Source organism: Lytechinus variegatus, chromosome 16 (genome assembly GCF_018143015.1).
Source record: "Lytechinus variegatus isolate NC3 chromosome 16, Lvar_3.0, whole genome shotgun sequence".
Lineage (NCBI taxonomy): Eukaryota > Metazoa > Echinodermata > Echinoidea > Temnopleuroida > Toxopneustidae > Lytechinus > Lytechinus variegatus.
In genome coordinates this window covers 10,543,162-10,644,482 of record NC_054755.1, presented here as the reverse complement: position 1 = coordinate 10,644,482, position 101,321 = coordinate 10,543,162, and the positions used below count along the sequence as shown (strand labels likewise).

The window sequence follows — 101,321 nt, the reverse complement described above, 5'->3', positions numbered from 1 at the left end:
TTCATTGTGCTACTTATCTGTGTGTACTTTATGATTGTAAAGAAAGATCCATGATTTGCAAATAAACTTCATTAAGAAATTTTTTTTGTCTATGCTTTAATCATTCAGGAATTCCTTCCTTTTTATATTTGAAAAAAAATCAGGTGTAATGAACATTTTTAACTTTCCCTTTAAACATGTTGATATTCCATTACCGACTGATGATTCGAGTGCCAGATCCTCATCCTGGTTAAGTAAAATCCATTGCTAGAAAAATACCACAACAAAACTCTCAAGTCAAATGCATGTGCACATTTGTCATACGGTAGATCGACTTTGGTTTTAAATCTTTCTGCGTAAGTTCCCTGATGAAGAAAACACTCCTTTCACACATTCAATGAATAAATCGTACAACAAATAAGCTTGGAACCACGCATTTAATCTTTGGCATGATTTTCTATTTAATTAGAAATATCTTTAACCAAAATATTACAAATACCCTGAATTAGATATCATATAACTCTCTCTAATCATATACATAACATGATCTTTGATCAATTCCATTAAAAAAGCAATGTACCATAATACCAGATTACACTCACAGGTCATACAAATCTTTCTTATAAAAGACAATTTAACTTTATCAAGCAGTCATAAAGACATTGTGAAATGAAAATACTAAATTATTTCCCATTAAAAAAGCAGCATATTTTCATTGAAAGACAATGTAATTGTAACAAGCATTAATCAAAAGATTGTAAAATTAAAATGATCTTTTCTCTAATACAATGAAGTAGCAATTTCAAAACAAAAATAATTCTCTTAATTTGTCGTGATTTCAGACAGGATTAAAGTACTATTTCTTTCACATAAGCATTTTGTAACCTCTTTCATCAAAAATGATTTTGCATAATTGAAAATAATATAATAATGAAGTTTTGGCTGTAGCTGACCTATACGCATTGAAGCATCGAAGGAATAAACCAGGACTGCAGATCAACTGAATAAATCAGAACTGCATACTGCGGATGATTATTTTTTTCTTTTGCTTTTGCTGAGGGAAATTGTCATCTTTAACCAATGACCTGATTGAAAGATGAAAGTTCAATACCAATAACTATATAATAGCTTAATCTTTTACATGAGTTGATGAATTCTAATTAAAAATATTTAGTACTTTATAATAATGAAGAATTAAATAATCAAGATGACAAATATTGAATTATCCCTCATCTCTTTAGGCATCAATCAAGTTGAGATTGAATTCGAGACGTTACAATTTTTCGTCATGTTTTCCTTCATTTTGGCAGACCTTGGGGCCCATCAAAGAAAGCTTTGTGACCTGTCTTGGATATGGGGCTCGACACTCAACATTTTTCCCCCAGGAATCAGGCCAGGCGCCCAGATTTTATAATTTTGAGCCCCAAAGTTCAGTGTTGGGCGCCCAGAATAAAATTTCATTTTGAGTGACCAAACCATCATGCACACACAATCAACTTTGATGTTGACAACTTCTATTCCATTTTCTTTCCCTTTCCGACATTGTCAGGAAGATACTTGAATTATATATCTTCCAGGATAGAGTTCATTCCAGATAGGTATGTGAAGTTGATTAAATATCCGATATTGCCAGCACCTCAAAACATGTTCTGAACAATTATGCATTAATGTGTGATGTTGACAACTTCTACTTTGTTGTATTTTCTTTGTTTATGACTTTCCCGTGAATTGTATTTCTTCCTTGAGAATAGTTAATTCTGGGAGTTTCATAAAAAAATCTCTCAGAACACAAAATATCATAAAGCTCTGACATATTTTAAAACTTATTTGATGGGAGGAATTAGAAATCAATTCTGGAAATTTCGGGCGCCTGATCCGGGTGCCTGCTAATGTCGAGCCCTGCCAAATGAAAAAAAAAAATCCTATATCTATTTCAGTTGTACACAAATTATTGAAAGGCTGACCAAATGAAAGAATATACAAACATGCATTTCCGTGTAAAAGGCAATGTAACAATTCTGAAAATGTTATAAATCAATTTTTAAAACAATGAAGGCTGCTGAATACCACTGTGACCTTTACTCATATACAGGTCAAAGATTGAATATACAGATAATAAAACCATTGACCCTTTGCATGCTGATGTTGCAATTTTTGCACATTTGCAAAATTAAATTCATCAATCCTAATAATTAGTTTTCTCCCCTACCATCAAATTAGATAAGCCAATAAAGGCAATAGTTCTTGGATAATATCTATATAATGATAATAAGTATTGATATCTTAAATTAAAGAAAGCATGGAAACAATTGTCAATATCCCTCCAGAATAAATTAAGTGTGCAAAGAGTTAATAGCCTATAACAGATTTCACGCATATTCGACCAATATTATACAATAGTAACTATATAAAATTTCTGAGATAGTAATATTTTTAAAGCATGCATAATAATTATGTCAAAATGAAAGAATATAAACATTTGGTCAATCATAATATCACTTCATTTGGTAAAACATGAAGACACAATCTGCAAATTATTTTAAATTGCAAATAAATGCAATTAAACGAGTAACTGTCAGTATTCATATACAAAGTTAAGTGAATTTTCTAGTATTCACCTTCTAATTTTTTTCTTGTCTGCATAGCAGAAGCAAAACATAAAAGATGCTGCATGCATTCAAAGGCTACAGTAAAAAGGGAAAATAGTTGATAGATATAAAGTCAGCACTGCTGCTATATTGACTCCTGCAATGCAGGAGTGCCTGGCAGGGAGGTTCCGCTTTTTATCAACTCTTACTGTGCAGATAAGTACCCTCGACGACAAATACTGTGTTAACTAAATGTTTATTCATATACATGTACTCATATACATAATACTGCAAATGTTGCCGATTTTCTGTACATACACACACACACACTTTACTTGTATATTCACATTCCCTTTTACTGTAATGCTTTCATTTCAAATTGTGATGTAGATGAACAATGCTCTGATTGGCTGTTTAGATCACAGCCTTCTGACATATATATATATATATGCCTCGGTAAAAATATGGCAGTATTGAGGTATTCTAAAACATTATTAACAGCTGTTCCAGGGGTTTTGGAAAGCGCTATTTCTGCAATTGACATTCAGAACTACTCATCTCTTATTTGAATGAGCACCCAGTCTCAAAACTTTCCTCTGATTAGATACTTGACCTGTACAATAATCAGATTGATATTTTTCGATGCATCATAAAAAAACAATATATATATTCATTTTGATAAACTATATCAACAAATTTAGAGCAATATTTGATCATTAAATACTCCTTAATTGAGTTGTTCATGATTGCAACTTACTGGTATGAGATTTAAATCATTTCCATTTTCAATACTGTGACACACTCTCGATACAAACCACAGGACAATGTGAAAGGGCTTGTTAAACGTTTTATCCGACAAGTCCCATTTTATCTGACAGTTACCATAGCAACAGTGCTTCTCAGCCAATCACAATCAAGAAAAGTTGTCAGATCTGACAACTTGTCGGACAAAATGTTGACGAAATGCTCCCCAGAATAGCATTCGGGGAGCTTTTCATGAGTAGCTTTGTCAGCGATTTTCACAAACTAACTTGCTCTCAGCCAAGCCAATCAGAAGGATTTCCTGTAGCTTATAACATTTTTTTGGTGAAAATCAGTGATAGATATCTTCTTGAAAAGCTCCCACGATGTTGCATTCGAGGTAGGTTAATTTTCATCGGACAGATTTGAGGTAACCACTGATCTGCACCAAGTCATAATATCTTTACCACGGGATGAATGAATATCTCCTTGGCGAGGACTTTTTTAACCACATGGCCCTTAGAATATGCCACATTTATAAGTGTACTTCTCAAACAATCCATAATTTTACAATGTACACTCCAAACATAGACGTAAGTCAATAAATGCTAGAAATTTCATAAATATCTTTCATAAATTTCATAAATATCTTTTTTAAGAAGAGTTGGGATTAAAATTTTGCCGAAATTTGCAATTGTACTGTTATTTTGACAAAGAGCTTCTGAGATGTACAACACGTGTTTACACCGTCTATTCGGTATAAATTGTTGCAAAGATCACTCTTTACTTCTGAGGTAGGGCCATTGAGCACCGGGGGAGGGGGGGGAGGGAAGGTAGGGGGTGGGGGTGTTTCACAAGGAGTTAAGTGTGACTTACAGTCATACTTAAGTGCCGATGCGCATATTATATGTAATGCGCAATCTTATTAGTTAATACGGAGTAGCCTGCATCCTCTTTAGCATGATTTGACCAATGTGGTGATTCATTTCATACCACACTCAACTAAAATTTAAGTACGGCTCCAAGTCATACTTAAATCTCTGTGAAACACCCCACTGGTCAGGTAAATGAGGAATGTGTGTAGATCATAAAGCTGCTTGTAAGAGACTTTACTTGTGACTAGTGACCCTTTATAATGCTAAAGCAGATTCTTCATGGTTAGTATTCTCATCGGCTAAACTTGAAATCCACTCCTTTTGTTTTAGGTTAAAATTCTGTTCTTTGATAATAAGCATTGGAATGCAAAAAATGACTGTCAAGGGGCCCGTTGCAGAAACCGTTGCAATCAAACACAACTCAGAAAATCAAATGTAGCTTGATTTCAACCAATGAAACGCAAATATTATGGAATTGCATTTGATTTGGTTTATTTTTAGATTCCTTCAAAGGCAACTCTATCTGCCATGGGGCCAGGATTTCAATAGAATTATGGAATGATACATCAACCATAATATGGGGAAAGAGTTTGGTATATCATGTAGCAACTCTTTCTGCCAAGGGGCCAGGATTTCAATAGAATTATGGAATGATACATCAACCATAATATGGGGAAAGAGTTTGGTATATCATGTAGCAACTCTTTCTGCCAAGGGGCCAGGATTTCAATAGAATTATGGAATGATACACCAACCATAATATGGGGAAAGAGTTTGGTATATCATGTAGCAACTCTTTCTGCCAAGGGGCCAGGATTTCAATAGAATTATGGAATGATACATCCACCATAATATGGGAAAGAGTTTGGTATATCATGTAGCAACTCTTTCTGCCAAGGGGCCAGGATTTCAATAGAATTATGGAATGATACACCAACCATAATATGGGGAAAGAGTTTGGTATATCATGTAGCAACTCTTTCTGCCAAGGGGCCAGGATTTCAATAGAATTATGGAATGATACACCAACCATAATATGGGGAAAGAGTTTGGTATATCATGTAGCAACTCTTTCTGCCAAGGGGCCAGGATTTCAATAAAATTATGGAATGATACACCAACCATAATATGGGGAAAGAGTTTGGTATATCATGTAGCAACTCTTTCTGCCAAGGGGCCAGGATTTCAATAGAATTATGGAATGATACACCAACCATAATATGGGGAAAGAGTTTGGTATATCATGTAGCAACTCTTTCTGCCAAGGGGCCAGGATTTCAATAGAATTATGGAATGATACATCCACCATAATATGGGGAAAGAGTTTGGTATATCATGTAGCAACTCTTTCTGCCACAGGACCAGGATTTCAATAGAATTATGGAATGATACATCAACCATAATATGGGGAAAGAGTTTGGTATATCATGTAGCAACTCTTTCTGCCAAGGGGCCAGGATTTCAATAGAATTATGGAATGATACACCAACCATAATATGGGGAAAGAGTTTGGTATATCATGTAGCAACTCTTTCTGCCAAGGGGCCAGGATTTCAATAGAATTATGGAATGATACACCAACCATAATATGGGGAAAGAGTTTGGTATATCATGTAGCAACTCTTTCTGCCACAGGACCAGGATTTCAATAGAATTATGGAATGATACATCAACCATAATATGGGGAAAGAGTTTGGTATATCATGTAGCAACTCTTTCTGCCACAGGACCAGGATTTCAATAGAATTATGGAATGATACATCAACCATAATATGGGGAAAGAGTTTGGTATATCATGCAGCAACTCTTTCTGCCATGGGGCCAGGATTTCAATAGAATGATGGAATGATACATCAACCATAATATGGGGAAAGAGTTTGGTATATCATGTAGTAACTCTTTCTGCCATGGGCCAGGATTTCAATAGAATTATGGAATGATACATCAACCATAATATGGGGAAAGAGTTTGGTATATCATGTAGCAACTCTTTCTGCCAAGGGGCCAGGATTTCAATAGAATTATGGAATGATACACCAACCATAATATGGGGAAAGAGTTTGGTATATCATGTAGCAACTCTTTCTGCCAAGGGGCCAGGATTTCAATAGAATTATGGAATGATACACCAACCATAATAAGGGGAAAGAGTTTGGTATATCATGTAGCACAAGATGGTCACTAGTCTTGCATAACTCACAAACAGCTTTATGAAGCCCCCTGCTGACTTAGCTGGTATACCAAGCCAGCCCTCTCTTGACAGCCCGTTGCCAGGTCTGGAACTCCTCCTCTTCTGTTGTGATGGACTGGGGCTCGAAGACAGCATCCTTCTTTCTTAGAGTCTGAAGTTCTTCTTTACTCTTCCAGATTCCTTCATAACAATGAGAAAAGAAAGAGAAAATATATATCTTTACAAGAAACCAAAACAATGGATGATAATATGACTTGATGAAAGAGGGGATGGAAGGAAAGAACTCCAATCACACTTGGTGAGGAATGGAAAAAGTTATGACAATTTAAAAGGTGTTGATTTTTTTTTACACAGTGATTCTCAAATTGACAAAATTACACTAAGATGACAGACCCATGTGGCCATTTCTCCTAATTTTTTTGAGCTTAAACAAGACTACCTCAAGTTTGAGAGATTACAAAGAGGACCAAAAATTCAACATCATCAGATAGTCATAGAACTCGCCCCCTTTTGTGGCACTGCCCCCACCTCCTTAATATACAATCTTGGATACGTAGTAGTGAAAAGTGCATGCTATTATCAGTAGCTTTATACCTTGGTCACATTTGCTCTATGGCGGCCGTACGGCAAGTCAAAAACAGCCATATTAACACTGTTTGTACCAACTCCATATACATGTAGGTGGTTTAAACCAAAATGGATAAAACGGCTGTTTTCGACTCGCCGTACGGCCGCCGTAGAGCAAATGTGACCAAGGTATTATTCTTCATAGATTTACCTGAAGCTAGACCAGCCAGGAAGGCAGCACCAAGGCAAGACATGTCCAGGTTTGTAGGACGCTCTATGGGTTGTCCTAGAAGATTGGCGATCATCTGTAAGATGAATTCATTCCGACTGACCCCACCGTCAACTCTGTTCAGATAATAACGAGTGAATCATCAATGTAATGTTTAGACCAAAAAAAACGTATTTGCAAAAGGTTGTGACATAACCAGGTTGGTATATGTAGGTAAGACTGGTATTACAGAAGTTGGTGTACAACTATCTTATGCCGACAAGGCCCACAGTCAACAATATTACATTCATACGATTAATGATAAAACAATAAAATGAAAATATAGGCTTCCCCAAGTAGCTGTCTGATAAATTCATGCTAACTGACCGCACCATCAACTCTGTTCAGATATCAAGTAAACCATTAATGCAATGCATTACGGCAAAAGAAAGGCTAGCCGGAAGGCATGACACGGCATGTTGGTAGGCCACTTATAAAGTTGTCTAAAGAATAGCCATGAGCTAGTTTACCAAGATCTACTTGCGCCTGATCTCCTTGTAAACTTAGTTGAGACAATAGTATCAACCTTGTTAACTTTCCAATGATTTCCACTGAATAATCTGTTCTGAACCAATCACATACAAGGATTTCAGTCGCTTTAATCAGTAGTATTTTCATGGACTATTTGTTTTATAAGATGCACCATGTTCTAGATCACCTGATAACTTGATTTAGCTTGACCCTACTCTCTTTCTTCTGAACTTCATAGAGCTGTTTTACCCTGAAAAATAAAAGAGCAGAAAACGGAAATATTCATGTACAGGCTCATTCAGCCAAGGTCCAAACATCCCCCTCAACAAAACAAAAACAAAAATAGAATAATAATAATAATATAGGATTTGATGATCTTTGTTGGTTTGCATGGTGGAGTTTGTAACGTGGAGAAGGTTTACCATGTGTAATATGAAGAAGGGAAGGAAATACAGGCAGAAAGATTTTCACTTCAACCTGCTACTACTCAAACCATTGCTACTCAAGCCACATTCAGCTCATCTTATCTGGTTTACAGTCCTTTTTAGAACTTCATTCACTTTCAAGAACAGAATAATTCTAATTTTTTCGGTTCATTCTATCTTGTCTTTCCATTTCAATCTTTCTGCCTGTATTTCCTTCCCTTCTTCATATTACACATGGTGAACCATAAACCTTCTACACGTTAATATAGGATTTGTATAGCGCACATATTCACCTTGCTACATGTAGGTGCTCAAGACGCTCCTATATTACCCCAGCTGAGCTACTCTACCAATTCTGGAGCGCACAGCTTTTTGAGGAATTACTTCCTGCCAGTACCCATTTACCTCACCTGGGTCGAGTGCAGCACAGTGTGAATAAATTTCTTGCTGAAGGAAAACATGCCATGGCTAGGATTCGAACCCACGACCCTCTGTTTGAAAGGTGAGAGTCAGAACCACTATACCACGACGAGCCCACTAATAATAGTATTAAAAAATTTGCAAATATGAATGAATAAATGAACAAATACAGAAAAGAAAAATAATAAAATAAAAAGTAAAAATATACCAATATCTCATCAACAAAGTCGATGGGAAATGAGGCATGACAGATCAAATCTCCTAAAATGCTAGGGCAAGATAAATTTTGTTCAAAATTGTGTACAACTTTGTGCAACCTAAAGACATCATGTAACAAAACTAATAACTCTTCACTCATTTTCTCTACTTTGTATGCAAAATAGCATATTTTTTAAAAACTAAATACTTGAACAGTTCTTTATCATTTTCTATATTTACTACAGAAATAGAATGTTAGTACTAGATAGAAGAAACCATGCATATGCAACCAGATCTATTTATTTTATATCTCAATCCATTTATTTTATATCTCAATAAACAGAGGCATATCCATTTGCATACATTCTTTTGAGAAATATTGAAATGAGACTTGGTTTGAAAACAAAGGATGAGAGCATAAGAGCAAATTCTTTGCGATGAAGAGCAATACATGAGTTTATAAAAGTTTGGCTCTCCCTTTGAAATTATTAATATGGCAGAACCCTATTAACCAACCTGTATACAACTGATTCTAGCAGTGACCTGGTGACATGAGCTGGTCTTGTCCTCGGGGTCAACCCGATGAGACAGGCACATGCACAGTTATCATTGATGGGGGCCTGCAACATGAACAGATTCAACGTTTTTAAGAATTATATAAATGACAGTAAAAAATAAAAAAGTGTATAGAAAAGCAAATGCAGTAGACTCTGCTTAATTCGACCTTCCATACATGTAAGTTGAAGCATTTTTTTTTCAGACTGGAGTATGCAAAATAAGTTTTATTTTCAATCTCAGTGGCGGATCCAGAGGAGGGGGGGGAGGGCACATCCGGCCCGTGTCTGGCTTTAAGGCGACCGCACACCTTACGACTGGTCTGCGACCCGATTTTAGAATAAAATGTAGTAGAATTTGATGCTAATATTGAGACTTGGAATATCTTACTGTGTAATGTTCTAAATCATCGTACGAATACCTACATGATCAAATTTGTGACTATGCTATCATCCTTCTTAGAATAAAAGCAAATTTGATATCTAGTCGTAATGATGTCATAGCAGTCGTACGATTGGCTACGATTTGAAACTAATTTGGACTTCACTCCAAAATAAGGGCTTGCAATCTTTCAAAATGGTTATAATAATATCATTTCAAATAATTTTAACCTCAAATAAAATGATATGTTCCATTCACATCTTCAGAAAATGAGCAAAATGCAATTTGTTCCAAAATCGGGTCGCAGACCAGTCGTAAGGTGTGCGGCCGCCTTTAGAGTCACAGCAAATATTTTTATAGGAATATGTCGTTCATACAGAAGTGAGGACATTTTTATTTTTGCGAGACAAATTGTACATGGCACAAATTGATTGACCTTCATTTTTGAGTGAAAACCTTTTCTTTTTATGCTTGTCAAATTTTCCTGGGGAAAATAAGCCCCCCCCCCTTGCAAAATCCTGGATCCACCCCTGTCAAATCTTATAAGAATTTTGCCTAAATGAAGAACATATTTTTGTGGTCTTAAAAGAAAAGATTAAGGCAGAGCCATATATATTCATATAAATATATATTTCATATATTCCCCTAACTTGGTGACTATGTATGAGATGCTTATTATACCAAGATTTTGTTTTCAAAGTTTGGTTTGGTTGGTTGGGCGATGATTGCTGAAGGCAGAACGTCATCATCAATATCTTTGATATCGCTCTCATCATCAAAATCATTTTAGTCAGCCAAAATCAAATTATATCCTACATAGATTGAATCCTGTATAGTGATTGGTTCAAATAGCATTGTGTGACCGAATATAGTTCAACTATGATGTTGCGTGACGTCAGACCTCGATATATTTTTCGTTATACCAATATTCTGACGTCATTGTTTCAGAAAACTGGATATTTAGCTAAACTCTGTGGCGCACCGGCCAGCGAGCTCTCTCCCCCGGGCAAGTCCAGCGATGCATCGGCGCAGGCACTAATCTCCGTTCCACTGAGCCCGGTGGCTCGGAGAAAAGTAGGTAATACATCGCAAGTAACCAGACTTTCCAAGCTCAGCGCATATATTTTGGTTATAAATTATTAAAAGTAGGATATAAAACAAATATATCACGCCTTTCATTCAAAAGCATAGTGGGAATTATTAATCCTCGGTTGGACTGGCAGACCAACCTCGGATAAATAATTCCACTATACTTTCTCAAAGCCTGATATATTTGTTTATTACATACCTCATATCAAACACAAGTGGCTACAAAATGCATAAGAATATACATATATGTAAATTACATTATCATTAAAAGCACATACAGTAAAATCAAATACAAGTTGCTGACAAAATACAGAAGAATATAAGCAAATCATATTAGCATCCTAATCACAAATTAAACATGTGTGCCTCCATATTACATAAGCATACATTAGTGGCTACAAATATCTTAAAAAAACAATGCAACTTTGTATCGCATTCAAATCACTTAGTCAGGAAGGACCACAGACAATACATGCAATACTGTAGAATTCACAGAGGAATTATTTTAAACATCAATTTAACTTACTTGTAAACCCTTGAATGCTGGGACAAAATAAACACCACCGTTGTCATCCACTGATTTTGCTTTAACTTCCGTTTCTGCAGGGCTACTGTAGTAACCTAGAAAAAATAGAGAGAGAAAAGTGAGATATTTCCATTCCATAAATCTCAAATCATTTGAAGTAAAGGAATCAGCCTTTTGACAGACTGAGTAGCTAATATAAGGCATCTATAGTGGAACGATTTTGAAAAGCTTTACAACCACAAGGAAAAGTTGCGATGCCGAATAATTAATTGAACTGGATATTCAAATTGTATGGGATGATGATGATTAATGTGAGTTTTTTCACATTCTTTTTTTGTATTTACCCTGAATAACACACGGAATTAAAATATCTGTAAAAGCATTCAGATTCTGTAGGTGCTTAGACTGGAAAAGAATGAAAATATTCTGCTTTTTTAAATCAGACGTCTCCAATTGCTTGTCATATATACTTTATCATTAGCCTTCGGATTTAGGCATGACCGCCCACAATATATGCACTTACTCTCCACACCCTGGGGAGCATTCCAACAAGAGTTCCAAGGCTCATTTGTCACATCCTACTTGGTACCCATTTAACACCTGGGTGGAGAGTGGCAAAGTATGGACACAGGCCTTGTCAAAGGATGCTAGGCTTAAGTGGGATTTGAACACAGAACCCTCGGCTTACAAAGCGAAAGTCAGGACCACTACACCACAATGCTCTCAATGCAAACACAAGGAAAAACACATACATAATTTTTTTAAACGGTTGCCGGCCGACAATGAAAACATACATGCATCTTTCAGAAAACTATGTGATGTAATGGTGAGATTTACAGAAGACCATCACCTACCCATAGATTGACCCCAGTCCACTAAAGTTCCGCAATCCGAATGGTTGCATTCTGTGATGTAACAGACCTCGTCCTTGATTTTCCAGCCAATCGCAGGATATGCACCTATCAACAAAAATGACAAGAAGAAATCATGGTGCAAAGCTATGATCCATTCTTGAGGAAGAAAACATACTTGGCAGAGCTGAGCAATAGTCTCAAAGTAATCCTGCATGGGGGGGGGTCACAATGATAACAACAGATTATGAGCCATGCTTAATTTCTAAAATGCGCATTGTTCAGAAGTTTTCGTTGAAGAACATTCAGAAGGACTGTAATTAACTTCATGTTTCTAAAATAATCTGTTTACAATCTCCTTGGAATCCAATTTGCATACAGCACGTGTCGCCATGTCGGCAATCAAGTGTTCTTATTTTTTTTTTTTGTATTTATATGAAGTGTTCTTATTTTTATCAATGATATCTAATGTGTTTTGTGAGAAATGAGGATTACAATGAGAGAAATTTGATATGAATTTTTTTTATTTTGAGCAATGATGCAAAATTTTCAAACAATCACTGCCGTAAATCTAAGCAGTGATCCTATTTTTCAGGGAAGGGGGGGAGGGAAATGATCTATTCATCCCCCATTTGAATGGCATGACATCACAGATTTATGCCAGTGTCAAGAAGTATTGAAAACATTTTTCAAAACACCCATTGTTTTGTGAGAAAGTACGTAATTCTAGCGGGATCACTGTAGCTGTAAAGTGGGAAGCGCAAATTAGAATGAACATACCTTGGGCAGGCACTGATGGCATCTTCCCCGTGTTGACGACGGCAAACGCTCCCGTTCCCAAGGTTATTTTCATATCCCCTGACCCGAAGCAGCACTGACCAAAGAGGGCGGCCTGCTGATCTCCGACCTGAACAGATAGTATGGGAAGGTGAATCATATGTCAGTTCAGGGCCCCGTCTTACAAAGAGTTACGATTAATCCGATCAACCACAACTATGGACGGCAAGCAACGTTAACATCTGAAATTCATATCTGTTCATGATATTTTCTAGATTTAATGTATATGTACATTTACTGTTTTCTTGAAAATTCAGTGTGCTTCTCTGTGCTTACAAAGAAAATTCTGCATATTTCTTGTAGAAAACGCTCGTGGAGCATTGTGGCCAGTGGCGTAGCTAGGATTTTTTTCCCGGGGGGGCACTGGAGGGTCCTTGTTTTTCCAGGGGGGGCACCGGCCATTTTTCCGGTGTGTATGTGTCCACAAGGGCGGATCTGACTTTCGCCAATAGGGGACGGGGCCCGGAATTATCTTCACCTATATCAGTCACCTGTTAGTTTTATTCTTATAAAACAACATAAACATAAAATAATCTCATAAGCCTTATAAAAAGTGCGAGCGCGAAGCGCGAGCGATTTTTTTTAATTTTAATGTATTTTTTCCTGAAGTTTAATTTTCTGGGCAATGTTATGTGTGATCCTGAACGAGATTCGTATGTACCCCCAAGCGCGAACAGAAATTTTTATCAACTGTTCTAGCATTATCGAAAAGGGACCTGTTAAGGACTGCTTACAGTCACCCACGAAGACGGTATATATTTCAATATTGCGATTTTTTTTACATTCCGACCTAAAAAAATGGTCATTCTAAGCACTTTTTGTATTAATTAATGGGATAGGTATGTAACTAAACAATTGATGCGAGCGCGAAGCGCGAGAGGAAGAAAATTGAGATTTTAGACCTAAAAGCGGGAAACTCTATTCATATTTTGTAAGTCATAAATAGGATATAGTCAATTGGGTATCATTAATAATGCGATCGTGAAGCGTGAGCAGGCAATTATTGATATTCTGATGTAAAACTGGATAATTTAAGTACATTTTAAATAAAGAACATGCACGCTATCGCGCACGTTTTATATTTAGACCTAAAATCTGGGCATTCTGAATACATTTGTTAAATGGAACATTATGGAATACACGTAGACAATATGAACTTGGCAAATCAAACAATGTGACCACGCAGCGTGAGCTTAAAATGCTGATATGTAGACCATAAAACGGACATTTTACAGAGCACTTAAATTTGTAAAGGAAAAAAAATAATGAAAGCTCGATGTCCGATCTAAAATGTGTTTTGCATATTGACTTCAAAACTTGCTCCACATCAGCATATTGAGCAAGATATGAATCCCATCGAACAGGCAATTATGGCGCGAAGCGCCAGCAAAAAAAATTTATATAGTAACATGAAAAGATTTTTTTTTAACTGCAAGTCTTCCCCTCACATTATTTCATTCATTCGTCTTCCTCTTATTTTCCTCTTCTTTTTTCTTCTGTCTTTCTTCTTCTTTTCCCTTTTTCTTTCTTCTTTCTCCCTTTTTTCTTTTCTTTTTTTTTGCTCTGCCAATTTTTTCTGGGGGGCACCTGGGGGGCACACCAAATCTCAGGGGGGGCACGTGCCCCCCCCAGGCCCCCCCGTAGCTACGCCACTGGTTGTGGCCCAGTGGATTAGTCTTCGGACTTTGAAACAGAGGGTCGTGGGTTCGAATCCCAGCCATGGCGTAATTTCCTTCAGCAAGAAACTGATCTACAATGTGCTGCACTCAACCCAGGTGAGGTAAATGGGTACCGGTAGGAAGTAATTCCTTAAGAAGCTGTGTGCGCTCTGAATGCCTAGCTTAGCCGGGTAATATAGGAGCGCCTTGAGCACCTAACAAGGTGGATATGTGCGCAATATAAATATCCTATATTATCATTATAAAAAATTATGAAATTGATGGATTTCCACAAAGTTGAGGTTGACTGGATCAATCGTAACTCTTTTAAAGACGGGGCCCTGGTTAACATCCTTAATGGATCAATCGTAACTCTTTGTAAGACGGGGGCCTGTTTAACATCCTTACAATGAGTTTGAAAAGAATCCAATAAAATGACCACACAAGTGTTTGTATTTGTACAATAAAGAATAAGTGCCAAAAAATTCAGATAGAATATGTCTAATTGATGAGAAATGGAAAAAATACTATTGTAACCCAGGCTGGTTTTTTTATTTAAAGTAATGATATTGATACAGTGCCCATATATGCATATCTGTGTTTGGTGATCTTCAGCTTCAATTTAAGGACATGATAGTTAGGTTACGGTAAATTAACCAAATCTGATGTACCATTCTATGGCTACAATAAACCTTGATTTAAAAGAATTTTTCATGAAGCTATTGTTTGTTGCAGCTGAGCATATTAAGCTTAAAATGGAATTATAAAGTCTCAACATAGCAATAAAAAAATATCAACCATAAGGTGCTGCCGAATTAGTGAAATTCAGAACGTTCAAAATTTAATCAATTCTGCTCAGAGTCATATCCATTACACATAGAAATGCATGAATGGGAATACACACATAAATAATCTGCCTGATTATTTTAGATTTAACCCCTTCCCCCTCAAAAAAAAAGAAAAGACAAGAATGACAAACTCATAAATTGTACACTTACCACAGCTTTGATTGGAATCTCCACACCAAACAATTCTGGGTCGCAAATCCCAAAGTCGCCACTAATAATGATACATAATTATATAAATGAATAATTAACAGAGATGAGTGAAACAGTCTGTTTTCATGTAAAATATGTACCAATCATATTGATGCATAAAGCACTCGATTAAATAGGTGCTTAATACAATGGAACAAAAAATCTAATTGATTTACAGATATCATTACCCCTGTCATTGGATCCTGGCTTGCTAGCACATGTTTGCACCTTCTCCACTCCCTGGGGAGCATTGCTGAAGGAGATTCCAAGCTAAGATGCTAAAACTGTCAATTAACTTGTTATTTACAATTCTTATTCTATTGCCGATAATTATTCCCTGTATAACAATGTCTGTACGAGACCTGAAAAAGTGCTAACATAATTCTTTTCAGTAGAAAAGAGGGTGATTTAACTAAAATTTGACAAGCCAAAACACAAGTTACTCAACTAGAAATACCACATCAATATATTTTACATAAAAAGGCACTATAGGACAAAAATACATAAAATGATCAACATAAAAGAAGGAAAAGGGAAGGCAGAACAAGAGGATAAACGGAATGAGGAATGGGAGGAAGGGTAGGAGGAAATAAGGAGGAGGAATGAGAAGAGGAAGAAGTGGAGAAGGAATATGAGTAGAAGGAAGAAGAGGAGGAGGAATGGAAGAATAAATGAAGGATCGTTTAGTGAAAATAGAATAATAGGAGGAAGAATAAGAGGAGAAGGATGCGACAGAATGGATGGTCAAGGGTGATTTCTACCTTGTGTCTCTAATTTCAGGCAGCAGTGAGCTTGGTAGACCAAGATATGACATGTGAATACTATTCCATCTAGACTGAATGTGAACACAACAATAACGGAATAAAGTAATAACTAATAACAGAACACCCAAAGAAGAAAAATATGGAATCAACAAGAAAAGGATTTTTAATTGTCACAAAGTTATATTTCACTGAGTATGGTATTTAGCCTAATTAAGTAAGAGTTTTAAACATTGAAATGGTTATAAATATTTCGAATATACAAATAAGTTCAATCAATTAAACATCTTCATGATGCATAAAATCTGTCTCGACAGATATTTACAGATTTAATGGAACTATTGCAATCACTCATTGGGGGTCAGAAGAGGGGGGTTATTGTTTCTATGAAGTGCACATAATCTGTTTAGCACTGAACAACCCACCGAAAACAAAACATCACAAAATGCAACAAACCAAAATAAATTAAAATTAAAAATAAAAATTGTTATACAGAGATGACATCTTATAGGCATGTACTGTATCGATCATTTCTAATCATAAATGCTTTGAAGATATCCTATAGAACCCCTCCCCTATCACATAATGATAATAATAATAATATAACGGTAAATTATCAAAGATAACAAAAAATAATGACTACAAAACCTAAATTTTTTTTTTTTAAATGTGCCTGACCAAAGAATCAGGATTGCACAGAAATAGAGTCACATCACCCAAACAAATGCAGATGTTCCCATACTTACTACGTAAAGATCATAAAGGCCAGTGCAGCTTATATTGGACAGGTCAGTAGCATGAACTTTCCCTGAAAACAGAACATAAGCGATTTCTAATGTTATCAAAATCATCCTTTAATAGAGTAAACATGTCAGTGTAAACTTACATCTTCTTCTCTTGGTCCCCCTCATCCCCAGACCTGCCAACCTCTGGGAATGAAATATTTATATAATATTGACTGGCCTTGAGGGGAACATCAAATACATTGCCAGCAAAAGAATCATATTGGCCCGAGTCTTTAGACGAGGGCAATATGGGTCATTTAAGGGCAATATATTTGATGTTCCCCGAAAGAAGAGCCAGTCAATATTTTTATTATCATCCAAATCAGATATCTAGAGCAAAAATCATGATAATGTTGATATTTCTTTGAAAAATAGAGTTCTATTGTGTCATGTTAATATCGGTCTAAGCTCTGCACTCTACCATTATGACGTACTTGCAAGCACTCGGATATAGCGTTGTCTTTATTATGACGTATATTGCTGGTGGGCGGATCCTTATTAGGTGTATCTCTTTATACGCATCCACAAATGCCCGGATGTGAGACCAGGGAAAATACAAAGGTATATTTTGCGTCGCCTCTGCATGCAAAGTAAATATGCGCATTGAGACCGAGGAAAATACAAACAATATACCTACCCTAATTCCCGATATTCAGAAAATGTAGGGCAATACGGTTTTGTAAATGACCAGCTCAGATGTCTGATACGGGTGATAATGTATTTTATAATAAAATGCGTGGCGCACTCATTCATCACGGCGCTCAAGCTGCATGCAAGCTAAAATGCGCACTGCTCTTGCAGATGAAAAAAAACCATTGAAACATCATGTGTATATCTCACCTTGGTTTTAACAAAATCATTGAAAAAAAAAACAAGTTACCTGAAATTACATTGATCTAATAACCATTTGTGTAAGTTTTATGAAATAGAGACATATAGAGATGATTTTTCTCAATGAATTACAATGTTTTTACAAAAACATATTTTTTAAAGAAAAAAATGTACTGCCGTATTTTGGTTGCAAAAACGTACTGGTTAGCAGTTCTGCATCCCCCATCTTCTCCTCTACCACCCCTTCCTTTCTAATTCCTCTCCCTCTTCTTCTTCAGCTACACATTTCTCCATATACTGCTCTCAGCTAAGGGGAGGATTTCATCAACATGTGTCGTCCGACAAGTTGTCAGATCCGACAACTTTAATTGATTTTGATAGGCTGATAGGCACCGTTACTATGGCAACTGTCGGATAAAACGAGACTCGATGGATAAAACGTCTGAAAAGTCCCTTCAAGAAACGCTCCTCACAGTGCGTAATGAGCCAAAAATTTGAGGGGGCTAGATATGACGTAATGCATAAGATTTATAACAAGATGCAAGTGAGGAAGCAAAATTGTTGACATTTTTATTACAAAAATCAAATTTTGTGATAGATCTTGACATAATATTCAGAAAATGATACCACATTTCACCCTTATCTCTTTCTTGGTTGTGAAAAATGTGGGGCCCCAAGCCCCCCCCCCCCTTATCTGTACGTCAGTGGCTCCCCAGGTGATGTTTATCATATCATGGGACCTGCTCCTACATATAATATATTCCTTGAATCTTACAGAGTACCTACACATGTAACAGTTGCTCTGCTAAAGACAGGGTAATTAAGCTCTACTACTGATGAGCACTTTATAGAGACTTCTGAAAAGTAATAGATGCTAATTGCTATGGACATTACTGATTTAAGTGCGCATACAAGTCATGTTCGTATTTAGATTATATGCACCCTTCCAGCCATGCATTTTTAGGGTGAACACTGTAAATGTTGGGTGCATCATTTTACCCATAAAATGTAAAACCAAGAGCAAGCACACTTGACCTCTTTGTTTGTGCGATCCTCGAAAATGTGGAGGGATTTGAACAAACTTTCTACTATATTCTGCCGACATGTTTCATAAAACAAATAATGCACATTTTTTATGCACATTTTAAACACCCTGGATTGCCACAGCATAAAACTGTGCATTATTTGTTGCATTCATATACATCAGTGGTAAGTGACCACTCATCAAGGAGTGGAGAACACCACCAAGTAATCCCCTGGAGCTAGGCTCCAAAGCTCCAAAGAGGACAGCTTTCCAGAAAGACATCATCCTCAAAGACGACTCCCCTAATCAAAACAGAGGTTGTCCTACGGGGCAACTGTCCGAGAACTATACACATATACTAACCTTTGGTCATTTTCCACACAAGCCATGTATCTATTGTTCCAAATAAGACCTCCCCTTTTTGCAGATCCTCTCGAACCTACAAGGAACAATTGAGGAATGCTTAACAATTCAAAAAAAAATAATAATAAAAGAAACAAAGTGTCAAACTACTTATCAACATTTTCACTTCTTCTATAAACAGTATTGGTTTTCATATTATCTATTATATGTCACCTAGATAGATCCTTGTGATTTGATTGGTTGTTTGATATCGTTCATTCAGCCCATTTCGCAATGACGTCATCAACCGTGCAATTTTTGATCCATTCATCGTGCAATTTTGGATCCATACGATTTTGTCCATTGCACTCGCGCACCGAGACTGCAGCTCATGCACCAGCAGTGCGCATGTTGTGATGACGTAACAATCAACATACCGAACTCGTACTGCATGGGCATGTTTTGCATCGAAATTCATGAATTTCATAAGGAAAAAGAAATCATTTTTTAGGTGTCATATAAACCAAATGATTAATGTTTTTTCATTCGTGCAATGGACAGAATATTTAATTCAGTGAAAGATGAAATAAAGATCCATTCAACGAGGCGTAGAATGGATCATTTCATCTTTCACCTCATGAAGTATTCTGTCCATTGCACTCATAAACATTCATTATTTGTATACCACATGAAAATCATCTACCAAATGAAATAGAGCAGGAGGGGAAACACTACAGGACATGATTCAATCAGCTGATCAAGCAGATGCACATTCCGACTCTATTTCTTCCCCGGATTTCTTCCTGGGGGTATTTTCATGAAACAAAATATTGGTCATTTCCACTGACAATTGTTATAAGCTACAGAAATCATCGCATCTGATTGGTTCAGAGCAAGGTTTATCAGTGGAAATCACCGGCTATTTGTTTCACGAAACACTCTCCTGACTTCTAAACAGGCCATTTAAAGAATATATTATTACTTGAATACATTTCAAGCTCAATTGTGACTGATATATTAAGTTCCTACCTAAAGGCCAAATTCATCCCAACAAAAAGTTGATTTGAATAAAAAGAGAAAAATCCAACAAGCATAGCACTGAAAATTTTATCAAAATTGGATGGAAAATAAGAAACTTATGACAATTTAAAATTTTGCTTAATTTCACACAACAGTTGTATGCACATCCTGGTCGGAATGCAAATGAGGGGACTGATGATGTCACTCACTCACTATTTCTTTTGATTCTATTATATGAAATATTCTGATTATCTCCCCCTTGTCATGTGAAATTGAGTTTTATTCCTCCCTGAACATGTGGAATTAACATTAACATTATGTGGCTCAGTCAAGTTTTACATTATTGCCAATTCTGTAAAAATTGAAATATTGTGTAATTCAAACAATTAACAACAAAACAAAAGAAATAGTGAGTGATGGACTCTGACATATCACTGAGTTGTGCATGTAACGGTTTTGAGAAAAATAAGTTTCTTATTTTACATCAATTTTCAGCGTTATGTTTATTAGATTTTTCTATATTGATTCAAATCAACACTTTTCTGGGGTGGACTTGACCCTTAATGAACAAAGAAATCAAACACATTTATACATGTACTTACTCCATTTACATTGTCAAGGACCCAACAAAGCCTCATAATAACCTGAAAATATTTGAAAAAGGAGAAAATGAAGACAAATACTAAATTTGGGAATTAAACTATATGCTTATTCATTTCTATCAGCAAATCCATTAAATAGTTTACATGTAGTTGTATAATTAAGAGCAATTAATTTTTCATTTTCAATATTATCATTATTTTTAAAAATAATTCTGAATGCAAATTTAGTGAAATTTGCATCATATTGTAGCTAATTCAATATTCTTTCACCATTGATTATCATCATTTATTATAATCTTAAATTTATCACAAACATACTCAGTTCTTTCATTTTTGTCAATACAATGTCATCAACACAACCACCACCTCTACATGTAACACCATAACCATCTTCATCATCAGAATTATTAACACAATTATCATTACCTCATAACAATGTCCATCATCATCTTGATTACCACCATTATCATTATCATCTACATAATCAACATCATCACCATCATCATCATCATCACCATCATCATCGTCATCATCATCATCATCATCATCATCATCATAGTCATCATCATCATCAGCACCATCATCACCATCATCACCATCATCACTATCATCATCATCATCACAATCATCATCATAGTCATCACCATCATCATCAGCAGCATCATCAGCACCATTATCATCATCATCATCATCTTCATCACCATCATCATCATCATCATCACCATCATCATCATCATCACCATCATCATCATCACTATCATGATAATCATCACCAGCATCATCATTGTCATCACCATCATCATCACCATCATCATCATCATCACTATCATCACCATCATCATCATCACCACCATCATCATCACCATCACCATCATCATCATTCCCCCTCCCATCCTCATCAGCAGCAGCACCATCATCAACATCCCCATCATTTTCACCACCATTGACACGTATCATCAAAACCATCATCATTACGACCACCATTCGATCATCCCTAACATCTACTTTCTGTCATCATCAACATAATCATCATCACCTAAATTCAAACAACATTCCAACATCAAATCGAACTTACTAGCTGGGGAGTAAATGACAGTACACTCGCTGCTTCATACCTTCTGCTTCCAGTTACCCATTTAACAACCCGGGCACCAGCCTTTAGGCCCTGTACATAAACAGACAATGAAAGATAATTCTGAATTTACGCTTATTGGTGAATAATTAAAATGCAAGTTGCCACCTGTTCGGCCAGATTCCACAAAGGCAAGATTTGTACCCACTTTATTCGATTCAGGGGTGGTGGTGAAGGAGGTTTGGGATCGATGGATTAACTCCTTCTTATGATTTTTCATGGGAAAAGACTAAAAGAAGAAAGAAATGTACAATGAGATTGGAAACTTACTAGCCATAATAACCAAGGGCCGTGGAACCGAGTTCCCGAAAGGGCTTCAGCCTCCCAACACACTTTTTTTAGTTTTTCAGCAGCCATATATGTACAAAAACATAAAAATAGCCATCAAATTGTGAATTTATACATGTTCAGCACTTCCACACCAACTTTTGGCTCAAGCCTCCTACAGTCTTCTCACAGCCCCCCCCCCCTATTTTCAAATCTATTCAGAGGCCCCTGATCAAATACATGTAGATCCAATATCTTTGTGCCATACCCTGAAAGTAATTGCCCTGTTGACCGAATCAGTGAACTGAGCTGCCCGGGTGTCGTTCCACGAGATAAAGTTGTGATAGTGGCACGCGGTGCGCTTGTTCCATGTCGTAAATGTCGCCCTTTGTGTTGAAATTCCAATAGATGCGATTTTATCGACTGGAACTTTGGAATCTAGAAGAGGAAAAGACATGTTGACTATTGAACCCTTTCAGACCGACAGGCTGGAATACCTGCCCGGCAGTGAACGCACAAATATCCGATAGGCTTGAATACCGGCCTGAAGCCATGTGACTTAAAAATATACCGGAAGATTATAAATGTCAGGTGATCTTTTTCGGAATATAATTATATTTAGTCAAAGATTTCAGTCAAGAATGGTATTGATTTCAGAAGGTTTTTGCATAAAAAATGGCCAAAATATGCAACTCTACTGGAGAGCCTTCTGTGGCATGTGCGGTAATACACGGCATATTACGCAGAGAGTCGGGTAATGACTATGGGAAAGCTATTGATAAATCTGACTTTAGTCAGTGATTTTGAGCCCAAAACAGACACTAAAAATAATATTTTTGTTGGTAGACTAGGTCTACAAGAAGCTAACCAACTTCAGGGGCCCGAGCTGAGTACCAGCGGGGGGGGGGGGGGGGGGAGGGGGGGAGGGGAGGAGGGGGGGGAGGGGATGCCGCTGGGGCTTGAATCATGGGAGTTTGTGAATGTGGTTGATACTATGCAAATATTCAGGGTCTGGGGCATGGCTGCCCCAAATAATTTAGGGTCCAAAGGGTTAAAAATTAACACAGATAGTTCTCTCTAACTAAATAATGATAATGTGGTAACTTTTTCTATGACATAAAAGGGTTTTATAAGCAAAATAGCTTGGTTAAAATAGAGCTACACATATGGACTACCAATGATGTTTATAAACATATGAGACTGACCCATCAATTTATGCAAGGATGACCACATTCACCTTACAAGCCAAATTGTCATTTTCAGAAAAATCATGAGACATTTTTAGAATATAGGCCTATTTCGTTATAGTCTTTATCTGGTGAATTGTCAAGTTAGGTGAGTGCAATTCATTGCTAAACTCAATGCAAATATCCAACCAAGAACAAACAAGTAATGGACAAAAGCAACAAAACACTTAAAAAATCAATACAAACCTTCTATTGCTTCTTTACCGACTGCCAAGAACTGGGACCAAAGGACATCTGGAATGATTTCGACATGGCCCCTTTCTGGAACGGAAAACTCCAACTGTTAAAGAGATTGAATACAGGATGAATTCGTTGTTAAAATCACATTTGGCAAAAATGTTGATAAGGTCCTTGTATATTTTCAATCCTAATGAGAATCTCCTGTGACATGTTCTACCCATGCCACTCAAAAACAAATAAGTTTTTGGTACCAACTTCATCTTTTATTCGCAAATTAATTTTTTTATACGCAAATTTATTATTGTATATGTTCTTATTGAGACTCCCATACTCCTGATCGGGGGTCGATAGAGTTTGATAAAAAATCATCTTATCTTCAGGATGCAGTAAAAGGCAATTTGAATAATCTATGAAAAACTTTATGCCTACTTTCAAGGTAAATCCAAGATAGATTTTACCGTAAGTAAACATTCTTGCAGGCAATATCTTTAGGGCATCGTCACATTTCTTAACTACATTATAAATAGGAAAATGAAAATAAAAATGGTTAAAAAAAAGGGGCACAACAAATCTCCAAGGCCACTCAACTATTGACCTACTGTGCATGTGCATGACCAGTGATTTTCAAAACCCTAACTATGTCAAAATTGTCGACTGGTCCAACACCAAAATATTTGCACATTCATGATCACATATCCAGGCCCTGGCCTGAGGTCTGCCTGTCACTGTTTGGCTCCCTGACTCTGAGTGAGACTTACAGGCCATTTGACTTTGTACTCAACAAGCGCACACACACGACAAGAGAGGTGACTTATTTCAGGATAAGTCAAATTTATCTTTATTATTTCTTCCCTTTAGTTTAAGTTAGGCCTTTTCCCCTGTCAAAAAGCAAAATTAAGGAGTAATTGAGGCTCCATAAACAGGATAGTTGGGGTCATAAACGGGCCTGGCCTGCACCTGCCCGAACTGAAGTGGAGTGCAGCAAGCACGGCACGCTGAAGAAACTGCCACTCTTAGTCTTGAGGACGCAATGATGATGGCTTTTAAAATGAAATATACTTCTTCATCATTGACACTCTTCCCATAGACACATAAGAAAATGACCAAAACAAAGATGGATTTCCCTAGGAAAATGTTTAAAAAATCCTCGAAACAGACGGCTGCCAGCTGTCTAACCTAACTGATGCAGCGTAGACCCCTCAATCCACATGTAAAGGAAATACAATAGTGTTGACCCTTGAACCGTTTGTGTATGATGTACTTCCGGCTAGCAATGCCATTCTGACGAATAATTTATAGAAAAAAAATTATTATTTCACAAATACTGAAATTTATTACAATTTACATAATTATCAGTATTAAACTAATTATTAATAATTATGTAATAAATTTTAGTTTTTGTGAAATAATAATTACATGTGGATCGAGGGGTCTACGGAGCATCACATTTTTATATAATAACTTTTAAAACCTTTTTAAAACACATTAGGCCTAGGCGTAGCCGTAGGAAGTTGTAAAAATCAATAAAATTCATAAACTTCACGATTTTGGTTTCAAAACTGGATTTCCTAGGGAAATCCATCTTTGTTTTACTTTTGGTCATTCTCAATATGCGTCTATGGGAAGAGTGTCAAGACGTCAATGATGAAGAAGCATATTTCATTATTTTAAAAGTCATCATCATTGCGTCCTCAAGACTAGCCACTCCCTCCTGCGAGGCCATTGGGCTGGCGAAGGCGCAGGCATGACTGCACACGGACGGTATATGCGGTAGCAGCCCGGCGCGCCTGGCCGTGTAGCAGGATCGATTAGGAGTCGCTCAACTGAAGTCAGAATAGATCATCACATGATCACGCCCATTTTCTCATACCTTCTGCAATCCCTGTCCAATTAACTCTGCCTTCTCGTCATACACGTGACCTCTTATCGTTGTTGTTCCAATGTCTATTGCTAAAATAAATCGCTGATCTGTCATCTTTGCGTCGTCTGCTTTGACATTCCTTTGAAGCCTTTGCTATGAAGTGAAAGTAAACATGTCACATTCACGAAACTTATCGTAGATGTAAAAACAGTCGTTAGTATGTGAACCCAAAGTGTAGTGGAGACAGATTACATGCGGCGGGGCATTTATCTGCGCGAAAATAAAAAAGAAATGTAGACCAAACGGCTGCATAAAATTTAGACACATCGACCTTATACAACTCGCCTAAAAAATGATTATAAAAAAGAGATGCCCCTTCTTTTTTCTTTAAATTGCATAGGCGGATCAACTGGGGAGGACCCCCCCCCATTAGTGGAGCAAAATGAAAAAAAGGGGGAAGAAAAAGAAGGTAAAGGAGGAGAAAAGGAAGAGGAAAAATAAGAGAAGTAAGACGAGTGAAAAAAAAAGATGAGGGGACGATTTGGAAAAAAAAATCGCTCGCCCTCGCATTGCCTGTTAGGTGATTTACATATCTTGCTCGATAGTAAAATATCTAATTTTTAAGCCAATATACAAAACATAATTCAGCTGGGAAATCGAACTTTCATTTGTTTGATTTATAAATTGATTCTTAAAAAGTGCTCTCGAAACGTCAACTGGTTTTATGGTCTGAATAAGTTTCTACTCGCGCTGCGCGCTCGCAAAATTTGATTTATCAGCTTGGCCTACCAACTCGTGTATTCCATAAAGTTCTAAAAATATAACTATTCAGGTCTGCATGGTTCAGGTCTGATTGTAAAAAATTACCTTGCACTGCACGCTTATACATTTTGATTGGTGGCTCCATATAAAATAAAGTCTAGAAATAACAAAGTGATTTAAAATCAGATCAATTTTCGATGAGATCATGATATAAAAAAAGTCTGCTCGCGCTTCGCGCTCGTAGTAGTTATTTAGTTGTTTACACATCTTGTTCAGGATCACAAACATTACCCAGAATGTTCTATTTTTAAGACAAAATGCATAAAATTCCAATAACAACAAATTAGCTCGCGCTTGCACTGTTTAAATAAGTCTTATGAGATTATTATATATTTATGCTGAAGCTAAGAAATGACCATTAGGAATACCCCTTTAAAGAAACAAACAAATCTAGTTCGAGCGGCAGATCGGCGAAAATATGGCTGAAAAATTCCGCCCCCTTCCCTGTTGGCGACGGCTGGATCCGCCCCTGAATGGTGCTTCCTCGTCTTCGTATTTTCTCGATTAAAAGTAGTAGACAAAATAATAGACACATCGAGGGTTCTATAGTAAGAATGACATCTTTGGAACAGTTCTCAGAGAATTTGGGGGTGATTTTGACACTTTTAGCAGCCAACTAGGGGCAGGGGTCGCTGAACGATTTTGAAAGTGCGGGGGCTGAGCCCGAAAGTGGGGCCGGGGCTGACCATGCAAAATGATAATAAGATGGTAATTTTTACATTTTTGTAAACGGTTTTGGTAAAAAAAAGTGCGGGGGGCAAAGGCGGCCACCACAGCCCCCCCCCCCGCTTTTTCCACGGCCCACTGCTATAGGAAGTGCGCCAGCTATATTACTAGGGGTTTTTTTTAAATATTTTTTATAGTGTTTTTTTTTTACAGCCAGACCTCGGAAGTGAACAATTTTTTAGCAGCATTTTTTTTTAGACCAAACAATTGCACACCCAATTACCATTAATGCGTATAAGATTTTTATATATTTTGATGCATGATTTTAAAATAAAGGGGGAGGGGTGTAAAAATCTTTTCATCCACTTTTTTAAGGCCTTAAAGGGGCAGTCCTGCATGTAACACTGATGTTTTAGATCTTTAAACAATCGTATAAGGCCTAAATGAAATTGGAGTGCGAACTAAAATTTTTGGACATTTCATGTATTTACACCAGAAAATTAAACATTCTGATAATTTTTGTTGTAATTATGAATAAAATGCGTAGGCCCTATAAATCTCTATCAACAGGCAACATTGCGAGCAGGAAGCGCTCGCAAGATTTTTTTTTCAATATAACCGGGACAGTGTTTGTTTTCATGATTCCCCTCTTTATATTTTATTCAATATTTTGTTCCTCCTATATCTTCAATTCCTTTTCTCTAGTTTCCTTTTTTTGCGCCGCCCGGCACCTCCCCTGTATCCGTCTAAAACACCCCCTCTAACTAGGGAACTGGTGTAAAATGAAATATATAGATAAGTCACTCCTTCCGTGCCAATATTAAGCTGCGAAGGACCTTAAATTTCAGGCTATTCATTTTCCTACACGCGATCAATGAAAATTAGCATATTGCAAGGAACTGAAGGCTTAGGATAAATGGAAAGTGTAAGGGCATGGGGCAAACTCTCGAGAGAGATGCGAGGCTAATAGCATCTAAAAATTTACATGTAGTATATTAGTTGCCCCCTCGCGGGGTGATTTTTTTCCTCCATTTTTTCAGTTATACAATATTAAATAAGAAGAGTAGTTTTATTCTTGGGGGGGGGGGGCAAGTGCTGCACGGCCACACCGCCCCGCTTTGGGCGTATACTACACTCTAAATTACAGGGATTTAAAATATGTCCACATGGAATGTAGTTAGGGACCAATCGAATTCCGGATTTAGTTTGAATCATTAAGATTCATTTTTAAATCTCGAAAGATTTAAATTTAAATCGTTTGAGATTTAAATTTAAGTTTTTTGGATTAAAACTAAATCCAGAAATTGATTGGTCCATATCTACAGTCCATCTGGACTTATTTTAAATCCCTGTAATTTAGAGTGTAATAACGTGTCACCTCCTTTATTGAAGATCCGAAACATTAATTATTTTGAAAGACCTTCGAGGTTTTTCAATAAAACATAAAATTCAATGTGCTAAATTGGTTTTAGAGATGATTTTCACTTAATTTGCATAAGCTGCTGAACCGAGACGAATGATGTGAGATAGAATTCATGAATGATTTTTGAAAAGTTAAATAAAGGAGAAAGACAAAAAAAAACTACAAAAATGAAGCAAGCCATTAAATTCTTATGAAAATTTGTGGCAAAACTAGTCATTTCTGTCTGGTTGCCATAAAGCCAAGCCCAAGGAAAAGAAGCTAATACAGGGACGAAATTTTGGAGGCCGAAAGATTACCTGGCCGAGTCAATCTTTTATCATCCGGGAATTCGGAATTCGTTACCACAGCAAACATGTAAACTACATCGCAAGACAGCTAATGTCGAATCGTGATTCCCGATATATAAGTGCTGGAAATGACATCAATTTTTGACGAATTTTCGACCTAATTGAATTGTTGTTGCCCTAGGATTCATTGGAATTCCTTTACATAAAAAACGGAGCATTTATTTTTTGGGATTAGCACTGAAGCTGACTTATTACATCAGGGTCACTCCGCATCAGAACTGCTGAACTGCGCTCAATTCGGCAGCTCGAACATTCCACCGCCGGACCTGTGGGTGCACGGTCCCGTAGCGACAGCCTGTGTCTGTGAGCTAGGGCCGAAGGCTGAGGCCTATTTTGATTTGAAGTGAAGACCAGTAGACAGCAGTGAAACCAACATGAGCGTCAAGAGTGTTTTGAGTGATATGGAGTGGGACAGTGGGCTCCAAATTCCTGTTGCCAATCAGGAGAATAAACTGCTCGAAGAACAGGTGAAGAATTTGTTTTCTCAATCTCGTCTCATTCTCATTCATGTCATTCACTCATTCAGTTCAGGCCTAGACTCTTTTTATTGCCCCCATTTATGCAGCAGAATATGCTCTACCATTGTTTAAAGTAAAACCTTGCAACATCCTTCCGAGCCAGGCAAGGGGAATTTCAATAGGAAGACAATGAAAAATGGCTAAAAACACATTATAAAATCCTCTATTTTTCTAAAACAACATGAAAATAAAAGGCAGTGTATACAGCCACACGCGTGTGTCTTTACCATCCAGCCACACGCGTGTGGTTATATCCAGAACACCTATCTGTGGATACCGCCACACGCCGCCAGTAATAACAGTAAAACACGTATGTAGGTCTGACCGTCTATATCACGATCAAAATTTCTTCATTAAATTCTTACATTTTAAACCCCTTTGATATCCTTAGATCGTTTCAATTTCATTCTCACCGTCTTCTCTCCTTGCTTTTCTTGTCTTGTTACAAACGGTCGTCTGTTTAACAGCAAATTCTCTTTTTCTACTTGTGTCGATTCTGGCTTCCTTCGCGGTGGCAGACCCATACAGCGTTAGCGCAGCGCTAGCGCAGTAGACATACACAGTTTGGGTTTCGTACGTACGCACGTACGCGCACATAGCCTAGAGTCAGTAGAGAATCAACACAAGTAGAAAAAGTGTGGAAATTTGCTATTTAACAGGCGGCCTTTTGTAACAAGACAAGAAAAGCAAGGAAAGAAGACGGTGAGAATGAAATTGAAACAATTTAAAGAAATCAAAGGGGTTTAGAATGTAAGAATTTAATGAAGAAATGAGGTTATTTTGATCGTGATATAGACGGTCAGACCTACATACGTGTTTTACTGTTATTACTGGCGGCGTGTGGCGGTATCCACAGATACTCGATAGTGTTCTGGATATAACCACACGCGTGTGGCTGGATGGTAAAGACACACGCGTGTGGCTGTATACACTGCCAAAATAAAAATATTAGTTGATCAGTAATTTTGTCAAGTTCCCAACTTTTCCCACAGAAAACACATGTTGGGTAATATGATACCATTTTCAAGTGATCTTATTTCACATGCAAAAGAGGGGTGCGATTGGAAGCTGATATCGTAAAAAAAAACCCTGATCTCTGCAAACATCTGAGGCCTACATATGTAGATGTATGTTTACTTTGTGTATTTATTTGTGTAGAGTAGAAGTACATGTATTCATTTTGGAATTTCTATGAATTTTAAGAAATATTGCATTTGATATGAATGAATTTATGAAAAATATATATGATCCAGTGTGTATGTACATGTAGAGGGCCTAAATCTACCGTAGACCATACGGTATATCCATGCATTTTTTTAATTTGTGAGATTAAATCTATTTTGGTCAGGTTCCCAACATGACCATAATGATATTTTTATCGGTAAATCAACTGCTCAATTTTGTTACTTGCTTTGGCTTTGGTAAAACAATGGTTTTACCAAAGCCAAAGCAATAAAATTTCTCAAGCATGGAATAGTCTGAAAATTTCAGGATACTTTTGTTTGTTGTCTTTGTATATTGAAATTTCAATTTCTAAATATTACCAGATGAAAAAGCACTTAATTCTGATTTATCATTTTTCCCTCAGGTTGCCAAAGGACAGAAAGAGAAGGTGAAACTTCAAGGAGAAGTCGGCCAGAATGAAGATAGAGTTCATGCAATGTCAGAGCACATGAGGAATGTCCAACAGGAGCTCAACCAAACACAGGTATTTTTTAATCCACTCGAGACAAAGTAACATGTTTACGCAACTACGTTTGGTGGTTAAACCTAAATGCTGAATGCTAAATCCATATGAAATGTATCAGAAGAAAGAGTGTACTCTGTTTCTGAACATTTATTTTATCATTAAAATTTATTATTTGTTCAATAGTAAAATAGAAAATTTGAATGAATACATATAAATCACTTAAATCCGTGGACTGGCAAAGCAGATAAAACCTTTAAATTGTTGTTTTACTTGCAAATTAAAAAAAAATTGTAATTCAAAGATGATGATCATCTTTCTTTTTTTAAAATAGATATGAACAGGTGGGGGATAAAGTTATGAAAGAATGAAGCTATTTTGGCAGCCAATTTTGAAGTGGAGCTGAACATAGAGCAAATGGTTAGAATACAAAGTGGCTGTAGACAAATTAGGAATAGTCCTTGTGGAAAAGTCAAGGAAACTGGTCTATTTGTTGCTGCAAGTTACCATGGGGAACACTGGGGAACAAAAATTTCATCAAACTTCCATTGGAAACTTGTGTTTTTAATTTTCAGGGGCTACCTTTCAAAATCTACTGCATAAATCTGCTTTAACATTGCAATGAATGGGAATTTTCCAGGGATCTTTTTTTCGGGGGGGGGGGGGCAGTTTCGAGCATTTCAGGGGCAAAGTCACCAGGATTCCCAATGTAGCTTTTTCCCTGGTGGGAAATAGGGTAAACAATTGTTTTTAGTTCAATACATGTTGATTAAGAGTTCTAAAACTCATACCAAATACATGGAAAAAAAGAGAGAAGGAAAAATTTTTTTGATTTGATTACATTGTCAGTTAATGCTTTGATTATTTTGAATGTGTTTTTCACAGTATGGCTTCTTGTTTTCTTTGTACATGTAGAATGTTTGCAGAGCTAGGGACAAAGAGATTGAGACAGAAAATCACATGAAGCTGGTAGCCCAGAGGGAGGAAGGGCGACTGAAGCAAGAGATTGTCAGGTTGGAGAATGACCTCGGTGACATCAAAGAAAGAAAGAATATCCACCAGGTAAGGTGTCAAACAGAAGTTAGAGCTCAGTTTCTTGACCTAATGATGACAGGAACTGAATGAAATTGAGAATGCAGTAGGCCAAGGGTTAAAGTTATGTTCCATATTGGAAATGATAGTTTGATACAATGCTGAAGATCATGGTCTAATGTCGTTCATCATTTGTATAGAACGACCACCTTCTTCTCTGATAGCCTACACTCTGTGTTGGCGCCTTCGTTGGTTGGTATCCAGTTGGTCCACTAGCAGATATCATTTTATCACCGTCATGGCGGTAAAAACCTGGCCTTAAATTAATCCGGGGCCATCGAAGGCCATAGCTTTGAATGTCCTAATGATTTGCCTTGATGCCCCTTCCCATTTACCTTAGATGTATTTTGTGTCTGTTCATGGAACTTTGGATTTGCCCATTTATGATAGAAATGTGCCCTTTGCCCTAAAAACATCAAAATTTAAGGCCTGAATTGATGAAGAGCAACTACATGTACACTGTACTCCTTACGCACCTTACACCTTTGTAACCTTCATCTGAGTCATTTGACATGAATGATAGCCAAGGAGTGACGAATGCAATCACTACAGCTAGTGACATTGTATGAAGACTTATACACGTTACCAATACTTTTTTACTGGCATTGATATTCTGTACAAATAAATAGTTGAAGTGCATTATAATCACTTCTCACACATCTGATTCTTCTCCCATCAGATTTTATTCACAGGTTGTATGTACTAATATTCTTTAAAAGCACTGTAAGTTACAAACTCAGGTGCGACAGATGAGAAATGCCATCACATGCAATTTCCATCCACGTTTTGATCAAAATGAATCAATCAATGACAGCTAAAAAGGAAATGTCTCGAGACAGAATACTTGCTAATGTCGTTATTTTTTTTCTTGATCAGAACACAATTTTCAAGAACACACAGAAGTTGGAGGAGCTGAAGTCGCAATTGAACTGGGATCAGCAAGCCCTTGAAGCCTGGCTGGAGGAGTCTGCCAGAAAGGATGAAGACTTCATGACCATCACCAAGTACAGACAGATTGATGATGCCAAACTCAAGGTTAGTCAGTGATGATAGCCCATATTCTGAAGTCTTGTCTAACTTAATAATAATCCGCTTTTATATAGCGCTTAATACATTGAAACGACACGTCTAAGCGCTTTACAGATATATTATTACCCCGGTCATGGGATTCAATCTGTTATTCCCTCACACAATATGTGCACATCCTCCACTCCCTGGGGAGTATTCCATTCTTAGAGCACAGCCTAACTCTGTGCTAAAATTATGGGAAGGCAAAAAGTAAAAAAAAATATATATTGTCTAGGTATCATGTTACTTCAGGGTTCCCAGCCCATCAGGAAAAATTATTTTACTTTTTCCAGTTAGGGAAAAATCAGAGAATTTGATTAATCAGGGAAAGATGATTTAAATGAGGGAAAAATCAGGGAATTTTGATCGGCCCAAAATTCAAAGGCATGGTAGTCAGTCAGACTTGTATTTTTCCTTTTAGACGGGGGTATTAAATAATGATATTTATGAATGCACTTTGTAATAAAATAAACATACATTTGTATTTTTCTCCATTTTAGGAATTGAGATTGCAGATGGAGAGAATGACAGAGACTTGTCAGAAGCGAAAGAAGGACTTAGATTCAGAAATGACAGAAACACTGACTGCACAGGTAAGAAATTTCAACAGAAAATGAAATTTTGTGAGATGAGGTAAAAAATATCCTTGTACGGCAGGGATTGTTTAGTGTTCATGAGGTGAAATTTTTGAGGAAATATGTAATAAATGTAATAATTTATTAATTGGAAGATTACACCCAAACTCATTTTTTTTTCATATCCTTTAGTTGGAGATGGATAAGACTGCTGAAGAGTTCCGCAAGGCACACAATGATCGTCAGCAACTGATCGAACAATGGGAATCAACCATTGAACAGATGCAACGGAGAGATAGAGAGATGGACAGATTAGCCACGGTAAGATATCTCCAGGGTTTAAAGTGGGAGTTCTTACGTTTTGTCGAAATACCAAATTTGATATTTGAAACCGGGGGGTGCTTCATCAACATTTGTCATCTGTCAACATCTGTCGGATTTAACATCTGACAAGTCCTTTTATGAAATGCTCCTCAGTATTTCGCCACTTTCCAGCATGTGTAGGGACAAAAGCATCGTAGCCAGGGGTTCAGGGAAGAGAGCCACCTAAAGCTTTTAGATATGTGGCCTTTTAATTGGCCAAAAGTTGCTATTATCAAAGGGGTACTCCATGCTGAAAATAGTTATAGCTGAATAGATAGCATAAAATTCAGTGAGCAAAACCCTAAAATTTCATCAAAATCTGATGACAAATAAACTGTAGTGTAGTTCTTGAATTTTTGGAATATTTTGTGAAAACAATTATATGCATGGTGTCATGAATATTCAATCTCTATCCTCCTTACTCCACCCAGAAACTCGCGGAAGCCAAGTCAGACCTGATGGACCATGAGGAAATGGTGAAGGAGAAGCAGCAGTTCCTGGAGAACGAGATGGAGAACAACCAGGAGCAGACCAAGAAGATACAAGCCACGGATCGACTGGCCGCCCGACTCCGTCTTGACTACCAAGATAACGAGAACCAACGGATCCAGTTTGCTGATGAGGTGAGGTTTCCTCTAGAAAACATCTTTATTCTCTATTAATTCATAGCTTAGCAATTGATCGCAAAACAATCTTTCAATAATGATTCCATTGACTACATTTATGCAATCTGTTGTTGTTATCAGCAATCATGCAGTGAGTGGCAAAGATTTGTGTTATGTGATCCTGCGTCGGTCTGTTGAGAAAGAGTTGGTATAAACGCTTTTATGTGGCCTGTCCCGTCTTGTATGTCTGAGGTAGCAGTTGACCCACAATCCTCTCATGATAATGAACGTTCCGCTGTGACAGTCTTGCGCTTGACATTCCAACAGGAGGTGACAGCATCACAAATTACATTATCCAAGAAGACTTTCTGTACATCGTGTGTGTCCTCTTGACTCCATCCCTTCTTTGCGGCACATGCATCATGATATGCCTAAATTTGATTTTTTGTTACAGAATGTGTTGCTAAAGATCTATTTCTTGTATCTCTTATCTTCTGTAGTTGGAGACCTTGAAATTCACCGTTGAGAGGACAGCCACTGACCTTGAAGCCATGAGAAGACAAGTCAATGAACTCAAGAAGGATGTAGAAAATAAGAAAGAGAGGTAAGGCTTGATTGATATTCTCATGAACGACAATCTCATGATTTCGAACGAGGTAGAAAGTAAGAAAGAACTTATGATAAGGTCAAAAAGGTAGTTGAGTGGAGTTTAGTTTATTCAAGTCTGCTTTAGAGCCACATGAACTGCACAAAAAATCCATTGATGGGTCTTTTCATATATGCCAGGCCCAAACATGTCAGGTGATTTTGGTCATAGCTTGACTGTTAGAACATCTGAGAGGCAGTCCTTTACAAAGGGATTTGTTCTTACCATATTCTCCCTCAATAACAGTAAAGAACTGTAAAGCTTAATGTTGAGATCCTTCCAGTGACAGGAGTTTCCCCCGTAAGATCTTGTTTTCTGATTTTTTTTCAAGCATTTCAAGAGCTCTTATAATTACAGCACAGAAGAATGTATATACACATAGTTTCTGCACTATACAAATCAGTATATTATTATTATTTATTATGTGGGCTTTGAAGTTTTGAGGTCTTCCAAATGGTCCTGTGCCACTATTCTACACGTCTTCCACAAGACTCAAACTCTCCAACAATCTATTATTGTCATACCCTTCTGGACACTTTCAAATCCCTGTGTAACCCTGTTCTAATCCTTTTTAAATCCCTCGTGTTCAATCTGTAGAGTGGAAGCCGCCAAGAGGCACCGTGGTGAGCTGATGAGTAAACTCAAGATGGCCACCGACCAGTCTCTCTCTGCCGAGGAGATGGCCGCCGTCATGGACACCATGCTGCAGGATGAGGAGACCACATTGCACCTCTTAGAGCAGGAACTCAAGAGGCTTCGGGATCTACAATACAAGAGGTCCCAGGTAAACTGACTTCTTCACTTCTGAGCATGTTTGTCTTGAAGAGTCTGTGGTGGGCATTTCGCAATGCAGTTTGTGAGTTGCTGTGACTTTACACCTGACTGGTGACCCTTTCTTGGAAGCTAAATCAGTTTGGTGTAGGTATCTTTTACTCCAAGAAAGGCTCACCAGTTTGTAAAGTCATTCATAGTCTATGAACAGCTTTGTGAAATGGCCCTCAGTATTGAGCTTTATTTGCATATTCATTTAGCAGAAGCTTCGAGTCATTTTAAAATTTCATCTTGTCCGAAAATGATTGGGAGTGGCAGTGATTTGAAGAACGGATATGCTTCCTCGGGACACTGTGTCTTCAGCAGAAAGCTAACCCACATCTCTCTACCATTTCAATGAGAATTTCCTGAAATGGAAAATGGGCTTCTTTGGGTTAGTGTTGGAATTCTATAAAAATTGAACTAATTGTGGCTGTGTAGACCTACAGGCAGGATGGAAATATTGAAGATTGAGTGCAAGTGACAGAGCTCAAAATATTACAGCTTCTACCACAACCAAACCGGTTTATTATAGGAGCAAGTAGGAACTTTTACAAGTGTTATTTGATGAAATGCTTTCCACAAACAAAGGATCTTTCCAAAGCATTGTCTTAAAACAAAAGATTGAATGAATATGTGATACCCCCCCAAAAAAGAGTGATCATTAAAAACTTGTATTTCCAGAAATGATCAAATACATAAATTATTTCTTTATTCATTACTTCTTAACATGCTCAGAATACTTGTTTACTCTTTTTTAGACCTGTAATCCATCTTATCCTTTCCTTCTTTCTTTCTCCGTATTATAATATATATGTAGGTTGTTTAACCGTTTTGTAAAGCGCTTAGAAAAATCATGTATTAATCCTAAAATGGCCGGACACCCGGGTACGCGGTTCCGAAATTCACAACATTTCGTAAGTGCATGTCAGACCAAAAATTGTTCCAAAACGTGATTTGGTGTACAAAGTCAATGCAAATTGAGTTTTCTCATCTTATTCATAGAGATATGATTGTTTTTACTTAAATCAGCTGAAATCAAGGTTGAAAAACCAAGAAATACATAAGAAATTCATATAACAATAAAATACATAAATTTAATTTCCAGAACGATTTTTTATTTAAAATTTTGATTTTTAAGAATGCTACAAAGAATATTTTTACCAAAAATTAGCATTCTCGGAGCTTTATTTAGTGAATTGGAGCAAAAAGTATGATTTATGCATAAATTATTATAATTAATTCATATAAAATAAAATATTTTGGAAAATTTTACCATACATCCTTGAAGATTACATCGCACACTACCAGCATGCAAATTTTTGCTGCGCTCGCGTGATCGGCGGCCGAGATCTCAGGGGGGGGGTTGAATCACCCCCCTGGCCACATAACAGCCAAAAAAGCCTGGCCTAGTTAGAGTTAAGCGTTATATAAATCAATATATTATTATTTTTATTATTGTGATCCATCATTTCAGGAGCTGTATGAAGCCAAGACGGCAGAGAAGAACACCAGTGCAGAGATCCAAGGGGCCAGAGCAGCAAGTCGCAATCTATCAAGCCGTATCAACAAGATGGACCACGACTCCCTCAAACAGCAAGAAATCATTTATAACCAGGTAATCAGAGGTGATGTTTCAATGAGTAGAGGGTGGTTGTGTTAGGTGGAAGAATGGTGGAAAATGCAGTCCATTACGTCAAACCCCCGTTTGGAGAAAGACCGCAGTTCAGATTGCAAACTGCGGTTCTAGACCCCAATTTTCATTTGAAAATCTCAATAACGTTTCCAAGCCCCGATAAACCTTTCTTAGCCAGGTTATCCCCGTTGTCTCAATTTCACCTTCACAGGCCAGTAAATGAGCGTTGAGCCAGGGACGAAATGATAAACAACAGCTGTGCTATCATGTAAGACTTCTTTGCCTGTAGTAGGACCTTCGGAATGAAATTATTGTACCGTATGGGCACTAGTATTCAACCCGGCATAATTCAAAGATTTTGAAATATTCCTGAAAATATTTAGAAATAGGGAATTTATCTTAATTTCATACCTTTGTTATTTCCAGGGTAATCTGTTGTCAGTATTTTCTTTATCAATCTGTCGACTGTATGTGCGGAGAATCGAATTATGCGCCGATGGCCTTTTGCACTGAATTGCACTAGTATTCAACCTAGTGAGGATAGATAGCAAATCTCATAAGGGTTTAGATTGCTAAATTAGATCTAGATCTATGTAAGTCTCTGGCTTAGATTAATTCCCTGTTTGGTCTCATCTCAAATGGTGTAGTCCATAGTCGGATGGGACAAGGGCAGATTGAGAGACAGGGCCATCTTAAATCACTAGGTTGAATACTAGTGCAGACGGGTTGAATACTAGTGCAAAAACCCGTCGCCATGTAATTCGATCGCCCGCGCACACAGTCGACTGGTTGAAGAAAAAAATAACGGAAAAAGAAGCACCAGCATTTGCGCTTGGAAATAAGACAGGTCTGAAATTCAGGTGAATTCCATATTTCTATATATTTGAAGAAACTCTCAAAACGGGTTGAATACTAGTGCCCTTACGGTATTCGATATTTAATCACGTTTTCAAAGGCATATTGTATTCAGAAATCCAATGTTAGTCCATTTTCAATTTTGAACGAAGAAAATTGACATCGAAATAAGGAAAGTTAGTAAATAAAATGACAGCATGCTTTGCAGGGACCGTGCTCGGGCTATTGTGTTATCTTTGGACCGAGGTCAAGAAACAGGTGTTTTGATACTTAAATATTATTGCTTGCTTGGGGCGGTGGGTTTGTTGTACTTGGAGAAGAGAATAGATTGGGGTATAGTGTTCTCAAATGGAGGTTTTCGTCATGCATACCAAAAGTTAGATAATACTATAGATAATTAGACATTGCTGATGGGTGACATGAAGCAGACATGCCTACCGTTCCCTTTTCAGAGTATTTGTTCCTCTTTTTTTGCTATGAATACACCAATACTTTTTTTTGTATGATTTGTTACTTTTTTTAAAGATTTGTAATCATGAAAGTATGTATTTTACACTGCGCGTGACACTAGCGCCAGTCCGACGGTAACTTGTTGCATGAAAAGAACAAGAAAATTCTTGCCTACGAGCACATGTTTAAAAGGATGAATTATCAAGTTTCAAGTAGAGTCATTTCACGTTTTTTCACTGATCTCACTAGAACAGGGTGGCGATTGTTATGTTGAGACAAATTTTAAAAAATACTCTTTTTTAAAGAATACTTTTTTTGTTTGTTGTAGAAGGTTGGCAGGTCTGCATGAAGACAGTGAGGGATCAAGCTGGATTAGATGCAATACCTTTTTATACGCCATTTTGTTTGTGTACAATGGTGGGGCCATCCAAAGTATCGTGTCTAATCTGGCTAGATCTAATCTAATTTGATGGAGGATCCCATGCAATATCCACGTTTCACTTGTTGGTTCAAACTATTGATACTAAATATTGGTGATCAACCTTTAAATGTCTATTTTCATTTTTTTTTCTCTCCAGGATTTTACAGTTCAGCAGCTGGAGCGCAAAATTGCCCGGCTGGAAGGAGAGAGAAGCACTGAGGAGATGGACATGCTCAACGCTCGCATCAAGGAACTCACGGACTTCCTGGAAGAGCGTAACAACACTCATGGTCTGCTCAGTAATCAGCTGAAGCGATTACAGGTAATATTGATGATAACCTGTTCTCGTGATTTAAAGGTCAAGTCCACCTCAGAAAAGTGTTGATTTGAATCAATAGAGAAAAATCAGACAAGCACAATGCTGAAAATTTCATCAAAATCGGATGTAAAATAAGAAAGTTATGACATTTCAAAGTTTCGCTTATTTTTAACAAAATAGTTATATGAACGAGCCAGTTACATCCAAATGAGAGAGTTGATGGTGTCACTCACTATTTCTTTTGTTTTTTATTGTTTGAATTATACAATATTTCAATTTTTACGAATTTGACAATTAGGACCTCCTTGCCTGAAGCACAAAATGTTAAAATAATGGAATTCCACGTGTTCAGGGAGGAATGAAACTTCATTTCACATGACAATGACGAGAAAATCAAAGTATTTCATATTTCATATAATAAAATACAAAAGAAATAGTGAGTGAGTGATGTCATCAGTTCCTCATTTGCATACCGACAGAGATGTACATATAACTGTTTTGTGAAACAAAGTGAAACTTTAAAATGTCATAACTTTCTTATTTTACATATGATTTTGATGAATTTTTAAGTGTTATGCTTGTTGATTTTTTCTCTTTTTATTCAAATCAAGTTTTTGTTGGGGTGGACTTGTCCTTTAAAAGAATTTAGTCCCATTGTCAATTTAAGGATTTCACTGATTATCTTCCATCATCAAATATCAGTATACAAATAGCGAATGGGCATGAGTGCGATGGTGCGAGATTTCGCATGAGGTGAAAGAAAGATACTCTATTCAACGAGGCATTAGCCGAGTTGAATAGAGCGTTTCTTTCTATATAAAAAATTGCATATTATTATTATTTAGCGAAAATATGAAAAAACAAGGAGTTTATCTCTGTAGTTTTCTATGGAAAGGCTTATACGCTTATTGCACCTTCATTTTTACTGAGCGTAATGAATTAAATTGTATTGTGATGTCAACTCCTAAAACCGTGCAACGGTACAATTTGGATGGTATGTCTTTGTGCAACGGTACGAATGTTTGACATTCAGCCTCCCATTTGCTCGCGTACAACAAGCTAAGTAGGCGTTGTACAACATTGAATAGAGATAACGACTAAATAAATAACAGCTTATGTAGAATATTTAACATTTTCTTCTAATGGCTATGTATTTAAAGTTATGAGGCCAAAGCATTAAATGTTATTTAAACTCAGATGTGTTGATATGCAGTATCAATTCCCTGTCCACTCATTTTCTTATCAGTTAATCACCTCTTCCATTAAAAATAATTAGATGTATCTATAACATATAAAATTCATTTCTCTTCACAGGACGACATACGTCGGGTCAAGCGTGACCTCGACAAGAGCGGGGCGGAGAAGGCCGACCTTACAAGCAAGATTGAGGAGCTCAACCTGCATAATGATAGCTCAAATCGTGAGCTCAAACGCATTGTCAGGAACAAACAGGTTAGTTGCCGTTAATGACCACCTGTATAGTGACTATGAGTGGTATTCTAATAGCAATGGTTGAGTAAACATGTGGTTAAAGAGAAATACCAGTAGTTGCAGTAAACACTGATTTCACGAGAAAGTTTGTAAATCCAGATCATCGAGGATCTAGATCTGGGACGGTTACATAAACTGAACTTTGTGAAATCTTGAAATGTACGCTACAAATGTTCACACTGAAGATCACCAACACAGATAAGTGCACGTGGGGCAGTGTATTATTATTGTTTTGAATGTCGGCCGACGCTTGACCCGAATCCCATGCTTATTTGCTAATTTCTCAGCAATTACACGATTTCTTCCAGAATCATTTGGCACATGTTTTTAATTCATACAAACAGACACTTTGTGGTCATTTCATTGGATTCTGTACAAACTCATTTTGAGATCATTACCACAACTGGCATTTATCTTTAACATAGACTACAATTTTATGGAGTGCCAGTTTTCAACATTTTCACTAAATGCAAATTATCCTGATGGCTCGGCAAAAAGTTGTCATCAAAATGACTTGTGTTGTGAAATGAGGAGAATGTGATGATATGAGAATATGATTTCTTTTTATCAATTCTAGGGTTACCCCCATCTTTATCATGAATATTGAGGAAGTAAGGTGAAACCTAGCATTCCATAGATGTGTCGAGTACTACAGTTCTTATTTAGTCTATGGTCATCAGAACAAGAAGTTTCTCTTGAATACATTTGCTCAATGAAACAAGAACCACGATCTTTATGATCTTCCAATTTCCTTTATAATCCAAGCCTTAATTAAAGACAAACGAAAAGAAATCTGGCAATTTTCTGAAAAAAAGTCTGTCTTTGTCTCTTCCTTTTGCTGCCCTCTCTTTTTCTCTCTCTCTATCCCTCCCCTCTCTGTTTTACTCCACTTTTCATCATAACTTTTGATCCAGGACCAAATGGTAGAAGAGAATATTCTCAAGTTGGAGTTGAAGCGGCTTCGAGACATCCTCAACTCACGAGCAGATGAGGTGCTGACTCTCGAGAAACGTAGACTGCAGCTCGAGACGGTAAGTCCAAAATAGTATGAACGCCCGGACTAATATGTTCACATTTCAGAGACCAATTTTAGTTAAATCATACAGGGTTTTTTTTTTTTTTGGGGGGGGGAGGGGCAATGGCTGCGAGGGACACTTCAACATTTTTCTTTTCATGGTACAAAGCAATATTGCTTTGCTTAGCATTTTATTGCTTTTTTCCCTGGCAAAACTATTTGTATAAACATGTAAAACTTGTTTTGGAAAAGAATTGTTCAGAAATTATGAAAAACAATAATCAATGATTCTTGACATGTATTTGATAATTGTGTTACTCCAAATTCTTCACTTATCATTCGAGTAAAGGCTATGAATGAGAGACGGAAGGAAATCACTATCCACAAGGAGATGTTGAGGGCGCAATTGAAGGCTAATGAGGAGGAGCGCGGTACAGTCAGTTCCGAGCTCCACGATCGCATTGCCAAAATCGACAAGCTTCGCAAGAGGTGAGAATATTAACCTATTTTGTTAATCATTATTAGAATACTAACAGACCTGCCCTGTTTTTACGGATATCACTTATTAGCTTGACACAATGAAATCTGCAGTTCTTTCGTTCATTCCTTTTTCTCATATCATGACAATAGTAATTATTTCAACTTTTTTTTCAATGCAGGTTTGAAATAATATGTACTGGGTGGATGAAATGAAACTTCCACTCCATCTTGACTAAAAGGCTTAGCGGTAGTGGCTATATACCAATGTAATCATTTATTAAAGCTGCAATGCACAAATACCAAATGTCTCAAATATTTTATCTGTTATAAATTCCTTTTATAGGTATGAGATTCTAATGGTTACCATGGCACCACCAGAAGGTGAGGAGGATCGCTCTCAGGCATACTATGTCATCAGGGTTAGTATCAATATCTCAAACATTTTTTCCTCAACTAGTAAAGTCATTCTTTCTAGATACCATCGGTAATGCAACTTTTCTGTAGAGCTCTAAAATGTCACTGTGATTTAACAAATACCCTAATTATTTGTATCTGCAAAAAAGAGTAGCAGTGTCTTTAATAAAATGTGTTATAGAAATGTCAATATTATCATTATTAGTAGTAATAATAGTGGTAGAAGTAGAAGTAATCGCAGTAGTAGAAGTACATCTAGAAATAGTACTGATAGTTGAAGTAGTAGTAGTTTTAGTAGTATAATATTATTAGTAGTTGTATTAGAAGTAATAGCAGTTGTAGTACTTTATTATCAGTAAGTAGTATTATAGAAGTAGTAGTAGTTGTAGTAGTAAATGTACAAGTAATAGTAGTAGTAGCCATAACAGGAGTAGAAGAAGTACAATAAAAGTATTAGTAGCAGTAGGTGTCCTAATTAATGATTGATTCTTTTTCGTCCAAATGAACAGGCCGCCCAGGAGAAGGAGGCCCTTCAGAGGAAAGGAGATGAACTGGATGCCAGGATCCGTAAGGCGGAGAAGGAGATCAAAGCCTTGGAGAACACGCTCAGATTGATGAACGGACGCAACGAGCAGTACAGGAAGAGCTTCAACAGGGTTACTGAAACCAGTGAGTAACGATTCTGTCTAGAAAGTACAGTTTATGTGATAAAATATTGCCCCACAATTACCCCTTGTTCTCACTCAAAATCTTATTGTGCATTAATTAACAATGGTTCAACCCCTGAAACCTGTAACTGCTTAGAATATTCTGGTGCCACAGGGCTCTTCTACCAGTTCTTCCAATTACTGTAGAACCAAACCTAATCTTTGATTTATTGCTCTGGAAAACCTTGCGCAGGTGAAGAGTTCGAGGAGAAGCAACGTCTAGAGGAACAGCTCAGGGCCGCCATGGACAAGTACAAGTATAAGAGAAGACAGATTAGAGAGCTACAGGATGATCTGCAGACCATGAGTTCAACCATGGAGAACCTAGGACGGGATGAGAGCGCTTACTCAGAGATGATCCAAGAGAAAGAGGTAAGTGGTTGGTGATGATGATGGTGATAGTGGTGATGATGATGATGGTACTTATGATGGGGATGGTGGAGTTGATGATAGTGATGATGGTGGTGGTTGGTGGTAATGATGATGATTGTTAAAGTAGCAATGTTGGTGATAGTGATGGTAATGGTGATGATATAGTAGTGGTATGGTGAAGGTAGCGATTGTGGTGGTAGTGGAGTTGATGGTGATGATGGTGTGTCAAGTGTGGTAGTGGTAGTGGCAATGGTGGTGATGGTGGGGAGTTGATGGTGATGGTGGAGGTGATGGTGGTAGTGATGGGGATAGTTATGATGGCGATGATGATGATGACGATGATAGAGATGGATGATGAAGGTGTTCGGAGGTGCTGATAATGGTGACGGTCATGGTGTTGATGACGAGGAGGATAGTGAGGTGGTTATAATGATGTTGAAGCTGCTGATGATATCGATGACAGTTAGATGTCCCGAAAAATGATGCACATCATATGATTGTATATGCTCATTTACCAGCTTTCTCTATTCATTCTATTCTTTATAATTGTTAATTCTCTGTAAATTTAGACCCTCCCATTATCAAAGCCTACCCTTCCTAAACCCTCAAACTAAAAAGCATCCTATTATACTCATTGCCACCCTCTTTACAACCCTTTACAGAACAAGAAGCAACAGCTGACCAAGGAACTGGACGATCAAAAGGTCAAGATTGAGAGGGTCATGAAGCAGATTGCTCGCTACGCCAAGGAGCTGAGGGTCAGTCGTAAGGTCAAAGGTGAAACTCATGAAGAGGTATGGAAAAAACTTATGTAACATTGTCAAAAAACCTTGTAAAGTATGTAAAGCCCCTACCGTGCCTCCTAAGTCTTGAAATTTGTCCAAATAAAGACCCCCATATGGTCATCTGTACTGCATGCATGTTGTCAGTTCAATATACGAAAACTATTGAATAGAGGTCTTAGAAACTTTTTCCTGGAAATATTTGTAATCCAAGGTATTTTGCAAATTGTCGCCCAATCCAGATATTTACAGGGTTCTTCTTTTCTTTAAAATACATGTAATAAGGGGCATGATAATGCTGCCTTGTTTTTCAAATTTCTTTGATAGGGGGTCAAAACCCAATCTATTTCCATCCTTTAAGTACGTATCACCGAGACTCTGGAACAAGGAGAGACTGCCAGAAGAGGGGTTGGGGAGGGAGGGGTGCAGGTTAATCTCAGATTGGGTTTGATTCGATTCCAGTTATTAGTAAGACACGCCTCAGTCATATGCATTGTTATTTCTTTCTGTGAGCTGTATATTTGAAATTGAAAGTACTTCATATTGTGTTTTTTCAAGTCAACATCTTTTCTTTATTTTTGACTATTTACTTCTATTAAAGGGGAAGTTCACCCTGAAGAAAAGTTTGTTGTAAAAATGGCAGAAAAAATAATAAAAAATATTGCTGAAGGTTTGAGGATTGACTTAATTTTGTTTTCTATTCATGATCGGGTGTGAAATGATTTGTACATTGATATACAAAAGGTACAGTAAAAACCATTTTCAATTTTCTGAGAAAATGACATTTCATTAATTTTTTACTATTCGTTATGTAGGAATGCTGCTCGCATATGACGTCACAAATCAAATAATTGAAATTCTAATAACTTTTTAATTCTTTGATGAATTTTTCTCAAACCTTCGGCAATATTTGTTATTATTTTTTCTCCTATTTCAACAACAAACTTTTTGTCAGGGTGAACTTTCCCTTTAAAGATTAAGAATTACCTTTATACTCATTTTATTTTTTAATAATATTTTTTTTTGCGGAGCAGAAAGACTTTGAGTTGAGGGAACTGAGAGAGTTCAACAAGAACGTGATGAAAATGATGGGCGAGGTTATCCATTCATACCCTGACATATCGCCAACAGCTCAAATGCTATTCTCGCAGGTAAGTTATTTAAAGCCAGTGGCCGATATCTGAAGTTCATTTTAACTTAGACCACTCTGCCTAACTGTGTACTAAAATTATGGGGAGCTGAATATGTCAGCATTTTGTACATGTTTGATCCATCGTGAGACAATGGATTATTCTACTCCCTTGTATCGCCACAATGAAACTCTTCCACATCATTTTTTACATACAGTATATTCTATGTTCCTTGACAATATGTACAATATGAATATTGTATTCTTTATCCATGTTTAGCATATTTTCATGTTGAAGCACCTATCATTAAAAAAGATACAATATATCTCTGATGAATATTATTTCTAATTGAATAGGGGCAATGGCTAGTATTCTGGTTGCAGGTTTCATTTAGGCCATGGTCTGATTATTTAAAATTATGGGAAGCCAATTATTTTTAAATAAAATATGCACTCTCTGTTTCCTAATTTTATTTGGCTCTTTCCCAATGCTTTAATGATAAGGGAAGCTTTCAGTTATTATTCCCAGTCAGTTATGTATGATTTGTGTGTCAAATGAGCTGACAGATTGAACATGTACTATTAGGGATATCTGTTGCAATTGGCTATCCATAATCAAACCACAACTTAAGACCTGGGGGCCTTTTCATACAGCTTTTCGTAAGTTAAGAACGACTGGTGAACCTATCTTACGCGCTTAACCATCAGCAATGAATATACCATTTACCACAAGAAAGGATCACCAGTTGTTCTTAAAGTCGCTCTTAACTTACGAACAGCTTTGTGAAACACCCACCTAAGTTTAAATTAAACCAGAGTTCAGAATACAGGTGGGTGTTTCATAAAGCTGCTCGTAAGTTAAGAGCGACTTTAAGAACGACTGGTGATCCTTGTGGTAAATGACGGTTCACCATTATATTCATAGCGCGTAAGAAAGGTTCACCAGTCGTTCTTAAAGTCGCTCTTAACTTACGAACAGCTTTATGAAACACCCACCTGGTCAATTCATCTCAAATCCACACCATGTGACCGACCACATGTATTGTAATCAAAAGGCAATTCTGAACATCAAATAAAAGGATTGAATGATAAATGGCTCTTTATAAATAAGTCCAGGTATAACGGCTAGTACAGTGGCTGGTGATTCTCTTTGTGAAAATTTTAATATCAAAATCAATAAGAGAGCGATGTTGGCTCAGTCGGTAAAGCATCTGCCTGTCCAACCAAAGATCGTGGGTTTGATTCAACCCCGGGTGGATGACTGAAGCCAGTGCGTTGTGTGTAAATGTCTCTCCCCTGTTTCATGGATGCTGACTATGTTACAGTGAAAAACACTCTGTCCCTCGGATAGGACGTTAAATGGAGAACCCACTTCACTATTCAAATAAGAGTAGGGGGAAACCCCGGTCTAGTGGTCCACCTGCATTCCCCAACCAGTTATTGGGAGGAGAGACCTGCGGGTCACAGTTCTGTGTGCGCTTCCTTGTAGGCAACCCAGACTGGCTGGCTCCTCCAATGCGCCTTTGAATGTCTTTGACAGATATCTGGTGCTATACAAATGCTGTGCATCATCATCATCATTTTAATGATATCTAGTACCCTCTTCAATAATATTTTTTCTTTATTTAAAGCAGTCTCATGTTACATATTTAGTGATTGGATTTCAGAAAACTACAGGAATTATGTCCTGAAATTTCCATTCCATGCTTGAAAAGTTTTTTTTTTTTTTTTTTAAATGCAGATAATTTTATAAGCACCTGCCCGAAATAGATTTTCATGAAAAGTACACAATATATTTAAGCAATACATTTTTCTTCTTCTAATTTTCCAGAAACACGAGTTTCCTTTATCTGATATGAATAAACTAGATTTGAATTCAAAGAATTACATCTAATTACTTCATCTTGTTGACACTAAAGATTTTGCAGCATATTGATGTCATGAATTTTACAACTTAACTGTGGAAAAGTTCACTTCTATATATACTTATATACGTTGTCAGAATACATAGAAACACAATAACATTGCTGTGATTTCAGAACTTCCTATCTTAAAAATGAAATATATGGCCTATACATTACTTTAGAATTAAAACTCGCCCTGAACTTTGTTATGAAAACTGTTTACAGATGGTAAATAGATTTTGTGTGTAATTTCATGAATTTGTAAAGTGTGCAATTATTTAGGTCAATAAGTGAGATTTATTTGATTTTGCAGAGCCAAAGGAAATTCATTTGATTTTGGAATAAACAAACATTCTTACTCGAGTCTTATTCTATATATCTTAGTTTTAGGATAATACTGTTTGGATTATGGGATACTTCCATTTGATCTTTTGCTTTCAGATGTCCAAAACCTCTTTGCTATTAATGCATGACAATGTATCCACCCTATTCTGTATCACTTTGAAATGAATAATCCTTGTTCTGATTAATATAGGCCATTAAGAGATCAACTTCTATCCTTCAAAATAAAATGACTTTCTGCTTTAATAAAGGAATTGCTTGGATTCAATAATTCATGTTTATTAAGATGCTGGGCTTTGTGGGCTATAGTCAAGTGCCGTTCACATATGCTGCAGGATACAGTATAAAATCTTTGTAAACTCTAAGGAATTGCTGCAGTAATTGCATGAAGCAGAAATTCACCACAGATCTACTGAGCTCCCTGTCGATGAAAATAAGAAATAAAAAGCATGTGATACTTTAGATCTTATTTTAAAAAATCCGACATCTTTGCTGTGTCATGTATAAACAGGACCAGCTATATTGATCTAAGCTATAATGCCATCAGTTGCAAAAGGAAGCAAGTTGCTTATCAACTAATTTTGATAGTGATACATGTATTTTCATTATATCTCTCTGTATGTTCTTAAAAGCAGAAGATATTAAATTATTAATGCATAATGGTCTACCAGCTGACCACGGACGTTATACAATACCGTAACTATATATCATGCGATTGACAGGTTACTGATCTCAAATGGTGACTGATAGTACTATCCATTCGTATCCAACATCAGTGATGACGTTAGAATGTCATGTTACTGATTGCCAATGGTGATTGATAGCACTGTCCATAGAAAGTGATGATAACGTCTGAATGACATGTTACGGATTACAATTGATGATTGTTGTGCTATCTATCATGGGTGGTGACAACGTCTGATTGACCATGTTACTGATCACCAACGGTGACTGATAGCGCTATCCATCGTCACTGGTAATAACATTTGAATGATATGTTACTGATCATCAATAGTGACTGATAGCACTTTCCATCGTCAGTGGTGACAACGTCTAAATTACATCTTGCCAATCACAAATGGCGACTTATAGTGATATCCTTGTTACTTGTCGCAATAATCCCAAAACGCAGCTCCTTGGAAGCTATACTGGGATGTCAATGGTGATCTAACGTCTGAATGATATATTACTGGTCACCAATGGTGACTTCTAGTGCTATCCATAGCAAACAGGCAAAAAAAATATTTTTTTATTTTTAGGGACTACTTTTGGCAACATTGAATAAGCTTTGACATTGCAGTAAATGGGGAATTTTGTGGTCTATTTTGTTATTTTCTAGGGATTTTTTTAGCATTTTGAGGGACAAAATTGCCCTGAGACCCTTTGTAATCCCCCCCCAATTGCGAGTAGTGATAACATCCGAAGCCACCCATGGTATGAAAGATGCACCTTGCTCTATTCTCAGAAAGACTATATCCATCACTTGCGTCCTTTTGTCATTGTAAAACAGTGTGACTCTGAAGAGTCAAGTGGGTGAAAGTATCAAAGGTTTATCTGGGATATTCAGGATTTAGAATTTGATGCATAAATAATGACCCCTGTGCTCTTTCACTTAAAAGTCCAAAGCAGTTGATCTTGTTAGAGATCTTGGTAGATATTGTAAAGTAGGTGTTGTCATCTCTTTGGAATTAGCTTTCAACCAAGGAGTACAATAATTGAATATAACAAATAAAAATACAATATAATTATCTTGTAAAGTCCCACCTCTCTCTCTCCCTTCCCTTTTCCCCCTAAAAGTGACAGATATTAAAAAGATTTTTTTCTGGAATATATTGAAAATGAGAAGTCTAAATTGTTTGTGCACCGGTCTGGCCTTGAACATCTAATTACGGTGGAGAGTTTGCTATACAAATTCTATGTACCGGTATTATTTGTTTTATAAATTTCAATTATTTAGAGGCATTATACTGCATACCTGTAGAACATTCTTCTTAATCCCTTCAGTGCCACCCCCTACTCTAAATCTGTAGTAGCATTATTATCATAATGCTACTCCATATCATTTTTTTTTAATATATCATCTTCCCTACTTTTGTTTATTTGTCATGAATATTCATTTGGTGGGCTGATGTCACATCTCCACTTGTTCTTTTGTATTTTATTATATGAAATTAGGTTTATTCAATTTTTTTCCTCCAAGAACTAGAAAAATTGTATTGACAACTTATTTAGTGCATGAGATATTTATTGCTGCAACTTATTTCATTATAAGGGAAACATATTATTCACACAAGTATGAAATAATGAAAACATGATTTTATGTAATAACTGTGTTATTTGTTATCCGATTTTGATGAAATTTTCATCATTTTGCTCAGTGAATTCTACTCTATTTATTAAGCTATAAATACTTTCAGCCCAGACCATCCCTTTAAGTCATTCTGAAATCTTTGTGAAAATCTCCCACCCCTCCCCCAGTTCTAAAGAATTGCTTTGACTTATATTGTTTGACTTGGGTTTATATATGTCTTACATAAGGTTGACTTATGCTTTCCTGTATAGGTTATCTAAAGGGGCTTTCAAAATTGCTTGTGCGATCGTTTGGTCACAATATATGTTGCACAGAATCGCAACGGTTGTAAGCAGTCGTAGCACCAATTGTAAAAGGGGCTTACATAAGGTCGACTCATGCTTTCCTGTATAAGTTATCCTACATAAGGTCGAATTATGCTTTCCTGTATGAGTTATCTTACATAATTAAGGTTGACTTATGATGAACCTTTTATATCTCCTTTACTGTTTCTACTTTTCTCTCTCCCTCTTTCATATTCTCTAGGCTGGTTTACCAGTGCCACCCCCACCAAGTGCCACTCAACGCTCCTCCAGACCGGGCTCCGCATACAGCAGTCGCAGCCTCACCTCTCCAAAGTAAGATCTTCAATTCCTCCATTGTGTCGCATGAATTGTTTTTGTCTCACCTGCGAAGCAAAGTGAGACTATAGGCGCCGCTTTTCCGACGGCGGCGGCGTCAACATCAAATCTTAACCTGAGGTTAAGTTTTTGAAATGATGTCATAACTTAGAAAGTATATGGACCTAGTTCATAAAACTTGGCCATAAGGTTAATCAAGTATTACTGAACATCCTATTAGAGTTTCATGTCACATGACCAAGGTCAAAGGTCATTTAGGGTCAATGAACTTAGACCATGTTGGAGGAATCAACATCGAAATCTTAACCTGAGGTTAAGTTTTTGAAATGTCATCATAACTTAGAAAATATATGGACCTAGTTCATGAAACTTGGACATAAGTTTAATCAAGTATCACTGAACATCCTGCATGAGTTTCACGTCACATGACCAAGGTCAAAGGTCATTTAGGGTCAATGAACTTTGGCCGAATTGGGGATATCTGTTGAATTCCCATCATAACTTTGAAAGTTTATGGATCAGATTAATGAAACTTGGACATAATAGTAATCAAGCATCACTGAACATTTTGTGCAAGTTTCAGGTCTCATGATTAAGGTCAAAGGTCATTTAGGGTCAATGAACTTTGGCCGAATCGGGGGTATCTGTTGAATTACCATCATAACTTTGAAAGTTTATTGGTCTAGTTCATTGAACTTGGACATTAGAGTAATCAAGTATCACTGAACATCCTGTGCTCATTTCAGGTCACATGACCAAGGTCAAAGGTCAATGAACTTTGGCCGAATTGGGTGTATCTGTTGAATTACCATCATAACTTTCAATGTTTATGGATCTGATTCATGAAACTTGTACATAAGAGTAATCAAGTATCACTGAACATCCTGTGCGAGTTTCAGGTCACATGATCAAGGTCAAAGGTCATGTAAGGTCAATGAACTTTGGCCATGTTGGGGTTTTTTGTTGAATAACCATCATATCTCTGTAAGTTTATTGGTCTAGTTCATAAAAAGTGGTCTAGTTCATTAAACTTGGACATAAGAGTAACCATGTATCACTGAACATCTTGTGCGAGTTAGAGTAGTATTCATAGTAAGCACTGCTGCTATATTGAACCGCGTGATGCAGGTGAGACGGCCAGAGGCATTCCACTTGTTACCATTATGTATACGTTGAAGATACGTCTGTTCCACTGAAACTCTTTCATTCTGAGAGTTTTCAGTTTAGATTTTTAATCTTGGTGATGCCACAGTCGCTCTGTTGAAACCGACTCCAGACAGATCAAAGCTTGTGTGTTATTTTGAATGACATAACATCGGTCGGTTTGGGGTCAGTTTCATTGATGTGACTTTAGCTCATAAAATTTACCAGAAACTGGTTCCTTTTCACAGAAAAATATGTGATATAATACCACACCTGACAACTGCTCCTTTTTTTCCAGGAGGTACCCCTTTTTAAAGATTTTTATCAACCAAATAGAGGAGCACTCCATTTTCCCATTTATTTATAAAGATATACAATAAATCAGCCCATGTATATGTGTGGTGGGTATGGGTGTAAGAGTAATATAGTTTTAACACTTCTGATTTCTCAATGTTTACCAGTAAATGTAAGAAAATTTAACATGTCAATTAAATAAAAAGTGAGGGAGACACGCCTGACAATGAACAGAAAAATTCAACTGCTATTTTTCATTTTCGAGTGTTGGCAGGCCTGTAATACTAAATATGCATTTTAATAATACTTATATTGAGATTTTGTTAAAAAACTGTCTTATTTAATTTAGTTCAAACTTTAACATTGCAATTTGTTGCGTTAATATCTAAAATAATTTTTCTCGCTTCTGTTGGAGATTGACATATGTCAGGTCAAACAAATTAACAGACATGTAAATCAACTTATCATTTTTGAGCAACATAGAAATATTTATTAGTATCGTCAGAGTACCTTTCTAAGTTATTTTCATTATCATGCCACAGAAGTGGGCGGACCACTATTACAATTTCATACAACATAGCAGTGAAATTTCAATTCAATTCATTTTTCATTCTTCAACATAATACAAATAAGTACAAGATAGATTGATTCAATTTAAATAAAAACATGAACAAAATTCAATATTAACAAAAATGATATACATATATTCGATAAGTGATTTGAATATAAATTAACATACATGTCAATTTTAAATCAATATAATCAATATCATTAAATTTAATTAAATCAATACAATTATATATCATGAGAAGAATGGAGGGGTCCACTGAAAACTAATAAACTAATAGTTCAGGTGGGGGTCAGTATCAAGAAGTCAAACTTTATTAATTTGAGTGGTTTTAGCAGACAGAAGTTTGGGAGGCAAGCCATTGTGACAAATGACTTGTGTTTGCAGTATTTTTCCACTAACCCTTTCTCATGCCACTGGACAACAGTGTTTTGTATTACTTTTCTAATATTGTAGATCTTTATTTTATATTTAAAAACAGGACGCCCTCTTCAGTTCGGAGTGGTGCATCCAGCCGAGCCAGCAGCATTGGTTTGAAGACGGTGGACGTCGGAGGGTTCGGGATGTCCGGTAGTCCTGCTGGGACGCCCAAGAGTGGACGATCGCCCGCTGGATCAAGAGCAGGCAGTCGGACCAGTAGCCAGGGCAGTCTTCGAAGTGGACGTCACTGAAGGAATACTGATTGGGATAAAGGACAGACTCTGAAGGGGGGGGGGGGAGGGTCTTGAAAATCAGTGGATCTATCTATCTATCAGTATCAAGTTGTAGAAGTTGTAGAGACTTTCAGGATTGTCATTTAATGGTCACATTGATCACATATTCATCAAATCGGCAGTAATTGCAATTTCTTTCAAATCAATCTTGTTTATGATAAAAATGACATATAGCATTTATGAGGCGCCGATTGTCAAGTTGATTATTCAATGACGCAGTAAATACTATATGTTGTATTCACAGTTAGGGTCAATATAAAGGGGTCAACTCTTCTTTATTTAAGTGGAATCGTAAAGTTGATTGCATATTTTGGCAAAATTATCAGCTAATGTAAGAGTCATTTTTTTTTTAAGATGAAAGCAATATGAATATACAAGGTCATAGTGTATGAAAATCCAGTTAAGCACACAAAGCAACAACAACAAAATGTTGCCAAATTGGAGAAATTGAGCTGTGTATTTTTTATTTTGTTAAATACCCTTGCAACCGATGAATTGTAGCCAGTAAAATATTAGGGAAATAGGTAGGGTAAGAAAATGATATATGATTATTATTATTATGGATAGATAAAAGCTGTGTAACGAGTTCCTGTTGAGAAATTCAATTTTAAGATACATTCCAAATGAAACAGAAGTGTTGTGTGTGTTTGAAAGAGAGGGACAGAGAGAGAGAGAGAGAGAGCGAGCTTCAAGGGGAGGAGGAAAAAAAATAAAGTCTAGTACATAAGGATAATTTTAATACAATTAATTATAATTCCAGACTTTCCTCTGTAAATCACCTTGCGTGTACATGTATTCATGTAAAAATTATATATTGTATATAAGAAAGCTAATTATGTAAATATATATTTCTTGCATTGTAAATAGACATAGCCTTGTATTCTTAATACAGGTTGGACTTAAACTGCGGTCTTAATTTGTGGTTTGAGACAATGGAATGCCAAATGCAGAAGAGTTTATCACATTTGGCACATAAACCATAAATAACCGATTTTGATATTTTTCTTTAAAGCATAGACAAAGAGTGAGTATGAGAGATAAAAGTGTTAACAAGGTTTTGATATTCCGGCTTTGCATAACTCTAGCAGAGTTAGACCATGTGAAAATTGTTTCTTTAACAATTTAAAAACTTGTAGCATGTGGGCAGAGAGGTTTTAACATTACCAAGAAGTTGCAAAAAGATTTGAAAAGTCATGCTATTTTTTTTCTTTTCAAACTGTTTATCAATTGAATTATCAAATTAAATTCATAAATCATATTCTGAAAATTATTTGATTGTCGAATGTGAAAGAGTATTTTTCATATTGTCATGATCTAAATCTATATATACTTGATGATGAATGTTTGTTTTGACTATGTAAATAAATGTTGCTTTAAAAAAAGAAGCTTCTGTGTCGATTGTAGTTTTTAAAATTGAATTGTATATTATGTTCAGGAGAAGAATGAACAATGAGAATTAATTTCATCTTGATTTAAAAAAAATTGTTTCAACAGAAGAGAAATGAAAAACCAAAACAAAAATGTTCTTTCCCTGCTTTGGGGAACAATTAAGTTATTTTCCTTGTTTGGGGAAAAATTATACAAATTCAAAATCTTTCTTTTTTGTCTTTAACAAAATAATTTAATCAATTGAGGTATTCAAATAAAAAAAACACATGGTAGTGGGCTGTAAGGGGGTTGTTTAGATCTTCAAACTTGAACTAGTGGCCCAATCATGGTATGGAAACCAATATGAATTACCACTACACTTTAGCTTTTAAAACAAGGAAATCAATAAAGTACAATTTTCTTCATATTTTCAAGATTTATCTCACTTTCTATATTTTCATGTTTTCTTTAAGTGGATCGAAGTGTCTCTGAAGTTGATACTTGTGATTGAAATTTTTAAAATACCCCAAATTTGAACATTTTTAGTTTGGCATTAAGTACTTCAAGACTTAATTATTTCTTGAATTTCCATAATTGTATCTCTTGAGTATGATAACATTTCAGAACATTATTTCTAACATCAATATATTTTTTTGTTGATTGAAGCTTCTCATGCTTGGGTGTGTATGTTTCACTTTTTGTTTTCATGTAATAACTTACAAGTGGAATTTCTGTCATTATTTAAGAGGTGAAATGCAATAGTAAGTAGAAAAGAGGAAAGAAAGGAAAAGAGAGTATTTGTGCATTTGTATGTTTTCAAAAGATGGTACCATGGCCGAGTGGTCTAAGGTGCCCAACTAACCAATTAAGTCTAGGGTTCCATTCTCACCATGGCCTTGTGCAAGGCATTTTATCCACACTGCTCTTTTATCTTGCATAAAATTAATGAAAAATGCTATAATTATGTATTGATATCGATACCTACATGTGCATTTGTTAAAATATTAATCATACACGAGATTTGTATCGTGCTCTTTCCATCTTGATTAGACACTCGAGGCGCTTCAGAGCGCAACAACAACAAAAGCTATTTAGATATTTAAAAAAAAGTGGTGATAAAGATTGATTAAAAAAAACCCCTCTTTATATTTCTGTTGTTACTTTATTTACAAATACCTCCACATGCTTGCGACAGGTATTGGGGAATTCCTAGATTTCATTGATTAAAAAAAAAGATAAGAGAATGATGACTGATATCATACCCCTTGTATTCATCCAATGTAATTTCAATAAAAAAAAGCACACTTACAACAAAATGTATCATCTGGCGCCCTCTCATGTCAAATTTTGTAGCATGTTCCCCTAAAATACATTTGAGTACCGTATATCAATGTAAGAAGTCCATTGAAAGTTCATTTTTAGTAAATCAAGAAATCCAAAATAATTAAGGTTAGTTTTTCATTCATTTCTGACACTTGTGGGCGGAATTCTGGAATATAAATTATTAGAAGATGGGATCATGTATAAGCAACTACATCCATGTTAAACTTCATTTCGCAAAGAGATGGACTTGGGTCCGACTTTTATTCATATACTCATGTGTCGTTAATCTATGCATTTTTTGTCATCTATCCAAGTGGAAGTTGGTCATTGGGATGGATGTGTTTTTAGTTAATGTTTTAACAGAACTGTATCAATCAGTTTTGATCATTTACGTCTGGGACCGACATTTAACGTCACCATCCAAAAGACATGACCAAGGCTCACACATCTGCATCTATTCATAAATCCCCCCATATAACTTAAATAACAGACACATGTCATTACACCCAGTTGAATAACATTGAGAAACTGAACTCAAGATGGCGCTGTGCGATTAAAAAAGACAGCTGGGGCAGGAAGTTCAGTCGTTCAATATCGCTTTATGCGTTCAGACATTTCTTATAACGTCACAATCGGGTAATCTCCTCTCTCCTCCTTTTTTTTTGTCAATTAACCGATCAAACGAAAATAAGAAACGGGTGGCTGATGAAATCCTGTTAGACCAATCTACTAAAGAAATAATCCTCAACGGAGAATGGTTTTATCACTGGTGGCATAATGCCCGAGTTTAACTGGCAAGTTGAGGAAAGCAATACCTTTTGAATAGCATTATACCCACGAATAGCCATCTCCCTTAAGAAATTATGTTAGCGAGTGTTTTTGTCGTCGCGAGAAATAAAAGCGATTATTCTGCTTCGGTGGGAAATTAAATGATATGGAAAGGCCACAGGGGCACAGTTGTCCGAAATGAAATTCTGGAAGAAAGATGGGGGGGGGGGGTAACAAGGAGAGCATTGCATGAAGCTAGCTGTAAAGTACCCCCCTACCAATCAACATATACAAAATGCATACACATGCAAGGCTGAATAGTTATTTAGATTTGTGCCTGTGATAGCATAACCATATACCTACATTGAAAATAGTTCTCTGTATCTAATTTTTACATAAAAATTATGGTTCTAGATATTACATAAAAATTATGGTTCTATATATTATATAACATTTGGCTTCTGATCTCAATATCAATTTACATTCTGCAGAATTTCTCCAGAAATGCAAAATAAATCATACAAACTTTAATCCATTACAAAAATAAATCAATGCAATATAAACATTTCCCCAAAAAATATTGGGATGGAAAAGATACTACATTATGTTGCATTGAATACAATATATAATAATAATGCTCAATTCTTGTATAGCGCATCACACATAGCATATATGTTTTATAATACTATATCAAAGACTTTGATCTTTCACATTTTTCCATGAAACATTAGAATCTCTATCAACCTCAATAATATGATATTTTACTGTTAATGTTAAATGTATCTTGAAGAAAACAATTATTACAAGAACAGGTGTCAGAATTAAATCTTTTGGTTTCAATTTTCACTTTCTAGAAAAGGGTTTAAAATGTGGTTGGTCACCAAACACATCTATCACTCTGACGACAGAAATGGTGAACGAGAAGAATACTTCTGTAGAGAAGGAGAAGCAAAGGGAGAAGAGAGGATAGAAAGGAAGCTAGAAGGTATAAGGTAAGGGAAGAGGTAAGAGAGGTGGTGAAGAAGATCGAAAAATGAATGAGGGGAGGAGGAAGAATGATGAAAAGATGAAGAAAAAAGTTGTGAGGAGAGAGAGAGAGGAGGATGAGGAGAACAAAAGGAAAGAAGAAAGACAGAAAAGAAGGAGAGGAAAAAAGAGGAAAATGAGGAGGAAAAGAAGATGAAGAGGGTGGAGAAGCTGGAGAAGGAGGGGAAGGTGAAGGTGGAGAAGGAAGAGAAGGTGGAGGAGAAGATGGGTGGGAAGGTGGAGGTGAAGGAGGAGAAGAAGAAAGAACAGAACGAAGAGAGAAGAAGAGAAGGAGAAGTATTCATCCTCCTACCATTAGGAAGAGGTGAGAGAGAAGGTGATGAAGGAGGAGGAGAAGGTGGAGAATGAGATTGAAAGCAAGGAGAAGGTGGTGAAGGAGAAGAAGGTGGAGGAGACAGAGCAGAAGGTGGAGGAGGAGAAGAAGGAGGAGGAGGTGGAGAAGTTGGAGGGGGAGATGAAGGTGGAGGAGGAGGAGGTGGAGAAGGTGGAGGGGGAGATGAAGGTGGAGAAGAAGGAGGAGGTGGAGAAGAAGCAGGAGAAAGTGGAGGAGAATGTGAAGAAGGAGGAGGATGAGAAGGAGGAGGAGAAGGTGGAGAAGGAAGAGAAGGTGGAGAAGGAGAAGAAGGGTGGGAAGGTGGAGGTGAAGGAGGAGAAAGTGGAGGAGGAGAAGAAGAAAGAACAGAACGAAGAGAGAAGAAATGCCGGGGAGATGTATTCATCCTCCTACCATTATCTGCATCTCTCTCCCTCTCTATTTCCATTAAGGATAGATAATAAAAGATCTTCCTTTTCCATTCTCTATTTCCTCTTCCTTGTGTGAAATACTTTTTTTTCCTTTGCATCATCCATATATCTTACACCCCCCCTTTCGTCTCCCTCCTCCCTTTTTCATTTCATTTCAATATTCATATCATCTCAGTTATGCCAGTTTATTGGATTGCCGTCCCGAGTACAGTGCCAAATGAGATTACACCTGACTGGTAATTTCCCTTTCGGCACTCTCCCACCCATTCTTGGTGGGAGAGAAAGGGCGCGAGGCGATCACTTTTCTATCCCCTGAACAGGATTAGCGATGAAAGAAGGGGATAGGATGAATTGCATGATGAGATGGCAAATTAAGATACAATAAAGAAAAGATACGGCCATCGAGCCCCCTACTCAACGAGAATTGTCATGTTACATCTTGCTTCCTGCTATGAATGGTGTAATGTAAGTTGTGTTTCTAACCGCAGACACCCTAGATTTCACTTTTTTTCATTTCAATAAAAATGTTTCTGACTTTTTAACTAAATCATATTTGTCTTTAATTTCTCTGCTCTTTGTTCCTAATCATCGTAAAATCCATCCTACATGTATGATAATGAATCATAATATATATATATATATATATATATATAGATTATCTACTTATAAGTCTGTATTATTGTACATAGCACATGCAATGAGCATGTCTTATGGACATCATCATCATCATAATAGTTCATACATCAAAGTATCGTGTGACTAAAGCACTTAAAAGAAATATGGAATGCCTCTGGTGGTCTAACCTGCATCACACAATTAAAAATAGCAGCAGTGCTGACTTTGAAAACTATTATAAAACAATTATTCATTCATTGACATTTGACCTTGATCATGAGACCTAAAACTTGTCAGTGATAGCTGATTTTACACACTATATCTATAAATTTGAAAGTTTTGACAGCAATCTAATAATTCCCTCTAAAATGGCCAAATTTCAATGACCTTTGACCTTGATTATGTGTTCAGTGATACTTGATTACTCTAATGTCCAAGTTTCATGAATCAGATCCATAAACTTTCAATAGATTACCCCAACATGGTCTTAAGTTCATTGACCCTAAATAACCTTTGACCTTGATCCTGTGACCTAAAACTCAGGCATGATGTTCAATAATACTTGATTGACTTTATGGCCAAGTTTCATGAACTAGTTCCATATACATTCTAAGTTATGCCATCATTCTATCCACTTACCAATGTAGGTGCGCCTTCTATCAAGTTATCACCTTCTATCTAGTTATCACTGTACGCCTTCTATCTAGTTATCACTGTAGGTACGCCTTCTATCTAGTTACCACTGTAGGTACGCCTTCTATCTAGTTACCACTGTAGGTACGCCTTCTATCTAGTTACCACTGTAGGTACGCCTTCTATCTAGTTACCACTGTAGGTACGCCTTCTATCTAGTTATCACTGTAGGTACGCCTTCTATCTAGTTACCACTGTAGGTACGCCTTCTATCTAGTTACCACTGTAGGTACGCCTTCTATCTAGTTACCAAGTACGCCTTCTATCTAGTTACCACTGTAGGTACGCCTTCTATCTAGTTACCACTGTAGGTACGCCTTCTATCTAGTTATCACTGTAGGTACGCCTTCTATCTAGTTACCACTGTAGGTACGCCTTCTATCTCGTTACCACTGTAGGTACGCCTTCTATCTAGTTACCACTGTAGGTACGCCTTCTATCTAGTTACCACTGTAGGTACGCCTTCTATCTAGTTACCACTGTAGGTACGCCTTCTATCTAGTTACCACTGTAGGTACGCCTTCTATCTCGTTACCACTGTAGGTATGCCTTCTATCTAGTTACCCCTGTAGGTACGCCTTATATCTAGTTACCACTGTTGGTACGCCTTCTATCTAGTTACCACTGTAGGTATGCCTTCTATCTAGTTACCACTGTAGGTACATCTTCTCTTTAATTACCTATTCACAGGCACAAAGGGAGGATATAACAGAGAAGGAGATCACTTGAAACAAACATAAATAAATATTGTGTTTCTATCTTTGTAAGATTTGAATTTACTCTAAGTATTTCTCTTTTTTGATTTATAAAAATTCTCTCAGCTTATAAGTACATTTACTGCACTTCTACTACTAGTACTCATTAATTGAAATAAAAAAAGCTTATGCTTTCATTAAAACTTAATCAAAATTCTAAAGAAGTGAAAGAGAATATTGAGAGAAACTAACTTTTCATATATATTGGGTTCAAAATACAGGCATCTCAAAGTTGGATTTTTCTGAACAGAAATGTGCTCAACTTGCAAATAATTTGACTTAGAAAAGAAAAATAACAAATGATTTGGCCGTGACATACATGTTTATAAAGTGATACAATCAATAGTCAAATTAAGCATAATTGTAAGTGTATGACGAACCATGTACAGAAAGTCACAATCGGTTGTAAATATCAATCACATATCATCATGTTACACCCTAATTCAATACAAATTGTTCACTTACGAACTAAATGAATATGATATCAATAAAGGAATGCGTTTATAAGTTCAAGTTTAGATAGGACAAGAGTTCTTAGTTCCGTGAATAATCAAAATGTATAAATATTACATCACATTCGTTCTCGAGCAAAGTTTTAAATTTTGATGATGATTTTCATGATCACTTTATTCATTAGATAATGAAGAACATTGAAATTCCATGGAGAAAAAGAAGTATCTGATTACGTGAGCAAAATCATATGTGAAATTGTCACAAAATTACCAACCTTGTAAGACCCGCCCCAGCGCAACAAAGGTAAATAAAAGTCAACAACACTCTGCGCCCACTCAGCTAATCGATAATCTCTTTTGAGGGCTCAATTTGTGGCTTTGTGGTTAAAATGAGCAATATTCTACAAGGAATTGAGAGATATGTGCAAATACAAGTTGATATACACAAAAGGGAAATGATACAAACAACTCGCGACTTTTGCCGCATGAAAAGGCGGGTGATATTCCCAATTGGCGTTGGATGGAGTCTGTATTGATTCCTACTCGGCGTCTTACAATGCACTTTAATTTACATGGCAACCTTCAGATGAGAATTACAAGAATTCCTCGTATTGGTTGTAAGAAAGATAAAGACAGAGAAATAAACTATTCAATGGCGACCTCTTCTTGCTTTATATTACACTCAGCAAAGCAATAAACTCAACCGCTTTGCACCTTTGTGCGAGCAACTGAAAAGGCCAGAAAAGCATCCCTATGACTTCAAAGTCATGTACCAATTTCCTTTCTACCCGTGTAAGAAGTGGGCTTATATTTGACTGCCATTGTTGCAGTTTTCTTATAAAAAAATTCAAAACAGATTGTTTGACGAAAGTCCACATGCACTTTGGGTATACTCTTGACAAAACCTCCACAAGCGTCTCTCCAGCGCGCCATGAATTTGAGATCAACATTCGGTAACTTTGCTGTACAACATCTGAAACTTGTCAGATGCGTCACCCCCACCGGTAAAATGCCCTTCATTGATTTATTGCCGTTTTGGGAGTAGGATGGAAACTTTCCTCTCGAGATATGCTCACATGGGGGCGGTTTCTCTTGTGCTTTTGTGATTTTCCAAGTGCCTCCACCTACTCTGAAGTTGTGTCGCGCTTGCGCGAACATTGGTTGGTCCTCAAAATGAAACTTCAAACTAACAATTTTATTTATCTACGGGACTGCAGACACCAAACTTTTTTATTTCCTAAGTTGGATTGGTTTTAAACATGGAATAGAAGCCACAGGAGGCAAATTAAATCTACACCAAAAGATGAAGAAGTAAACACTTTAAATTGAATATATAAATATATTTTAATGCTATATATTGCACTCAACAATTTGAATATACTTCAATCTAATATGTTTCAATAAACAATTTGAATTTAACATTTTTTTATAAATCACCTAATAAATCATATATATCATAAAACAAAAGGCAATGAACACATAAACCCTGAATATAATGTACATTCCAAGCACATGAGATAAAGGGTAACATTAAATATGAACATAACAATGCATAATGTATAGGCCTACATAAACAGACAAAAACAAATGTGAAGAAAGTGTGCATTACAAAAATCGTGAGAAGCCAGTAAATTCATTGCAAAATATAATAATGAATAAGTTCAACATTTGATGAATGAATAAATGGTCATAAATGCTTACCAGCCAATAAAAATTGAGATTTCTATGAAAGTTACGGCTTATGGCGCAGTCACAATTCCCCCACGCCGGTCGTACGGCCGAGTAGAAAACAGCCGTTTTAACATTTTTTGTACCAGCTACATACAGATGGTTTGAATAAAAATTAATACGGCTGTTTTCAGCTTGCCATACAGCCAGCATAGGGGAAGTGTGACTGCAGCATAACCAATACGTTCATCTAAGGGTGTGTTTATGCTTCCATTGTGAGGACAGAATCGGCGATTTCAAACGTCGATTCAAAACGCTGATCGTAAACTTGGTTCTGGGAGTGCTGTTTATGCTTAACTTTTCAGAGCAAATCATGGTCTCCAGCTGGCTTCGCATCGTAAAGCGAGGTCAAATTGGGCGCGCCTTTTTTCGAAAGTTTTTTTTCCGATTGTTGTTATTACGTGGAGATAACATGGAGCTATACGACTGTATTTGCGCGCGGATTTTCATCTCGCCGGAAGCATGTACCAAATGACGTCATTTAAACACGTTTACGATCGTGGTTCTGTTTATACTTCCCCAGAAAGCCTGATTCTGGTCAAACAACGTTTACAAACGCATCTTTTTGTGAGTTTACGATCGGCATTTTGAAACAGCGTTTAAATGAAAGTAAGCATGGACACAACCGTGTTTTGGACTAATCACGTTTGGAAACGCTAATTCTGGCCTGAAAAGTGGAAGCATCAACACGGCCTTAGAAGCTGTTCTCACTACGTTCCTAAGACTAGTTTAGTGGAAACTAGTTTAACGTGTAGTCACAATGGTCGAAGAGAGAGAGAAAGAGAGACTAAAAAATATTTGTCTTGAATGGCTTCTTCAGAAATAATAAGAACCAAAAAAGCAATCAAACTACCAATAACCTCTGTTGAAAATAATGAATAAGAATATTACATAATACACTCTTCAATAATAAGAGAATGGCCTAGAGATGAAAATTAACAAGCATATTAATTGAAGCTGCATGAAGTAATCATATTTCAAACTACCATACAAGATAACAAAAAACATTTCTTTCCCTTTTTTTTATTTAGTATCTTTTTCCTTGGACTCACAAAATTGCAAAGGTTTTGCATGTATCTAAATGTCAAAAATGGTAATGCACAAATTTTCTTGTTTTAATGCAACAAAAGTGTACAAAACATGTGCTTAAAGGGGAATGAAACCTTTGGAACAAGTAGGCTTGTGTTGAAACAGAAAAATCAAAGAATAAGAACAAAGAAAGTCTGAGAAAAATCAGAAAAATAATGAGAAAGTTTTGAGCATTTGAATATTGCAATCACTAATGCTATGGAGATCCTCCCATTGGCAATGCGACAAGGATGTGTGATGTCACATGTGTACAACTTTCCCTTTGATGGACTATAAAATACCCCCAAATGTCTCTTTGCTTTTTCTAATGGTGATACAAACTCTTTATTCATGATGTATTCTTTAAAAATCTGTGTTACATGCCCTCCTATAGAAAGAACACATGATCTACTGATAGATGTGATAAAAGAGGCAGTTTAAGTGAAATAAATACTAAGGAGAGTTGTTCACAAGTGACATCATGCATCTTTGTCGCATTGCCAATTAGTGATCGCAATATGCAACTGCTCATAACTTTCTCATTATTTGTCCGATTTTTCTCAAACTTTCGTTAAACTATTTCTTTGATTTTTCTGTTTTCACACAAGCTATCTTGATCCAAAGGTTTCATTCTCCATACCAGAGCTAAGAGTGAAATACCATACAAGATAAAAGCGAAACAAACATTCTCTCCTCCTTTTTTGTATCAAAAGTGTTTTTTTTTTCATGGGACTAACAAATGATTTGCAAGGGTGTAAAGGCTTGGTCCCACTGCACTTACAGATGCAGAGAGGATGTAAAACATAAAAGAATCTTGCCATCCATTGGAAAACGTTATGTATTCGTTGTGTACTCTTTGCATAAGTGTTTCATACTCTCTATATCCATTGAGCATCCGTCTAATTTCATTGTTCGCCCAGTTTGTCCCTTGTCTGGAGCGGGTGAAAATGGAGGGAACCACCCTGAAATTGTGCTTGTCCACTGTATCAGTTATGAATAGGTTTTGCATCCGTCAGCCAGTGGGACCTGGCCTTAAAGGGGAGCATTTCATGAAAGGACTTGTCAGACGTTTTATCCAACAGTTACCATAGTAACAGCGCTTCTCAGCCAATCAAAATCCAGAAAAGTTGTCAGATCTGACAACTTGTCGGACGAAAATATTGATGAAACGCCCCCCTGGCCTTAAATGGCAAAAATGGCAACAACAAAATTTCCTTCTTTTTTATGCAACAAAAGTGCACAAAACATGTGCTTAAAGACCCAAACCAGAGCTAAAAAAAGAAATTGACAACCCCCACCCCAAAAAAAATCTCTTTAGCTACATAGCACAATAATGTACATAAAAATTTTAGGAATATTCATCCCTTGCCAGCTGAGTATTTTTGTTTCAAAACTAACGACCTTTGACAATAGTCTTTACTGAGCTTTCCTAAATGGCATGAATTTTTCAATGTCAGACATGGTCAGGTGGGTCGTGATTACATATTAGGTTTTTACATAATTTTTTTTTAAGTTTACCGTATGTATTTTACCAAACTATTGGTACGAACATTCATCTCTCAATTCAAAATATACCATGGAGTGTGAACACCATACCAAACAGTGTTAAAATAACGGGGAACACTACACCAAACAGTCTTAAAATAACAAAGGAATACTACACCAAACAGTGTTAAAATAACAAAGGAAAACAGCATCAAACAGTGTAAAAAATAACAAAGGAACACTACACCAAACCGTGTTAAAATAACAAAGGAACACTAAACCAAACAGTGTTAAAATAACAAAGGAAAACTACACCAAACAGTGTTAAAATAACAAAGGAACACTACACCAAACAGTGTTAAAATCAAAGGAACACAACACCAACTAGTGTTAAAATAAAAAACAAATGATGTGACAGTAATTTTTGTGGGTTTTTAACATAACACCAAACTGTGTTATAAATAACAAACAGAATGTGTGATAGTAACCTCAATGGATTTTTAGCTTACACCATGAATTGTACACTGGTGTTAAGTGCTTGATGCGGCCCTTTACATATACTGGTGGTGTCATTTTAACACCAAATATTTTTAGTGTATATCTAACTCTCTGATATCTGCCTCCTTGTTCTATGTTGAAGTTTGAAATGAAATGCCCAACAATTGATTGGGGAATCCACTTCCACTAAGCATATTTACGGGAAGCCTGGAGATGTATTGGCGTCATCATCACCACCTGGACTTGCTCTTGGTTTCGAGGCTGGAATCCTGGCCGTTCATCAAGGATGGCATTTACAGACAGTCTGCAAAGATTGCAACAAAAATCAATCTTCATTTCCTTCTCGTTTGAGCGAGTGTCATTACGGATCAAGCGGGGCCATTTCAAGTAATACGTGATTGTTTGTCATAAAGCTAATGCAATGAAAAGATGGTGAAGATTTCTCTTCAACAACATAATAACTAAGAATGGTGCCTACATTTGATAAACTTTTATTGACCCTCAAAACTACACAAAAAATATGTTAGTGCTTCTTATGATGCAAGTTTGATTAAATACATTGATAATCAGTGTCTCATTTGGAGAATTTAGGAGACATTTTTGTACCTTCTCTGTTAATATTCTTGTCATACTTTGCGATACAATGATATATTATTCTCTCAAAACATGTACACCATGTCATAACGTTCTCTTGAAGAATGATTTCATTCATTTAAAATAAACGAGAGTGCCAGTATTTTCCTACCCTTGCCTGGCATCTAGGCAAGAAAATCATTTATTTTGTTTTCAGGGGCTAATTTTTACAGCCTAAATCTTCAACATTGGAGAAGCATTAAAGGAGAATGAAACCTTTGGAACAAGATCGCTTGTGTGAAAACAGAAAAATCAAAGAAACAGATCAACGAAAGTTTGAGAAAAATCGGACAAATAATGAGAAAGTTATGAGCATTTGAATATTGCGATCACTAATGCTATGGAGATAGCGAATTGGCAATGCGACAAAGATGTGTGATGTCACTTGTGAACAACTCTCCCCATTACTTTAGTATATTTTTCACTAGAATTGCCTCTTTTATCACATCTATCCATAAATCATGTGTTCTGTCTACATGAGGGCATGTAATACATATTTTTTAAGAATACATCATGGATAAAGAGTTTGTATCATCATAACAAAAAGCAAAAAGAGACATTTTGAGGGTATTTTATAGTCCACCAAAGGGAAAGTTGTTCATTAGTGACATCACACATCCTTGTCGCATTGCCAATGTGAGGATCTCCATAGCATTAGTGATTGCAATATTCAAATGCTCATAACTTTCTCACTATTTGTCAGATTTTTCTCAAACTTTCTTTATTCTTATTCTTTGATTTTTCTGTTTCTACACAAGCCTATTTGTTCCAAAGGTTTCCTTGACATTCCCCTTTAAAGGCCAAGTCCACCCCAACAAAAGGTTGTTTTGTATAAAAAGAGAAAAATGCAAAAAGCACAACGCTGAAAATTTCATCAAAATCGGATTTCAAATAAGAAAGTTATGACATTTTTTAATTTCGCTTATTTTTCACAAAACAGTGATATGCACAACTCAAATGAGAAAGTCGATGATGTCCATCACTCACTATTTCTTTTGTTTTTTATTGTTTGAATTATACAATATTTCATTGTTGATTTGACAATAAGGACCGACTTGACTGAATCATATAGTATTAAACAATGCTCATTCCACATGTACAGGGAGGAATTAATCGTTGTTTTACTTGACGATGAGGAGAAAAATAGAATATTCCCTATTTCATATAATAAAATACAATAGAATTAGTGAAGGATGATGTCATCAGTCTCCTCATTTGCATACCCACCAGGATGTTCATGTTTTTTGTGAAATTAAGCAAAACTTTAAAATGTCATAACTTTCTTATTTCAAATCTGATTTTGATGAAATTTTCAGTGTTAAGCTTGTTGGATTATCCTCTATGTATTCAAATTAACTTTTTGTTGGGGTGACTTGTCTTTTAATGAAATAAAAGACACAAATATAAGACAAATGAAAATGTACTCATATTGTTTGTGATTTCCCTTTTAAACTAAATACAGGAATACCAGAAAACTAGTTTAACAACATGTCCAATAAAATGGAAAGGACGGAAGTGATTACTTTACGCAACATGTATATGTATTTTTATATTTTTTTTTGAAGAATGTGATGAAAGAAAGTGGTTCAATGCAGGACTTCTTTTCAGATAACCTCTCATGAAATATATAACAGCTGAACTAGTCAGGCCGACAATTTTGGTCTAGTCCCTTACATTCTTATTTGTGCATAGTGCATGTGACCTTTTGAAGAATCAAAATAATTTAAAAAAATAATTTTTGTGATTCTGATGCTTTTAATACACAAATAACAGTTCTTAGGTTTATTGATAAACAAGATTTCACAGTCGATTTGAGACAATTTCTCCTATTATTAAATTCAAAACCAGGATCAACTTTTTATCTTTAAAGAATCATCTTTTCAAGGCTTAATCATTTAAACATCAAGCTAAATACCTAAAGACCATCAGCTGCTCTTTATAGCCATCAAGGATCACTTTTTGAGGCAAAAAAGGCAATGCTCTCTTTTAGACATCACCCTGCTGCCGTTGCCAAGGGCCATATTCCTTTTTTTTCTTCTAAAGATGGAAAATAGAAAACCTTTTTTTATTTCATTTTGGGTAAAAGTGGGACAATCGTAGACACGCTCCTGTAATTAGTGTTACGCCAATGGCCTTTGATGTGGATCATTAGTGGGCTATTCATCGCAAAGCACGTTGAACAATACACAATCAATGCTACAATCATGTACGATCAGCTGTGTACTACAGGGCATCTCATAAAAACCTATGGATCACTGATTACTACAGGGCCTCTCATAAAAAAGCTATCTTATAATATTGCAGGAATGAATGATCAGCAACATGAATGACAATGATATATTTCATATATATATATGCTACAGGGTGTACAATAAATAGTATTCAATATCGCATAATGATTGGTAGGGCCTACTCTGTAAGTAATATGCTATAATATTACAAAATCCCCAAATAAATCCACTAAATGATGCTTCTATTTCATCTCATTCACATCACAGTAGTTTTAGAATATGCAGACCTGTAGAATGTAGTAACGTAGAAAATTTACCAAAACCAAAATGGCTTTCAAAGTGGAATCCCCTTAATTCTCAGTGATTCTTCGAACATGTAAAGAGGCTTTTTTATTCATCTAGTGTCTAATGATGATTAGCCTTGCATTGACCTTAATCTCCTAAATATAACATCAAATACTTAGCTTTATTCATAACTCAGTTAATGATAGAGTTAAAGAAATATTAAATCGTACCCGTGGTTTATTTCAAATAGCACCACTCAGGACAGAGTCACTTTCCCATTTCAGTGTTGATAGGAAGAAACTAACAAAATATCTAATTAATCATACCACTGGGTCTATTAATAACTTTCGGCACTCACCAGTTAACATTTGATAAAACATTACATAACAACAACAACAAAATATATGTTCACTGAAATGATTAGTGGATATAATAACCAAAAATAAAAAAAAATAAAACAATGAAGGCATTGATAGGAAGGTGAGACGACCCCTTCAGAAAAGTACAATTGAATCTATAATAGGTCCATCAAAAAAGACAAAGTGAAAACAAAATGAGGAGACAGTGACACAATAGCCATTAATATAAAATCCTTTAATTACAGCTCCCCAACAACCCAACAACAATGCCACAATCAATAACCTTCATTTAACAGCTATTGTTTCACAGTGCTATTGGTTTTTAGTCCTTATTGAAAACGAGAGAGTTCGATAGTCGTCAATAAATCTCCACGTTGCTTGCATTATTGTGCTTATTGTGCAATCAGAGACTGGTTAAAAAAAGAATGAAATGACTAGGCGCTGCTGGAGAAATTGGATTGTCTAATAATCAATAAATGCTTTACAGTGATTGTGCAGGGTATAAACAATACTATTTGAAAGGAATTCAGCTACAACAGCAAATAAATAATCATTTAAAGTTATATTTTTAATATTTTTAGATAAAAAACCCCATCTTCTTTTAATACCTCAAAAATGGATAAGTTTAAGTTTGGGGATGATTAGTAATAGGAAATCCCTATAGTGTAATAGTATCGACAAACTCTGAACCAATAATTGAAAACAGTATTTACAATTATATTTCAACTCCTTGTTCTTGTAATGGTGTTTGGATTTCAGATTTAAAAAAGAATGAACTTTGTTACTTAAAGATGGTGTACATTTTGATACTTAAAGATGGTGTACAAGCAAAGTGTAAGTTTATAAAGAACAATCTTACAGTATTGGATTGTAATCTCAGCCAACATTTGAACATGTTTTCTAACAATCTTTCCAATGGCGACATTCAATCTTCTCTCCTAGTAAAACTGTCCAATCCAATCCAATATTTCCACGTAACTTGCGAAAATGGCGCTTTCCCCAACACACATCAATAAATGATTCCACCTTTAAGGTTGATACACTATTGAGCTCTAAAGTACATTGTCACAATCCTACATCAATACAAAGCAGTTTTAGTGGGACTGTATTATCCTATTGATGTTTGAATTGATTTTCACAGCTTAAACTTCATTTCAGGGCCCCCATTTGTCATATAATTAGCAAAAGCTTTTAAATTTGCATTGATTATTGACTGTCATGTCAATGGTACATAGCTTGGTCATTGCAATGAAAAGTGCAAAGAATTCAACTGATATGGTATTATTATTTCTGGTGAGTGTGGTTGGTTAAAGCACTGACTATTTGGAGGAGTCTGGGCCATTGATTAATCTGATGGGTGGGGTTGCGGGAAGATAATATTTATTAATCACCATGATCAGGAATTAAATTCATTTTGCTACTAGTCATCACATGCATTAAATACACAAATGCAGGAACGAGAGTGCACATTAAAGATAAATTCCAGTGCTGGTAACGATCTCAAAATGACTTTTTACAGAATCTAATATAATGACCACCCAAGTGTCTGTTTGTATGAATATAAATTACAAAGGATTCTGGAAGAAATTGTGTTATTGCTGAGAAATAAGCAAAATAATCGCGGATTCGGTCACTTCCGTCAGGTCTTTATTCCAGCAATAATAATACATTGTCCCAGGTGTGCCAATCTGTGTTGGTGATCTTCAGTGTGAACATTTTTCAGCATAGATGTCAAGATTTCACATAGTTCAGTTTATGTAACTGTACCAGATCTAGATCCTCGATGATATACTGACAATAAAGCCTGGTTTAAAGACTTTCTCATGAAATCAGTGTTTACTGCAACTACTGGCATTTCTCTTTAATGTTCAGTCAAAACACACTTAAACCTTTTTGTTATGGGGGGGGGGGGCATATTTTGAATATTAAGGCATCTCGAAGCAGAGGCAGGGAAAGGCAATGCTGCATGCACTACGCCTTAAAATAACAGCACAATGTCAGAGTCTACAATTTCCATGTGCAAGTTATCAAGTCTCAGCTGATGTTGTATCGACTACAAATATTTGAATTAAAGTTGTGAAGTGGGCAAATGATTTAGTTGTCATAAGAATGAAACATATCTGTCTAATGTGAATTGGGTCTGGTGATAATGTCATTATATCTTTATGACACAGAAAGAGAGGAACAGGGCTTAACCAGTAGATATTCAATCTTGCCAGATACTGCAAAGTGCAATTGCTAAAGTGATGATGCTCCTATGAAGATATTAATGTTCAAATGTGAATCGGACCTAATGAGAATGTTATTTTATCAGTATGATACAGTGAGAATGAGAAAGAATGAGTTGAAAGGGGGGGGGGGTACCAGTAGATGCTTAATCACTAAATCTTGCTAGATAAGCCTTCTGCAAAGTTCAACTTAATTGGCATAATGATGATGCTGCCATGTAGACATTAATGTTCAAATGTGAATCGGGCCTAATGAGAATGTTATTATAGCTGTATGACAGAGAAAATAATGAGATTGAATGGAGGGGGGGGGGGGTAAATACTCAATCCTAACAGACACTACAAAGTCTAACATGCCACAATGATGATGCTGCTTGGAGGACATCAATGTTCGAATGTGAATCGGGCCTAATGATAATGTTGCCACATTAGCTGCATGGCAGAGAAAGCAATGGTTATGATGATAGTAACAGACTATACCACCAATGAAAGCTCAATTCAATCAGTTAATCTACTAATTGTCATTACGTTGACTAAAGTAACACGCCACAAGAATAGGTTAGTCAGTTCAAGGGACTCAGAATAGTCGGATGATGAGCTCTGAAAGAATGTAAGAGGAGGAAACAGTTGGAAGAAGAGAAGGGAGAGGGTGGGAGAGAAATGGAGGGAGGGGAGAAAGAGGAATCGTGTGTGCAAGAGAGAAAGAGAGAGGAAAGGGAACAAAATAAGTATTTATAAAGAAGGGAAACAAAAGAAAATGAAAGGAGGAAAGAGGAAAGGAAAAAAACAGAAGGAAAAACTTTAGGGAAAAAACCTAAATGGATTTTCGACTGCAAATAGTCCAAATTTTGTCATCACCATTGCCAGATCAAGAATTTATTTTGCACCTGTCTTCTAAAATTTTCAAATAATGAGAGAGAGATAGAGATGTCCAGAGAGAGAACTTAGAAGATAGAGAAAGATAATCAATGACAAGAATAATTAAAAGTGGAAAATGAAAGAAATGAAATGGGCGGGTTAAAAGTCTTTCTTTTTTTGTACAATGAATATAGTAACTATGTGTATGCTGTAACCTGTAAGTAATATTTATATTACCGGTATATAATTTAAATTTCAGAGATAAACTTATAAGAAAACTAATGGTCCAAATTCGCTTTAGATAAAAAAAACTTCCAATCCATCCCTCATGAAATAAAGATCATCTAGGAGACAGAAGAGAATTTGAGATAGTAAAGTACAACAAAGAATGGAATAACCAAACATATACTTGACAGTCAAGTAAAGTGATGAGAAATCCCTATTTGAAAGACATCTCACTTCTTAAATGCTTACTGGACAATAATGAAAAATACCACAACCTCGATTAAATTGAAGAAGTGCGTCAAAAGAGACACTTCGTTAAAGACCCCGCTCCAGAAGGGCGGCCTTTCCCCACAAACAGCCAATTAAAAGCAAATTACTCATACCTTTATAAGTGAAAGGACACGGGAGGCGGGGCTTTACACAGGCCCGACGTGACAACAAACGCCAACAATGGCAGGTGTCAGACACACTCTCGGCAAAGTGTCGGCAAGCAGGACGATGGAGGATGCTTTGAGCTTTGGCCGCCTTCATCCTAGAAACTTGTTTGTATTTGTCTCGGACAATGACAACAAGAAGAATCTACGTGTGAGCGTTGTCCTTCGCCTGAGTCACATTCTTTTTGGTACGGTGTCCGAGAAGAAAGGCGATGAAAGAGCGCGTAGAATCTGTCCAGCTGCGATCACTTCTGAAGACAATATGGTGGAGGTATATAAAGAAAAGGCAGGAATATGTGATGATTTTTCTTTCTTTCTGGTATACTGTACAAGGACAGTTTCCAATTCATTTCTTTATAATCAGCGTTAATCCTTTTAATGAAATTCAATAAAACAGTTTCATGAACAACTATCATAACAGCAACAGAGCTTCAAAGAGTGCCCTTTTTTGAAAGAGATTTAAAAAGATGCTGATCAAAATTATATTGAATACACAGTCTTTGACAGGTAACGAAGCAAGAAAAATTGAAATGGAAAAAAAAGAAAAAAGAAAGTGATGAAAATATTGGTTTTCATGTAATGTCAGCTTGACTAACAATGTACAATGAAAAAGGGAAATAAAGAATGAAAGAGTAAAATACATCAAAAAGAAACTACAGGCATTTGTGTATCATAAATATGTCAGAGTTCTGTGGAAGCTGAATAACTGGATTAAATGAGACTTCATTCTTTGATTTAAAGCTTATTAATACAATAGCATCTTCTCTTGCTAAAGGCTTTTTGTCCTTAAAACAAGTTTTTAATAATTATTTCATCAGGAATCCTCTCCAAATATATTCCAATTATTCTCAAAATAAAAAAAAATGTATCTTTTGATAAGAATATTGGAAAAACATACTATTACATGCAGTTCAGTAACTACTTTTCAAAGAAAAGTTTCGCCTGAATTCATAAATGTTGGTCTTCAACAATAGTTTTATGCTGTAAATTTTTACTGTTTAGTTTAACGGTGTTTTTTGGCATGCATACACACAGAAGACCAGGCAATGGAATACATTTATCAACTAAGCACAGAGGCAATATATGTGCTCATTCATTTTGTTTCCTTATATAAGAACACTAAATACTGTTCTTTGACAATTCGAAAAATTAATTTTTTTGTGTGTGAAAACTTTCATGCACCAAAAGTGTGCATGGAATCCTTCAATTTCACTTTAGAAAAATGCAAAAGAGAATGCATGAGGTCAGGTGCAGACGGCATAATCCTGTAACTTTTTCAAAATTCAGTTTAACCCCAAGTTTCCTTGGCATACAAGTACTTGAAACAATCTTCAAAGGCATACAGGTTACAGGCGTCTATGATGCGGTTAACTCCCGGACCTCAAACCTCTACAAAACATGGTGACCGCGCTTCTTCTTCAATTGCCCCTTCTCTTCGAAATAAGCTACCCTCTTACTTTCGTAATGCCAAGTCTATTAGTCAATTCAAGATCCTACTTAAAATAGATGATTTACAGTTGTGGGTTGGTCAGTTAGAGGTACACATTTTTTACTAAACCATAAACAGTATAAAGTGTGCCAAGAAACGCCTGTAGTAAGCACCTTATTTTGCACATACGTTTTATCCATCTCACTAGAATGATCTCCCTTTGGTTATATATAAAACTGTAATTCTCTTGAAATATTTATAGACATACATGATATATTTATAGACACTTAACATTTACTGAAAGAAAGAATACTTACAAAATATCACCCTCGAAATTGTGAAAATGATTAGTTTCCATAAAAAGATCTTAGATATAGTCCTACTGGAAGGAAAAAAAAAGTAGATGCGATTTTCACTTTCCATTAATTCCCCTTCGATGATAAGAAGGGTCTCACGGTGACATTTTGGACTGCTCTTTACTGCTAAATTAAACCCTGTCACCTTTAATATTAATTTTTCATTTTGAGAGTATGATCTCTTGAAAAGGACAACAAGTTGGCTATAGAAAAAGTAGAAAAAATAGGAGAAAAATAATGGTGAAGGTTTGATGAAAATCCATCAATGAATAACAGATGATTTATTAATTTTTTTTTTTTAATAATCGTCACAGACAGGCCCTCTATATGTGCATAATATAAATTCCCCCCCAAAAAAAAAAATGGAAGTGAGTTCATTTGCGCAGGATATATAGCATCAGAAACATCATTCCATATCCCCTTCTAAAAAAGAATTTTTCATCATCAAGTCCCATTAAAAGATAGATAGATAGATAAATGGTTTTATTAAAAAAACAATTCATGGTAGCCCAAAGGCTAAATTTACATTGTTTTACATTGTAAAGATCTTGTTACATGTACATGTAAGATAAGATATATAGAAAGACCATTTTGAACAACATGAAAATTTGAAAGTAAACTATCAATATACAAAAATCATAAAAATACAAACATACAGTTGGAATTTATGGAATTCATATCACATGATACATTTAGGAGCTGCTCAGACATGGTGTCACAAATTAACATCTTAAATAAAAATAATTACTCTCTATTTTTTATATGGATTTTCATTAAAACTTCCTAATCATTTTTCTTTTTTTTCCTGCTTCAGTAAAACTAGCACATCAATGATGTGGAGCTCATCCGGCATCTTGCAATGAAATTTAACACAATTTCAATTTCAGCCGAGTTGACAATGTAGTGAATTATATTGGTGACATGAATTGAGGATATAGAATTGAAATTGATGAAGAAATGACATAGAAGTATTTTTTGTGATCTATGAATAAATTTCATATAAATTAAGCATAAATAATTTTCTAGTCAAAATTTCTAAACTCTGTGTAGAACCTTGGTGAACATCATGTAGCTCTCAAATGGAACAAAAATAATCAAAATCAATCACCAAATAAAGCCTCTTCTTCGTCATTTTAATTTCAGCCTAGTTGACACTGTAGTGAATTATATTGGTGACATAAAATGGGGATATATAGAATTGAAATTGATGAAGAAATGACATAAAATCATTTTTTGTGATCTATGAATAAATTTCATATAAATTAAGCAAAATAATTTTCTATGACGCCACGCCACTGCAAAAGCTCATCTGGCCCGAAGGGCTGGATGAGCTTATGCAGTGGCGTTGGGATTGTTTCCCCTACCAGTTAATATACATGTACATGTAACTCTAATCCTTAGACTCACAATACCTTGTGTAAATACAGTAATATGATATATGAAAAGTGAAACAGTGCCTCGCCCTGTGTACTAATCGGTAAGTGCATAACCTATAACTCCATACATGGAACATATTAACCAACACATTATATACTATCTTCCTCCTATAGCATCTTTCTTGTAGACATGCAATACTTTTCCTCCTCAATTTAACATCTTTCTTGCTCTAAAAACGTTGATGCATAATCATGTATGACCTAGTTTATCACCAGATCATACAGCTTGTGCCATCGCTGAAACCCTGATTTAACCGGCAGGCCAGACACAACGCCTAATGCAATATGTGGGGCTAACAAGATATCAAATGGCAAGTACTTTAACATACAGCCATTTCTTAACTTCTTATCTTATGATATACACAGCCACAGTGGATCAGCCTTTGGTTTCAAGATGAAATTTTAGTTCTTGTCATAATACTAAATTGAGGAGGAAAGTGTCTAAAAGTGATTGTGAAAGGTTGTTTATAAAGCACCTTAGAACTGGAATTTGCTGTAAGGCATTGGAATCGCCAGAATGATAACCAATTTCTCGGTTGTGCAAAAGGTCAAATTCACCGCACCCAGATAAGCATGTGTGGGACTACACAAAAAGCATTGGAATCATCAAAATGGTCACATCTGGTGCAGAGGGTGTTTTAAGAGAAATCTTTTGCAAGGAAACATTTCTTATCACACTCTTCCACTTATCATCAAAACAATCTTATATAGAGTCTAACAATTTTTCCCAAAGCTTTCCCTCAACTTTCTTTTCTTTTAAAAGGCACATCATTGTCAGTTTTTTTAAATGGGGACTTTGACACCATTTGGATATAAATCACCAAGGATAGAACATGATTCATAACCAGCAGATGTTATAAAATGCCACCAGAAATTGCCTTGCATTTTATTTTTGGCCCGAGGCTATGCAGACCAGAGTCGTATTCAATAATGATGTTCAAATTTAAACAGCAACATCAATCATGATTGAAAACGCAATTACATAACCAAGAACACGAACACAATCAGAAATGCACCGTTCTGTATCCAAAATGTGAAGCTGATTATATGTCGATCATCTTTGAATGTCCTACTCTCATTAGCAGTTTGACCCATCACAAGAAAGGTCAATTCTGACACATGCTTGCGTTGACTTCCACTGCAAGAGAAAATTTAAAGACGCTTCAAAACTCAATTGTGTTCAGTGTCGCATTTTCTTCCGTTTGTGATGATGAAGGTCGTAAAATCAGAGCTGATTGCATTTTCAAACGTACCGTTTTGGAATTGGGGACATTGAACACACCCTTCATTTCTGAATACATCTCTGTTTTGTAATTTCATTTTCAATCATGATTCACGTTGCTGTTTAAATTTGAAAATTGACATTGGACACACCCTTACCTAAAAGATTTCTTGATGTTACACGTTTGTTTCCCCCCAAAGATGTCTCTATTGTCAATTTTTCACTGCTTTCACAAGAGTCTGGGGTCAGTAAATAATAACACCCCCCCTCCCGAAAGCTAAATGCCTATATGACCCTAATGGTTCAGTCCCATTTTGCATTCGATGGCCATACGGTAAGTCAAAAACAGCCGTCTAATAATTTTCGTACCAGCTTCCTGTGTGTGCTTCATATAGAAATCCTTAAAATGGCAGTTTTTCGAATCACCGTGTGGGCATCGTGGGAGACATGTGACTGCAGAATAAATGACCTTAATCAATATAATTAAAGAGGAAGAAAACTTACATTTGAATTAAAAGGAATTCATGAAGCACTTCAATTGAATGTCATTCGACTCATCAGCCCCGCTGAACATTTTTCATGATCATTTGTAATGCAAAAAGCTCTTGCAGGGATGTAAATTCATGGCTTTTGAGTTTAAATCTTATGCATCTATTGAGCCCAACTTCAAGACACCAATGGTTCTGATTCAAAAGTAGGGCATAATTTTGTATGGATGTCAGCCAGCGAACTTATCAGAAGTGGATTTCATTCATTATTTCAATAATAAATGATTCCCTTTTTGCAAAGAAAGTAAGTACTTAGAACATACAAAATTACTTTGGAGACAACTTTTTTATGAATGAGTATTCAGCATGAGGAAACCAAGAAAAGACAATGACTTTTGAGAAATTAACAATACATTTTTAGACATTATGCCACAGGCAATGGTACTGTATGTGTAACTTTGCATTGTGAGCACAAAGTTGACTCCTGAGATATTAAAGGTAAATGCCAGTTTTGGTAACGATATCAAAATGAGTTCGTACAAAATCCAATTAAATGACCACCAAAGTGTCTGTTTGTATAAATAACACATATGTGCCGATGGATTCTGGAAGAAATTGTGTAATTGCTGAGAAATCAGCAAATAAGCATAGAATTTGGGTCAAGCGTCGGGCCCGCCATTCAAAGCAATTATTATTCACTGTCCCACGTGCGCTTATCTGTGTTGGTGATCTTCAGTGTGAACATTTTTCAGCGTAGATTTCAAGATTTCACAAAGTTCAGTTTATGTAACTGTACCAGATTTAGATCCTTGATGATATACTGACAATTAGGCCTTGTTTTACAGACTTTCTCATGAAATCCGTGTTTACATTTTTCAGCGTAGATTTCAAGATTTATCAAAGTTCAGTTTATATAACTGTACCAGATCTAGATCCTTGATGATATACTGACAATTAGGCCTTGTTTTACAGACTTTCTCATGAAATCCGTGTTTACTACAACTACTGGTATTTCTCTTTAAGAACGCCCGTCCCCTCCTCCCCCCTCCCACCAAGACCCCCTCCTATATGATTTCAAAAGGGCTCATAATAGATCAAGGTCATAGAATGACAAAACATGAATAATGAAAAAACTGAATGACAAAATACAGCTGCAAGAAGGGAGGATGAGAATACTTTGTAGAATACAGTATAGCCAGTGATGTGGTGCTGCTAGTGCTATCTAATTAAGATATGAACGCATTATATAAAGAGGGGACAATTCTGCTCCAGGAAAAAACATGCTTCAGAGATACCATCAAGCATTTACTGAATGTGGACATGGTGGGTCTGTGGTTAGAGAACCTGCCTCACAAATAGAGGGTAGTGGGTTCAATCCCTAGTTAAGTCATGGCCAATAACTTGTCAAAATGAGGTCTTCTGCCCTGAGTAAGATGCTCAGTGTATCAAGTTGGTAGAAACATGAACTTTTAATAAATTCATTACCCCAAACTGACAAATATTTTTGCAGTAATCAAACGTTTTCCCCATAGGTATTACCTATATTTTCATTATTATTTTTTTATAATCATTCCTGTTTTTGTTATTCATTTCTTTCTTTCTGGCCAATTTGTAACAATCAAGGGGGCCGTTTCATAAAGCTGTTCGTAAGTTAAGAGCGACTTTAAGAACGACTGGTGATCCTTTCTTACGCGCTAAACCGTCGCCAATGGATTTACCATTTACCACAAGAAAGGATCACCAGTCGCTCTTAACTTACGAACAGCTTTATGAAACACCCACCTGATCTTGTATCATTCTATATTAGGAGTTTCCATGGATACATAGTTAATAACTAATAAGGACTGATTTATGAAGCAGATAATAAAAAAAGGAGTAGACAGAGCAAGTTCTAAGGGTAGGTACTTCCTAACACAACATGAAAATAAAACACAGGATAATTGAATTATGTAACCTCTGAAGGTTTCCAAAACAATGAAGACAGTGTGTAAGGTTTCATGGGACACCAGGGCCGCGTCTTACAAAGAGTTGCGATTGATTCGATCAATCACAACTATGGATGGCCAGCAACGTCAACATCTATTATACATGTTTGTTCAGAATATTTTCCAGCTATGATGTATATTCATGCATTCATTGTTTTCTTGAAGATTCACTGTGCTTCTCTTTGTTTACAAAGAACATTGTGCAAATTTCCTGTAGAATAAATTATGACAATGATGGATTTCCATAGAGATACGGTTGATTGGATCGATCGTACCTCTTTGTAAGACGGGGCCCAGGTATTCTTTCATGGGCATATTTTGGTAAGGACATTTCAACAAGTGAGCTTTTTATCTCTTGAAGAAAAGAGAACAAATCTGAATTACAGATATGAAACAAACATGGATCAATATTAGATAAGTACTTATCAATTACTGATAAAATCATAATAAACCATCTATAGAATTAATTAGATAATTCAGAAAGGGTAATTTATTTGAGAACTGCTACAAGGATTTGTGACTGAATCGGTTTAGAACTTTTGCTTATTTTCATGGTTGGTCATCTAGTGTTCTTGTATCCATGAAGGGTCTGCTTTCCTCAACCTCCTATGTTCTGGGAACAATTGTGTCATCAACAACTTGTAACAAACAATAAGAACATAAGAGAAGAAGAGCATCAGATTGGATTCAATTCACACTTTATAAGGGACTATTCTTTGAAGATTTGAATAGACACATCTGTTAAGGGCTGCCGCTCATTTGGCTTCATTCAGTCGGCTCGGGCGAACACTCGCGCCAGCAATCAGACGGAGGGAGTGTTAATCGGGGAATGAATGATGCAAGAGGGGATCAACGCAAGGGAAGGAGGGGTGGAGATGGGGATACAATGAAGCGATGTGAGAATGCATGGAGGAGGGAGAGCTGAGGGTTTGGAGATTGCTGTGGAAGAGAAGGGGGATGGAAGGGGTGAAAGAGGAGAGGGAGCAGGAGGGGAAGGGGGGGGGGGGAGAAGAGAGGGAGAGGGATAATAAACGGGGTGTGGCGAATAGTAACCAATAAAGTGATGTAAGGAGGCATGAATGAGGGGAAAGATGAGGGCTTAGAGGTCGGGATGGAGGAGGAGGGGGATGGAATGGTTGGAGGAGGGGAAGACGAGAGGGAGAGGGATAATAAAGGACACAAGGAAAATAGAAAACAATAAGGTGGTGTGAGGAGGTATGAAGGAGAGAGAGATGGGGGTTTTGAAATGGAAGTAAGAGGGGGAGGGTGAAAGGAGGAGGAGGAGGGGGTGGGGAGAAGAGATGGAGAGAGGTAAAAAGTGGGATGAGGAGAATGGGAGATAATGAAGTGATGTGAGGATGGATGAAGAACAGAGATGACGGTTTAGAAATTGTGATGGTGAAGTGGGAACGGGTGAAGGAGAAAAAGGGGGGTGGAGGGGGAGAATAGCGGAAGAGGGATGATAAAGGACATGAGAATAGAAAACAATAAAGTGATGTGAGGAGGTATGAAGGAGGGAGAGATAAGATTGAAATAAGATAGGAAGGGGGAGGAGGAGGGGGGAAGAGGAGAGAGGTAAATAATGGGTTGTGGAGAATGGGGTAGACAACGTAAGGAAGAATGAAGGATAGAGATAAGGGTTTAGATATTGGGATGGAGGAGAAGTGGGGGGGGGGGGTGGAAGGAGAATGAGGTGAAGAGAGGGAGAAACAGATGAGGGGTACAAATGGAAATGAAGAAAAGGTAGAGAATAGCAGAAAATGAGGTGATGTGAGGAAGCATGGAGGGAGAGATGAGGTACTTTAGATTGGAATGGAGAAGTGGGGGGGGGCAGGATGGATAATTTGGGAGGGGTGGAAGAGGAGGAGGAGTTTGGGAAGAGGAGAAGAGCAGGAGAGAGATAGCAACAGGGATGTGGAGAGTAGGAACATATAAAATGATGAGAGGGGGCATGAAGGAGGGGTAGATGGAGGTTTCGAGATAGGGACGTAGAAGGGGGAGGGAGTGGAAGAGCAGGAGGGGAAAGGGAGAAGAGCAAGAGAGATAGATCAAAGAACCTGTTGAGAGTAGGATCCAAGAAAGTGATGTGAGGAGGCATGGAGGAGAGAGATGAGGGTTTAGAGATTAGGATGTAGGAGAATTGGGGAGGTAGCAGAAGAGGAGGGGGTAGATGTGGGTTTGGAGATTGGAATGAAGGAGGAGGGGGGTGGAAGACGGAGGAAGAGGAGAAGGAATGGAGAGAAGAGAAGGGGGCTCAATGAAATGAAGGGGAGGTAGGTGGAGAAGAGGAAACAATGAAGTGATGTAAGGAGGCACAACGCATGACAGAGTTGATAGTTTGACGATTGTGTTGCAGTTTAATGATAAAACCGGGGTTCAAGGGGAGGAGGGGACAATGGGAGAAGAGAATGAGAGAGTTGAGGGTGGACAGAGAAGATGCAAGAGTGCATGGAGGGGTGGAGAAAGGGGAAGGAGGCTAAGGCAGAGAGAAAATGAAAGAAAAAAAAATGATAAAAATATTATACAGGGCGAGAAAAGAAAGAAAATGAAGAAATGAAAGCTAATTGCAGTGAGGAAAGAAGGGAGTATTTATATTGAATTGTCAGGTGCCTTTAGCATTCCTTGTAGTGGCTATGTGCGCATTAGAAATAAAGATGCTATTATTATAATTTAAAGTACGAAAAGGAATGCAGTTGCTGTTATTATTATTATTATCAAAAGTGATAAAAAGTGATCAAATATGCAGTTAACATAGAAATAGAGGCAAAACACAAAAACAGGAATTATGACCTTTCTTGTCACTTCATTCATCTCACATGTCTACACAAATATTAACAATATATTACTGGTTCGTGGCGTGGCGTGACGAGCACATGCACACAAGCGCGGCAATATTATTCAAGCCCTTTCCAAAGCACAATAAAAAAACCGGAAGAATCTAGGATAATGAGAACAGCCAAATAAGATGGGCATGTTCACAAGGTGTCATTGAAGATCAAACAACATCCCTCAACAACAATGAATATAAAGGTCATCTATAACCGACAATAATGTCAAGCGCTAAGACAAGATCTTTCCTTTTTCCACGTTTGAATGTACCTCATTTAGTTCTGGTGCGAAAATTAAGCACGGGCATGGATGTGAGGCGATATAATACGACATATTGTTGCGCCCTTCTCTGCCGAATAGTGAAATTGCTTTGTGGGAATTTCTATGGCGGACTTTCCACCGTTGAAATTAAGGCTTTTGTGTCTCCTGATTAAATGGTGTCAGACCTTCTCCCAAATAATGTCACTTAAGAAACCCATTTTAAAAATCTTATTTAGGCTGCGCTTCCGTCACGAATCCACGTCTGTGTTACCTTCAAAAGACCTTTTCTTCATTCACAGTCTCTCTAACACTCTTCGTATTGATTCTGAAATTATAAAAAAGGTGGGATCATATTTTCGCAAGGTTGTTTCCTCTTGTTCCGAATGACAATGTCAATAACTAACATGACCAGATGCAATAAATTTTTATGAGTTGAGCAACAAAACACCGACAGGAATAATTACATAGACCAATTTGAAATGGAAGGGTGAGGGGGGCATATTCCAAACAAACAAGTGAATAGGTGTAAGACCTTTGAATAAAAACATGGATATGACTTTACACAAATTTGCTTGGTCACCAATTTTCAGAAAATTGGCTGAATTCATGATAACCTTACTCTAATTCTTAATGATTTTTTTTAATGACAATAGAATCGCCAACAAAACGAAACTGATATTGGGTTTCACCATAAATACATATGAAATATTTATACCAAACTATTCTAAAGTCATTTTTCATACTTTCTTCAATTTAAATACTCATCTTCATCTAATTCCCTTATATTCATTACATTTGTTATTTTATATGCACTGCAAAAACTACACAGCCATTTTTGGGGGGTTTATTCCCGAATAGTCTCATGCTAATTCACTCAATAACCAACTTGTCTACTATTATTTGGTCTACCATCAGTCTAATAGCCATTTCGTCTAAAAACCAGTTGGTACAATAGCTGTTTAGTCCATATACCATTTGGTTTAATTGGAATAAGTGTTAATACAGTAAAATGATTTCAAAGGAAATGGGTATTAGACCAACTGTCTATGAGACAAAATGGTCATAGACGAAATGGTGATTAGACAAAGTATTATTGTACCAAATGGTTATTGGACCAAATGGCTGTTAGATGAAATTTTGATGGACAGAATGGCATTAGACTAAATGAAGGTAGAAAGTGTAATGAGTGGAGGAGTTGGCAGTAGCGAATCAGGAATATACCATGTTTTGAACATGCCCCGAAAACGTGTGCTTTTGTCATGCTATTTCAAATCTTGTTAAAGGCCTGGGGTCCATTGCAGAAAGAGTTGCGTTTAAACGCAAGTCAAAAAATTAATCGCAAGTCCCAAATGCGCGCTGTTGATTGGTTGAAAATCGAGTTGCGCATGAATTTTTGAGTTGCGATTGATTGCAACGGGCCCCTGGTCACATTGCCTGAGCGTTGTTGGAGCGGTCATGGAGCGGAGAGAAAAAAATCATCACCGCTCGCTACCATTCACGATTTTCAATTTCGATTTTTTCCCCAATTTTGTGAGCAAAATTTGACCCTCTCTCCCTATCGCTCCACGACTGCTCCAACAACGCTCGGGCGGTGTGATCAGGCCTTAACATATCCCTCTTACACTAAGGTATAATAATGAAAGTGGTGTCATCTGAAAATATTTCATATGTCTTTTAATATCAATATGAGTGTATTAAATAGCAAGTGATTGATTGATTGAAGGATTTTATTAAAAAACATCCATTCTCGCAGTCCAAAGACTGAATTGCAATGGTTACAATAAAGATAAAATAACTAATACAATTAAACATTTGGTTCGAGAAATAAATAGTAAATGAAATAATTACATGCATGCATAATTGAAAGTAGTACTCTTTGAAACGATTATTAGTGAGAAATAAAAGGGTATTCACTGGGAATAACAATGCAATCTAAGAAGTATATTACTCGAAAGTTATTAAAATTCATTATTATTATACAAGAATGCTCTATTTTGAAATTGGTTGTTTGTAGATTGATTTTGCACAGGTTTAAAATGAAAATGAATGATCTGGGTGAATATATGGTAAAAATAAAATCAAACTAAAGTCATGCAATCTCTACTCAAATTATGATCAAATTAAAATCATTCATGATTAAACGTAATCAATTATAAATCGTACTAATTCAGTGATTAACCAAAATATGCAATTGGGAATATTTCGAGTAAAATATTTAACTGAAAATTACAAATTTTATTAAAGAATGCTCCTGTATTGAAATAAATATTAATATTGCACATGATCAGAATACAAAGAAACATGAAATGAATATAAATAAATATCTTATTCACAACTGTGTAAAAAATTAATGAATAGTAAAATGACATTATTAATATTTTGAGTACTAAGAAGATTCAATAACATGGAGATAACTGTCCATTCAATTCACATAAAATGCAAAAAGAAAGAACTACATGGGCCTAATAAGTAAAATGTTGATTTAGAGTCTTAACCAAGTAAGGAAGAGTGCTATTTCGTAGTCTTTCTGTTCGTACGGATGTACGACTACTACCAGCTTATCAGCCTATAGATCCTTCAAGTGTCGTAGTGGTCACTCCATGGAAAGTATACTGTGAGCTGAAGAAGACACCAGTTGGAAAAAGTTGCGGACCAGATGGAGTGTCTGCAAAGCTGATTAGAGAATTCGCAGTAGAGTTGAGTTCACCCATATGTGACATTCTTAACACCTCTTACAGGGAAGGAAAGGTCCCATCGCAGTGGAAAAGATCTATTGTGGTCCCAGTCCCTAAGAAGTCTCCCCCTACAATAGATCAATTAAGACCAGTCTCCTTGACTGACCACTTTGCAAAGTTGGCTGAACTCTTCATCTATCGCCATCAATAAGTTGTTCGCGATGGGTGCTCGACCATGCCTCTTGCCTTGGATCAGTAGTTTTCTTCATGGGCGAAAACAGATGACGAGATATAATGGAGTGGTTTCGTCTCCCCTTACTCCTGCTGGAGGGGTACCCCAGGGTACTCGACTTGGACCAGCAATTTTCCTTGCGCTAATAAATGACGCTCTGAGAAACACCGCCGGAATATTGGCTGCCGGACATGCAAAGTATGAACCGAAAGTTGAGACACAGTGAGAGATTGAGAGACATGTGTGATACTGTGATTGTAGTAGAAAAAATGTAAAGGTGGTTGAGTAAGGGGGGGACGGTATAGGCCCAAAGTCTCAGGGAACAAGTTCATGTGTTAAATAAACTGCGTTTTTCTACAAAGAATCGTTAAAAATGGTTTACCTTTCCCCGAATAAAAAAAAGTATCGCCCTTAAACCAACCTGTTTCTACACAGTGAATAATCCGATTAACTCACATTCCGCGTCGCAAATACTGCATCAACACGGCAATAACCACCTCCCTACATGAGAAACCTATTTTGCGCGATGCGGTTTATCAATAAATGTTCCCTTTCTACCCAATATTGGGCAAAATTTTACTCACTGTTTTAGAGTGTGTAACAGTAATTAGGACTAGAAGCTTTAAACAAGAACACTTTGTAATCTGAATTTTCAACCAAACTAGAGAAGAATGTAAAAGTTTGTGTCATTAGAAAGCTCTACTTTACCTGATAGCATGAGATTATATGTGCATACAAAATAATTAAATTCCTAAATGTAAAGATATGGGGGCATGGTCAAACTGGTAATTTACAACTTTGACAAAATTTACCATTTTTTACTTTCCCTTTCAATAAAAACATAAAGATATTTTAAGAACCCCTCCAATATTACCCCCAAACAGGCAGTATAACGTAACAAAAGCTGTTAAGGATTGCAATTTCCGCTCTTACTCTTCTTGCTTGCTTGTCTGTAGAAGGCAGGAATGGTTAAACAACACCAATTTTTTTCAATCGTTTCAAACTCAGGTTATAATCTGATTAACTTGAGAATCGATGTCTTAAAACACACAAATGATATCCAAAATTATTCAGTGTCTCAAGCTCTGGGAAGGAGAGCACAAAGTCTCATTAGAAAATAAAGTATAAGAGCGAGAGAGAAAAGAAACATACAAGAGCAAGATTGAAGAAATCCACTTCAATATAATCCTTGTATTTTTTCCTAAATCTTTAATTAATGAAATAAAGAATACATAAAAAACAAGGCATATGCAATAAAGTATATCGTGATCTCCTTTGCCACGTAACAGAGTTGTACTGAAACCTCAGTATGAAATACCTTAGAGAATGTAATAAAAAATAACATTTGAGAAGGGCTATTTCATGAAATACTACTCCCTCTTACATATCCCCTGCACTTAATGTACTCAACCCCTTATACATGAATGGCATTATTGCATTGGTATTTTACATGTGTGAAGTTTATTGTTTGTGTGTGCAGTATAGCTCAGGGCTCAAGAAGTCATAACAAGCTTTTGATTTTGAGAAAAAAATAAGAGAACAGAGTTCTTGAAGTTTGGTTGAAAAGGGAGACACAGAAGCAGAATTATGCCTCTTGCGCATAAGATTTAGCATTTGACCTGAAATGACATTTGACCTTACCATAAGAACGACTGCAGCACAACATGGATGGTCCCCTAAGTGCATCTACAACCCAAGTTTGGTTGAAAAGTGACTTACAGTTGCAAAGTTATCTGTCATATAATGTTTGTGACGGGCGGACGACGGATAACATTTGGATCTCTTTATAGTTCCGTCTTCACCTCTGGTGGGTGAGACAATAATTTCATGAAAACTACTGAAAGGGAGAAGCTAGCTTTAATCAAATCCTTGACATTTTTCTCAATTTTTAATCCATAACTTGAAGAAAACAAATAGAAATGATTCAGTAAACTTGATAGACTCTCGACTGCACACAGCTTTGAATCTACTACAGGTACATTGCATTTTTATTGTGATATTGTGAAAACCATCAAATTAATCAATCTCATTATCAATCTCATTTTAACTAAAGAAAATGAATTTATAAATAATAAATAAATTCTCATTGTTTGAAAATTAGATGCCTTTCAAGCATTCAATGGGATCTTTGAGCTTGAAATTTGACACCACGATCTGACACCATTATCAATTTTATTTGTAAATGATTTAAAATTAAAGCTTCACAGAAAACATTCTTTTTCTAGCATTAGTATCACGATTAAAGTCATCCATAAAACTAAAGATCAATGTCATTCCTATATATGCCTGCATACATGAATTATGTTTGAAGTTAGTCGTTCAAACAAATCTTGAAATCATCACAAATATGATATATTTAATTTTAAAGATGTATCTTTATTAATTTTTAAATCTCAAATGGTTGGAGTATTCAAACTCAAACTTGAAAGTTTGGACATTATACACCCTTGTCTCCAAAGCACACTACCAAAATTAATTGTGTTTAGCGCTTGACCCCCTAAACCCAAACGTACGCGACAACCAGATGCTGGTGATTCTACGTCAACGGACAGATAGATACAGAAATTCAAAATCTCTCAGCTTTAAATAATTGCATGTAAATAATTCAAATAATGTGCAAAGTATAGTATTCTCAATAGAGGTAGATATGAACTATATTCTTTATACTTTGATAGCTACCGTAGCTAATAACAAGAATACAGAAAATAAGACTGAATACCTCACAGACCAATGGCCTATTGTACGTATTTGATTATCAGCATTTGGGGTACAAAAAGAGCAAACAGTTCCCTAATGAACTATTACCAAAGCAAAATGAAATTCAATCAGTCTCCCCCATTATTCAATGAGACAAATGGCTTACAAAAGCAGGCATGCAGCGCCTCATAATGCGAGGCCTAATTACGGACTTTCGTAGGGTGTCAAATTGTCACCTCCTCCGACACCACCTGGGCCCCGCCCGAGCAAGCATTAGACACGTAAGGTGAGGGAAGTGACGGGGGATAGAACAATAAAAACGGCAGGTCGCAAAGGAAGACGCAGTGTTCCATCGCCTGGCGATTATTTGTGCTCTTGAAAGAAATTCAATGGTGCACTTTTGAGGCCCTTCCATAGTGCTGCTGTCTATACCTCAGCAAACACAAAATGTTTTCAGAATGTTCACAAAATGTTCTCTGAATGTCTTCATGTTTTCAGACAGACAGACAGAAAGAATTAAGGGAGAGGGGTAAAAAGTGAAATACAGGCAGAGCGGATGAGAGAAATTGAAGAAAAAGGGAAAGCGAGGGAAGGGAAAGAAAGAAAAGAAATTGATAGACATACACTTGGCAGATGTACAAGATATAGAGATGAGATAACAGAGGAACAGAGAGAAAGTAGGAGAAAACTATAAAAAACAACTTGTATCTTCCTCCAAGAAAAACAGAGAAGAGTAAAGATTAAGAGAATAGGAGGGATGGGGAAATGGATGAGAGAAAGGAAGAAGGGGTCACAATATGGGAAAACAAATTTTCGTGTCTAGCAGCAGAAATAAACACATTTCCAAAAAAAGAGGGATAAAAGCGAAAAGGAAAAAAAACAGATGGGGGGGGGGTAAATAATATTAGATTTCTTCATTTTTAATGCATTTCATTTCCAGGCAAGATGAAAACAAGAAACAAAGTATGTGATGTTTCCATTGTAAGTTATTATAATCTTGCATTGAAATAAGATTAAAAAAAACATAATTTTCCTATCTAGCAGGGGATGGAAGGGTATTATAAGGTGAGAGAAAGAGCAAAGAAATGACAGGGGTGGATAAAGGAAGAGAAATGGGGTCTGAACCATTCTGGAATACAACTTTTTTTCTGTCTAGCGGCAGAGAAAAAGAGTTATTAAAAAGGAAATAAAGGGAAATAAAGAGAGAGAGAAAGGAAAGATGGGTTGGAAACACAGAAGAGAGGTAGAAGGAGGGGAATGTGTGTGTGGAGGGGGGGACAACACAATATTTTTTTATCTAGACTAGTAGGGGAAAGAAGACAGTCTTTAAAGGCACGGTCACACCGCCCGAGCGTTGTTGGAGCGGTCGTGGAGCGGAGAGAAAAAAAATCATCACCGCTCGCTCCCGTTCACCATTTTCGATTTCGATTGTTTTTATTTTGTTTTCGATTTTTGTTTTTGATTTTTTCCCCAATTTTGTGAGCAAAATTCGACCCCCTCTCCCTACCGCTCCACGACCGCTCCAACAACGCTCGGGCGGTGTGACCAGGCCATAAGGAGTATTAGAAGAGGGGTTACAGAGGATATGGCATGGAAAAACAGAAATGAGAAAAAAAGGAGGATGTTTGTGGTAAAGAGAAGAGAGAGGAAGAGAGGGGCTATACAATACAGGAAAACAACTTTTACTTCTACCAGGGGAAAGAAGAGAGGTGAAAAGAGATGGTTAAAGAGAAAGAGGGAGAGGGGGAGAAAAGAAGAGATAGGAGGAAAAGGGAAAAGAAAGAGAGAGAGAGAAATATGGGGAGATGCGAGCTACACAATGCAGGGAGACAACTCTCATGTCCACCAGAGAAAGAGAAGAGGTAAAATAGAGGGTTAAAAGAGAAAGAGAAAATAAAAGATGGGGTTGAAAAAGGAGAAGAGAGCAAGAGAGAGAGAGAAAGGCGGGAGAGATGAGCACACCTATGGGAACACCTAGAATCCTTGTCCAGTCAAAGCACATCTAGAGTACAACTTCTCGCATCAGGCGTTGTTTCAACAATGCGTGTAATTGGGCTGAAAAAAAAGGGGGAGCCGTGGGACAGATGATCAAGACGATTGCGGGGAGGAATCTCAAAAACAGTCCAGAGATGAGCGCTGAATCCACGAGCAAAACGAGCACCTCGGGGACATCGCAATCAATGCGAGCCTGAAATGTCACGTTGCGATACTCCTTTCAGATGACAAGTATTACAAAGCAGAATTCAAAAGGAATGAAGCTTTGAAGGTTGGAATGCAAAATCATGGAGAAAAGAGTGGCATAATAAGTCTTCATGTAGATGTATATATGACTATTTTTATTCATTTACTAAAGCAATAATAATGAATAATGTACATACAGTATATATGACAATGATGTAAGACATCATACTGAATGTTTATTTATTCTCAGATACCCCAAAATTGAGGGGGCACGGCATGGCTTGCGTGACAAAATTCCTTTAAACTACCTAGCGAGTGAGCAAAAATATTGATCTTTTCAGAATGAAAATCTAATTTTGTAAATATAGACACAATATACAGAACATAGCATCATATCATACACTCCTTCCGTTCCTTTCTTTTTCTTTTTCATTTTTCTTGGTTTTGGAACATTAGGAAACGGGGCCATGGCCCACTGAGCCCCCCCCCACCATCTGTACATAGAGGGGGGGGGGGTAATATATCCAAATTCGCTTTGTAAGACCATAACAGATGTTAGATGCCATTAGATGCCATGCACTATACAAAACTGAATAATATTATTATCATTATTTGAGGTACATCAAATTCACTTTGAAAGACATCTGAAAATGTTCTGCTCCCCAGCATATTCAGTACCAGAGAAGTGTCTGTAGTCTCACCAAAAGGCAGTGTTACCTTTCAAAATAGATCGACAACATAATACCATCCTTTACAATAACACGACACCCTACCCCAGTGATGCCTCGGGACCCTTTCTGGTAGATGAATAGCTGACAGTCATCGAACGCCTCCCGTCTTTTGTTGGTCAATTTGGCGCGAACAATCCGCCCCTGCTTCAATTGGATCAAGAAATGGATGGGGGAGGAGATGTCGCAGTGCTGGATGTGCCGGTTAAACGGGACGAGCGCAGAGTGAGGAATGCGAGTAAATGAGCCTCCGGTCAAGAATCCGATTGATTTTGATTGAGAGTGCGATATTTTTTGATGATCTTGAGGTTTAATACAGGGATAAGTAAAAGGGTTCTCCATTGTTACGATACTGATCCTTTTTTACAGATACCTTAAATCTGCTAATTGTCATTTTGTCTACACCAACTTCCATTTGGTCATATCCCACATGGTATAATTCAGGTTTGTCTTTAACCAGTTGTCTACTACATTAAAGATAACTTCCAGTTGTGGTAACGATCTCAAAATGAGTTCGTACAGAATCCACTGAAATGATCACCAAAGTGTCTGTTTGTATTAATAAAACATATGTGCCAAAGGATTCTGGAAGAAATTGTGTAATTGCTGAGAAATCAGCAAATAAGCACAGGATTCGGGTCAAGCGTTGGGCCGACATTCAAATCAATAATAATACACTGTCCCACGTGCGCTTATCTGTGTTGGTGATCTTCAGCTTGAACATTTTTCAGCATAGATTTCAAGATTTCACAAAGTTCAGTTAATGTAACAGTAACAGATCTAGATCCTCGATGATATACTGACAAAAAGCCCGGTTTACAGACTTTCTCATGAAATCAGTATTTACTGCAACTACTGGCATTTCTCTTTAAGTCTAATTTCCACTTAACCCATTTACCATTTTGTCTCACGTCCAGTAAGGCTATACCTATTTCGTCTGACATCCACTTGGTCTTATATCGCTTAGTATGATTAAATGAACCGTTTATGAACCAAATTTTCATTCGACAACGGAAAAAAATAAGTGGAAAAAGTGGAAAATAGACTTTCAGGCTATAGACTAAATGATAGGTAGCCAAAGTGATGGCTAAGGGTGTGTTTATGCTTCCATTGCGAGGACAGAATCAGCGTTTTCAAACGTCGATTCAAAACGCCGATCGTAAACATGGTTCTGGGAGTGCTGTTTATGCTTAACTTTCCAGAGGTGAAATCACGATCTCCAGCTGGCTTCGCAGGAAAGCGAGGTCAAACTGGGCGCGCCCTTTTTCGAAAGTTTTTTTTCCGAGTGTTGTTATTACGTGGAGATAACATGGAGCAATGCGACTGTATTTGCCCACTGATTTTCATCTCACCGGAAGCATGTACCAAATTATGTCATTTAAACACGTTTACGATTGTGGTTCTGTTTATACTTCCCCAGAAAGCCTGATTCTGGTCAAACGATGTTTACAAACGCACCTATTTGTGAGCTTACGATCGGTGTTTTGAAACAGCGTTTAAATGAAAGTAAGCATGGACGCAACCGTGTTTTGGACTAATCACATTTGGAAATGCTGATTCTGGCCTGAAAAGTAGAAGCATAAACACGGCCTAAATCTCATCAAGACTAATACATTCATTCCAATCTTAACTTGAGACTTATCAAAACACCCTTTTCAATATACACATCTCTGATCAATTGCAAATGATTTGGATCAATCTTATATTTTTGCAACACAGGACCAGGTATAAAAATGTCATCAATATTTTGGTAATGTAAGAATGCGATATAAAAATGTAATAAGGCCATATAACAATGCAATGTATAAGAAGGTTTTAGAAAAACTAACGTCATATCAGGTAAAATAACAATGCAATATATAACAAGGTAATATAAGGACTAAGGTGGTAAGGTTTATATTACCTCTAATAAGGTACTATAAGAGGATAATACAAGAAGGTAACATAAAAACGTGATATAAGAAGATAATGTCAGAAAGTAGAGGAAGAAACATGTATAAGACAGAAAATAACAAAGTAATATAGGAAAGTAATCTCAGAAGGGATTAGAGGTTGATAAGAAGACAATATTAGGTTATATATGAATAAAATATAAGGAAATAAGACGATGATAGACTGAGATATAAGAAGGTAATTACAAGATAACATGAAAAGGTGAGACGAAAAAGTAATAAACTAAATTAAAAAAAGAAACTAACAATTCAAAGTCTAGGCGCTTTATTTGTGAGTAAAAACAATATCAAACTGATTATCATCTTAATATAGACATCCACCTTGTATCTTTGAACCTAACCAAAGCAGTTTATTGCTAACAAAACTGAGAAATTTCTATCATCGCATACGATGACAGACAGCAATAAAATTGAAGACGCCTAACTCCTCAAGACTGCTACAAAGAACAACTCTGCCTCCGGAAGTTATCTTTATTAATCTTCGGAGAAAAGAAAAAAATAGAAGGGAAGTGGATTACCCGCTGAATACCTTGCTAAATAAGTGGAACACAATGATATTAAGATCAATCCCATAAGAGAAGGACGGGCGATACAGAAATACTCCCCTCGTGCTTCCTCTTTCACACCAGGCAAATTTGTGCGCAATGATTCCACCATAAAGCTTGCATACTGGATCAAATATTAAGAGAGTGGCCAAGAGTGTTGATGATAATTGTGTGTAGAAACATAAAGAAAATATTCAAAGAATTGTGTATTATGAGGAAATTTGGCAGTTATAACTGGTCAATATTATAGAAAATTGCATCATGGTTTTAAATGATGTAGTCAATTCCAGTAGTTCATGATTTTGATGATAATGAGAAAAAAATTACGGACAACTTTTTCATGTGTGAGGTACAAGTTTAAATTCATTTTTATGTAACTGATGCATGCCTTGATTTCCTATACAGGGTCTTTATCTTAGCAAACAGTAGTATTAAAAGTTTCTGTTATCAACTACTGAACTCCTGCCTTCTGATATCATAGTATTCGCTTTTGATAACAAGTTCAATTAAAGGGGCACCTGTCTAAACCTTGCAAGACTCTTATCATGATAGAAAGGAGAAAAAGCACAATTTCTTTCATAACTTTTCTTTGGAACAGATTCTAAAAAAATGATAATTTTACTACTTCGTCCCCCAAAAGAGTGCATGGTTTCGATACATCCGTACACCGGCACCTGGTAGTCTGAACGGGGATGGACTTAAAAGGCACCATCTCGCCGGAGCGCCGCCGGTAAAGGGGAGGGTCTATTATGATTGGGCAGTTTTAGGACAACCGTCACTTTTGGCGATTCACAGACGCACTGTATCAGTTTCTTCACTCACGGCACACACAATTACACTGATTACAGTCAGTATTAATATATTGATAAGAACCCGGAGGATGAACTGGTGTCGGGAGGAATGGGATAGGATGACAGAGAGAGAGAGAGAGAGAGAAAGAAAGAAAGAGAAGAGAGTGGGAGAGAGAGTGGGAGAAAAGGGAGGTGAGCGATTGAGAATATAAAGGAGGAAGAGAAAGAGTGGGGGATAAAAAGAGAAGAAATACAAGAGAGAACATGTGGGATGAGAACGATTGTGAGATGAACAGGCACAGATCAGAACAGAGATGAAGATAATGGAGAGAGCAAGAAAGAGGGATAGAGAAAAGAGAAATAAGAAAGGGTGAGCGAGGAACAGACAAAATGATACAAGATGTAGAGATAAAGAGGAAGAGAGAGAGAGACATAGAGGAATAGAAAAAGAGGGAGAGAACATCGTAACAGAACCAAAATGGAAGAGTAAGAGAAGTAAAGCTTGATAAAAGACAAAAAGAGAGAGGGGTAATAAGGGGAGAGAGATAAACGACTGGAGGGGGACCGAGAGTTGGACAAGGATAGAATGATGTAGAGACAGAGAGAGGGATGACGGAAGCTGGGAGAGAATCCTTTTATCAATTTTGTTTGAGGCATGTATTTACCGTGGCGTATTGTGCCTCTAATAAGTCTTTATTGATATGGAAAATAGTTATTTGGGAGGTGTGAGTGATACCGGGGAGAAGCGCTGTAATCAAATAAACTGGATGTAAGAATCAGGTAATATGAGGAGGCCCGTCGGCCATTTCTCTCCCCGACTTGCCTTTTTCCCCTGCTTTTTTGCTTCTCCGCAGAGTAAACCTCTTGGAGTCCATGTATAAACAAGAAGCTCATAGCATCAATGTCATTTGCGCATCAAGGAGCGAAGAAACCATGTATTAGTGGTGCGACCGCACATGTAACCAATGCTCCTGACTGATGATAATTTCAATGACTGGTAGCTTAAAAAGCTCTAAGAAGTATAAACAGTAAATGTGAGGTAGGGGGGGGGAGGGTAACTTGAAGCCCCCATTTCCAAGAAGAGCTACATCACCTATTTTTCGAGATCTACTGAAATATATCCTTAGCAACTGACTTCTGTTTTAATCCTTGTCAATAGGATTGTACATAGTATATTACATAGAACATAGTATTATAGATGTTGAACGTTACAGAAACGTCCGGATTAGCACTCAAGAGTAGCTAAAACCTACTTATAACTCACAATTACGTTTTCTATCATGTTTGAAACGTTGCAAATTATAATGAATAAAATAGGAAAGAAGTCCCACAGAGAAAACTTTTTTTATAACTACATTCTATTGCTAGATTATTTTTTCTCTCTTTCACATACAGAAAATTAGTGATTTATAGCCTAATACAGTATCATAGATCATAAAAAGCAATGAGGGAAATGCTACAATAGAGTAGGCAAGAACTGAGCATTTGCTATGACAGGACAGGCCATTAATTGAATTCTGTAAAGTATTTTTCAATCTACTTCACACCTTTTATAGATAAATACAATTGTATTTCATGATTCATTTCTGCCAGAAGAAAAATACTACTAGTAAAATAATTTCTAAAGAACATAGGAAGAACAACATTAACGAAACACATAATCTGAAAATAATTCATTCAACCTATATAAAAGAACGGCTAAAACTATCGAAAACTGTATAAAAGAAAGGCTAAAACTATCTAGTGTAATTATCTATATCAAGTTTAGGACACATCTGGGGGATTTTGGGGGAACGATATTACAAAGGGGTACTTACGATACCCACTTCACCCCCTAAATCTCCATAATTTAGATGCTTGACAACACAAAAAAGAAAGCCTATAAAGAAATGTTGGCAGTACACGCAAACAAATCTTATTGGGTCAGAGGAAAGCCACAAACATCTAAATGATTTTCATAGTTATTAACATCAAAGCTCAATCAAACGACGACTTATAATTTGTCCATTCTCTTCATATCCCAAGATCATCTCCAATCACCATTTCACTCACAAAGCTGGAGTCGAATAATCTACCCTCCTCCGCCCCTTCCCCTTCCTCAAATATCTGCCCTAAGATGCTAAAGAATGCTTCCAGATTGAAATTGTATATCTTTTATCCGGCAAAAGAAAAAGATAATAAGATCACAGCCGGAGTTACCTTAAAAGGGTGGGAAAGTGACACCATCGCTTTCCCCCCTATCCGTTGATTTGATTGTCACTTTGCCATCCAGTCGCATCGTCACGACAACATCCTTGAATAGTGATCCGGGTGCATTTCTTTGGTTGGGTCTAATTTGATTACCCGTCTTTTAAAAGTGAAAGAGACTCCGTTTACCTGCCAAAAAAAAAAGGTGGAAAAAAAGATAAAGAGAAAGAGTGCTACAATTGCAGGCCAAGCAAAATCTGCTTAATTCGATTCAGAGATTGATTTAGGCATTTATACAGCATTAGTTAGATTAATGAATCCAGCCGAGCATTCAGATTTGGTCTTGGGGGGTGAAAAAATATCAGAGTCAAGGGGCGGAAAGTGTTAATGCATGAAACATCGGTGGAATACTAACATAGTAGAATCACAGTTGATTCTATTAGCAACTGCAAATCACTAATGAATTAGATTCGGAGAAAAGACACTTTGTAACATCACAGTGTAGTCACTGTAGTCAACGCTAAATATTGTTCAAGTATGGGGAAAGAACTCCTGTTTGACAGAATACAATTCCTTTCATCTTAAAAGAAGAATCCTTGAAGATAACCAAATAGCAAGAAATCCAATTCAACTACATCATCAAAATAAAGATTTCCATCTCTGATCATGTTCATTTTTAAAACCCTTTTTGGTCTTTGGAAGGATATTCAAAAGATATTTGAAGTAAGCAGTTAGAGGAAGAATAAAAATGCCAAGAAATACTAAAAAGAGGTTGACGTAGGAATAAAATTATTCAAAATGAAACAGATAAATGGTGATCTCAATCTCCCTCTCCCATCCTCGAACGATTAATTAAAAGAGCTAAATATTGAGGCAACAGAATATACACATGTCATTATTTCAAAGCTAACAGGGTATCTTCATGAATAACCTTAGCTGGCACTGATAGCTCAGCCAAATAGTTATCATATTTAAGGATACAGTTCATCAGTCATGGATAAAAGGATGAAATACAATCAAAGACAAATTAACCCCATAATTACCCTTTCAAAGGATTAATACTGTCATGAGGTTGGGTACATTGCAATTGAGAAAATGGTATTCCTAATCCTTTCAGGAACGAAGGTAGAGTATACTAGCTTTTTTTCTTATTTTAATCAATAAGGTTGAAGGGATTGGCATGTATGGTATCAGCAAAAAGCAAATTTTAAGAGAATTGGGAATTGAAAGGGTTTCTAATTATGGGTGTAGTCGCATATCTGTCTTTTCCTTCTCAAAATGTCTTATAAACTTCAACAAAAATTCTAAAACTTTTATTCATAATTGTCTTAAGATTCCGATGGCTTAAGAAAATTCATTGAAAACAACTCCTTTTATCTTGTTACTTTTATGAGTATAAAAAATATGAATTACATTTTTGTACAATGATTAAAATACTTGATCTATGAAGGGTGTACACTGTGATCATTTCTTTCTTTGAACTTCTTTCTCAATTATTTTATTGCAGTGTCAACTTAGTAGACAAGCAAAAACAAACCAATTTAGACATTATAAGAATACCCCTTTTTAACCACCCTTTTAAACCAAAATTTTAAGAAAAAAAGCCCCAGGAATCCAAAACCTGATCTATTTACAAGATAATTTTATTGAAATCAACAAGAAATAAGGAAGATATTTTATCATTTTTATTTATTTTTCCTGTTAAATTTTTTCCAATTAATAGATCATAAACTCCATTCCATTTACATATACACTTTCAATCTAAGGTAGATATGAAGATAGCATAAAAAAAGAAACCTGGAAAAACTCTGCAAAAACTTACATATGCCATTGCATTTGTTATCATAACATTTTTGCAATGCTATCTGTGACATTTGAACTCTGAAAATTAAATTACTTATTTCTTTATAACCTTTGACCTCAAAACCAAAAGAAACTGTTGTGTCCTAATGATGCCACTACATTTGCTCCCATGTAGTTTACAATGATATGAGTGAAGTCTGAACCCTATGAATAAATGTATTACTATACTCGTTTTGGATACCTTAAAACATATCAAAATGTTGGGGTCAGATTTTGGACTTGAAACCAAGAGAAATGTTCTATTCACTGAATAAGTCCCTCACTGAATCATTTAAAAACAAGTGGAACAACCCTGGCAGTCTCATCTGCATCATGCAATTCGATATAGCAGCAGTGCTACCTTTTAAAACAGCTAATGAATAATTATTCACAGAAGAAAACACTAATATTATAATAAAATATTATGTCCATTGACCCAAAATGACCTTTGACCATGACCATGTGACCTTAGACATGCATGTGCAAAACAATCATTCATACTTGATTACCCTTATGTCGATGTTTCATGAGCTAGATCCATAAACTTTCTAAGTTATGATGACATTTCAAAAACTTAACCTTGGTTAAGATTTCATTATTGATGATGCCGCCATCACCGCTGCCGTCGTCAGAAAAATGGCACCTATAGTCTCGCTCTGCTATGCAGGCGAGACAGAAATCAATAATAACAATATCTACAATTCAACGCTGATACCAAGACACAAATCCTTTTTATACAAGTTTTTGAAGAAAATATGGTTGATTTTCATTCACATTGACCTGCCTTCCTTACTGATTGAAAAATATTGTTAAATGAATTGATTAAAATCAAACCTTCACTGATTCCATCGGAGCAGATGACCATCCCTGTGACCTTTAACCCTTGATCTTGATATCTATAACCAGGGTGCTACATAAGCACTTGCCCGATGCAAGTAAAAGTTTAGAGTCGGGCAAGTGTTTTGAATGAAAGACCAAAACTACTTGACCGAATTGGGCAAGCAAAATTCTCACAGTACAATTACCTAAATTAGGGTCGATATGATATAATGACCCTAATTTGGTTATGGCAGGCAAGATAAAATCACTGTGGAAAAAGAAATGCAATAACAAAGTAGATCAGTTCATGTCAAAAGAGAGATAAAGGTCAATGGTTTAAGTGCTTCTAAAAAGTTAAGTAGCACCCTGCTACAGCACAAATCAGAACACATGCCCCACATAAATTTGAAGTTTATTCAATAAATGCTTGTTTAGTTATTCTCAAGAATAAAAACAGATCAGACAAGGGAGCTGTAAAATTCATCCTCCAGCAAACCACTTAAGATGGACAGAGGCATAAATATTTCATGAGATTTTGACCACGCCAACAACCTAGGCCTTTTTAACCAACA

The 101,321-nt window shown here is 36.5% G+C and overlaps 3 protein-coding genes across 3 annotated transcripts; 2 read left to right on the top strand and 1 right to left on the bottom strand.

The window, feature by feature from the left end:
• Positions 1-6,098: 6,098 nt before the first annotated feature.
• On the bottom strand, positions 6,099-25,971 carry LOC121429975 (putative glycerol kinase 5). The gene is made up of 17 exons (XM_041627244.1): positions 25,719-25,971; positions 23,855-23,948; positions 22,690-22,859; positions 22,098-22,187; positions 21,023-21,064; positions 19,422-19,497; positions 17,165-17,226; positions 16,419-16,492; positions 15,619-15,679; positions 12,906-13,032; positions 12,129-12,233; positions 11,275-11,369; positions 9,240-9,343; positions 7,868-7,930; positions 7,153-7,286; positions 6,355-6,554; positions 6,099-6,262 (listed from the first exon to the last, which is right to left on the bottom strand). Exons 1-16 carry the CDS (start codon positions 25,821-25,823, stop codon positions 6,412-6,414), a joined length of 1,545 nt encoding a protein of 514 aa, XP_041483178.1. The 5' UTR covers positions 25,824-25,971; the 3' UTR covers positions 6,099-6,262; positions 6,355-6,411.
• Positions 25,972-28,953: 2,982 nt separating this feature from the next.
• On the top strand, positions 28,954-55,002 carry LOC121429548 (coiled-coil domain-containing protein 39-like). The gene is made up of 21 exons (XM_041626620.1): positions 28,954-29,434; positions 31,074-31,193; positions 32,088-32,234; positions 33,141-33,299; positions 33,833-33,925; positions 34,100-34,228; positions 34,702-34,893; positions 35,376-35,479; positions 36,119-36,305; positions 37,809-37,949; positions 39,851-40,015; positions 41,327-41,464; positions 42,418-42,534; positions 42,868-43,007; positions 43,342-43,417; positions 43,922-44,081; positions 44,313-44,491; positions 45,154-45,285; positions 46,308-46,424; positions 51,485-51,576; positions 54,066-55,002. The coding sequence occupies exons 1-21, from the start codon at positions 29,342-29,344 to the stop codon at positions 54,253-54,255; spliced, it is 2,871 nt and encodes a 956-aa protein (XP_041482554.1). The 5' UTR covers positions 28,954-29,341; the 3' UTR covers positions 54,256-55,002.
• A 3,933-nt stretch (positions 55,003-58,935) lies between these two features.
• On the top strand, positions 58,936-59,376 carry LOC121430217 (glycine-rich RNA-binding protein-like). The gene is made up of 2 exons (XM_041627495.1): positions 58,936-59,011; positions 59,165-59,376. The coding sequence occupies exons 1-2, from the start codon at positions 58,936-58,938 to the stop codon at positions 59,374-59,376; spliced, it is 288 nt and encodes a 95-aa protein (XP_041483429.1).
• Positions 59,377-101,321: the final 41,945 nt, after the last annotated feature.

Bases quoted from the DNA above. Each gene is read 5' to 3' on its own strand.
- LOC121429975 (XM_041627244.1), bottom strand. From the start codon at position 25,823: ATGACAGATCAGCGATTTATTTTAGCAATAGACATTGGAACAACAACG. The intron at 15,680-16,418 runs GTAGAAATCACC...TATCATTATTAG, and splicing joins CCTGAAATTAGAGACACAAG to TGGCGACTTTGGGATTTGCG. The intron at 13,033-15,618 runs GTAAGTGTACAA...CTATCTGTTCAG, and splicing joins AGATTCCAATCAAAGCTGTG to GTCGGAGATCAGCAGGCCGC.
- LOC121429548 (XM_041626620.1), top strand. From the start codon at position 29,342: ATGAGCGTCAAGAGTGTTTTGAGTGATATGGAGTGGGACAGTGGGCTC. The intron at 34,229-34,701 runs GTAAGATATCTC...TACTCCACCCAG, and splicing joins AGATGGACAGATTAGCCACG to AAACTCGCGGAAGCCAAGTC. The intron at 51,577-54,065 runs GTAAGATCTTCA...ATTTAAAAACAG, and splicing joins CGCAGCCTCACCTCTCCAAA to GACGCCCTCTTCAGTTCGGA.
- LOC121430217 (XM_041627495.1), top strand. From the start codon at position 58,936: ATGAAGAGGGTGGAGAAGCTGGAGAAGGAGGGGAAGGTGAAGGTGGAG. The intron at 59,012-59,164 runs GTGGGAAGGTGG...ATTGAAAGCAAG, and splicing joins GAAGGTGGAGGAGAAGATGG to GAGAAGGTGGTGAAGGAGAA.